The following is a 122,928-nucleotide window of genomic DNA, read 5'->3' as shown; positions in this document are numbered from 1 at the left end:
TATCATCCAATTCGTTGCTATTGCATGACAAACCTTGTGAAGAAGACGATTAGGCTCTTCACAAGATGGAGGAGCCAAATGCAGACAATGTCAGAAGAAGATGGAATCCCTACCTCTATAGACATGTCATCCTTGAGGAGCTTTGATTTTTCTCAATCTTCTACGTGAATCTCTTTGCTTCTCTTCTTTTGACCTTTTCTCCATCTGTTCACTTCTTCAAGGAACTTCAAAAATTCTACGATGATTCTTGCCCCTCTCTACAATGTTGTTTGAGTTCTTGTGGGGCTCTTCGGCAAGTATACTACTAGTGGTGAAAACTTCAGTAGAGCAGCAAAAGAGATTGGAGCTAGCAAATGTCCTTTCCTACAAACAAAACAGTGACCTAGTAGTCCAATGATGAAGACGACTATGAATGAAATCTCCATCATGAATAATAGATCGAGGAGAAGTTTTGATAAGAGAAGGGCGAGGACTAGGCCTGGAAATTGAAGGGTGCCCTTGTCCTTCCTAGGGAAGGAGAGTTCCCTTAATTGGCCTTCGGAGAGGAAGGGCCATCATACACTTCACCTGTCATCATGCAAGAGAAATATGTACCAACCTATCACTTGATACCCCTTAATTTTCTTGCTCCAATGATATTCGCTTGCCTCTGGTGTACCTTTCGTTGTTCCATACTTTAGAGAAGCTAGCATGCTAGGATAAATACTAGGTATTCTTTTATCGTTTGAAAATTCTTAGAATATTGGTATTTATACCTTAGCTATGTCTATTCCTCATCCCCTCCCCCCCTCCCTCCCCCCCCCCTCCCCCTCCCCAAAGCATCACCATATGTTCACCTCTCTCTCTCTCACTCACTCTCTCTCTCTCTCTCTCTCTCTCACACACACACACACACACACATCTTGAGAGCACTCTCTCTAGCCAACATGTACCACAAGAAGTGTTAGGGTCAACCCAAGCTTGGACAACCAAGAGCGTGTGAACATATTGTAAAGCTTATAAAAGGCCTAAAAACTACTCTCTTATTTTTGTGCTCCACTTTTGCATTATCTCATCCTCTTCTGCTAGCTCTCCTTGGCATGCCTTTGAGAGAGCAATTCTTTTCTGCTTCGTGCTCATCATCTGGTATCAGACTTTTGGTGCTTGGAATCGGCTTCCTCTCTCCCACCTAGCGTGTGTAGGTTCTCCAACTTAGAAGCGTGCAAGGATTCTGTGCAGCAGAGAATCAGGTGCACCGGTGAAATCAAGGATTCTACTGGCGTTGCAAGCTAGAGTAGCATTCTGCACATTTTTGTGTGAGACTGGGCAAACTATCAAAAGGGTGAACCAAGGGCGGATTGGAGAGTGGACATGGGCCAGTGGCCGGCTTGTCAGACGGAGACAATTGAGCAAAATAAATTAGTCCCGCAAAGCAATCAGCTTCGCCAAACACCTGAGAAACCTTGTGTGCAAATAGATTGAAAATTGCAAATAGATGAGGCTCGAGGATGGCAAGAGAGAGAAAGCAGGCACAAGCCTGTGGTGGAGAAGAACGGTTGGTAGGCAGATTGAGCGAGCAAAGTTAGTCGCAAGGAGGTTGCGAGCAGCAAAAAGCTTTGCTCAAGTAGCATATTGAGAGAAGGCCAAATCTTCAACGAATTTGCACGCACATGTAGTAAGTGTTGACGATGCAGACACACGTCATTCATGACGTTGCTACAAGCTGTAGATTTTTTTTTATTTTTTACAGTCAACGTTTTTTTAATAGATAGAGGAGTTTAGCCTCCCGTTAAGAGCTTGTTCACGCAACAGTCAACTACATAAGAAGTCTAATGTCTCAGAGTTTGTTATGACTACCACCAAGCCCAACCTTGTTCTGTGCATAACTCTCATGAGGTTAACAGGTAAACCTAAACTCGAAGTTTGGGCTGAAACCAAAAACCCCGCATGATGGTAGCTTGATAGTGGCACACAATTGTGAGAAAACCTAAAACTCATGGTTGGTGAGTATACCAAAAACTCATTGTGTCATGCGAGTGAAGAACTTTGTTCAAGGGGGCGTATGATGATGATGATGATGATGATGCCAAGCTTGGCTGAAGGGGGTGATTGTTAGGGTCAACCCAAGCTTGGAGAATCAAGAGTGTGTGAACATATTGTAAAGCCTATAAAAGGCCTTAAAACTTAATGATAAACTCTCTTATTTTTGTGCTCCACTTTTGCATTATCTCATCCTCTTCTCTCTCTTCTGCTCTCTCCTTGCTCTTCAAGAAGCATGCACAAGCATGTGCAAGTTGGAGGGACTTTTGTGAGGTGAGGCTCTTTGAAAAAAGGAAGAGAAGAGAGGCAATTTAGCGAGGTGAGGCCCTTTGAGAGGAAGAAAGAGGACAGTGTCTTTGTTAATGCCTATTGCAACAAAGGGAGGGACTACATGACCTAGGAGTTTGTGCAAGGGAGGAACCAAGATGCGGTTTGAGATTTTCTTGGCATATATTGGCCCTTCAACACGCATGCTATATCTATAAGTAGGAGAGATGGGTAGTGGGTGGCACAAAGAGAGAAACAAGTGTACATAGAAAGTGTTTGTCTCTCACGCAAGGCCATGCAGAGTCCACAAATGCATTGAGATGAGTGAGAGAGAGAGAGAGAGAGAGAGAGAGAAGTCAAATTTACAAGCCAATTTTGTGGCTTCTTACTATTTTTAGAAAATTAAAACATTTTAATTTTCCACTTTTTTTGGGATAAATGGTATACTAAAGTTTTCCTCTATGTCATAGGATCTCAATGGTATCCTATGATCAAGGTTTATTAAAAAAATAGATCGTCGTAGAGACAATTTTATAGAATGAGGTGCCAAGCCACTATTGTGGCTCGAGCCACTTAAGTGGTTCAAACACAAACCTAGTTTTAAGTACCGGTAGGTATTGTCTCCTGAATCCTCAAGCAATACGCGATCCTTGCTCCAACACCATTCATTGTTGTGACTTGTTTCCTTGAGCCTCAACACTATCTCCTCATTGCCTTCAAGAGATTCATGCCCAAACTCAACCACTTGTTGATTGCTCACATTTGATAGCTTGTAGTCACACCTGTGCTAGAAGCTAAGACATAAGAAGAGGAGCTTAGAGAAGACTAGGTTCTAGAACCAACATGCACATGGTAAGCATCACAAGAGTGATTGCATAGAACTTTGCATTGATAAGTATCTACATTTGTAGAGAAAGCACAACAAGTAAGCTGCGACTCTTGAGGTCTATCGCATTTTGATTATCTGAAGGTCTGTACATGTGGTCTCCCATGTCTCGCCAATATATATATGATCCGTTGTTGCAACCTCCTTCGTCGATGGGATCAATATTGGGTCTTATGGATCTCCATCACTGTTGCTGAGAGAAACATGACAAAATATTTATAAATTGAAAAACAAAACAAAATGAGAGAGAGAGAGAGAGAGAGAGAGAGAGAGAGAGAGAGACTATGAAAAAAGAAAAAACTAGAGAGACAAAAAAGAAGAGAGAGAGGGAGGCAGATAGAGTGAAATAGAGAGAGAGAGAGAGAGCATGGATTTTTAGCAAGTTGGCAGGGCCGCAAACTAGCGTTGTTATACTTGCAATGCCCACCTCTCTCAGTTTTGCCACCACAATATATGTTGCACAATTTTTAAGGCCCCCATATGAGGAGAAGCCAATGGTGCACATATATTTGGTGAATTCCAGCTTTGAACGCTAATGAGATCCTATTTGTAATCGTGGATGGTACGAAGCAAATTCAGGGCCAACTTTGGGGGCCTCGAGCAGGTGGCCGGTTGTCCGTTGTCTTTGGCCGGTGGTCGGATTTCCTTGGCTGGTGGCCGAATTCTAGGAGGACTTGTCTACCCAAAAGCAGTTACACATGGGCGCATGTGAGAGTCCTACTTGGACTTCGCTATCTAAGGGCGGCTGCACATGGTCATTTAGAGGCTCTCTTACATCTATATAAGGAGGCCTTCTCATGAGTAATTTGGTAGAATGGTGTGCACACTTGACGCACAACACATCCTTGTTGAAGGATTGTTAGTCCCTTGTTTTCCTACTTGCTCTAGTTGTCTCAATTGACATCTAAGCTCTACCTTGAGAGCGCATGGGTGGATGACACCATCACTTTGTAATAATGTGCTAATTTAAAGCTTTTGATGTGCCACTAATCTACTTTGCATCATATCTCTCTCTACTCTCCTTGCTACTAAATCCTTATTGTATTTCGTATTTCTTACAACTAGCAAAGAATTTTCACAAGTTGGCTTTAACTCCTCATTGCCTAACTTGGCTTTAAGCCACGACGAGAGAGAGAGAGAGAGAGAGAGAGAGAGAGAGAGAGAGAGAGAGAGAGAGAGACGAGCAGGGCACTATCTTAATCGCAAACGCAGGTGAGTGTGTTAAGTGTTGCTTTCTACTCAGTATTGTGTGTGTGCGTGAAGCAACATAGCAGGGACTCTGGCATAGCTTGAGAACCTCGACCTATAGAGATTTCTCCTAGGCAACCCCGACCTGCAGAGCTCACTCCATGCACGGCCTTCTCTGTCGTCAACATCCTTCTTCCTCAACAACCATGACCTGCATGCTCGGTGCCTCCGCTTCTCATCGCAAGATCTCTCTTTCTCTCTCTCTCTCTCTCTCTCTCTCTCTCTCTCTCTCTCTCTCTCTCTCTCTCTCTCTCTCTCTCTCTCTCTCTCTCTCTCTCTCTCTCTCTCTCTCTCTCTCTCTAACTGCACTGCATGTGCACGAGGATGCACGCACGTGCGCGCGCACACACACATGGCTAGTTATAGCATGGGTATAATTTGCTGGGACTGTTGACCTAGGGTACCTTTGGTAAATAAGTGGCTTGAATCACTAGGTTAAAAAGATTTTTTTAGGTGATACCTTAATGGTACCTAACCCTTAGTTGATAAATGGGTTATAGGCGGGTTACCCGGCTCTGTAAATGTTGTCTTCTTCTGCTTAATAAGTGGTGGCTCCCTCCTGGCGGGTCTGCGATTCAGCGCTATAAGCTCTCTCTCTCTCTCTCTCTCTCTCTCTCTCTCTCTCTCTCTCTCTCTCTCTCTCTCTCTCTCTCTCTCTGTACCAGGTGGCGTTATTGCACCGTCCCCCTCTTGAAGTCGGGCCCGCCATACGGCTATGAAGGAAGGTGGCCACCTGGTCCAAACCCTATAAAAAGGTGAGCTTTACATGCTCACTTAGCATTGGTGGTGTGTGTGTGTGTGAGTACTTATCTATACATTAGGACTGTGAGGGTTTTACCTGCAAAGGGGTAGTGTTAAGTGTCGGATCTACGGCAAAAAACAAGGATAAGCAGGCTATAGTGGAGCTGGCGGCTCCGACACAATCTAGGTGACTTATGGCTTTGAAATGGACTGTTTTCCGAACTGTTTGTTGGGTTGTAATTCACTATTTGGTATGGTAATATTCCTCATGGGGGCCTAGGTAAGTGGGCGGGCCGCCAGGTATGTACACATATTCTTTTGTTAAAACCTAATAAGAACTCACTATGCTCTACACATTACAGTAGAGCGAGTTCACCATATCATCGTACTCTTCTTCTCGCACTCTCTCTCGTGTCGCACTTCTGCTCGTACTCCTTCAACTGGTATCAGAGCTCAAATCGAGGCTCGGGGCAGCATTGTAGGAAGCTAGAGTCTCCTGCTTAGATTGGAGTGAGATTTGACAGGCGAAGACACAGCCCCAAATCTAGTGGGTGAGGGCCGAAGGGCTCGGTGTTCTCGAAATTTCATTCTGAGGTCATCTCGGCCACCGGTCGGCTTCGACAAAGTTCTGCGCAGGCCATTTCCACTACGTGGTCTTGGCGGGTGCAAATCCGACTCTGCAAATTTGGGGTTTCGGCCTACGACTGCAGGTGCTGAGGATATCGGCACTCCCAGAGTGCTGATTTGTGGCTGTCTACACATCGAAGGACGGCTCACAGTTCTTGGAGACATGTCACATACGACACGGGCGCACCTACACACAAACTGTAGGCGACATCCACTAGTTCATCAAGTAGCTTGTGTTTGCTACTTGATATTCCAGATTTCATCCTGACATTGCAGGTACTTCCACATGGGATGTATTGTCAGAGATGATGTATATATGTTGAGGGTTTTCTGGCTGTGAGTCACGCAGCAAACAACCGCCGCAGCGGTTACAACATACAGTGGGAAATTTGTGGATGTATGACTTTGTGGGAAGTCTATGTACTGTCAGATTTACTGCAGCCTTTGTTGAGGGTCGAGTGAGGTTTTATTGAGATGGGGGATTCTCAAATGTTGAGATCCTTTCGGTGATACAGGTCTTGGAGCGATCCCTCGAGCACCCTTAGATAGGCAGCTAGGATGTATTGACTGTGAGTTAGACAGTTGGGATTGCATCTTTGCTTTACTGCCATTGAGGCATTGTCGCAGTCTATGCTTACAGGATAGTGACAAGACAGTGAGAGACAGTACAGGTGCAGGATAGGTTTACCCACAGCTTACAGTGTTAGAGAGACAGTGGTTTTTTGAGCTGTTTTTGGTCTGTTTTTTGAGTACACCATAGCCATTTTACAAAGGAGACTCTGCCGAAATTTGTGCAGAATCTGAAGCTTTCTTGGTTCATTTGATAGGTTGATATTGGTTCAGAAGTCAGTTTACAAGGGAAACTCTGCCGAATTTTTCCCAGGAAAGTAAACTACTATGAAGCGTATGGCTCGATCACAGGACACTGCTCTTTACAATATCAAGAAGCTGGATGGAACCAATTTCCCATTGTGGAAGAAGGAGATTTGGCATGTGTTGGTACAAAAGACGCAGATAAAACCTATAAAGCTCAAGGGGATAAAACCAGAAGATATGGACGAAGATGAATGGAGCGAAATGGATGAATTGACACTTTCTACCATTATGCTGACTTTGGCAGAAAGTGTTTACTTCAATGTAGCAGACGAGATGTCGGCTTATGAAGCATGGACAAAGCTGAGTGATCTTTATGAGAAGCAGAGTGCAGCTTCACAGGTATACTGGCTTAAGAAGCTTGGCTACTTGAAGATGAAAGCAGGGACACCTATGTCCAATCATCTGAATGAATTCAACACCATCTACAGTCAGTTGTCAGCTCAAGGTGTCAAGTTTGATGAGCCTGTTAGAGCTATGTTCGTGCTGATCACATTGCCAGAAAGTTGGGACATTTTTCGCACAGCTTTGAGTAATTCTGCACCTCCAGATGGTTTGACCATAGCAGGTGTAGAAGGCAGTCTGCTTACTGAAGAAACCAATAGAAAGACAATGGACAAAGGCAAAGGAACAACCTTAGTTGTCAGGGGAAGGACCAAAGAAAAGTACAAAGGTGGAAAGAGGAATCAGTCTCGTAGCAAGTCTCGTAGTGCTAAAGGCAAGAGTGACATAGAATGCTACCATTGTGGCAAGAAGGGTCACATGAAAAGAGACTGCAGAGAATGGAAAGCAAAAAAAGGCAAAGAGAAAGCTGAAGACCATGGTGAGAAGAACAAGTCCTCAGTGAAGATTCAAGAAATAAATGTGACAAACACTGTTGCAGAGGATGACAGTCTAGTGTCAGGAGACATCTACTTCTTGAAGAATACAATGGACTCAACTCTTCTTACAACATCTGATGGAAATGCACTGAGTGACTAGATTATAGACTCAGGGGCATCACTTCATGTGTCTCCAAACAAGGAGTGGTTTACCTCTTATGTGACCACTAAAGATCATGTTCGGCTAGACAATGGGCAGACATGTGAGATCTTAGGTGTTGGAGATGTTCAATTGAAGTTTCAGAATGGTTCTTCTTTCACGCTGAAAAATGTGAGACATGTTCCCGCAATTACAAAGAGCTTGATCAGCACAAGTTTACTTGATAATGCTGGCTACGTCACCGCTTTTGGACAGAACATGTGGAAGATATCCAAGGGTTCTATGACAGTAGCACATGGAGTAAAGTCCGGAGGACTTTACATGATTTATGTATCAAATGTCTCTAAAAATGTAATCAATGTAACCGAGCAGTCGAACGTTTCTTTGTGGCATAGCTGGTTAGGACATATGTCCAAGAAGGGAATGGAAATATTGTCTCGTTCTGGTTATTTGTCTGGCTTGTCATTTAATGATTTTGAATTCTGTGAACATTGTCTGTATGGTAAGCAAACACAGCAACCACATAAGCATAGAAGCAGTAGAAGAGATACACAGTTGGCACTTGTTCATAGTGATTTGTGTGGACCTATGCCTAACCTATCTCTAGGGGGAGCTTCTTACTTTATGACATTTATAGATGATTACTCGAGGAAAGTATGGGTTTACTTTCTCAAGCACAAGGATGAAGCGTTTAGTGTTTTCAAAACGTTTGTGACACTTGTGGAGAATCAGAGTGGTAAGAAGCTGAAATGCTTACGCACTGACAATGGTGGAGAGTACGTTTCAAAGGCCTTTCAGGACTTTTGTGAGTCAAAAGGTATAAAACGTGAACTTACTGCTCCTTACAATCCTCCTCAAAATGGTGTTGCTGAGAGGATGAATAGGACCATACAAGTATGTTGTCTAATGCACAACTGCCAAATGGGTTTTGGGATGAAGCTGTATCAACAGCTGTTCATCTTATAAATAGATCTCCTAGCAAGGTTTTGCAGAAGGATTCAGTGGCAGAGATGGTATGGTCAGGCAAAATGCCCTCATACAAGCATCTCAGAGTCTTTGGCTGTGAGGCATATACTCATGTTCCAAAGGAATTTAGGAACAAACTTGAGCCAAAGAGTAGAAAGTGCATCTTTCTAGGCTATGGTAATTCTGATGAGATGGGGTATAGACTTTGGGATCCCGAATCTAGAAAGGTTATCCGCAGCAATGATGTTCACTTTAATGACGCCAAATATCATTCTAAACCAGAGAGGGTTGAGGAGATTAGAAGAGTTGTCTTCCAAGAAGATGGACCTGCACGTGCAAGACAAAATGTCAGTGCTCAAGAGGAGCAAGGACAGGATAGAGTGGAACCACAGGTTGTGGCTGAGCCTTAGCCACCTATTTTGCGTAAATTGGGACGGATCTCACGACCTCCTGATCGGTGTGTTCCATCTAAGAACTATGTCATGTTAACTGATTGCAATGAGCCTTCATGTTACAAGGAAGCAGTGCAAATGAAGGACTCCGGGAATTGGCAATTGGCCATGCAGTCAGAGATGACAGCTCTGCATAAAAACCAGACATGGAAGCTAGTTAAATTACCACAGGGAAAAAAGGCTCTACCTTGTAAATGGGTTTACAGGTATAAGATCACAACTCATGATAGTCAGCCAAAGTACAAAGCAAGGCTTGTTGCCAAGGGCTTTAAGCAAGAACAAGGTATTGACTTTGATGAAGTCTTCTCTCCGGTGGTCAAGATGACTACATTGAGATGCTTTCTTGCATTGGTTGCCATATTAGGTTTGGTGTTGCACCAAATGGATGTCAAGATAGCGTTCTTGCATGGTGATTTAGATGTGGAAATTTACATGCAGCAGCCAGAAGGGTTTGTTGAGAAAGGCAAGGAAGATTTGGTATGCCAGTTGTTAAAGAGTCTTTATGGCTTAAAACAATCACTGAGGGCATGGTACCATAAGTTCCACAAGTTTATGCTTTCTCAAGGCTACAAACGTAGTGAGTTCGATCGCTGTCTATATACAAAGAAGGCTAAGGATGGCAGTTGGTTAATCCTTATTTTGTATGTGGATGACATGTTGATTGTTGGCAAGCACTTGGAAGAAATTTCAGCTTTGAAGTCAAAGATGGCAAAATCGTTTGACATGAAAGACATGGGTGAGGCAAGTCATATACTTGGTATGCGCATTGAGAGAGACAGATCAAAGAAGTTGATTTGGTTATCTCAAACAGAGTATATTGACAAGGTTTTGCAATGTTTCAATATGGAGAAGGGAAAGGCATTGAGTGTTCCATTGCCACCATATGTGAAACTTAGCAAACAAGATTATCCTGTGTCTGAGGAAGAACAGACTGAAATGGATAAGATTCCATATGCATCTGCAGTGGGTAGTTTGATGCATGCAATGATTGCTACTCACCTAGACATTGCATTTGCAGTGGGAGTAGTAAGTCGATACATGTCAAACCCAGGCAAGAAACATTGGGAGGCAGTGAAAGGAATATTGAGATACCTGAAAGCTACAAAGAGTATGTGTATATGCTATGGGAGTCAGGATCTAAGTGTAAAGGGTTTTACAGACTCAGATTATGCAGGTGACTTAGACAACCGAAGGTCTACGTCAGGGTATGTTTTTACATTGGCTGGTGGAGCAGTATCATGGCGTTCTAGATTACAAGATTGTGTTACTCAGTCTACTACAGAGGCTGAATATGTTGCAGCATCAGAGGCATGCAAAGAATCAATTTGGCTTAATCGACTAATAACAGATTTGGGAATCAAAGAAGAGATGCATGTGTTATATTGTGATAGTCAAAGTGCTATACAATTGGCTCGCAATCCAGTTTATCACTCAAAGACAAAGCATGTGGATGTGAAGTATCATTTCATCAGGGAAATGCTCGAGGATAAGCAACTTCAGCTTGTCAAAGTTCACACCACAGAAAATCCTGCCGATCTACTTACAAAAGGACTTCCCTCAGAGAGCTTTGCGCATTTTTGCAAGCAGTTAGGTGTAGGGTAGTACATCACTATTCTACATCTCTTGTACATTAGCTTGTATAGTAGCTTCTCTCACACTTAAAGTACCACATTGGACTTTAAGTGGGAGGTTGTTGGGGTATAAAGCCCAATGTGGTCGCCTAGGTAAGTGGGCGGGCCACCAGGTATGTACACATATTCTTTTGTTAAAACCTAATAAGAACTCACTATGCTCTACACATTACAGTAGAGCGAGTTCACCATATCATCGTGCTCTTCTTCTCACACTCTCTCTCGCGTCGCACTTCCGCTCGTACTCCTTCAACCTCTTCAGTATGAAGGTTATGGAGTACACAACTTTATGCAATCTTTTGAAGGTTATCTCAGTATGCAATCATTGTCGTTCGCTATCGCTTTAATATTTATTTATGGCGGAAAAGAACAAAAAGAAGAAGAAGAAGTACTCTCTTTGTCAAAAACATGGACACTATGCGAAGAAATGTCCGTACATGTGAATGCCTTGTCCAAAAGAGGAGGTTTGTGTCTGTATTGCATGCCAAAGTTGTACAGGGAGTTGTATCGGATTATGCAATGTTTTTAGGATGCATCATGTCATCAGGGCATGTGCGATGCTCAAGAGGATTTAGATTGGTTTTCTAATGTTCTTGATAATGCACACAAGTGGCATAATAGTCGTGTCGATAAGAAGAGAAAGTCATGCTCAACTGTTAAGCGAATATCAAGGTTACAAGAAGCGTGTGAATGTATTTCAGATCAGTATGAAGATGAGTTTGATGATTATCTCAGTGATGATGATTCTCAATGGTGTTTTCAACAACCTTTTATTGTTTCCAACATAAAACATCCTCAAGTTGTCAGTTTTCATTTACCAACAGTTTTTCAGGTACCTGCAGTTTCAAAACCTGAAATTTCAAAGCCTGAATATGATTTTTCAGCACCTAAAGTCTTTCAACCTGATTTTGATGTTCTTGATTAATATGGGATCAAAGTTGTAGATATACAAATTACTGAAGAAAAGGAGTTGTTTGAAGAAGGAGATATTGTTTAAAGAAAGGGAGATGAAGTTTAAAAGATGATGGAGGAAGAAGGAGGAAGTCAGGAGCAACTCAAGAGCCAAGAGAGTCAAGAGGATTGCCAATTATCCCCAAACCTCACATCAAAGAGACTCACCTCTTTGCAAGAAGAGATTGAAAGTTACCCGAAAGAAGAATTGGTGATTGAGAAGAAGGGAATGCAAGTGGGGGTGAGCTAGAGAAGCTACCAATATCCCATACAAACCCATATACCAACCTTGGACATCAATCGTGAAGAGGTTGATAATCAGGGAAAGATCAGATTATAGTGTAATGAAGTGAAAGATATGAAGATATATGAAGGCATAAGGTGTGTTGATGATGAGGATGATGTGATGAATTAGTTTTTGATGTATCTTGATGAGGAGTATCTTGCAAGTGACACTCAGGAAGATGTTTGTGTTGATGGAGAAGTGTTTTTTGGAGTCTTGAAGATTAAAAACCAATTTCCAAGAGTGGATATGAGTTATGCAAGTTATGAAGACAAGGATCTTGAATTTTAGGCCCCTGGATTGCAAGTTTTGATATTGAAGGTCCCTAATTTATTGAGTTCCACAATGCAAGTCCCTGATCCAGAGATTAATGATTTTCAAAGAAGTTATGTACCTGAATTTACTGAAATGGTTGCGGCAAATGAAGCGGTTTCTAAAATCAATCAACTTCAAGAAGAGAATGCATCACTGATGATGAAGTTTTCTCAGGGTTTATCTGAAGCTGATTTGCATATTTTTTATTGCTGTGAAGTTAATGATGTTCGTGTTTTGAACAAAAATAATCAAATTGAGGATTTGCATCTTCAACTTACTCAAATCAACAATATGGAGTCTTCTTCAAATCTTGCTATTATAGATGATATTTTGCATGATGATGTTATCTTAAATGATTGTTATGATGTTGGTTCTTGCCCAAATTCAATCATTACAGAGGTTGGATGTGCAAACTTTTGCAAAGAAGTCCAGTTTCCTGATAATATTCTTAAAGATTTGTATTCTTTATGTGGTCAAGGTTTGGATGTCAATGTTGAGAATGGTGTTCAATATGTTGAGGAGATGGTTTTGGCTGATGATTATGCAAGCCACATGCAAGTTCTTGGTAAGAATGATGCAGTTTTCCATGAGGATGCTTCAAGTTTTCTATGTGATTTTGATAATGAAGGAGATGAGGATGATCTTATTAACGCTCATTGGTTCTATGTGTTCATGTTGAATGCGATTAGCTGTGGTTCTTGGAAGGATTATTTTCTTGTCATGGTTCTTCAAGCAAAGTTATCGTGCTCTGCAGTATATTTTTAGGATTTGATCCATTTGCAAATTATTTCTTTGGATATCTAAAAAGAAATTCAGGGAAGAAAATCTAAAAGTTTTCAGGGTTTGAAGCAAGGTGACTCTCCTAATCAGTTGGTAGATAAGTTTAATGGATTGGAGGTTAAAATCTCTCAAATTGGAGATCACAAAATGTTGCCTGAAAGTCAAATCATTCAACTTGAAGAAGAGAAATCTAATATCGAGATTTTTAGAGTGCTAATGGACTGTGAGAAGTTTGACAATGGACCTAAAAGGAGGGAGGTATCAGTGTTTGGAGTATTTCTCAGCCAAACATTGGAGTTTTTCATGTTTTTGGATGCAAATGTGAGCAAGCCAGTTGGCCATTGTTTTTTATATATGAGGAAGAGTCCAAATTGTTATTTTTATCCCTTGAATCTTTTCAGTTTGATGAAGAAGTAAATCAGATTCAATACCACCTGAATGGAGACTTTGAGGCAAATCAGTTTTTCCGGCATACTGATCTTGAATCGGGCTCAAGGTGTTTCATCTATATGCAAAGATATTGGAGATGCTTAAGAGGAAGTGTCTAATGGTTCCAAAGTTTGCATCCTATCTTGAATATTTCTTCAGTCTTTTTGAGGAATCCAAAATTGAACCTGAACCTGAACCTGAATCTGCACTTGAACCTAAAACTACACCCAAACCTAAACTTGAATTTGAACAGAAAAGAAAACTGAATTTGTTCTTGAATGTGTACCTGAATTTGAAAATGGGACTGAAGACCTAAAACTACTTGAAGAAGAGGAGAGTTTGATGCTTTGTAAAAGGGATTTGAAGTCGGATGCAAGAAGCAAAGATCAATTTGGCTATTTTTTTCTTGACATGATTCAAGAAGATCATGGAAAGCTTGTTTTGGATAATGTGGAGTCCACAGTTGATTCTAATTTTTTTCCAGAAGTGTTGGAGATTGTGAAGAAGCAATGTTTGATGGTTTGCAAGGTGTTTTTCATATCAAACCATTCATATCTCATTTTGAACTAAAACCTGATTTATCTACATGACTATTTGCGGCAAATTGGTGGTTAACATTGAGTGTGGAGATGTTTCTGAATTATGCAATGATGGTTACCAAGCTCAAAGTTGTAGATGCTCCAAATCGTGAAATATCTGAAGTAGATGAAGCTCAACCTTACATGAATTTTTTAGATTTTTTTTATTTTGAGCATGCAAATCAGATTTTGCAAAGACGTTGATTTTGATGATTCACTTTTGGCAGTCTCATATTGTTTGGATCAAATTTTCCAAAACGATGATCAAGAGATGAAGGTTTTGAGCTTGATTCTACAAAATGCTTGTGGAGTTCAAAGGGATTTGACGTTTTGGATGTTTTTCTTGCAAAAGTTGCAGACTTTGATGAATAGAATGGTTGAGTTGCAAAGAGGGAACTGTTTTGAGTTTGATTTGCCGAGCATGATGGATAGTGAAGAGGAGATGTTTGTGAAGCATGTAGGTCAGCTTTCTATGGTTCTTAGAATCAATTTGTTTTCTTGAGAAGATTTTTTGAGGATATGTTTAATGAATTTTAGATTTGCAAAGAGATGCAGTTTGTAGGAATGCAATTTTGAGTCAGACAGATTTCAGGGATGCAGAGGATCCTAAACCTGAATTCGGCTAATTTTACTGAATATTCATGGCGTAAAAGCTTGATCATAGAACTTTGGTTCTACAAGTTTGTTTTGTATGAGCTCTCATGGATGATGATTTACTTGATGGGTTCCCTGTCTTGGCACGTTGCCAATAAATGGTGCATTTGTAAATCACTCTTGATGGTGAGGTGGTCCACAAATTGGGATATCAATGTAATCCTTCGCGGGGACAATGGGCGGTGTTTAGTGATTATGTAGTGTGTAGTTTGTGAGTTCCAGGAACTTCACTTTGCACTCTATATAGTTATTAGCACCGAGTTTTTTTTTGAACAAGGGATTTGTGGGAAACAAGTCAAAAGTTTTTGTTGGGAAAAACTTTCTACCACCGGACTGTGCCAGGTGTTAAACCCAAAATGGGTGTAGTTTTATAATTCCAGTTTAGTGTTTGTAGTTTCTCAAGAAGTAGTCAGTATTTGTAGTGTGAAAGGGACAAAACCTCTTCAAATCAAAAAACGGGTTATTCCCTGATGGTTGTAACGTTTCGGACGTGTGGAATGAAGAAGAAGAAGAAGAAGAGGATTGAAGATTTGTGCAATGTCGAATTCCTGTTATCCTGCGTATTCAGTTTTCAGTTCGAATTCAATCACCTGACAGATTCTTGATTCTCGTGTATGTATTGAACGTTGTTTGATAAGGGATTTTGTGAATGAATCTTGTGTAAGAGGTTTCTTATTGTCTCTGTCGGGAGTTGGGATGAGAGGCAATAACATCTATGTCTCTCTCCCCCTCTCTCCCTTCTCTCTTGAATAACAGGTCTTGAGTTCAACTCCTCGTTGGCTAGATCTTTAAGGTCTCTTGGGATAGTTTCCTATGATGTTAAAACTCTCCTCTTCTCTTCTTCTTCCTCTCTCTCTCTCTCTCTCTCTCTCTCTCTCTCTCTCTCTCTCTCTCTCTCTCTCTCTCTCTCTCTAAGTTCAAGAGTTTGAGTACCACACACTACTAGAGTGCTCAATTTTTGGTCACATCTAAACTTGCTTCCCTCACTATTTCGACCATAACTTAGACCTATCCACTTTTCTCTACCAGCCACAATGTGGGCACTGCATTGCAACTCTCATTACCACAATTTTGAAGCATCCAGAATCACTCATCAGCCACATACATACTACATCACATGTAACTTTGGTCACATAGGTCATATTTGACCTCCGAGGATGATAATAAAATCTCTCTCTCTCTCTCTCTCTCTCTCTCTCTCTCTCTCTCTCTCTCTCTCTCTCAAAAGTGTGTCTTTTTGTTTTCCTTTTGGATGGAACTTGGAAACCAATTTTTTGGCCCTGTGCCATGGAACCTATTAAATTCCTTCCATTCCCTTATGACGTTGACTTATGTTGGAGCGGCTTTTGGAACTTGAGGACAAGGATGAAAGGGATGGGTTGGGACTTGAAATATAACCTCTCTCCCTCTCTCTCTCTCACAGAGATGTATAGATCCATAGATTTAGGTATACAAGGATGTGTCTCTAAGGTAGGGATTGGATCTATACATCTGAGAGAGAGAGAGAGAGAGAGAGAGAGAGAGAGAGAGAGAGAGAGAGAGAGAGAGAGAGAGAGAGATGTATGAATTTGGGAGAGGTCTACTTATTTGTGCATAAGGTATCATTAAAAAAATTAAAAGAAAGAGACCCAGGATTTACCAAGAGTGGGACTAAGAGACCGCTAAAAGTATCTACCAAAGTCTTCATTGTGAAGGTAGAGAGAGAGAGAGAGAGAGAGAGAGAGAGAGAGAGAGAGAGAGAGAGAGAGAGATTGAAGGAGTGGAAGATAGAGAGAGATAGTGATAGGAAGAAGTAGCGAGAGACAGAAGGGGAGTGAGTGTGAGAGAGAGAGGGAGAGGAGGGGGGGGGGGGGGGGGGGGGGAGAAAAAAAAAGCTCGCTTTGAAAACTCTTTTTGGAGTGATATTTTTTTTATTTTGAAAAAATTTCCCTCATGAATCAGTTTGGAGGAAAAGATGGCTATCAAGCACAAGCAAGACAAAACCATAATTTTTGGTGTTTTGTAGGGTAAAATGAGTCAAGGAGAAAAGAGTGGATTTATCCCACATGCGGTGGTGGAAGGTTGTAGAGCTACTTAAAGCTCATTTCATGAATGAATAAACACAAGTCTATTTTGCATTACATCTCCCTTGTTTATGGTGAGCTTGTGATGGCTTAGCAAATACTCAAGATCGTCTTTATGAGTCGAAGTTAATTGATCTTGGAACCTAATTCTCTTGAGTGATAATCTAGCCAACACACACTCAGTTTTGTGCACAATGTTTCTCTTTCATCCACCGTAGCTAGCACGATCGCATTCCCATCAAACTTTAGCAACATAGGTGCAAAGTTATCGACTTTACCTCTCTTAAGCAAAGAACGAGTAGCTAAACATGTGTGAGGTAGTTCACGTGCTACTTTTGGACTTATGTATTCTAAAACTCTACACATGTAATAACAATGTCTAGCCACGATGCACCTCAGTGCTTTCTATCAATGTATTCATCTTTAAACACTATGGCTACAAGTTTAAATACTTGTAGATGCACTATGTTCAAAGTTTAGACATTCATGGTAGAACCTTCCTTATGCATTGTAATTTGGATAAAAGAATGTGTGGAGAGACAAGATTTTGATTGAAGAACAGTTGTACAATGCCCTTACTTATGGCTTGTACATAAGCGTAGTCGTGTGGTTCCTTGTAATTCAGAACAGTTGGACTTGGATGTGAGTTGTACAGACTAAGGATGTGTTCACGCAAAGCATAGCTATCTGTAAGATGTTACTGATGTCAAGGCCACTAGCCTAACAATAAAGATGAGGAGCTTTAAGCACGCCCACTATGGTTCAACCCCTATGGCATAAGGGTGTGGGTGTGTGGCCACAATTCCTTAAAAATAGTTGATGGGAAGCATGAGATTGCAAATAAAAAAGAGAAGGATGTTACCGATGCAACTATGCCAAAATCCTCATAGTTACAAAAAGCCTTGCATATAAGACAAATAACTATGCATGAGGCACACAATTATTTCAAAAAGTAACTAATAACTATGCAGTGAGTGAGCCTTGTCTAAAAGGTCAACAAGTTTTGATGAGGATCATAGAGGGTACCTCTAAAATAAACAGAGTCATCTTTGACTTTACATGAAGATCACTTAGTTTGACTTAAGAATTGACTTGACTCAAGCTACTCTACTATGAATCAAAAGAAGGTAACCAAAAAGAGACACAAGGAGGCAGGATATGAAGAGAAAAAAGTAAGAACAAAAGGTTCGTACCAGGGCTAGAAAAATACATTTTTCCTAACTGAAGAAAATAAGGGCAACTTGAAATTCTCCCGATTTTTAGGTCAAAATTTGAAGCTTTTGCCGGTAATTACACTAAAACTTGTGAAAATTTACCGGTTTTCTTCAAGGCAAGCTCAAAATCTAATCGGGATTTTAGGATTTCAGCCGGTTAAAATACATTGGACCCCAGGTTTTTTCTAGCATTGGTTCGTACGATTGTGTCCTTTCAAAGAACACAGAAAAGTGGTTGGCCAATAGTAGATATGTACATACATGCATACACATATACTATTAGGCCTACTCATTAAAGGACGCTTATAAAGTCTTGGGAGGAGAGTGCGAGCTCAAGAAACTATTAGCATTTACACAAATGCTTTGTAGCATGTATGATGGAGACACAATAAGCAAAGTGAAAAGGACTTACCAATTGCTCACATTGTTATGTCTTTCAGAGAGCAGATCCAGATGCCGTAGCATCCATCCTACTACACCAACCGACATCCAACCTCAAGGACTAATTGAACACTCATCGCTTGGGTATAGTGCATCCTTACACAAGAAGTTTTGGTGGAAAAATTCTCACAATATTTCCCACATTGTGACTTACCTCGACATCATGAGCTTCTGTGAGGGAGGCGCCGCATACCTAGCTAGGTACAATTGGGGGTAGGGGACCACCGGCCCCCCACCGCGGGCCGGCGGTCCCTGCCCCCAATCGTATCTAGCTAGGTATGTGATGCCTCTCAAGCAGAAGCTCATGATGTTATGCATTGTATGAAAAACATTGAGAAAGACTCCGTTTTCCTACATGAGAAAATTTCTAAATCTTGTCTAGGGACATAACACTTCCCCCCTTATGATTAATTCATGTCCTCGACAATTTATGTTGCTAATGAAACTTGAAAACCAACTCTAAATCCATCTTACCAACTACCAAGTCATGGATGACTCGAGATGATGCTTCCACTTGATCAAATACTCAGAGTAAGAAGTACAAAGGGACCGCCCCACCCACATTGATCAAGCACAAGTGATACATACCAATTGTAATCCTTCCAAGTTGTGAATGTCCATTGGCAAGAAATGTGATGTTCAAGGGCATATCAAACTTGTAGGACACACCGTGAATCTTTATGATGAGCAGGAATGGTCCCTCGTACGAGGATGAGTACCTTGAGGTACACAAAATGCTTTTGCCATGAAGATGCAAAGTGCCACAATCTTTTGCAGAGTGCAGTAGCACACCTTCAATGGAACACTAAATGACAAGGTGATAATCCACTTGGAAAAAAACCATAGCACAACCTTTTGTTATGTGACTGTTTGTAGATCTATCTAGTCAACAATAACAAGTTCTGAGAAGAACTAATTCTTACAATAACAATGCAATGAGTTAGCCTTCCTACATGAGTAATTGACTCGCAACCATGCATTTAAAGGATGAGTAGAAAATCACACAATGAGATTGACCACTTTTGTAATATAATAAGAAGAGCATCAATGCCTATTCGAAACAAAACAATTACCAATCTTGATCAAGGTCCATGCTAAATGGGTAAGACCATAATCATTTGTAGTACCATTTGTCGATCTTCGCAAAAGTTGAACTTGTAAGCACAATCCAATATCATAGAGAGGCATGGGATTACACTAGCTAAGTGAGAAATCACTATCAGATAAACAAGAGAGCCAAGTATAGGATGGCAGATTCCCAAGTCTAGAGAAAAAAGATCACACAAAAAATATTAGCTCCCTTAGGACGTAAACCTATGTAGCAGGGCTACAGTGTCACTTCACACGACAGACAGTTGGACAGTTGGTTGCACTTGGTCTGGTTCACACTGGACGGACCCTCTGGGCTGGGGAGTGACACGTGGCAGGGTATCGACAGTGGTCTAGTGGACATCGTGGCCAGGTCACCACCACCACTCAGTTTGGAGATAGACTTAGTTGACTGGACATTTATGAGCCGTTGGTGGCTCTTTATGATTGTACATGTGAGTAGTAGCTGTTGGGTCAGGATCATCATCTTCTTCACATATGGTCCAGCATCGTCGTTGAGAGCAGAGAGTCTATACACAGAGCACTTATTCACCATCCCGGCACATCTGAGCCTCGACACCCCCATTGTACCTGTGAGTCCTGGGTTGGAGCTGAGTGTGCTGCCACGCCAGAGTCTGTATCAATTCTTTGAGATAGTCGAGTCATATGTTTGGTCTGCTGTTGTGTCTCTGTGAGCTCAGTTGTTGTCTATTTGTTCCTTTGTTTTCAGTCTGTTTGAGTGAGATTGTCACGCACATTGCACTGAGGAGCACCCACTGTAGAGAGCATGACACATTATCCGCGCTACAGGTGCTCTCATTTTGGCGATCACGCTAGGACCTCAACTGAAATCTCACTCTGTGAGGTACAAATCTTGAAGCTAGTTGAGTCTATCTAGCTTCGCCTACCTTGTCTGGTCCAACCAGTCCTCGTCCTCGTCCCTGGTCTAGTTCTCCTCGACCGAGTCTAGACCTCGTCCCTGTTCCAGCTTGGTCTCGTCCTTGGTCCAGCCTGGTCTAGTCACTTGCCTGGTCTAGTAGAGTCTAGACCAGTCTTCAGTCAATTCAAGGTTTTCTTGCCCAAAGCTTGCTTGGATTGGTGGTGACTGCATGACACATACAAGGCGGTCAGTCGAGCGTCAAAGCGCACTACTGAGCCCTCTGAAGTACTATAACAGAAGACGACCTTTGGTACCTGGTAGAAGTCCATCGACCTCATCACCTATACCTCCACATACATCACCCATTCCTTCATCAGGTTCCACATCTTCCAGATCACCTTCTCCAGTAAATCTCTCTCCTATTCTGCTACAACAGGCTATTGAGCAACAAGCTCAGCAAGGGGCCATGGAGGCTTTGGCAAGTGTTTTGGCCAAGGTGAATATCAAGTTCCCTACCTTCAAAGGACTCTCTTCAGAAGATGTTGACGACCATGCAAGGAGATTTGTATCTCTCAGTAGGGGTTGTGGTCTTAATAGAGAGGATGCTTATTTGGTACTCTTTCCATCTACCTTGGATGGCTTAGCAGACAAATAGTACAGCCAGTTTGCAGAGAACCATTTTGCAACTTGGGCAGCCTTAAGACAACAGTTTTGTGCGGCATTCAGGCCAGGTGACTACCAAGAGAAGGTGTTGGATGAGTTGGCCAACATTGTGCTCCAGCCAGAGGAGACTTTTGCAGAGCTTATGACTAAAACCAAGTCTCTAGTTTCCAAGCTTCCCCAGCAAACCGGTGAATTCATGGTTAAGAAGTGGGTGGAGAAGGCGCTTCCCAAAACTTCTCAGCAAAAACTCCGAGAGCGTCTCCGACCCGACACCACTCTGGAGGAGTTCATCGCAGCTGCTACTAGGATAGAGGGGGCTAGGAAGCTGTTTAACAACTCCCCTCACATAGAGAACCCCTCTGTGTTTTCAGAAAGTCCTATTGATCCATTAACTTCTTTAAGCAGGGAACTGGAAGCCCTAAAGTTACAGCGAGCTCTTCAAGAGGAGAGATCCTTCTCTCTTAGACAAGAGAAGCCTCCACATCATGAGGCATTGGAATAGATCAAGCGCGAGCTAGAAGAGCTCAAGTGTTAGCAAGAGACTAAGGCTACGGTTTGGTGTAGCTCATGCCGCTCTCCAGGGCACCCTCCACAGGAATGCCCCCTTCGGGTTTACTGCCACTTCTGTGAAAAATCTGGACATGAGGACAAGGACTGTTATTACCTCAAGGGATTGCGACAAAGACAGAAAAGTCTTGGTCCTACTCTTCAGCAAGGGCTAGCACCTACATCCAACATGGTTTCTCCCTGTGGCCATCCACACCATATGCCACCTTTGCTGACAGCCCCTCGTATGCAAGGTATGTAGAGCACTTTTCCCTCTCAGAGCTTTTATCATACCCATGCTCCCTCATCACCTCAAAGCTTCTATGCCTCCACCTCCAACTCAATGCACCAAGAGCAAGGACCACCTCGCCCTTCGACTCGCCCTTTGAATCGGCCCATTTTGTGCTACAGATGCGGGGAATATGGGCATTACCAAAGCAAATGCCCCCTGCCAGAAGGGTCCCCTCCTTGCCGCCATTGCCCTGAAACGAAGGATCACTACAGTAAGGATTGCCCTAAACTTTGTGCATCCACGGCTTCGAACTCAAGTCAAAGCCAGAATGAGTTTGCCTTTCCCAAGCTCAATTTGATAGCAGTGAGCACCGTTTCTCAGCCGCCCCCTTCTACCCACATGGTTACCCCTCAAAATAAGCCGCCGCAGTTGGCAGAGGAGCCATTGGGCGTCCTCACCCGGGCCCAGAGAGCCGCTCTCGGTCTTAGCATTCCAGCAAGTTCAACTCCCCCACACAGTCTCACACCAGTGGTTACCCTGCCTGCAGAGCTGTTAACAAGCCATCCCCCAGTGCCATGAAAGAATCCAAATCTTTGCTCTCCGATATTGATGATGCTTTCTTGGAGCAGTTTCCGATCTACAAAAGATCAAGGTACCCAAGAAACCACTGGTAGAACAGGAAAAGCTTACAGCAGAGACAGTCTTGAAGGAGACAGTCTTGAAGAACACCTTCCAACAAGTGTCCCTCTATGACATGCTGCGACTAGATGCAAATTTTAGAAGTGACACCCTTGCTGTTATTCAATCACTTTATCTTGGATCAGGTCCTAGTGGCGGGCACCTCCCAGTGCGACCATCAGAGTCCTATATGATATCCAATCCCACTGCTCCACTCACTGATTATAGAAGCCCTCGCCTGACAATGTCCGTTTTGGGTCAACAATTCTCAGGAGTGATAGTAAATGGTGGATCTGGCATCAACCTGATGCCCGAGTTCACTATGTTAGCTCTAGGTCTACAGCCTACTTGCCCTGCTCCCTTCACAGTTACATTGGCCAACCAACGGACAGTCTACCTAGTGGGCATAGTGGACAATGTGACTCTGCAAGTACTAGACTTTACTTTTAACTTGGATTTTGTTGTGGTTCGTCTTCCCCAGGTTGAGGGCGGATTTCCCTTGCTCATTGGAAGACCATGGCTGGAACACACTAAAGCACTTCATGATTGGGGAAAAGACGCAATGTGGATACATACTTCTGGCTCTCCGATGCAACCCATTCTCTTAGAAGGAGGTATGGATCCAGTGGTGCAACAATTTTCTTTGTCAATGTAAACCAATCCTGAAAAAGAACAACCTACTACACCTGAAGGGTCAGACGAAGATCTACTGGAGTGGTTGGAGGCTACCAAATCTATGCCTTGTTATGGAGTCTCTATTCACTCTTTGCCTGAAGGTACACCCTCTTCAAATGTTTCCACAATAACTAAACCTAATGAGCCACCTGAGCCTATGAAGAAGCATAGAAGCAGTAAGAAATCTCCTCCACAGGAGTTCACCCCCCCTCAAACATCAACCCCAGTGGTGTCTGCTTCTCCGACCAAAATAAAGCTCTCCTCTGGGTCTAGCGAACTCCCTTCACACAGCACGTCCTGCTGGATGAATTCCCTGCTCATGATAGTTGTCTTGCTCATGGTACCTCCTCATGCTCTCCATCAACTGCCGCGCTCTGTAGCATCTCAACTTTCAGCCAGTGGACCAAATTCGTCTGCAATGGAACACGAACTCTTCTGGTCATATCTGGCATTGGAGATTGATAATTGCTATCGGCCACCCCCTCACACTCTCTCGCCCCATCTACCCCCTATCCCCTATCCCCTACACCCTACCCTTCCCCTCACACCCCCTCCTCCCCCTACCATTTTCCCCTCGCCCCTACCCTCCCCCTCACATGCCCTCGCCCCTACCCACCCCTCCCTTCCCCTCGCCCCTAACCAGCCCCCTCACATTCCTTCACCCCTACCCAACCCCCCTCGCCCCTACCCACCCCGCCCTTCCCCTCGCCCCTAACGAGCTCCCCTCGCCCCTACCCACCCCTCCCTTCCCCTCGCCCCTAACGAGCTCCCCTCGCCCCTACCCTCCCCCTCACATTCCCTCGCCCCTACCCAGCCCCCCTCGCCCCTACCCACCCTCTCTCTTACCCTCGCCCCTACCCACCCCCTCACACACACACACTCGCCCCTACCCACCCTCTCTCGCCCCTACCCTCTCTTACCCTCGCCCCTACCCACCCCCTCCCTTGCCCTCGCCCCTACCCACCGCCTCCCTTCCCCTCGCCCCTAACCAGCCCCCCCTCGCCCCTACCCACCCCCTTCCACCACTCTATCTAGCCCTCCCCACCCCTCTCAGCCTCAGCAAGTTCCCCCCCAGCCCCCACTGTCTATCCTCTTCTCTCTCTCCTGCGAGGAAATGGAGACCTCCTGCAATTAGATTATCAAGCAGCCCTCTAGCTTTGTTTCCTTCGTCACGAGAGATGGACAGAGACACAAAGGGGGAGAGCAATTTTGTGTAATCCTATCACAACAACAAGCTTAAGAGCCTTTTTGGTTGTTTCCTTAGGGATTTCAAGCATTCACCTGGTTGCCATCACAATGCTATTAATGCTTTTCGTTCTGCCATTACGATGGAGCTTAACCTTAACTGCGGTGTTACTCAGGCTTATGGTCATCCCTCTTTTCGAGAAGAGGTTGTTGCAAAAAGTGTGGCAAGGTTCATCTGCAACTGCAAGCATGGACCAGGTCATTTTCCTATTACTATGGTTAAGGAAGATAAAGATGCGCTGGAATCAAACTGAGCTTATCTCTTTGCTGTAGAGCCTCATTTTTTTGCCAATTGAGATTCTTAGGCTATGCAATCATACATATTGGGTTCCTGCTTAGTTAGAGGCTTAAGATAATTGCAAGCAGTGCAGTGTTTTTAACTCCACTTTTGAGGTATGTAAGGTCATGGGCCTAACACCTGCTTAAAGATAGATGTACGGATGCAATACCTAGTGGTTTTCCTTCACCGTTTTTTCAATATTCCTCTCACCGAGACGGTGAGCGGTCTTGTGGCGGGCACACTGTAGCAGGGCTACAGTGTCACTTCACAGGACAGACAATTGGCCAGTTGGTTACAGTTGGTCTGGTTCACATTGGACGGACCCTCTGGGCTGGGGAGTGACACGTGGCAGGGTACCGACGGTGGTCTAGTGGACATCGTGGCCAGGTCACCACCACCACTCAGTTTGGAGATAGACTTAGCTGACTGGACATTTATGAGCCGTTGGTGGCTCTTTATGATTGTACATGTGAGTAGTAGCTGTTGGGTCAGGATCATCATCTTCTTCAAATATGGTCCAGCATCGTCGTTGAGAGCAGAGAGTCCATACACAGAGCACTTATTCACCATCCCGGCACATCTGAGCCTCGACACCCCCCATTGTACCTGTGAGTCCTAGGCTGGAGCTGAGTGTGCTGCCACGCCAGAGTCTATATCAGTTCTTTGAGATAGTTGAGTCATATGTTCTGGTCTACTGTTGTGTCTCTGTGAGCTCAATTGTTGTCTATTTGTTCCTTTGTTTTCAGTCTGTTTGAGTGAGATTGTCACGCACATTGCACTGAGGAGCACCCACTGTAGAGAGCACGACACATTATCCGTGCTACAACCTAGAACTTCCATGAAAAGGGATTGCTTGAGAGATATGATTAGCATGCTCACATGCTAATTTTTGCGTATTTTAAAACATGCCTCAAAGGAGAAGGGAAAAGTCGTACAAATTTTTAAATGCCTTTTTTTTTGGGGGTGTAGTGGGACCTTTTATTTAAGGGCCTCATATGACCTCCTTTTTAGCTTTTTGTTTTAAAATACCGACGTGAGCTTTCGCCTTCTTCTTTGTTGAGGAGGAGGCAAGAAGAGCATATGAAATGACTAACCCCCCATTTGACTAATGTCAAATGGGGGGTTAGTACTTTTCCAATGCATTACATTATTCTCTGAGATGTCAAAAGGAGCTTTCTTGCAGCCATACACTGCATAGCAGAGCTCAAAAATAGGCAAAAGAGAATTTTCTTGAGCATACATGGCTAAGAAAAACATGTCACATTGTTTTGCACAGAGATTGTTCCTAAGGCCATGTGCAATACGAACAAGACTCCTAGTGCACTAAAGTACCATCGTATTCATTGGAAAAAATTTAAGCTTCAACTAAATTCATCCCACACAAAAAAGTTTTACATGAATTGCATACATTCATCCAAGGCTTGGGCAAAAGGGATTAGTCATGAACCAATTGTACAATAGAATTATGGGCTGGAAGTTCTTCAATTAAAAGCACAGGGAAGTGAACAAGAAGCTTCATCAAAGAACCACGCTATTAAACACCATCTTATGTAGGCACGCTAAGAATGTCAGTGGGGAGGAGGTCCATCACCAATACCCTGGTCTTTGAAAGTCCAAGGAAATTCGACCCTTGGTGGTGCAACTGCTATGGCCATCCTCAGCCTTTGGAGTCTCTCGATGTGAAATTTTCAACACGATGTACGCCTTTAAGTACCTCCCCGGCACTGAGAACAAGCCTTTGCAGCTTGTTCTCTCTTGTGAATTTCTTATGCATTGCTTACTAAAAGACTTTGCTCGTGCTCCATTTGGCATTTCCAGCTTTCAGTTCCTGTTAACATTGTACCTTTACCTCCCTCAAAAACTGTTGCAAATGTACAATATATACCTCTGACATGGAAATTCATGAATGCTAAACCAAATTTCTTCAGGATTTGAGCCAAGCATGAGAAAGCTGAATATGCTCTCTTCAATGAAACTGAAGGATATAGAATGATCTATATGAAGTGGCTCCATTGTACAAGTACTTCTGATACACCAAACCTGACCAAGGAGGCGGCATACTTGCATGTAGGTGAACTTGAGCCCCAATGACACCATCAATGTAGATAACGCTTGGCTCCATATACCTCATATAACTCCCTCCTGTTATCCATGATCTTTTCCAAGTCCTCCCTGATAGAGGAATTCGGAACTGTCCCATTAGCGCGCATTCTATCAAGAAAGCCCTTCGGCATTACCTTTGCCTTCACATAGGCCTTGAGCAGAGCACTGTACATCTTGAAAGTACAGGGATATCCTGTATCTTTTAACTCTTTCACTATTAGCTCCGCGTGCTCGACATCACCTTTCTTCCCAAACATCTCTAGCATGGTCAGATAGGAGGCATACCATGGCTTTTGCCATGAAAACACTTTACTGGCATCCTGTGCTTTTCTAAGGGTCTCCATGGCTCTCTTCTCATCCCCGCTTTTGGCATACAGCTCAATAAGCTGGTGATAAGTGGCAGATCCAGGGTTGAAAGCATGCTTTGTCAATTCAGTCACCAAAGACTCTGCCTTCTGGATCTTACCGTGGTTCAAATACACAGAAATAAGTGTGTGATACTGATGGAGACGCTTGATACCCAACTTACTTACACCCTCTTTGAACAGCTCTTCTGCCCGGTTAACCGCACCTGCCTTCCCAAGTGACTCAACCATGATTGAATAGTCATCAACTAAGGACTTGGAGATATTCTTTAGCATGTCCCAAACCCTCTCTAAATGATCTTCTCTTTTTAACTGACCGTACAGTTTGAGAAGCCATCTGTATACCGCACGTTTATTTGGGCAAGGACTTCTTTCGATCTGCTTGACTGCACGCTCAGCTTTGTCAAACAAGCCCAGAATCATATAGCCCTTCGCAAGTATAGCATATGATGCAGCATCAGGCTTAATGTCTGTCGCCTTTTCTAGATGATTCCACAAATTCTGCATACCAGAAAGATCACCTTTTCTTGCCCTCAGATCTAATACAATATTGTAAGTACTCAAATTTGCATCCACACCAAGGTCCTCCATTTCTTTTAGCAAACGAGAAACATCAGTTATTCTGCCCTTCCCTTTGTAGAAGAGAAGCAGCTGATTGAATAAGAATGTCTGCTCTGTCACATCTAACGACCTTGCTTGCAAAAGAAGCTGTTTAGCACTATCTTCCATGTCGTGCTCAATATATGCTGCAAGAAGAGCACTGTAAATCATACTGCTTTGCAATGTCTTGGGAATTTGTTGAAGATATTTTGATCCTTTCTTGCAGCCTTCAGTCTTGCAAATGAGATCCATGTAAATGGCATGATCAATGTCTACCATCTCGAAAGGCTTCTCCGTCTGGATCCAGTCCAATAGCTGCAATCAAGTTAAAATAACCATTAGAACCGAATTAAAACCCTGAGAAGAATTATAAATTACCATAGGGACCCAGAGGGGCTCTAAATCTTTGCTACAGAACATTTTGAATCTAAATAGCCCCCTATCCAACTTCCTGCTCTCTTAATTCTTTGAGATCAGTCACATTAAGTTCATGTTGGTGGCATATACAAAGGGAGGATAAACTTGAACCTTGACCTTAAGAAACCAAACTCTCTCTCCCACCAAGCTTGCAAAACTTGAAAAGGAATTGGATGAGCTTACCATTTCAGAGAGCAACAACAATATTCAGAAGATCAGAGAGTTCTCACAGAAAAAGTGGCAGCTGGAAGGGTGTGGTTCCCAGTGGACCAATCCAGTCCACAAGCTCCTCCCTAAGCTTCCTTCATCTCTAGACCTTCTGTGACACCATTACTCTTCAAGTTGCCCTTTCTTTCTTATGTAAATCATCTCTCTTAAATGACAAAGCACTTTAATAAGAGAACAAACAAGTGAAACAATGCTCTCATTGCTCAGAATAATATAGGTTCCACACCCAACAAAGGTTCCGAAGGACCCCGTTAATGCCCATTTTGTGGAAAGAATGGTCGTCTTGACGAGATCTCCCAAGAAGTTCACTGCTGAAAATAAAGCCAAATCCAAGGAAACCATTAAGGCCGTGGCAAAGAGTGAGTGGATAGGTGATAAAGGGGAATCCTCTCACATCACCGTCACAATCACATGTCTCACACTTCTCATGGCATGGAGAGCTATCAGACTATCTCTTCATTAGTTATTGTGCCTATGATTGTTGTCTCTATTGATAATGCAGTCTCAAATGATGTGTTTCATGTACCTAAGCTATCAACCAACTTGTTCTCCCATCTCCAAAGCAACTCCTAATGGTCTTGGAGTTTATTTTAATGATGAATTCATTGAAGTGATCAATAGGAGGGACCTCTCTGTTGTGGCTAATGGTTATCGAGGAGGCCTGTATTGTAAATAGTCTTTCTCTTCTAGCTTGCCACTTCAGGAGTCACATTTGCATTGGTCGTTCGCTAACTCCAAAGCACTTTCCACAATGATGACACTATTCTTTGGCACGCTCATTTTGGCAATGTTCCTATTGCTACTTTGTTGCATCTTATGGGCAAGATTCTTGGTGTACAACACCACATTTGTTGAGATTCTTTGGGTGACACATTTGCACGCAATGTTGACAGTTGGCAAGAACAGGTTTTGTACGTGTTCAACATTTAAACCAGGTCTCAGCAACCATTATACTGGGTTCTGGACTCTCCAAGCGTTACGCCAAGTCTAAGGTACAGGTTCTGGACTCTTGTCCACATACAAATAACCCTAGACACAGTCCAACCCTTATACTCGGTCTAAACCGCTCAGGGTGCATCTTATAGATTCTCGATTTCCATCTAGTCCAAACAAGTCAAGTAGGTTCAGACAAATACCATACGGATACAAGCAAGTTTACTCAATATCAAACTAGTTTAGACAATATTCAGACAAGGTTCAAAAAGGTCCAAGGTAGGACAAGTTCAAATAATTGCAAACAATATTCTCAAACATGGTGTCTCTCAGTTAGCTTATAGCCACCTGTTGTATGCTCCGTAATATTCGTAAAGCAATGAAGGCAATCCAACAATGCATCTCTCACACTAGCCTTCTAGAGTCAAATTTTTAAAGAATGACATTGGCAAATACACATCCCAAAATCTCTAATTGTAATACTCTAAAGTGTCGTTGGGGACCATCAATAACTTCAAAGAGAGATGTAAGATAACTACGGACAAAATTTCTCTTAAACAATGAGCTTTGGTAGACAAAGAACTCCTCCGCTGCAAAGCATCGTCTTTGAGAAATGTTGCACGAGAAATTTTAGATTCCTCGTGTAATGTATGAGAGAGTGGACGTTGTCAAACTATTGTAGAAAATGCAAGGCTTTCTTTGTGCCTTTAGCTCCAATAAATAAAAAGAACTTGACTGAGAGACCACCCTCCTTACAAGTCTTTGATTGTGGTAGGCTGCCTTGTGGATGCTTGGAGCAAGTCATGTCACCCGTTTACAAGGGGCCTTGTATTATTTCAAAATCCCTAATTCCAATTGCAAGTCTGAAAGTAGGACCAGTTTGCTTGCTAAAAAGCAAACTGTTGATCTCTGATACCATTGTAACCAGCCAGCACCACGTGCCAACGAGAAAAACAATTGATACAGACTTCTAAACAACTGGAACCAAAACTTCACACTTGACGCTTGAAGATGAGTCGACTCTGAAGAGGCGGAGTTCCCCTTCGAAGAGGGGTCTTGCATGTGCCAAAAGCACAAAAATCAACTTAAAATCATCTCCTTTCACAATGGTGTCCAAAAAAGCTCCAAAAAGTACCACATCAGTAAATCCATACAAATCCGGGAATTGAGCCACATTTTTAGCCTCGAATCACGAGCAAGTACAATACGACTTGGGCCCAGCAAGTCGGGTATTGAACAACTTTTCTTTTCAAGGTCGAGTGTGGGCATGCCACATCATCACTTTTGTGACATGAGAAAATGATTTAGAGGCCAATAGTTTATGCCATTACCCTCAGTTTGATGCTATCTCTTAAAGAAATCAGCAACGAAATCTTTTACAAGTGCACACAGTGTGGAATTATCGTAACAATGACGAGTAAGTCAGTTTGGTAGAGCAGATTCTTGGCAGAGCATGGGTTCACCCATGTATAAAACTTTTTACTTTGCACACAGCTTTCGCAAACAACGGTGGGACGGTATACTTCTAAAACTATTTGACCTCGAAGATTGTTGCAAAAATTGTCGTCTACAAAACCCTCACATTACAATTGCAGATTGCTCACTCCAACTCCTTGCCAAAAACTATCCGACAGGAGATTGTTGCAAAATTCATTGTCCACAAAACCCTCATAATACATTTCCACATTGCTCACTTTAACTTCTTGCATGTCTTCCTTTCCAGGAGCTCGGAGGGGAGCAGGGGGTAAAGAGTTTGGCATCTCTCTAGACCCATTGAGTCCGTCCTAGTATCTGCCACGGTCGGGAGATAGGAACTGAGGGTTGTTTTGTGATTGTGCCCGACCGAGTGAGGTCGACATTTGCCTATTCTGGTCATGTGCAACCTTGTATTGGTCCTTGAGAGTGGTTCTCCATGTGTGTCTTGTCTTCAATAGGCCTAGGTAGTTTTTTCTCCAGGAAGCTACAAGCTTACTCAGTACCCTAGGGCTTGTTGTACCCCATTTTCCCACATTTATCAGATTTCCACCTATTTATTTAGGCCATAGGGCTAGAGGTGTGGGTCAAATAGCTCTGCTAATGGCCTATATAGGCATGGGAAGGTGGAGAGATATGAGAGCCCCGTCTGGGGCAGTGCCTTTTGGCACCTATGATGTTAGTCCCTCGCCGGATCCATCTTGCACACATGACATGACACAAGCCATACTCACACAAAGACAAGCATACAGAGCGGACATCAAACTCACCTCCCAACCGTAGAGCCGATACGGGCTCACCCCCAAGCCCAGATGCTTGCAGCCAACGGGCTAGCCTCTACCACAAGGGCTGGTGTCCCATATCACCAAGCCCACACCAAGCAGGTGGGTGGGTAGACCTGCCAAGGGCCTAGAGTCCAAGTGTGGTGATCACACAAGATGTGTCACAAATAAGACCTCAATCCTATTTATAGGACTTCTTAACCTCCCTTCAACTAAGGGTGTGTTCACACGCATGGTTGGTTCACACATGCCGGACATAATGCGAGCACTCAACCTAATGTCTGTACACTCGAAACCAGGAGACGTGTCTTTTCATTTGTGTCTCTTCGTCTCCTATATAAGGAGCCCTTGTATCACACATTCAACAATCAACACACAGTCTTCTGAGTCTTGTTTCTGAGTTCAGTTCAAGTTTCTTAAGTCTTAAGTACTTAAGCAACTAGAATCCTTACAGTGGTATCAGAGAAAAAAAAAATTCCCGAGACCCGAACTTCAAAGGTTGTGAGCCTCTCACCCCTGCAGCTACACTCTACCCCCTTCCCGGAGTTGCATGGAAGCAGAAGAAAGATGGAATCCAATTTCTCTCCCGCCGGAACGAGGTAACACTGGTATCTGTTTATTGACTAATAATAACTACAAAATACCAGTGATGCGTGTGAAGCGGTCTTAGAGCGTGTGAGGGCTCCAGAGTGAACGGGGTGCACCTCTTGGGGAATTTTGCTGTGAATATACCTTTACCTGGAACACCATCACATGTGCCTTTTCGAGGTACCTCTTCCTAAATTTGGCCTGAATATAGGCTTATCTCAGTTCGTACAGCAAACACAGCAAGCAATTTCTGGGTGACTTACCTTTTCATTGCACCCCTTCAGCCACACATCCCCTCGCCATGCCCTTCGGCATACGCAAGTGACTCTTCGACACATGTCTCTTCGTTGGCTACCCCTTCCATGCACCCCTTTCCTAGAGTATGCAGCGAACATTGGGCTGATTATGCTGCAAGTGCTGGGCTGAAATTCTGAAACACTGGTTGCGTGTACCCTTTTGCTGAAGACTTATAGCATCGCATGCTTTCCCAAAGCACATCCTTTCCCAAAGCGCACCCTTTCACCAAGCGGCAGCAATTCCTAAGCGGCAAAATCTTCCTGCGTTGCCTTCTTTTGCTGGCCTTTATTTTTTTTTCCGTTGGGCAGTGTTTACGATGGCAGCCAATAAGTGATATGGTATTAAAATTAACCTCAATTTGAATGATTGAATGGCTGGCCAATCCCCAAAATTTACACAATTTTAAAAAAAAGCCCATGTGAACTCACTCACTTGATCATATAAACCCCCAAATAAACTAACTCAAAAAAAAACAAAAACAAAGAGAAAACCCACCAGATCAACATGCAGCCGACGTCACCCTCTCTTCCACTCTCCCGCGTTGGCCTTGTGTGCACTTTGTGTGTGCGAGCCTTTTTGCCATCATAGCCGGCGACGAATTCTGAACACTGTTCTCTGAGTCTTTAAAAAAAAAACACTTTGCACCCGAAGTGGTAGTTAATTCGAGATTATTACCCAACCCCAGAGCCGAACCCGTTCAGAACAGAATTTTCACTCGGAGCACCCGTCCCAAAAGTTCCCGAACCAGAACCTGCATCTGTTTGAGAGTTCCCTTTAAGACGTAACCATGCCGAATTCTCAGGATGGAGGTGGTCAATCTAACGATGCACTTATTCTTATTAAGGAGCAGGTGGCCACACTTTCCACAAGCCTCGCATCACTTCACACTCGCTTGGATGAGACGCAGACGCAAAATACTTCTCAGACTCGTCCTATGACTGCTCGAACAACTAATGCAGCATCTTCCACACCTCTTCCGAAGCTTCAGTGGACGAACCAAACGAACCAGATCCAACTGAAGAGATAGATAATCGCGAACTTCAATTACTTTACAAAAAATTTAATGCTGCACAAGAAGAAGCTTGATATTAAACTGCCGGAACCATACACTGGTCGCCGCGACAAGCGCGTGCTGGACCAATGGCTATTCAAAATGGAGGTCTACTTGTCCAACACGGACTTGGTCGAGAGTAAAAAAGTTGCACTTGCTAGTTCTCTGCTCAAGGACACAACATTTCTTTGGTGGCAACGACGGGTTGCTGATGGTAAACACACACCTTCTTGGAATAAATTCTGGCGTGCTATTCGCAAGGCGTTCGAGCCTACCAATGCGGATTTTCATGTCCGGTCCTCTCTTCGCCGCTTGAGCCAGACAAGTTCCTTGGCCACGTACGTCACAGAGTTCCAAAGGCTAACTCTGAAGATAGAGACCCTTAGTCCCTCTGATAAACTTTAGAGCTTTATCGACGACTCGAACCCAACCTGAAGGACGATGTGCACAAATACAACCCTACCACCTTGGATGCTGCATTTGCCTATGTGGAGCGTCTTAGCGATAATCGACACCCTACACGAAATTTTCTCCCAGCGACAAATCTTCAAATAGCGCTCGCTTTTCAAAGCGCGATCGCAGAGACAACTATACCCAAAGTCAGCAATATTAGTCTCAATTCAGACAGCAAACAACGCAACCTTAATCAACTTCAAGGTTCTATTCTCAAGATCGACAATCTCAAAGCAGATCTTCTTCAAATGTTCCTCCACTTGATCGTGGTAAAGGACGTGATTTTTCTCAAGATCAGCATTCCAATACTCAGCAAGGCTCTTCGTCAAATGCTTTTTCGATTTCAAAGAAGGATGGTTTATGTACAATTTGCGGTGGTGACCATAGATCAATGACCAAAGAAACCAAATCCATCTAGTTTGATAAGAAATTCCAACATGGAAACATCATCAATGCTGAACAACCAGATTCTGCTAAGGATAAAGGAAAATCAGTGGTCAATACGATTCGTGTCTCAGAGGATACGACTATTCTTATGAAGCATGCTCAGTGCAATTCTTCAATTTTAGAGCCTCTTTCAAAGCAAGTTCTGAGCCTTCTTGGAACTAACAACGATCGTTCCATCAATGTTTTGGTGGACAGCGGATGTTCGAATCATTTCGTCAACACTCAAATAGTTCAACAGCTTGGCTTGCCAACTCAGAAGACATCTTACTTTTATGATGTGGAATTAGCAGATGGATCAATTTTAACTTGTGATCAGACAGTTCGACAATTGCAGTTTTCGTTTTCAAGATTATGCAGATCAACTAGATTTCGAGGTAATGCCTTTATCTTACTACGACATGATTCTTGGTCAGCATTGGTTATTCCAATATGATCCAGCAATTGGCTTTCGAGAACATACTATCAATTTGTTCAAAGATAAACTGGTTTTACACGGGCTTTATCATGCGGAACGAGTGATTCAAGCCTCACGTGTACTAGTCAAACGACATGATACAGAGGATTATGAAGCAAATATAACCTCCGATGCAGATGCAGAAATTCTAATTGATGAACTTTTGAATTCATTAACTTCTCCTGAATCACTTGCTGAAGACAAAGATGATTTCAAGCAAGAAGTTTTTCCAAGCGATACTTCGTTACCAAACAAAGATGAGGACATAGTTGCAGATTCTGAGTTTGAAGACGACTATGCTTTCTTTGATTCTTTGCTGGATGATGATATGCCAATTGCAAGTCATGGAGTGATAGTTTTTGAAGATGATTCTGAAGAATTTTGGGATTCATTATTGGAAGATGATTACAGTCTCAAGCCAAAATCCTATCCATTGATTCATAAAGTTGAAGTTACCCAATCTGAAGAGTACCTTGAGAAGATTTCCTCTTCCCCAAATATTTTGCAGTTACTAGAAAATTTTAAACCAAAAATCTTACATTGCATGAAGAATTTTGAAGATCAATCTCTTGTTGCAGTCAACCTGATAATGCTAGATTCCTCTAAAAAGTCTTTGAATAATGCAACGACATGGGATTTAGCAGTAAAAGCAAAAAGGTTTCGCAAGAAGCAAAGGTTCAAAACAAAGGTTTCCAAAAACTCAAAGATTGAAGATTTTCGAAGATTCAATGCTTCTCCGGAGTTCTATCAACATCAAAAGTCATTTCTTCGACACGGGCTCTCATTTTAAATGGGAGGGAATGTCACGATTGTGACTATGTTGCAGTATTACATACACTCCTAGGTGCAGATACGCAAAGTGCCATGCCATGGAGGACCCCTACGCTTGGATGGTGACACCCCTTCGCCCAAGAGATGTGTCTCTTCACCAGAAGCCACACTCCTTCAAAGACTGGTCACACCCCTTCGCTCTACGGGTGCGACTCCTCACCCAATGGTTGCAGCTCTTCGCCGAAAAGATGTGTCTTTACATCTAAAGTCATGTCTCTCCAACGGGAGACGTGTCTTTTCATTTGTGTCTCTTCGTCTCCTATATAAGGAGCCCTTGTATCACACATTCAATTAATCAACACAGAGTCTTCTGAGTCTTGTTTCTGAGTTCAGTTCAAGTTTCTTAAGTCTTAATCATGAGTTTAAGTACTTAATTAAGGATTAGCAACTAGAATCCTTACACGTAAAATCTATGGAAAAGTTTAACAACCTTCCCTTTTCCGACCCGCTTTCTTAAGTAGGACGTATTGTCCTTTTTCAAGATTGAGATTTCTTCTATGCTTGTCCGCTTTTCTCGTCTGCTGCTCTTGAGTACGAAGATTCGCTTGCTTTACTTGCTTGTAGGCGGTATCAATATCGCGTACAATTCGTTTGCGGCAAAGATGTTTTCTTTGATAACCATAATAGGAAGCAAAAGTGGCTTCCCATAAACAGTTTCGAAGGGAGCTTTACCAATTGAGGAATGTATGGTATTATTATACACAAACTCAACTAAGGGTAAGACTGTTCCCATTCGGATTGTCTTTCCGAAACATAGCACTTGATAAGGTCTAAAACAGTGACATTAGCAATTTCACTTCGACCATCTGTTTGAGGATGATAAGCTGATGAAAAATCAAGCTTAGTTTCCAAATTCTCGAACAATGCTTGCCAAAATAGACTAGTCATTTGAGGATCTATATCGCTGACCATAGTCTTTGGCAATCCATGATGTTTAAAAATTTGAGCGAGAAATATTCTAGCCATGTAATCAGCTTTGATTATCTTCTTAACCGAAAGGAAATGTGCTTGCTTACTGAATCTGTCTGCTATAGTCCAGATTGCATCATTTCCATTCTTGGATCTAGGAAGATCCATAATAAGATCCATGGCAATACTTTCCCATGGCGTGTTAGGCACAGGGAGTGGCTGAAGATTTCCATAAACTTTATGTCTGTCATATTTCACTTTTTGGCATACTAAACACTCGCATACATATTTTTCAATGTCCGCCCAAAGTGTTGGCCAGAAGAAATATCTATCAAGGGCACTAGTGATAGCAGCAATTCCCCGATGCCCGGCATAGGGGGAATTGTGTGCTTCATCCATCACCTTCTGTCTTGAGGGCTGAGCTATGCATATCGCTTGTTGATGATAGAGTGTATTATCCCGAATGGAATAAGGTGGCCTTAAGTGACCAACTTGAAGATCTGCACAAATTGTAGCGAAGTCTGGATCTTGAGGATACATCTCACTGAGAGATTCTAGTTCCTCATGATAAATAGTTGTCATTGCATTGATCTTTGGATGCCTGCCCAAATTGTAGCGAAGTCTGGATCTTGAGGATACATCTCACTAAGAGATTCTAATTCCTCATGATAAATAGTTGGCATTGCATTGATCTTTGGACGGTTGGAGAGAGCATTTGCAACTATATTCTTTGTCCCAGAAGTGTGTAAAATCTAAAAATGGAACATTAAAAGAAAGTTGGCCCATCTCATTTGTTTTTCTGATAACTTTCTCTGTGTGAGAATGTAGCGAAGACTCTGATGATCTGTCTTGATTATGCTCCTAAAAAATAATGTTTCCAAATGGAAAGAGCATGAACTACTGCCATTAGCTCTTTCTCATAAATGGAAGCATGCAACTCTGCATCTCTAAGGCGCCGACTTTCGTAGGCTATGGCGTGACCCTCTTGGTTCAAAACTGCTCCTACACAATCTTTAGCTGCATCGCAGTACACCTTGAAAAGTTTGCGAAGATCAGGGCCGGTGAGAACAGGTTCGTGACTGCGTAGATACTTAAGCTTTTCAAAAGCCTCTTTTTGTCCACGTCCCCAATAGAAGGGAATCCGCGTCTTTGTCAGATCATGGAGAGGACCCGCTATGGCGGTAAAGGCTCAAATGAAACACCGATAATAGGAACAGAAACCGAGAAAACTTCGTACGTCATGTACTGTAGTTGGTGTAGGCCATTCTACAACTGCTTGAATTTTATCAGGGTCCATTCGCCTTGGTTGTGAGATACTATATGGCCCAAGTATTAAATTTCTTTTAGAGAGAACTCACTCTTCTTAGCATTCACAAAATAATTTGTGTTTCCGTAATTCTTCAAACACTAATGCAAGATGTTTATAGCGTTCTTCTTCTGTCTCTACGAAGATTAAGATGTCATCGAAGAAAACTCCTGTAAATATTCTATTTTATATAGAAGATTCTATCCATCATTCTGTTGAATGTGGCTGGTGCATTAATGAGTCCAAAAGGCATCACTAAGAATTCATACAACCCGAAGGTTGTTCTAAATGAAGTCTTATGCACATCCTGAGGAGCTAGATGATACCTGCTCTTCAAGTCTATACGACTAAAGACACTTGCTCCTTGTAGCTTATCAAGAATGTCATCAATACGAGGGATTGGGAATCGATTCTCGATTGTGATCTTGTTTAAAGATTTATAGTCTATGCACAGACGGAATGTGTCATCCTTTTTCTGTACTAACAAGACAGGTGAACAATATGGAGAAGTACTAGGCCTTATTAAGTCCTTCTCCAAGAGTTTGTTAATCTGCTTGAGGATCTCCTCTTGCTGCATTAAACTGACTCTATAAGGGGGCTGATTTGGAGGAGAACTTCATGGGATGAAATCAATTGTATGATCCTCAGGACGAGAAGGTGGGAGTTCATTGGGAAGTTCATCTGCAAAACAATCTTCAAACCTTTCTAGTAACTTAATTCTTTTTTTCTCTAAAGAGGAAAAAAGTTGTGAAGAAGACACATCTCTCTCTCTTGCAAAAATTAAGTATGCTGAAACACAATTTTTAATTACTTTCTTGATTGCAATGTGATTGGCGATGAGAATTATTAAGCCTTTTCATGGAGAAACAATGGTCAAAGTTCAAGAGCACGACTGCTCTTGGTGTTTGGAAAATGGTATGGTCACTTGGCCTTTCCAACTTGCATTTTGACATGCAACTTGGAAGGGTTCCCTTAGTACTATTCTTGATTCGATCATGGTCTTCATTCATGAGGCCTTTTCAACCCGCGTTTAGAAATGCAAGTTAGAAAGCCCAAGTGAGTGTCCGCAAGTACAATATATTGCTTTTCTTTATGATCAAAGGATAAAGTTTTCTGAGCATAGTCAAGAATGGGATGCATCTTGTAGTGCCAAGGCATTCCAAAGATGACATCACACCCTTCCAATGAAGCTAGTAAGAAAGACTCTTGATCTTTGTAGTTGTCGACCTATAAATTCAGCTTCCCTATGATTGGAGTAGAACTGGAGTTTTGTCCTTTGAAAGCAGATACTGCTTGAATAGAAACTCCAAAACGGTTGGGCTGTAGATTTAGGTCATCAGCTAGCTTTGTGGAGATGAAATTGTTTGTACTGCCAAGATTAAACAAAATAAGAGCCCGTTGGTTGTTGATGCTACCCCATGCTTTGAGAAGAGCTCTTTCTTTCCCATCCTTGTGAAGGGGATCGGGGAGCACCACAGACGGAGAGTCAGAGAGAGAGAAGGAGACGCACATACGATATGGGTGGGGAGACTGTGAACTGGCAGCTCCCCCTATACAGTATACTCACTATAAGTATAGGGTAACAGTGGGCGGGCGCCCATGACCTGCGCGACCGATCAAGGCACATAGGCCTTAACCCCAACAACCTCCCACTTATAGGCCAATGTGCCTTTAAGCAAGATCTACTAGTGTACAACTAATAGAAGGTGAGATATTCTCTCAACCTATGCCCACTGACTCTTGATGAGCTAGTGCATCCGGCTCTACTGATAGACAAACATCCCGCTGCGGAAGCCACACAGAGCTAGCTCCAAGCTCTGCAAATAGTCTACAAGAGCTCATGCACTCCTGCAAGTATCGGTCCAATACCTGCAAACCTCCCCTATGCTCTATGCCGAGATCAGTCATCGAACAACTAATCAACCCTGCTGCAAATGCTCCCACTGCAGTTGCTATGTCGGGCCTCGAGATCAGCATCTCGTACATGAGGACACGAACATTGATGCAACCCTGGCAATCTCTGCCACCTCCAACTCAGAAGTCAACTCATGGCAATCCTGTCCCCTGTCATAGAGACCATGGCACTCTGACTCCGAGCTCTGGAGTGACTCCTCGTGCCCACCACATATCACATGTGTACCAAGAGTATCCATCTGTCCTGAATCTGCATCAAGCTCTGGTATAAGCATATCAAGAAATGACTCGACAATAGCCGACATCTCAACATCCATGTGAGTCATCTCTGTCATCACCTCTAATGACTCATCTTGCTGTGACTCACTAGAGCTGTCCTGCTCTACCTGTGCATCCGTAGACGCAACTTGCACAACAAGGTCACTGCTCTGCACTCCATGCAAAGCATCCTGCAGCCCACAAGCAAAAGAGACTCGCCTGCTCTCTCGCTCTCTACCTGGCTGCATAATCACACAGACAACACCGTCTCTCCCGTGATCCACATGCAATGGGTAACCTGTACCACTCCTGGCACCTCTTGCAATCACTAGCGAACCCAAATGCATCACAAAATCTCGCTCTCGTAGCGAAATCTGACATCCACAATCTCTAAGCTGACCAATCGAGATCAAACTCACTGTCAAATCTGGTACATAGCGCACATGTCGTAACAAGTAAGATGCACCACTCGGTAATGACAGTCTCACATCTCCTGCACCTGCTATCGCATGCACCGATCCATCGGTCAAACGTACACTGCCAAGCATCCCGCTAGAATAGCTACAAAACCGTTTACGATGCGGCGTGACATGAAACATAGCATCTGCGTCTAGCAACCACTGCGAAGGGAGTGCACTATCCACATGTATAGCATCTCGTGCATAGCTCGAGGTAAAAGTGACATCCCCGTCACTGGTATACTCCGACACTACATCTGCCTCAACTGTCAAAGCAACTGAGTCCATGGCATCACTACATACATCTCTGAGACTGCCATGTCTCCTACGATGTCGCATACGACGAAAACAGCGCCGTCTAACGTGTCCAGAATGACCACAATACCAACATATCACCTGTCGGCGTACTCGTGAATGTACATGTCTCACACGAGTCCTTGATGACTCAGATCTATCATACATATCATGTAATCTGCGCCAAAGTGCTCTCGAAGTAGTCTCATACATAACAAGAGCATATACAGATTCCGCAAGGTGCAAAGAGAGTGTAGATAGTGCTATCTCCTCTAGCTCCCGCCACCACTGATCGTCAAACATGTTTGAAGGTCTACCTGCATCACCACTCAATGGTCGATGCAACCCTCACTGTGTCAATGCATCAAGCATACACTTTCTCCATGCTGCAAAGTTTGACCCATCAACCATACACATTTTGGAGAGATCATAATCTGAGCGATCACCTGTCTCTGCCATGAGCACAATGTAGCAAACTAGAAAGCAAAACCACCTCACCAACAACACCTGGAAATTGTCTACAAATATGGCCAGAAACACGATGTAAAACCTGTGAGACACACTCCAAAATAGAGCTCCCGCAATGTCAATACAAGCGTCGCCTGCTCTAGTATCACACTGCAATCTGTGAGCTAATCACCAAGCCCACACTATGCGGTATCGATGCATACACACGCACAAGTCTCCCACCTGCAGAGAACACCGCACGCAAATGCTGAGTACAATCCGCAATCTCTACCTAGATCGCATAAATGATACGCATAAAACTCCTGGGAAAATTTCACCAAAGTTTCGACGCACAATGGCTATCAACACAAAATAACCATTGTCCTGCAAGCTCAATACAATGAGCAATCAATGCGCATCAAACTACACTCAATATACATGCATAAGCTCTGCAAAACTATGGCAAACAATGCTTGAGATCACAAGACTCTCCCACCCGAGAGCAAACCACTGTCTCAAGCAAAGAAAGATACACAACTCCTCACTCTTGCGAGAGTGGATACAAAAACACAAAACTATGTCCAAACTGACAAAACCTGTCAAAGTGAGAGTAAACACTCAATCACAAACTATGGCGAGAATCTAGGAAAAATCCGACAGAATTTCCCCTGAAAACTGAGCAAAAAACTCAAGTACAATCTCTACCATAAACCATAACATTACTCAATGCCAATGAGTAGAAATGCCAAAATGGCTCCACATTTTCACATACAATGGCAATCCGCACTCAACGTACATCAACGAAGTGGCCGCGCATAAGCAAGCGCCAAAAGATTTGCAATCCGGAAACTTGATCAATGCGAAAACAATGCTCTCAAGAGAGCTCACCAGCACTTGAAAGTGTTCGCCAAAATGCATGTATAATGGGCATCAACCATACGCCATAACCATACGCAAACCATCCACAAAGACCATGAATCCAAGCACAAAATCACTGCCAAAGTATCCTGTGAAAACCAGTGAAAGAAGCTCCACCTGTGTGCTCCAAAAAACTGTGTCTCTCAAGAGACCGCCTCGGTGGTGTGTAAACGCCTCCGTACTTCGTTGCCCAAGTCTACCAAAAAAAAAACCCTCAAACCACAAGCTTAACACAAGTTGCAATTGCATCTTCAGCTCAGAATTTATGCACTCAACTTCAAGCATCTCCCGTGCTTCCAAAAGTGCATCAAACTCGCACACAATGCGACAACAGAATCTGGAATTTCTGTATACAGTCAGTCTGAGCTGAATATCAGCAAAACGGTGAGGAATTTGCAAAAAGTTTCTTCTGCAAAGTTGTAGACCACGTCGAAACGGATGGGATATTCGGCAGAATTCTCAGATCTGCATTTTACAAGGAGAAAAACGAATCTAAAAACAGTGCTGCTGCGCACACAGTTTTTAGGGCAGCACCTTCACTTACACACAGTCTTCCACACTCCTTTCTGAGCTTCCACAAGAGCATACATCACTCTCAACTGAGCTCACAAGCTCCCATTGCATTCTCACAAAGCTTCCAAGCTTTCTTAATCTCTCCACCGTCGAGAGCGAGCGAGCTATCGCCTCGAAGCTCTCAAAGCCGTCGTGCTCTCCGCGGTCACCATAGCTCTGAAACCAATTGAAGGGGATCGGGAAGCACCACAGACGGAGAGTCAGAGAGAGAGAAGAAGACACACACACGATATGGGTGGGGAGACTGTGAAGTGACAGCTCCCCCTATACAGTATACTCACTATAAGTATAGGGTAACAGTGGGCGGGCGCCCATGACCTAGACGACCGATCAAGGCACATAGGCCTTAACCCCAACACCTTGGTTGTATTCCCCTATACATCTCGGACTGCATTGGAAGAAGGTGGATGCGGGGTTTTGGTAGGGCAATCACCCTTCATATGTCCAATTTGTCCACACTTGAAGCATCTTCCTTCGCTGATGTAGGTTCTCAATTCAGCAAGAGAGAGGTATTTCCCTTTCTTGGGCTGATTTGGCTTTGCTTTCGCATTGGAGGCGGTTCTTTTCTTCTTTTGAGAAGAAGAAGTAGAAGTAGGTTATTCATGGAGAGCCTTTTGCTTGGCACGATAGGTGCTTTGCTCCATCTTCCTGGGAGTACCCTTGTCATGTATACCATCAGCTATGCGAGCTGATTCCATAAGTATCTGCAAGTTACCTCGAGGGTAAAGCTTCATAGCCTTTTGCAAAGCTTCATGCAATCCTGCTTCAAACTTGCACATCTTCTCCGAATCTTTGATCTTCTTGAATGGGGTGACTTTCAAGAGAACGTCCCAAAACCTATCCACATAGCGTAGAACAGTTTCGTTCTCTGATTATGAGAGTCGATCCCATTCTTTCTTTACTTCTTCCTTGTAGTCTTGAGGAAGGAATTGTGCATAGAACTCCTTCTTGAAAGCAGTCCAATCTTGGGGTTTGCGTTTTTTTAGAACAGGGTCAGCCACCAACTGTTGGCGGTGCCTTTCAGGTACATACGGACATGGCGAAGCTTGGACCTTTCTTTAAAGTTCCCTTCTGCAAATGCAACTTCAAATTGGCGGATGAAAGCCAAAGCTTTGTCATTATCACGCTGTCCGTTGTAGGTGTCAAATTTTACATCTTTGTCACCTGACTTTAATGTTTTCTGCTTGAGGTGCTTCTTCTTATGATGCTCCTTCATTCTATGCTTGACTCCTTGTGGACAGGAGTCCTTTCCCTTGACTGCACTTCCTGCTACGGCGGATCGTCAAGAAACATGTCCTCTAGAGCGACTATGTCATCCAGATCCTTCATGAAAGAAAACTAAGGAGAATCAGGAGGATCCAATTAAAGGATATTTCTTTGGTTCTTGGGTCTTTGGGTTCTGCGGGATTTTTCCCGACCCCATCGGCACTTTCTCCTTCCCTTTCTCAAGGGTATGGAGAATCTTCTGGACTTCTGGATGGGAGAGAGATTTTTGCAACTCTACCATCTGCTGTTGAAGGATAGTGAACTCTATCTCACGTCCTTCCATTTCTCCAGTCTGCCAAGAATCGTCAATCTCTTAAGAAAGAGAGAGATGACCTTTCTCTGACCACTGTCACAAAAATACGAAAGCGTAAACTGACTTTAATTGCACTTCAAATACTCAAGAGAATTGGAGAGAGAGAGAGAGAGAGAGAGAGAGAGAGAGAGAGAGAGAGAGGGAGAGCTTGGCACTTCATTGGGGACCAAAAGATGGGTTGGTCCCCCCCCATAAAGAGATTATCTTTATTACTAAGGGAGAATCTTTACAAGCACAAGAACGGGCAAACACCCGTCCTCTATTTCTTTCTTTGTTCTGTTTTGACTATTGATTGAGAGAGCCTTTCCACTCTCTTTCTGCTAAGAGGACCTTCCCTCTTCTGCAAACTTTGTTGGAAGCTCTCATCAGGAGAGTCTATCTTCCAAAAAGCTTGTCATAAGCTCTCATCTCCGCTATGTGTGGCCCTTCATGCGCAATCATTCATGCATCAAACTCAAGAGAAAAACAAGCAAAATGCGCAAAAACATGCTTGCTGTAATTTTCTGCATATAACCTGAAATTCTTACCTGTGTGCACTCCTACACCGAAATTGAGGCAGCCTTCGCGATGGAATCGCCTCAAAACTTGCGTAGACTTAGGGTATGTAAAGAGGATAAAGAGGAGGGAAATTCTATTAGTGCTCCGCTGAAAACAGTCCTAATCGAGGTGATTAGGGGCTGAAAACAGAGAACTTACAGCCACCGCACTCTATGGAGAGAGTGCCTGTTGCAACTTCTCACCACAAATCTTCACCAAAAGCTGGTTGTGGCTATGAGAACCCTTCTTCTAGACAATGGGAGCACAAGGCCACCACATATGTCGAAGGGGCTGCTCTCAAGCTTCCATGGAGGGCTTCAATGCATAGAGCACGCTCACAATAGGAGGGGTAGGAGCACTGCCAAACTGAGAAGAGGGGGAGAGGATGATCTTATAAAGCCAGCCAGAGAGAGGGGCGCTAGGAGAAGGAGGGTGAGAGTGAGAGTGAGAGAGTCACTTTGTCACGTGACACATCCCAACCCTATGTGTCCGTGGACAAGCTACACCATACCAGGATTCCCATCAATCAAGTCAATTTAGATTAGCAATGAACTGGCACTTTTGTGAGTCTATTCGTAGACCGTGCATGCCCAGTCACTTAGAATAGATGCATATCCTCCGGTTGCACACAGCATGATCATCGGAATTCCCATCAGAATCCATTAGCATCAGTTAGGGGAATTTTTCAATGCATTTAGCCTATTTTCCTAGTTTTGGTTATTTTCACTTATTATTTTTAAGTGACTTTCCAACAAAAGTAGGTAGGGCAATTTTGCTAAGTTAATATATAAGCAAACCCAAGTTAGCACTTTCTGGCAGAAGAGGCAACAGGAGCTTCCCGCTCAACAGGCAACTTCTCAGCAGTACCCCCCCCCCCTCAGCATTAGACCATCGCCATCCTCTCCCATCCCCTGGCGTTTTCCTTCACAGCAAATCATCGCCATCAACCCCCATTGCTTGGCGTTTTCCCTTAGCACTTCAGCCCCTGCAGTGTTTTTGCTCACCAAAAACCTGCCCTGCTCAGCGTTTTTACTAACGCTAGGTATCTACAGCAGATCAGCGTTTTTCTTGCTGCCCATTCCAGCGTTTTTCAGCCTTGAATAGACCTGCTGATCCAGCGATTTCAGCCTACAACAGTAACCTAAAACGCAGCCTTATGGTGCCAGCAACATCAGCGTTTTCATCTTCAACATGGACCCCGACCAAGCCGATCATTTTCAGCCGTTAAGACAGCAGTAGAACAGTCCATTTCAGCCCCGAAACAGTCCAAGAAATTCAGCATATAGAAGATCACAGGTTTCAGCTTAAGTCGTCGTCGTCATCACCGTCGTCGGCGGCGGCATAGTCCCATTGCATCACTCCATTGCATACGCATTGTACACCTTTGTGCAATCAAAGTAGACCACTCTCGCCGACGAGAGTGGGGCCTTCAGAGGAGGGTTTTACAACCTCTCGGATGTCGTATCTCTTCTCTCTCCTTCTCTCAGTCTCATTCACTTGCACACACAATATCCACTCACTTGTTCGTGATCACAGCACTCTACAAGACGGAAGGCTCTCTCCTTCCCTAAGAAATAAAAGAAACCTTGAGCAATAAAGATCACTAATCTTGAGAAAATACAACATTCATTCCGCTGCACCTTACATTGGTATCAGAGCTTTGGAAGTGTTCTGCATACTCAAGGAAAGAACCACAAGAATTTTTTTTTGGTTGTTGCGATCGCACGAACTTGGGCGTGGCGATTCCTAATCGTATTTTGTTGAAGAGTGACAGGAATCCCAAGAAAGAAGGGCTTGTCTAGCCTCCCCTTGTGTCTCTTTTCACTCATTGAGAGCGGACCGTGCACTTAGCGGCCGGCCAATCGACATGAGGTGGGAAAAAGCAACCTTGGTGTGAGCGCAAGGCCACCATGGGGTGCGCCCGCAAAAAGGAGTAGAACTCGGGTGAAGAGAAGATCCTTCTCCAACGCGATTTGCAAGCGAAACAAAACCTCAAGAACCCCAAGAACCCAAGACCCTCAAGACTCAAGAACCTCAAGAACCCAAGATTCTCACGAATCAAGGACCTCAAGAACCTCAAGACCCTCAAGAACCCAAGTTCCTCGCGAGCTTAAGAACCCAAGATCATAGTGCATGGTCGTCACCCGAAGCGGAATGGATACTTCGCATACAGGTGATGAGCATGAGAGAGGCGACGAAGACTCTTCCCCACCCGGAGATGATTTCTTTAACCCTCCCCCTTCGCCATCTACGCCACCAAGTGCTATGGAGGCAATGGTCAAGCAGATGATGGCCATGATGGATAGACAAGAAGCAAGTCGCCTTGCTCAAGAACGTGAGCACGATGAAAGAAACGCAAGACTTGCCGCAAAACAAGAAGAAAACCGACTTGCTCAGGAACGTGAGCGCGATGAAAGAAACGCAAGACTTGCCGCACAACAAGAAGAAAATCGACTTGCTCTCGAACGCGAGCGCGATGAACGAAAAGCAGAAAAGGACGTCGAGCGTGAAGCTCAAAGGGAGATTCGCAATCAAGAATTTATTTCCCAATTGCTAGCCTCGAAGACCGAACCACCCAAAGATCGTGGGAGTTCGTCAAGTGGCGCAAGCCACGACACGGATTTCAACCATCCAGTTACAGAAAAGTTGACTTTCAGTAAGTATGATGGTAAGATGGATGCTACAATGATTCATTCTTGGTTGCATCAATTTAATGCTTATTTTGCGACAACTAAGAAGACAAGAAATAGCAAAGTATTGACGGCAACTATGTATCTTGCCGGTGATGCCATCAATTGGTACCACGCATGGCAAGAGGCACAGCTAGCCGCGCACCTAGAGGCAGCCGACGATTTCACGCCCTTCTCTTTTAGTTGGGCTAATTTCCAAGACAAGCTCAAGGCGCGGTTTATGCCACCTCAATACCTTGCACGATTGAAGGACGATTGGCGAGCTCTCAAGCAAAATGGTATGCTGGTTATGTCTTTTTCTAATTGTGTTTTGCAGCTAGGTACCCAATTACGCATGTCGGATGATGAGCGCAAGGAGGCTTTTCTCTTTGGATTGGACGAGTATATCAAGTACGATGTCGAGGTATTCGATTCAATCGATCTCAACAAGGCGGTAGCGATTGCTCTCGCACAGGAGATGAAGCACAACAATGGAAAGCCTAAGGAGAACAAGACTTCCACAAGTACCTCGCAGACTTCTTAGAACCCTCAGAACGGTAAGAATGGTAACTCTTCTAACCAATCTTCCAACAGTCTCTCATCAAATAATTATTCCAATGAATCTAAGGGTAAGGCTAACACAACTGCTAAACCTAAGCTTACTCCATATGAAAAGGTAGCACAAGGAATTGTAGGAGGATACATCACTTCGGAAGAACAAAGCACTTATTCTAAAGAAGGTCGTTGTTTTCATTGTCACATTAAAGGTCACATAAAAAGAACATGTCCTAAGCTTAAATCGAATGAATCTAAAGAACCCACAGCACCCACTACATCTGTCAATGCAATGAATGATAACACGATAGTGCCCAAAGTTTCTCAGGACCCTCCCATTGATGATTCTCTCATTAAATGTTATGGTCGTACGTCAGGGCACCGTTTTGTCATATTGTTTGACCCAGGTACTATGCATGATGTGATCAGTTCCTCTCTTGTTGAGAGAGCCCGCCTCGAGGTTAGTCCGAAATCTCCTATCGAGGTCTCTGGCTTTCGTTCCGGTATGGACGCTCTCATCATAGAGGAATTCCTTGATGTGTTGTTTGCAATTCAGCAGACTGCCTTCACTAGAAGATTTGTTGTTTCTCCTCTCTCAAGATGTGATATGATTTTAGGCATGAAATGGTTTCGTGAACTGAACCCTCTCGTTGATTGGGAGGCTAACACTTTTAACTCTCAATGCCAAAAGTGATTCTCCTACTGTTATTCATGGAATGGACATTGTTCCTTCTCCATCTCTCATTGCTAATATGCAGGACAAGATTGAAAGGATTCGAGATAAGGAGACTCTCTCAGTCTCTTTTTCTCCACAGCATGACACACAAGATTTGCATGATTATGAGAAGCATGATGATTTGATGGATAATGATTTGCATGATGATTTGGATGAAAAAGACAAGCATGATGAATTGCATGAAGATTATGTGATTGTTCACAAGGATGATGTGTTAGTAGATGCTTTTTCTAGCAAAGCTAACCTCATTGTAGATTCGATCAATCACCAAGAATCGATTTTGGCTTTTGAGTCGAGGTCCACAGATCCCCCACAAGACGATTCGATAGATCTCGAAGAAGCGATCTTTGCTCTCGCACCTTGGTCCAAAGAACCCTCACACGAAGTATTATTGTGTTCGTATGATTGATACGCACGCATTGTTCGAGTGTTTCATTCGTGACGGTTTCCTGTATTTTAGTCAACATCGTTATGTGATCCCTTTTCCTAGGCATGACATATTGTATGTTGAGCACGTTTCTCTCATGGATGAGCACGAATGTATGCGGATTGTTCATGAAAAGCTAAAAAGTTTGTATGTAAGGAAGTCGCATTCCATGTCTCTTCCTTGGCATGACACAGTTTCCGAAAGAGCACATGATTGTATGAGCACCAAGCATCGGCATTTCCATTGTGATTTGCCACAGTTGATTGATTTCGATCAAACAGAAAAGATTCGATCTCATTGTTTGCATGTGTTTGATGAACGGGTTGTCACTCCGTCTCTATGTTTATCTACATTGCATACAGTCTTTAGAGAAGACAAGATTTTTTCCCTTCACTTTACATGGAATGGGTATGTTCATGGTTTTGTGTTGGAGATTGTTTCAGGAATTTTCAGCCATGGAGATTCTTGAAGACGAAAGAAGCAAATCTCTAGACGAAGTTGAAGCAAGAAAGGAGATTCAAACGACTTTGTGTCGCTTTCGGCGCGGCCCAAAGAAGCAAGCGTTGCAGACCTTTATGAAGTTCAAGTACCGCACGACCCACACATCAGAGTGGGCCGGCGAAGAGTCCCTTCCAGGATTCCGAATGCTGTTGGCGATCTCCCTCGACGCCATACAGTTCGGTACCAGTACCTCACTTTGAAAAGGAAGGGATGTCACGTGACACATCCCAACCCTATGTGTCCGTGGACAAGCTACACCATAGCAGGGTTCCCGTCAGTCAAGTCAATTTAGATTAGCAGTGAACTGGCACTTTTGTGAGTCTATTAGACCGTGCATGGCCAGTCACTTAGCATAGATGCATATCCTCCGGTTGCACACAGCATGATCATCGGAATTCCCATTAGAATCCATTAGCATCAGTTAGGGGAATTTTTCAGTGCATTTAGCCTATTTTCCTATTTTTGGTTATTTTCACTTATTATTTTTAAGTGACTTTCCAACAAAAGTAGGTAGGGCAATTTTGCTAAGTTAATATATAAGCAAACCCAAGTTAGCACTTTCTGGGAGAAGAGGCAGCAGGAGCTTCCCGCTCAACAGGCAACTTCTCAGCAGTACCCCCCCCCCCCCCCCCCCCCCCCCCCCCCCCCCCTCGACATTAGACCATCGCCATCCTCTCCCATCCCCTGGCGTTTTCCTTCACAGCAGATCATCGCCATCAACCCCCATTGCAGCAGGAGCTTCCTGCTCAACAGGCAACTTCTCAGCAGTACCCCCCCCCCCTCAGCATTAGACCATTGCCATCCTCTCCCATCCCCTGGCGTTTTCCTTCACAACAGATCATCGCCATCAACCCCCATTGCCTGGCATTTTTCCTTTAGCACTTCAGCCCCTGCAGCGTTTTTGCTCACCAACAACCTGCCCTGCTCAGCGTTTTTACTAACGCTAGGTATCTACAGCAGATCAGCGTTTTTCTTCTGCCCATTCCAGCGTTTTTCAGCCTTGAATAGACCTGCTGATCCAGCGATTTCAGCCTACAACAGTAACCTAAAACGCAGCCTTATGGTGCCAGCAACATCAGTGTTTTCATCTTCAACATGACCCGACCAAGCCGATCATTTTCAGCCGTTAAGACAGCAGTAGAACGGTCCATTTCAGCCCCGAAACAGTCCAAGAAATTCAGCATATAGAAGATCACAGGGTTCAGCCTAAGTCGTCGTCGTCATCGGCATAGTCCCATTGCATCACTCCATTGCATACGCATTGTACACCTTTGTGCAATCAAAGTAGACCACTCTCGCCGACGAGAGTGGGGCCTTCGGAGGAGGGTTTTACAACCTCTCGGGTGTCGTATCTCTTCTCTCTCCTTCTCTCAGTCTCATTCACTTGCACGCACAATATCCACTCACTTGTTCGTGATCACAGCACTCTACAAGACGGAAGGCTCTCTCCTTCCCTACGAAATAAAAGGAACCTTGAGCAATAAAGATCACTAATCTTGAGAAAATACAACATTCATTCCGCTGCACCTTACACACTTTGCATTGGTAAGTGGCACACACACTTAATAACTTAAAAAGCATTCAACTTTCACATTTAAAAGTTCCTAAGCTATTAATGAAATGTGCAAATTAACTCAACTGCACACATGGATGCTATAATGAAAACATTAGTTGCTCCCCAGCACAATGCCGTATCGGCACTGCTCTAGCATTACCTATTCGCACTTGTCCGGCCATTTGGTCCAGCACAAACAATTTAAAATATTTTAACTGACTTATCCCAAGGCCTTAATTTTAACTGACTTATCCTAAGGCCTTAAAAATAACCCAAGCCTTAGGATTACTGCTCTATGAACCCCATCTCATTCATGTGCTCGCATTGACGCGCGTAATTTTCTGGCTTGAAATCTGAGGCTACTATCTACCCCTTTGTGAAGGCCCGATTTTCCAATCACTAGGGCTTCACGGTATTTTCTGCTAGGGTCTCCCTAAGGTGCTCAGGCCCAAGTTTGGGCGCACTTGAGGCCCTAGAACTACTAGTTCTATTCTCATGTGCACACAACTAATTAGATAACTATTTTCTCGTAAATAAATTAATTATTTACAGAGTCTGACATTGTTATAGAGAAAGTAATCCGTGCCAAAATGCATATTGAACCACCCAAGTCACAAAAGTGATCACTAGCATAGAAGCGATCTATCCTGAATAGATTCACTCCACTTATTCTGCTGTCAGATCAGGAAAAAGAGAGGTTGTCTACTCGGTCCCATGTACAGTAACATGGCTATCCCCAATCCTGTCCAAGAGGTCCTCAAGCATGTTGAAATCCCCCCCAATGCACCACTGCATTGCATGAGGTAAAAACTCCACGAAATATGACCAAAACTGAGCCCGTGCACTCGCATGGTTGGGCGCGTAAATGTTCACAAAACCCACAAGGCAGCAATGTATTTCACACATTGATGCCTCTGCCCACGATGGCATGCTGCCATGAATCCACAATAGTCATACATACACCTCCCTGAATTCCATAAGTCCCAAAAGCAGCTGACCAAAAGGTCTCATAGCGACCATGCAAAATTTGTCAACGGGGCCTGATACGGCCCTCACACAAGTGATGCTCCTAGAGCAAAGCATATCAATCGCTCCACCCATGCCCCATCAAGCATCTCTAAAGCTCCTTTCTGAGCAGACCTCTCTAATGTAAAAACCGGGGTCCACCTAACCCCTGCAAGTTCCATGAGACTATCCTCATGGGTTTAGTGAGAGAAAGTCCATGTTGCCATCGCAGTGAATCTCACAATCTTCAACAGGCTTTGATAGGGAGTAATCTGCATCTGTGCGACCTCGAGAAAGCCGTGTCTGAAGTGTCTATCGGAACCATACCCAAGCAAGGCATGCAGTCCGTAGAGCTTCCTCCTTTGTCCAAGCGTCTTCATGAACATACACATAGCAAGGTGCACTCAAAGTGTCTGCAAAAAAGTATACCACAATGTGTCTACATCTTGTTGTATCAGGTGTTGTTACCACAGAGAGCTTGGCCAACGGCCATAGAGCCTGTATCGAGTCTCTCACCCCCAAGTCTCCCGTGTGGCGAGAAAATTCAAGAGCTGAACTTGGAGCCCGTCTGTCACCAGCGTGTGACTACTATCTATCCTTTTTGTTGATTTCTTTCTTATTATCTATTTACTTTCACTTTTTGGAAACACCCCTCGGGAAATCTAACTACCCTGCATTGCATAGCTAGTGTGGAACTGTCCAGAGGGAGTCCAGGCCTGAGGGTAAGAGAGCACTAAGGTTGGACAAGGACTATGGTTAGCCAAAGTTGGGTCATTGACTAGCCAAAGTGGAATCCTTTGCTACAGAGGCTACATTTCTGTTCTGGGTGTGGCTGCAGTGTACAAAGGGGGTCAAATGACCTAGAAAGATACAATGGCAGCATCTCCTAAAATTTAGGGAACTGCTATTTTGGGACCTGAAAATGTGTTTGCGTCATTACCTCCGGAATGACAAGGGGAACATTTTCTTACTCTGCCGTGAAGTCAACTGGGCAACCGGTTGGGAGATTTTTAGGCGGCAACCCCGAAACGGGAAAATGCTTGTAAATATGCCAAGTGGCACAGTTTGGTGCACTCTCCTCATGCAACAAGAAGTGGCGCTGAATTTAGAGAAGGAGGGCTCAGTTTTCAGCTTTTGTCACAGGTTAAGAGCTATGGAGTGCTTGCTTTCCCTCCTATGCACAGTGCGGTGCCAGGAGTGATGCCCTGCACGCTACGCATTGCCCTCTCTCTCCCCTTTGGCAGTATGTTATGCCCCTCTAGTGGGCTCTTCATTTGACCAATGTACAGTTGTGTGGGTTCATGCGCGATTGCCGAGGCAAGAGCCTCTTGCACAGGTACTAGATTAGCTAGCGGCTAATCCCCCGCAGGTACAGGTGAATTCGGAGAGGTTTCACGCCAGAAATCTCGTCCGATTCAAAGGGCAAGGAGCCCTACAGGAATACCGATCCACCTCCAAAATAGCCAGGGTGTACTGAAGGTGGTGGGAAGACCTGTTGCATAGCCTGTAGGTTGCTTCCCTGCCCATTAGAACCAGCTATAGGCTGCTGAAAGGTGGTGGGCTGAACTGGTACAGCTTGAAAGACTGGCATCTCAGCCACCTGTTCTTGCACCTTAGGCATAGGTTGTGGAGACTGCATGTTCTCCGTCAAGTGTACAGGTGTTTCCATTGATTGTGCGGTATGAATCACCTGTGCTCGAGCCTTAACATGCTTTTGAATATGATTCAGTGACCCAACTTGCTGAGACGGAACAGGAGGTTGCAGAAAGGCTAAAAACCTTGGGTTCTGCATTACTTGTGTGAACATAGCCACAGCAGTAGCCAACTGGGTCCTGAATATATCATCATCCGTCTATGGTGGTCTTGAGGACTCACCCACTTCATGTGTCTGTTGACCCTGTGAAGAGGAAACCTCTTCAGTCACATCATCTGGTCTGTCAACCATAATTGCAATTCCCTGTGTCTGGTCTATGATCCCCTGTGTCTTCAAGCCCAAAACTGACCAAGGCTCACTTCTATGGGAAAAAGTGATTTAATCCCGTCGACGGAACCGTGAAACCGGCCTGTTCAATCCAAAAAGGGAGGTAGACTTTACTTCAAACCTTGATTTAGCTTTCACCCATTATTAGTCGTCTATTATACCTGCGCTATAGTGACACAAGAGAGGGGAATGGGATACAGATGCTAGAATGCACCTGTATGAGAAGACCGACACCAGATTGGCCCCTAACTTAGGCGCCCCTTTCGGTATTTCTTTATTCTTCCAAAGAGGGAATAAACGCTGTGGATCCCTACAAGCTGCCCCACACAAACTTGGCTGAATTTCAAATGTTCCGGCCCGATTTCGGCAGCATAACTGTACTAGGACCCTTCACAGTCAGTATTCCCACGCATTGAGTGATTTTCCCGACGCATACGGGCACTTTGCAAGACCTGGCGAGAATCTGCAGCACGCAGAATTCTCTGTTTTCAGCCCTGAAAATGCGCCAGATCACCTGTACAGCGGTCCCCTTGCGTTCCCGAACTTCCTGGGGGTATTAGGGTCCGTTTAGGACCAAAACCCTAAACCTGCAAAACCTAACCCCATGTATGGTGTCACGGGCATGCTACCAGGGTTTCAGAGCACTCAGGGCCAATTTGGGATGCCACAAGCAAATTTTGGTATGGCTGGAATTACAAATCAGCAGCCAAATATGGCATTTCCAGGTCAAGTTAATAGCGGCCACGGAACACGAATGAACCCTAATAGTGTTCCCATGTTTCAGTCACTTCCATATGACAATTTAACGCCGCTGGAGAGGCCAACTACATACAAAGGTGGTGGCAAAGGTGTAACTTTCACGACCTTTACAGGGTTTGATGACAGAAAGAAGGCTCTCTCATTCCTCCAGCAGTTTGACAAGGCCTATGCAGGGGGAAACTTTACAGAGGCTTCAAAGGTCCGCAAGGCAGCCACTTTCTTAACAGGGAATGCGGGACAATGGTGGACAACTTTATTGCTGCAAGGGCAAGCCCCGTCCACATGGATTTACTTCAAGCAGATTTTTGCGGCAGCATGGTTATCTGATGACTTTGAAGCAGATGTCATGACAGAATGGCACCAGCTTAATGCTGCCACTTGCAGAAATCTGGATGACTACAATCGGAAGTTTTGAAAAGCTCTACTTCCAGTAACTTCCTATAGGTTTGTGCCATTGACAGAACAGATTGAAAAATAATGTTGTGGCCTACCTAAAGGATTGAGAAAGTAGTGTACGAAGACAAAAGTCACTACTTTGACGCATCTCATCGAGGTAGCAAACACTGGCAATGGTTTGGTCAAGGGAGAAGATTGTGAATTTAACACTGGCGTCAAGGCAGGATCAGGCAAGAAAAATTCAGCCAAGAAGCACGTTCCCAATGAGGCTCCGAAAGGGACTCAGGAGTCAGCCAACGCAGGGAAAGATAAAGCTACGGCTGAATCAGAAAAGGGACTAGCAAAGAAATGGAAACGACGTTTTCCTCGCAAGTCGGAAGAGCAAAAGAAGGTCGTGAGGACAGAGAACAAATGCTTTATATGTGAGCAGCCTGGCCACATTGCTTACAATTGTCCTACAAAGAAAAGGCCAGCTGATTCTGATGACAAGGAAGACAAGAAAGGAAAGAAGCCCATGGTTGGTCTAGTGCCAGATATGGTGGGCGACAAGCCAAATTCAAATGCAAGTGAGCTTTGCAAAGCATGGGGAAAGGTGAGGGATCAAACAGTGCTTATTTTCTTTGATCCAGGTGCTAAAGCAAACTTCATTTCCCCAGAATTGGCTTCAAAGTTGGGAATCAGACCTGAAGAGATGGGGTATACAGCAGAGGCAGGTTTGGCATGTCCTAGCCATACAGAGGCTGTGACACCCATCATCGGAAAATTGCGCCTACATGCCCAGTCCTATGTAGATGCTGAAGAATTTTACATCATGCCACTGGACGGATGTGATGTGTTGCTAGGTATTCCTTGGTTGTTTTGTGTACAGGGAATCATGGATGCCTACAACAAAAAGATCATTGTGCAGAGCAGGGGAAAGACTCACATTCTGGATGTAAAGCTTAAAGAGGAGTCTATTCCCACTGTATCAGCTTCTACTATTACTTCTGTAATGAAAAAGCATCTTTCTGCGTACTTGGTTTTTGCACGTGAAGTGTCAGATTGTGATGAATCAAATTTATCTGTGCTAGATAAAGAAAGGTCAATGTTTTTACAACAGTATAGTGACTGTTTTTCCGATTCATTACCGTCTCAATTACCGCCAGAGAGACCCGAGGACCATGCGATAGATTTGGTGCCAAGTAGTAGCCCACCAAATAAGCCTTCGTACAGGGTTAGTGCGGCTCAACAAAAAGAGATAATGGGCCAGGTATAGGAGCTGTTAGAAAAGGGGCTGATTCAGCCCAGTTCATCTCCATTCTGTTCTCCAGTGTTGTTGGTGCAAAAAAGGATTGCTCATGGCGTATGTGCATCGACTACCGTGCACTGAACAAGAATACCATCAAGAATAGGTTCTCTATACCTAGAATTGATGATATTATGGACAAATTAGAAGGAGCAGCTATGTTTAGCAGGAAAGATCTAAAGAGTGGGTACCATCAGATCCGCATTAGATCAGAGGATGTGCACAAGACTGCTTTTAGAACGACGTTTGGCCTTTACGAATTTTTAGTGATGCCCTTTGGTCTCACAAATGCTCCTGCTACGTTCAATAGGATGATGGACAGAATTTTCCGTCCACGCCAGCATTTTGTTGGTACATTCTTTGATGACATGATAGTCTACTCAAAGAATGAAGAGGAGCATAGGCATCACTTGGCCATTGTGTTCAAAGAGTTACGCAGTCATAGGTTGCTCATCAATGCAAAGAAAAGTGATTTTTTTCTGGAACAGATCCACTTTCTGGGACACATTGTCTCAGAGGATGGTGTAGGAATGGATCCTGCAAAAGTTGAAGCGATCAAGTCATGGACAAATTTGAAGACGGTGCACGATGTCCGAAGTTTCTCGGGACAATGCTCCTATTACAGACGGTTTATCCGAAATTTCGCTGAGATTGCTTCACCTTTACATGCTCTTCAAAAGAAGACAGTCACCTTTAGATGGACACAGAAAGAGATTTCAGCTTTTAATCTCTTAAAGGAAAAGATGACTTCAGATCCAGTCATTGTGTTGCCAGATCTTAGGAAGTCATTTGTGGTCCAGTGCGACGCCTGTGGCAGTAGCATTGGTGCAGTGCTAATGCAAGATGGCAGGGTAGTAGCCTATGAGAGCAGAATTTTGCAAGGGCCAGAGATGACCATGCAGGTCTATGAGAAAGAGTTACTGGCTGTGATTCATGCCCTCTTAAGTTGGAAACATTACCTGCTAGGTGCAGATTTCGTTGTCCAAACGGACCATCAGACCTTGCGGTACTTCTTGACACAGACAAAGTTATCTGAGAAGCATATGCAATGGGCAAATATCTTGTCCATGTTCCATTTTCAGATTGTGCATGTGGAAGGCAAGAAGAACGTTGTGGCTGATGCCTTGTCAAGGAAGCCACAAATTTCAGCTGTGTCAATTCCTTATCATCATGCACTTGATGATATGAGAGAACAGTATGAAAATGATGAAGATTTTGCAAGGGTCTTTGAGCAGCTAATGCGAGGACAACGTCATGAACACTATCTTCTCAAAGATGGGTTCATGATGATGCATGGCAGATTGTGTGTCACAAAGCCATTGCGACGCAAAGTTATGGAAAAGAGTCATGTCCCACCGTATGCAGGGCATCGTGGCATCGATGCTACAGTTAAAGCGGTTGAGACGTTCTTCTATTGGCCTACATTGAGAAGAGATGTGGATGCCTTTGTGCGAGAATGCCTAATATGCCAAAAGGTCAAGTTTGACAGGCAAAAGGCACCAGGGTTATTGCAACCACTACCTATTCCAGATAAACCATGGGAAAGTGTTGCTATGGATTTTATCTTTGATCTTCCGAGAACGCAGACAGGAAACGATGGTATTTGGACCATCATTTGCAGATTCAGCAAACAAGCTCATTTTATTCCTGTCAGGAAGAAGATAAAACCAGTTCAGATGGCACGCTTCTTTATGAGCAATATTTTCAAGTATCATGGCATGCCAGAGTCGATTGTTAGCGACCGTGATCCACGCATGACAAGTTTGTTGTGGAGAGGCTTGTTTGAGAATATGGGCACCACGCTCAAATTCTCTTCGTCATTTCATCCTCAAACAGATGGGCAGTCAGAAGAGGCAAATTCTATTGTCCTAGATCTGCTGAAGTGCTATGTGTCAGAGCATAAAGGAAAGTGGGAGCAATATTTACCATTGGTGGATTATGCATACAATAATACAGTGCATTCATCAACTGGCAAGGCACCCTTTGAGATAGTTGAAGGTGGCAAGAAAGTTCCTCCCATACTGCATACAAAGGACAAGATATTTGAAGCAGATAAGTATGTTCAGGACATGGATGAAATGTACAAGAAGGTCAAAGTGGCCTTGGAAAAGACTCAGGCAAAGCAAAAGAAAGCAGCTGATCGTCACCGACGTGAAGTGGTATATTCACTTGGTGATTGGGTGCTTTTACGCTTTGAAAAGGCAAGGTTAAAGAAGATGAAGGGCAAGGAAAGACTGTTTCCAAAGCTCAGCATGCGTTACTATGGGCCTTTTCAAGTATGCGACATAATCAGTGATGTTGCATATAGGCTGAAATTGCCTAGTTGGAAGATTCACAATGCGTTTCATGTGAGTCTTCTCAGACCCTATGTGGGTGATGTGCCAGAGGATATGCCAGTTGAAGATCAGCCGAAAGTCGAGGAACTTGACGAGATCTTGGTCCCCGAACAGATTTTGGCACAGAAAGAAAGGAAAGTGAAAGGCAAGGTTGCTAGGCGTTACTTGGTAAAGTTCAGAAACTATCCACCCATGGATGCTAAGTGGATGGAAGAAGGTGAACTTGCAGAGTCACCAACTGTGTTATCAATTTACCTGGAAGCCTTCGATTTGCAACCTACCTTGATCCCTTGAGTTTCAAAGCTACATGGATTGTCAGTGTGACAATGGCTTCTGAAACAAATGATGTACATGGTATTTAAAGTGAGCTCAAATGAAATACCTCTTACATGAATGTTAGAGCTGTACACATTGTCAGTTTGGCAATTGCTCTTATGGAATGTCCAAAAGTTTGGTTAGTGCTATAGAAGTGAGTATTTCTTGTCAGTTTGTCAAGGATACAGTAGTTGCTTCTATTAAAGAGTACATGTGTAACTGCATTCTTAAACTGTCGGTTTGGGTATGCTCGAAAGTGTTACGGGATCTAACGTGTACTATAAGACAGTGGCAAAATGTGCAGCTACCATTTTGTCATTGGAAAGTTAGTGACTCAAAGCAATGGTAGAGTGCGAAGCTACCACTATGTCATTGGGACAGGGTTCACACGCATGCAATACATGTGTCGACAAGGTGTTGAATACACCAGGGTTGACAATGAGCATGTATGTGTCGTACATGTGTCGACAGGTGTTGAATACATCAGTGTTGACTAGGAGCATGTACGACATAGATGCAAACGAGGACGTTTGAGATTTCAAGAGGGGGGTATGTCACCAGCGTGTGACTACTATCTATCCTTTTTGTTGATTTCTTTCTTATTATCTATTTACTTTCACTTTTTCGAAACACCCCTCGGGAAATCTAACTACCCTGCATTGCATAGCTAGTGTGGAACTGTCCAGAGGGAGTCCAGGCCTGAGGGCAAGAGAGTACTAAGGTTGGACAAGAACTATGGTTAGCCAAGTGGGGTCATTGACTAGCCAAAGTGAAATCCTTTGCTACAGAGGCTACATTTCAGTTCTGGATATGGCCGCAGTGTACAAAGAGGGTCAGATGACCTAGAAAGATAAATTGGCAGCATCTCCTAAAATTTAGGGAATTGCTATTTTGGGACCTGAAAATGTGTTTGCGTCATTACCTACGGAATGACAAGGGGAACATTTTCTTACTCTGCCGTGAAGTCAATTGGGCAACCGGTTGGGAGATTTTTAGGCAGCAACCCCGAAACGGGAAAATGGTTGTAAATATGCCAAGTGGCACAGTTTGGTGCACTTTCCTCATGCAACAAGAAGTGGCGCTGAATTGAGAGGAGGGCTCCGTTTTCAGCTTTTGTCACAGGTTAAGAGCTATGGAGTGCTTGCTTTCCCTCCTATGCACAGTGCGGTGCCAGGAGTGATGCCTGCACGCTACGCATTGCCCTCTCTCTCCCCTTAGGCAGTATGTTTCGCCCCTCTAGTGGGCTCTTCATTTGACCAATGTACAGTTGTGTGGGTTCATGCGCGATTGCCGAGGCAAGAGCCTCTTGCAACAAGAAGTGGCGCTGATTTTTAAGCTGGGAGAGGCTCATTTTCAGCTTCTGTCACAGGTTAAGAGCTATGGAGTGCTTGCTTTCCCTCCTATGTACAGTGCGGTGCCAGGAGTGATGCCCTGCACGCTACGCATTGCCCTCTCTCCCCCCTTTGGCAGTATGTTATGCCCCTCTAGTGGGCTTTTCATTTGACCAATTTACAGTTGTGTGGGTTCATGCGCGATTGCCGAGGCAAGAGCCTCTTGCACAGGTATTGGATTAGCTAGCGGCTAGTCCCCCGCAGGTACAGGTGAATTCGGAGAGGTTTCACGCCAGAAATCTCGTCCGATTCAAAGGGCAGGGAGCCCTACAGGTGCGGGAGCTCGAGGTCTTGCTACGGATGCGACCGGCACGCGAAACGGAGCCCGAAACAGTAAATTACAGCCTGCTGTGTATTTTTGCAGGTTTAGGGTTTTGGCCCTAAATGGACCCTAATACCCCCAGGAGGTTCGGGAACGCAAGGGGACCGCTGTACAGGTGATCTGGCGCATTTTCAGGGCTGAAAACAGAGAATTCAGCGTGCTGCAGATTCTCGCCAGGTCTTGCAAAGTGCCCGTATGCGTCGGGAAAGTCACTCAATGAGTGGGAATACTGACTGTGAAGGGTCCTAGTACAGTTATGCTGCCAAAATCGGGCCAGAACAGTTGAAATTCAGCCAAGTTTGTGTGGGGCAGCTTGTAGGGATCCACAGCGTTTATTCCCACAGCTACATTTCAGTTTTGGGTGTGGTTGCAGTGTACAAAGGGGGTCAGATGACCTAGAAAGATACAATGGCAGCATCTCCTAAAATTTAGGGAACTGCTATTTTGGGACCTGAAAATGTGTTTGCGTCATTACCTCCAGAATGACAAGGGGAACATTTTCTTACTCTGCCGTGAAGTCAACTGGGCAACCGGTTGGGAGATTTCTAGGCGGCAACCCCGAAACGGGAAAATGCTTGTAAATGTGCCAAGTGGCACCTTCTGGTGCACTTTCCTCATGCAACAAGAAGTGGCGCTGATTTTTAAGCTGGGAGAGGCTCATTTTCAGCTTCTGTCACAGGTTAAGAGCTATGGAGTGCTTGCTTTCCCTCCTATGTACAGTGCGGTGCCAGGAGTGATGCCCTGCACGCTACGCATTGCCCTCTCTCCCCCCTTTGGCAGTATGTTATGCCCCTCTAGTGGGCTTTTCATTTGACCAATTTACAGTTGTGTGGGTTCATGCGCGATTGCCGAGGCAAGAGCCTCTTGCACAGGTATTGGATTAGCTAGCGGCTAATCCCCTGCAGGTACAGGTGAATTCGGAGAGGTTTCATGCCAGAAATCTCGTCCGATTCAAAGGGCAAGGAGCCCTACAGGTGCGGGAGCTCGAGGTCTTGCTACGGATGCGACCGGCACGCGAAACGGAGCCCGAAACAGTAAATTACAGCCTGCTGTGTATTTTTGCAGGTTTAGGGTTTTGGCCCTAAACGGACCCTAATACCCCCAGGAAGTTCGGGGACGCAAGGGGACCGTTGTACAGGTGATCTGGCGCATTTTCAGGGCTGAAAACAGAGAATTCAGCGTGCTGCAGATTCTCGCCAGGTCTTGCAAAGTGTCCGTATGCGTCGGGAAAGTCACTCAATGCGTGGGAATACTGACTGTGAAGGGTCCTAGTACAGTTATGCTGCCAAAATCGGGCCGGAACAGTTGAAATTCAGCCAAGTTTGTGCGGGGCAGCTTGTAGGGATCCACAGCGTTTCTTCCAAAGATTCCCTCTTTGGAAGAATAAAGAAATACCGAAAGGGGCGCCTAAGTTAGGGGCCAATCTGGTGTCGGTCTTCTCATACAGGTGCATTCTAGCATCTGTATCCCATTCCCCTCTCTTGTGTCACTATAGCGCAAGTATAATAGACGACTAATAATGGGTGAAAGCTAAATCAAGGTTTGAAGTAAAGTCTACCGCCCTTTTTGGATTGAACAAGCCGGTTTCACCCTGGCTATTTTGGAGGTGGATCGGTATTCCAGAGCATGGCTGGTCATGCACCTGGAAATCAGTTTTACACGTCAAGAACAGTGTTTGGGGGCGCTCAAACGATGATGCCTAACCCCATGTATGGTGTTATGGGCATGCTACCAGGGTTTCAAAGCACTCAGGGCCAATTTGGGAAACCACAGGCAAATTTTGGTATGGCTGGAATTACAAATCAGCAGCCAAATATGGTATTTCCAGGTCAACTTAATTGCGGTCAGGGAACACAAATGAACCCCAACAGTGTTCCCATGTTTCAGTCACTTCCCTATGACAATTTAACGCCGCTAGAAAGGCCAACTCCGTACAAAGAAGGTGACAAAGGGCTGACATTCACGACCTTTACAAGGTTTGATGACAGAAAGAAGGCTCTCTCATTCCTCCAGCAGTTTGACAAGGCCTATGCAGGGGGAAACTTTACAGAGGCTTCAAAGGTCCGCAAGGCAGCCACTTTCTTGACAGGGAATGCGGGACAATGGTGGACAACTTTATTGCTTCCAGGGCAAGCTCCGTCCACATCGATTTACTTCAAGCAAATTTTTGCAGCAGCATGGTTATCTGATGACTTTGAAGTAGATGTCATGATAGAATGGCACCAGCTTAAAGCTGCTACTTGCAAGAATCTGGATGATTACAATCGGAAGTTTTGGAAAGCTCTACTTCCAGTAAATTCCTATAGGTTTGTGCCATTGACAGAACAGATTGAAAAATACTGTTGTGGCCTACCCAAAGGATTGAGAAAGTATTACGAAGACCAAAGTCACTACTTTGACGCAGCTCATCGAGGAAGCAAACACTGGCAATGGTTTACTCAAAGGAGAAGATTGTGAATTCAATACTGGCGTCAAGGAAGGATCAGCCAAGAAAAATTCAGCGAAGAAGCACATTCCCAATAACGCTCCAAAAGGGACTCAGGAGCCAGCCAACGCAGAGAAAGGCAAAGCTTCGGCTGAATCAGAACAAGGACCAGCGAAGAAATGGAAAAGACGTTTTCCTCGCAAGTCGGAAGAGCAAAAGAAGGTCCTGAGGTCAGAGAACAAATGCTTCATTTGTGAGCAGCTTGGCCACATTGCTTACAATTGTCCTACAAAGAAAAGGCCAGCTGATTCTGAAGACAAGGAGGACAAGAAAGGAAAGAAGCCCATGGCTGGTCTAGTGCCAGATATGGTGGGCGATAAGCCAAATTCAAATGCAAGTGAACTTTGCAGAGCACTGGGAAAGGTCAAGGATCAAACAATGCTTATCTTCTTTGATCCAGGTGCCAAAGCCAACTTCATTTCCCCAGAATTGGCTCCAAAGTTAGGAATCAGACCTGAAGAGATGGGGTATACAGCTGAGGCAGGTTTGGCATGTCCTAGCCATACAGAGACTGTGACACCATCATTGAAAAGTTGCGCCTACATATCCAGTCCTATGTAGATGCTGAAGAATTTTACATCATGCCACTGGACGGATGTGATGTGTTGCTAGGTATTCCTTGGTTATTTCGTGTACAGGGAATCATGGATGCCTACAACAAAAAGATCACTGTACAGGGCAGGGGAAAGACTCACATTTTGAATGTAAAGCTTAAAGAGGAGTCTATTCCCACTGTATCAGCTTCTACTATTACTTCTGTAATGAAAAAGCATCTTTCTGCGTACTTGGTTTTTGCACGTGAAGTATCAGATTGTGATGAATCAAATTTATCTGTGCTAGATAAAGAAAGGTCAATGTTTTTACAACAGTATAGTGACTGTTTTTCCGATTCATTACCGTCTCAATTACCGCCAGAGAGACCCGAGGACCATGCGATAGATTTGGTGCCAAGCAGTAGCCCACCAAATAAGCCTTCGTACAGGGTTAGTGCGGCTCAACAAAAAGAGATAATGGGCCAAGTATAGGAGCTGTTAGAAAAGGGGCTGATTCAGCCCAGTTCATCTCCATTCTGTTCTCCAGTGTTGTTGGTGCAAAAAAAGGATGGCTCATGGCGTATGTGCATCGACTACCGTGCACTGAACAAGAATACCATCAAGAATAGGGACAAGATATTTGAAGCAGATAAGTATGTTCAGGACATGGATGAAATGTACAAGAAGGTCAAAGTGGCCTTGGAAAAGACTCAGGCAAAGCAAAAGAAAGCAGCTGATCGTCACCGACGTGAAGTGGTATATTCACTTGGTGATTGGGTGCTTTTACGCTTTGAAAAGGCAAGGTTAAAGAAGATGAAGGGCAAGGAAAGACAGTTTCCAAAGCTCAGCATGAGTTACTATGGGCCTTTTCAAGTATGCGACATAATCAGTGATGTTGCATATAGGCTGAAATTGCCTAGTTGGAAGATTCACAATGCGTTTCATGTGAGTCTTCTCAGACCCTATGTGGGTGATGTGCCAGAGGATATGCCAGTTGAAGATCAGCCGAAAGTCAAGGAACTTGACGAGATCTTGGTCCCCGAACAGATTTTGGCACACAAAGAAAGGAAAGTGAAAGGCAAGGTTGCTAGGCGTTACTTGGTAAAGTTCAAAAACTATCCACCGATGGATGCTAAGTGGATGGAAGAAGGTGAACTTGCAGAGTCACCAACTGTGTTGTCACTTTACCTTGAAGCCCTCCGTTTGCAACCTACCTTGACCCCTTGAGTTTCAAAGCTACATGGATTGTCAGTGTGACAATGGCTTCTGAAACAAATGATGTACATGGTATTTAAAGTGAGCTCAAATGAAATACCTGTTACATGAATGTTAGAGCTGTACAGATTGTCAGTTTGGCAATTGCTCTTATGGAATGTCCAAAAGTGTGCTTAGTACTATAGAAGTGAGTATTTCTTGTCAGTTTGTCAAGGATACAGTAATTGCTTCTATTAAAGAGTACATGTGTAACTGCATTCTTAAACTGTCGGTTTGGATATGCTTGAAAGTGTTACGGGATCCAACGTTGAGTTACATCAGTGTTGACTGGAAGCATGTACGACATAGATGCAAACGAGGACGTTTGAGATTTCAAGAGGGGGGTATGTCACCAGTGTGTGACTACTATCTATCCTTTTTGTTGATTTCTTTCCTATTATCTATTGACTTTCACTTTTTGGAAACACCCCTCGGGAAATCTAACTGCCCTGCATTGCATAGCTAGTGTGGAACTGTCCAGAGGGAGTCCAAGCTTGAGGGCAAGAGAGCACTAAGGTTGGACAAGGACTATGGTTAGCCAAAGTGAGGTCATTGACTAGCCAAAGTGGAATCCTTTGCTACAGAGGCTACATTTCAGTTTTGGGTGTGGTTGCAGTGTACAAAGGGGGTCAGATGACCTAGAAAGATACAATGGCAGCATCTCCTAAAATTTAGGGAACTGCTATTTTGGGACCTGAAAATGTGTTTGCGTCATTACCTCCAGAATGACAAGGGGAACATTTTCTTACTCTGCCGTGAAGTCAACTGGGCAACCGGTTGGGAGATTTCTAGGCGGCAACCCCGAAACGGGAAAATGCTTGTAAATGTGCCACGTGGCACCTTCTGGTGCACTTTCCTCATGCAACAAGAAGTGGCGCTGATTTTTAAGCTGGGAGAGGCTCATTTTCAGCTTCTGTCACAGGTTAAGAGCTATGGAGTGCTTGCTTTCCCTCCTATGTACAGTGCGGTGCCAGGAGTGATGCCCTGCACGCTACGCATTGCCCTCTCTCCCCCCTTTGGCAGTATGTTATGCCCCTCTAGTGGGCTTTTCATTTGACCAATTTACAGTTGTGTGGGTTCATGCGCGATTGCCGAGGCAAGAGCCTCTTGCACAGGTATTGGATTAGCTAGCGGCTAATCCCCTGCAGGTACAGGTGAATTCGGAGAGGTTTCACGCCAGAAATCTCGTCCGATTCAAAGGGCAAGGAGCCCTACAAGTGCGGGAGCTCGAGGTCTTGCTACGGATGCGACCGGCACGCGAAACGGAGCCCGAAACAGTAAATTACAGCCTGCTGTGTATTTTTGCAGGTTTAGGGTTTTGGCCCTAAACGGACCCTAATACACCTAGGAGGTTCGGGGACGCAAGGGGACCGCTGTACAGGTGATCTGGCGCATTTTCAGGGCTGAAAACAGAGAATTCAGCGTGCTGCAGATTCTCGCCAGGTCTTGCAAAGTGTCCGTATGCGTCGGGAAAGTCACTCAATGCGTGGGAATACTGACTGTGAAGGGTCCTAGTACAGTTATGCTGCCAAAATCGGGCCGGAACAGTTGAAATTCAGCCAAGTTTGTGCAGGGCAGCTTGTAGGGATCCACAGCGTTTCTTCCAAAGATTCCCTCTTTGGAAGAATAAAGAAATACCGAAAGGGGCGCCTAAGTTAGGGGCCAATCTGGTGTCGGTCTTCTCATACAGGTGCATTCTAGCATCTGTATCCCATTCCCCTCTCTTGTGTCACTATAGCGCAAGTATAATAGACGACTAATAATGGGTGAAAGCTAAATCAAGGTTTGAAGTAAAGTCTACCGCCCTTTTTGGATTGAACAAGCCGGTTTCACCCTAGCTATTTTGGAGGTGGATCGGTATTCCAGAGCATGGCTGGTCATGCACCTGGAAATCAGTTTTACACGTCAAGAACAGTGTTTGGGGGCGCTCAAACGATGATGCCTAACCCCATGTATGGTGTTATGGGCATGCTACCAGGGTTTCAAAGCACTCAGGGCCAATTTGGGAAACCACAGGCAAATTTTGGTATGGCTGGAATTACAAATCAGCAGCCAAATATGGCATTTCCAGGTCAACTTAATTGCGGTCAGGGAACACAAATGAACCCCAACAGTGTTCCCATGTTTCAGTCACTTCCCTATGACAATTTAATGCCGCTAGAAAGGCCAACTCCGTACAAAGAAGGTGGCAAAGGGCTGACATTCACGACCTTTACAGGGTTTGATGCTAGAAAGAAGGCTCTCTTATTCCTCCAGCAGTTTGACAAGGCCTATGCAGGGGGAAACTTTACAGAGGCTTCAAAGGTCCGCAAGGCAGCCACTTTCTTGACAGGGAATGCGGGACAATGGTGGACAACTTTATTGCTTCCAGGGCAAGCTCCGTCCACATGGATTTACTTCAAGCAAATTTTTGCAGCAGCATGGTTATCTGATCACTTTGAAGTAGATGTCATGACAGAATGGCACCAGCTTAATGCTGCTACTTGCAAGAATCTGGATGATTACAATCGGAAGTTTTGGAAAGCTCTACTTCCAGTAAATTCCTATAGGTTTGTGCTATTGACAGAACAGATTGAAAAATACTGTTGTGGCCTACCCAAAGGATTGAGAAAGTATTGTACGAAGACCAAAGTCACTACTTTGACGCAGCTCATTGAGGAAGCAAACACTGGCAATGGTTTACTCAAGGGAGAAGATTGTGAATTCAATACTGGCGTCAAGGAAGGATCAGGCAAGAAAAATTCAGCGAAGAAGCACATTTCCAATGAGGCTCCAAAAGGGACTCACGAGCCAGCCAACGCAGGGAAAGGCAAAGCTTCGGCTGAATCAGAACAAGGACCAGCGAAGAAATGGAAAAGATGTTTTCCTCGCAAGTCGGAAGAGCAAAAGAAGGTCCTGAGGTCAGAGAACAAATGCTTCATTTGTGAGCAGCTTGGCCACATTGCTTACAATTGTCCTACAAAGAAAAGGCCAGCTGATTCTGAAGACAAGGAGGACAAGAAAGGAAAGAAGCCCATGGCTGGTCTAGTGCCAGATATGGTGGGCGATAAGCCAAATTCAAATGCAAGTGAACTTTGCAGAGCATTGGGAAAGGTCAGGGATCAAACAATGCTTATCTTCTTTGATCCAGGTGCCAAAGCCAACTTCATTCCCCAGAATTGGCTCCAAAGTTGGGAATCAGACCTGAAGAGATGGGGTATACAGCTGAGGCAGGTTTGGCATGTCCTAGCCATACAGAGGCCGTGACACCATCATTGGAAAGTTGCGCCTACATATCCAGTCCTATGTAGATGCTGAAGAATTTTACATCATGCCACTGGACGGATGTGATGTGTTGCTAGGTATTCCTTGGTTATTTCGTGTACAAGGAATCATGGATGCCTACAACAAAAAGATCACTGTACAGGGCAGGGGAAAGACTCACATTTTGAATGTAAAGCTTAAAGAGGAGTCTATTCCCACTGTATCAGCTTCTACTATTACTTCTGTAATGAAAAAGCATCTTTCTGCGTACTTGGTTTTTGCACGTGAAGTGTCAGATTGTGATGAATCAAATTTATCTGTGCTAGATAAAGAAAGGTCAATGTTTTTACAACAGTATAGTGACTGTTTTTCCGATTCATTACCGTCTCAATTACCGCCAGAGAGACCCGAGGACCATGCGATAGATTTGGTGCCAAGTAGTAGCCCACCAAATAAGCCTTCGTACAGGGTTAGTGCGGCTCAACAAAAAGAGATAATGGGCCAGGTATAGGAGCTGTTAGAAAAGGGGCTGATTCAGCCCAGTTCATCTCCATTCTGTTCTCCAGTGTTGTTGGTGCAAAAAAGGATTGCTCATGGCGTATGTGCATCGACTACCGTGCACTGAACAAGAATACCATCAAGAATAGGTTCTCTATACCTAGAATTGATGATATTATGGACAAATTAGAAGGAGCAGCTATGTTTAGCAGGAAAGATCTAAAGAGTGGGTACCATCAGATCCGCATTAGATCAGAGGATGTGCACAAGACTGCTTTTAGAACGACGTTTGGCCTTTACGAATTTTTAGTGATGCCCTTTGGTCTCACAAATGCTCCTACTACATTCAATAGGATGATGGACAGAATTTTCCGTCCACACCAGCAGTTTGTTGGTACATTCTTTGATGACATGATAGTCTACTCAAAGAATGAAGAGGAGCATAGGCATCACTTGGCCATTGTGTTCAAAGAGCTACGCAGTCATAGGTTGCTTATCAATGCAAAGAAAAGTGATTTTTTTCTGGAAGAGATCCACTTTCTGGGACACATTGTCTCAAAGGATGGTGTCAGAATGGATCCTGCAAAAGTTGAAGCGATCAAGTCATGGCCACATTTGAAGACGGTGCACGATGTCCGAAGTTTCTTGGGACTATGCTCCTATTATAGAAGGTTTATCCGAAATTTCGCTGAGATTGCTTCACCTTTACATGCTCTTCAAAAGAAGGCAGTCACCTTTAGATGGACACAGAAAGAGATTTCAGCTTTTAATCTCTTATAGGAAAAGAAGACTTCAGATCCAGTCATTGTGTTGCCAGATCTTAGGAAGTCATTTGTGGTCCAGTGTGACGCTTGTGGTAGTAGCATTGGTGCAGTACTAATGCAAGATGGCAGGGTAGTAGCCTATGAGAGCAGAATTTTGCAAGGACCAAAAATGACCATGCAGGTCTATGAGAAAGAATTATTGGCTGTGATTCATGCGCTCTTAAGTTGGAAACACTACCTGCTAGGTGCAGATTTCGTTGTCCAAACGGACCATCAGACCTTGCGATACTTCTTGACAAAGAAAAAGTTATCTGAGAAGCATATGCGATGGGCAAATATCTTGTCCATGTTCCATTTTCAGATTGTGCATGTGGAAGGCAAGAAGAACGTTGTGGCTGATGCCTTGTCAAGGAAGCCACAAATTTCATCTGTGTCAATTCCTTATCATCATGAACTTGATGATATGAGGGAACAGTATGCAAATGATGAAGATTTTGCAAGGGTCTTCGAGCAGCTAATGGATGGACAACGTCATGAACACTATCTTCTCAGAGATGGGTTCATGATGATGCATGGCAGATTGTGTGTCACAAAGCCATTGCGACCCAAAGTTATAGAAGAGAGTCATGTCCCACCGTATGCAGGGCATCGTGGTATCGATGCTACAGTTAAAGCGGTTGAGACATTCTTATACTGGCCTACATTGAGAAGAGATGTGGATGCCTTTGTGCGAGAATGCCTAATTTGCCAGAAGGTCAAGTTTGACAGGCAAAAGGCACCAGGGTTATTGCAACCACTACCTATTCATGATAAACCATGGGAAAGTATTGCTATGGATTTTATCTTTGATCTTCCGAGAATGCAGACAGGAAACGATGGTATTTGGACCATTATTTGCAGATTCAGCACACAGGCTCATTTCATTCCTGTCAGGAAGAAGATAAAGCCAGATCAGATGGCACGCTTGTTTATGAGCAATATTTTCAAGTAACATGGCATGCCACAGTCGATTGTTAGCGACCGTGATCCACGCATGACAAGTTTGTTGTGGAGAGGCTTGTTTGAGAATACGGACACCACGCTCAAATTCTCTTCGTCATTTCATCCTCAAACAGATGGGCAGTCAGAAGAGGCAAATTCTATTGTCCTAGATCTGCTGAAGTGCTATGTGTCAGAGCATAAAGGAAAGTGGGAGCAATATTTGCCATTGGTGGAGTATGCATACAATAATACAGTGCATTCATCAACTGGCAAGGCACCCTTTGAGATAGTTGAAGGTGGCAAGAAAGTTCCTCCCATACTGCATACAAAGGACAAGATATTTGAAGCAGATAAGTATGTTCAGGACATGGATGAAATGTACAAGAAGGTCAAAGTGGCCTTGGAAAAGACTCAGGCAAAGCAAAAGAAAGCAGCTGATCGTCACCGACGTGAAGTGGTATATTCACTTGGTGATTGGGTGCTTTTACGCTTTGAAAAGGCAAGGTTAAAGAAGATGAAGGGCAAGGAAAGACAGTTTCCAAAGCTCAGCATGCGTTACTATGGGCCTTTTCAAGTATGCGACATAATCAGTGGTGTTGCATATAGGCTGAAATTGCCTAGTTGGAAGATTCACAATGCGTTTCATGTGAGTCTTCTCAGACCCTATGTGGGTGATGTGCCAGAGGATATGCCAGTTGAAGATCAGCCGAAAGTCGAGGAACTTGACGAGATCTTGGTCCCCGAACAGATTTTGGCACACAAAGAAAGGAAAGTGAAAGGCAAGGTTGCTAGGCGTTACTTGGTAAAGTTCAGAAACTATCCACCCATGGATGCTAAGTGGATGGAAGAAGGTGAACTTGCAGAGTCACCAACTGTGTTATCACTTTACCTCGAAGCCTTCCGTTTGCAACCTACCTTGACCCCTTGAGTTTCAAAGCTACATGGATTGTCAGTGTGACAATGGCTTCTGAAACAAATGATGTACATGGTATTTAAAGTGAGCTCAAATGAAATACCTGTTACATGAATGTTAGAGCTGTACAGATTGTCAGTTTGACAATTGCTCTTATGGAATGTCCAAAAGTGTGCTTAGTGCTATAGAAGTGAGTATTTCTTGTCAGTTTGTCAAGGATACAGTAATTGCTTCTATTAAAGAGTACATGTGTAACTGCATTCTTAAACTGTCGGTTTGGGTATGCTTGAAAGTGTTACGGGATCCAACGTTGAGTTACATCAGTGTTGACTGGAAGCATGTACGACATAGATGCAAACGAGGACGTTTGAGATTTCAAGAGGGGGGTATGTCACCAGTGTGTGACTACTATCTATCCTTTTTGTTGATTTCTTTCTTATTATCTATTGACTTTCACTTTTTGGAAACACCCCTCGGGAAATCTAACTGCCCTGCATTGCATAGCTAGTGTGGAACTGTCCAGAGGGAGTCCAGGCCTGAGGGCAAGAGAGCACTAAGGTTGGACAAGGACTATGGTTAGCCAAAGTGGGGTCATTGACTAGCCAAAGTGGAATCCTTTGCTACAGAGGCTACATTTCAGTTTTGGGTGTGGCTGCAGTGTACAAAGGGGGTCAGATGACCTAGAAAGATACAATGGCAGCATCTCCTAAAATTTAGGGAACTGCTATTTTGGGACCTGAAAATGTGTTTGTGTCATTACCTCCGGAATGACAAGGGGAACATTTTCTTACTCTGTCGTGAAGTCAACTGGGCAACCGGTTGGGAGATTTTTAGGCGGCAACCCCGAAACGGGAAAATGCTTGTAAATGTGCCAAGTGGCACCTTCTGGTGCACTTTCCTCATGCAACAAGAAGTGGCGCTGATTTTTAAGCTGGGAGAGGCTCATTTTCAGCTTCTGTCACAGTTTAAGAGCTATGGAGTGCTTGCTTTCCCTCCTATGTACAGTGCGGTGCCAGGAGTGATGCCCTGCATGCTACGCACTGCCCTCTCTCTCCTCTATGGCAGTATGTTATGCCCCTCTAGTGGGCTTTTCATTTGACCAATTTACAATTGTGTGGGTTCATGCGCGATTGCCGAGGCAAGAGCCTCTTGCACAGGTACTGGATTAGCTAGCGGCTAATCCCCCGTAGGTACAGGTGAATTCAGAGAGGTTTCACGCCAGAAATCTCGTCTGATTCAAAGGGCAAGTAGCCCTACAAGTGCGGGAGCTCGAGGACTTGCTACGGATGCGACCGGCACGCGAAACGGAGCCCGAAACAGTAAATTACAGCCTGCTGTGTATTTTTGCAGGTTTAGGGTTTTGGCCCTAAACGGTCCCTAATACCCCCAGGAGGTTCGGGGACACGAGGGGACCGCTGTACAGGTGATCTGGCGCATTTTCGGGGCTGAAAACAGAGAATTCAGCATGCTGCAGATTCTCGGCAGGTTTTTGCAAAGTGCCCGTATGCGTCGGGAAAGTCAATCAATGCGTGGGAATACTGACTGTGAAGGGTCCTAGTACAGTTATGCTGCCGAAATCAGGCCAAAACAGTTGAAATTCAGCCAAGCTTGTGCGGGGCAGCTTGTAGGGAACCACAGCGTTTTTTCCCTCTTTTAAAGAATAAAAAAATACCGAAAGTGGCGCCTAAGTTAGGGGCCAATCTGGTGTCGGTCTATTCATACAGGTGCAATCTAGCAGCCTGTATCCCTCTCCCCTTTGTTGTGTCTTGAAAGTACAGGTAAAGTGGACGACAAATTAAATGGGTGAAAGCAAATAAGGTTTAAGTTTAAAGTCTACCGCCCTTTTTGGATAGAACAGGCCGGTTTCACAGTCCAGCATTGTATTCATAGTCCACTCAATCTGATACCTGTCACACAATGGTAAGGAAAAACCAACCGTTGTGTCCACTGTCCATGGCCTATGCCCCTCTAGCTTCTAGAAACAATACATAGACTCTGAAGCAAGCCGATTCAAGTTCGGGAGAAGAGTCGCTGAGAAAGCATGTAAAGTCGTGGTCGAAGAAGTCCAAGCGGCGACGGATATCAAAATTGGTCAATCCACGAGAGACTATCGCAAAGGGCGACGCCTACACCCAAGGTTGTACCAGTCCGTACGTACGGATCCTTATCGTACAGTACGGCCGTACTGATCGTACAGTACGCGGACTGATCGTACTGAACGGCAATTTAATTTTTAAAAAAAATGGGTCAATTGGGCGTCCGGATGCGAGCAGGAGCATAGCGATTTCATTTTTGTACTTAGGGCAGCGTAGTTTTTCCGTACGTACGTTAAATTGGGGGCGTCTATTTTGCGAGTGGCCGTTTTGAAGGATTTTCTGCAACGCAACAAAGTGTGGCAGTGTGCGACTTACTGTGCAATGTGTGTGCAGGTTCACATAAGGGTAATTGATCTCTCTCTCTCTCTCTCTCTCTCTCTCTCTCTCTCTCTCTCTCTCTCTCTCTCTCATCATCCTCTCTCTCTCTCTCTTTTCCTTCAAGCAAGAACCATCATGTCAAAACCAACTAATCTCTTTTCACTTGTTTTTTACAAAGGTATGTATTTTTACGTACACAAAAAATTTATCCATATGGAACGACGTACAGTACGTACAGATACGTACCGTACATTACATATGGCACCACCTTGCCTACACCAACAGGGGCATTCACAGGTATGGCTGCTCCTCGCACCAAGCAGCTCGTGGCAAATGCACTGCCAAGAGACCACCGAGCTGTCGAAGAGTAACCAATTCCATCTAGACATCTGTTCGAGATCGTTGAGATCTGAATGTGATGGCTAAGTGACTCAAGTATGTGATTCTAAATGTGATGGCTAAGTGACTCAAGTATGTGATTCTAGTGTATCAAGCTTTCTATCTAGATGAGATGATTGAATATTGTTGTCGGTGCATCAAGAGTTCCAAAAGGATGAGATGGCTACAATCATGCATCTACCTTCTTCAAGAATCCCCATGGCTGAAAATTCCTGAAACCACTTCCAACACAAAAACATTAACATACCCATTCCATGTAAAGTGACTTGAAAAAATCTCGTCTTCCTCAAGAATTGTGCATGCAATGTAGATGAACAAATAGACAGTGCCAAACCGTTCACCACACACACGCAAACAATGAGATCGAATCTTGTCTTTCTGATCTAAATCAATCAACTGTGGCAAATCACAACGGAAATGCCCATGCTTTGTGCTCATGCGTTCTTGTGCAAACATTTCATCTTTCCATGAGAAATCCGCATACATCCGTGCTCATTCATGAGTGAAACGTGCTCAACGTACAATATGTCATGCCTAGGAAAAGGGATCACATAAAAACGCCGACTAAAATACAGGAAACGATCACGAATGAAACACTCGAACAATGCGTGCTGACTAATCATTCAAACACATAATACTTCCTACGGGGGTTCTTTGGACCTAGGCTTGAGAGCCAAGATCGGTTCTTTGTGATTGATCGTCTCTGCAATGAGGTTAGCTTCACTAGAGAAAGTATGAACTAACACATCATCCTTGTGAACAATCACCTCTTGATCATACAATTCATCATGCTTGTGAGAAATCACATCTTGATCATGCAAATCATCATGCTCGTGAAAAATCATCATGCTTATCATTATCATTTAAATAATCATGCAAATCTTCATGCGTGTCATGCTTTGAAGAAGAAGAGACTGAGAGAGTCTCCTTTTTCCGAATCTCTTGCATCTGTGCCTGCACTTGAGAAAAGAGTCGCAACATCTCTTGCATGTGTCGGTCGTTCATCCCTTTTCTTGCTTTGTTCTCGCAATAAAATTTTGCTTTTCGTTCTGCTATTCTTGCCTGCGTTCTAACTTCCTATCCATCATCATCTTGTCGAAAGCCTCCATAGAAGTTAGTGCAATCCTTGGCGTAGATGGGAAAGGGGGAGGGTCGGAAAAACCTTCTGGTGGGGCAAATTCTTCTTCGCCACCCTCATGCTCACCACCTCCAAGCGAAGTATCCTTCCGCTTCGAGTGATGACCATCCACTGAAGTCTTGGGTTCTTAAGTTCACGCGGAACTTAGGTTCTTGTGGTTCTTGGGTTCTTGGGGGTCTTGAGTTCTTGCGGTTCTTGAGGGTCTTGAGGTTCTTGAGTTCTTCTTTAGCTTGCAATCTTGTTAGAGAAGGATCTTCTCTTCACCCGAGTTCTTGCTCTTTTCCATAGGCGCACCCCTTGGCGGCCTTGCGCTCACACCAAGGTTTCTTTTTCCCACCTCACGTCGATTGGCCGGCCGCTAAGTGCACGGCCCGCTCTCAATGAGTGAAAAGAGGCACAAGGGGAGGCTGGACAAACCCTTCTTTCTTGGGTTTCCTGTCACTCTTCAAAAACACGATTAGGAATCGACACGCCCAAGAAGACTTGGGTTACGTGCGGCCGCAACAAGCAAAAAAAACTTATGTGGTTCTTGTGGTTCTTTCCTTGAGTGATACAGAACACTGTCAAAGCTCTGATACCAATGTAAGGTGCAGCGGAAGTGAATGTTGAACTTTGCTCAAGATGAGTGCTCCAAACTGTGCTCGAGGGTTCCTTTTACTTACGGAAGGGAGAGCCTTCCGTTCCTTTAGTGAGAGAGTGCAATGGACACGAACAAAGTGGTGAACACTGTAAAGGAAGGCACATGAGACTGAGAGATAGAGAGAGAAGAGAATACGACACCGTATGTTGTCAAACCCTCCTCCGAAGGCCCCACTCTCTATGGCGAGAACGGTCTACTTATGACTACACAAATCTCTACAATGCTTGGACTTGCCAACGATGAGGACGACGACAAGATGGGCTGCAAACTGAAAATGCTAATGGCTGAAATCCGCAAATCTTTATCTGCTGAATTCTGACTCTATGTCGATGGCAACGATGCGACGACGACGCGCTGAAAACGCAGATGCTGAAATCTGCGTTTTCCGGGCTGAAACTGCGAACTTTGATGAATCTGACTGTGCAGCAAGGAACTGCTGCGGGAAGGTGAGATCTGCGAGGTTCGGAGGTTCTACTGCGGGTACTGACTGCTGAAAACTGAAAACGCTGATGCTAACTAAGGCCTTCTCGCGAAGATCTGCAAAAACGCTGAGGTTGATCTGCAAACCAAAAAACGCTAGGGTTGAAAATGGGTCTTGCGGTGGAAACTGCTAACGCTAGGGCTGATCTGATGTCACCGGGGAATCTGCTATCGCTAGGGCTGATCTGCTGTGTCTTGTGATCGCTGAGGCTGCTCTGCAATGCAAAAATGCCAAGGCGGATCTTGAAGAGTCCTGCTGAGAAGGTGCATGTTGAATCGGAGCTCCTGCCGCCTCTTCTGCCAGAAAGTGCTAGTGCTAGGTTTCTATATATACAAACTTAGTAAATTTGCCCTACCTAGCTTCCAACAAAAGTCACTTAAAAATAAGTGAAAAATATCAAAAATAGGAAAAATGCTCCTGATGGGTTCAGACTGTAAACTGATGATGTGCAACCAGAGGATATGCATCTAATCTAAGTGTCTCGACACGGTTGCGAACAGACTCACAAAAGTGCCAGATCACTTCCTATTTCAGACTGACTTGACTGACTGAACCTTGGTCATGCTGTAGCTTGTCCACGGACACATAGGGTTGCATGTGTCACGTGACAGCCATCCACTTTGCCATTGTCACCACGTTTCAGCCCCGAAACATTTCATGGTTGACCAGGGTGTTTCACCCCGAAACAAATCAGCCTCATGAAGGCCTTAGTGAAACGCCTAGCTGAAACGCTACTATCCATTATACATGTATGTGTATATATTGAATGCTAATTGTATGATATGTCAAACATCACATGTGTGTATTGTAAATGAATTGTTGGATTCAAATCTTAATGTTACAGCTTGATACAATCTCCATGTCACACGTGAAGAGAGAGAGAGAGAGAGAGAGAAAAGAAGAAGCATCTATTTCAATCATAACCTACAAGTGATGAGAGAAAGTACTTATTCACCCTCTATGTATATTGAATGTGTATGAGATGTGCAAAAAAGAGAGAGCACCAACAAGGTCTTGTCTGAATACTCACTCAATGTTAAACATATTGTTGCTTGTAGTAGACAAAAGGCACATGCTATGTTCCATTTTTCAACCTTAAAAACCATAAACATTAAAAGAGAGAACATATTTTTTATGGCCAAGTTTGGAGAGAAATTCTTTTCCAGGTGTTTTCACCCTCAGGTATTTCACCTGCAAGGTGAAACGTTTCACCCATTTCGCAATTCAAGCTTACTGAAACGCGTTTCACGGTGACGCTAGTTGCATTATCCGCTACCTCTATCAATGCTACAACCGTGCCCACTGTCGCTAGTGCGACCAATTTTGGTTGATGCCTTTGATTGTGCCACTTTGTCATCGTTGTGGTTTTGTCAGCTTTCGATGGTGATCGCCCTCTAAACTTTTTTTCATCTGCTTTAATTTTTCTACTTTTGGTTTTTTGTTTTCTTGGCTTTTGTTATTTTTACTCTCGTTTGCATCTACGTTGTTTCCCTGCTTACGGGGGTGTGTGTGTCACGTGGGTGAGTGGAGCTTGGATTTTGTGTGGATTGTTTTGTCCTTTCAAGGCTTGCTTTTGAGGTTGGGGCAGGGTGTGTGCTTTATTTTCATGTTTTCTCTTCGTTTTCATTTTTTCTTGCTTTTAATTTCTTTGTTTTGCCCCTGGGTATTGACTTCCTCAAGAGATTTCCTCGTGATATCAATTGTTGCTTATCTCTCACCTTCATCATTGATTTTTTCCCCGCTTTTCTGCCTTCTCAGTTCCATGATTGCAAATGGTGCTAGTTGGTCAGCTTTCGCCCAACATTGAGCAGCTGCCTATCATCCATGGCACCAAGTTCCTTTCTCGCCGATACTACTGATGGCTTTTTGGCTCTCTTGAGCCTCTTTTGGTCGCCAGAGTAAATCATGGAGTCACCCCCCTCCATACATAGGAATGATGCATGGTTGCCCGCCTCCCCGATATATGCCCCACGACCCAAAAAATGGAGAAAATGAAGTGTCATTGCCCATCAATAGGGTGCCTACTGATACACAGGCCAGAACATGTCTGGCCAAGACCACCCAAGAGAGACTAACCTCATAAGGCCAGGTAAACCAAGGAGGCGACCCACCAAAACTCTAACACAAGGTACAGAACTTCAAAAAGTAATTTTTCCACAAGATTCACAATAGCTAGGCCAAAGAGAATATCGAAGATATCATTCTTTCCCAATACAAAGCAAAGAGTCATGGCAATAGTAACAAAAACAACCACCACACACCTTTAAAGCTCGCTTGTTTTTCTTCCAGCTCCTAAAAACTAACACACAGTAAATTAAAGCAGGCCGTGAAGCTATAGTTCGTTCTCCGCACCAGGTAGCCAGCACAGATTCAAAAGTAGACACGGGTCTCATAGCTGCAGCTTTCTTGAAACTTTGCCAGAGTAAATGGCCTTGCTTGTTCTCTTTATGCATAAAATCCTCAACCGCCAGATCTAGCAAACTCCGAGGCATAAGGGGCTCACCCGCATCATCAGTTATTTTTACTTCTTCATAAAAATCACTACCAGTGCTTTGATGTTGAAAATTTTCAAATGAAAGGCGATTTTGCTGCTGTGTCAATACTGTACTCCTGTTGTCATTGATCTCTAAATACTGTGAAGTCTCATTGTGATGATTGGATTCTTCCTTTGAGCTTTGAACCAGTATCTTGGCCTTGGAGTTATTACCAATACTGCAATCAATCATAGGAAATTGACGACTAGCCATGTAGACATTTTGGCCAGTCTCAGAATCTGCAATAGATTTGTCTTTTGCTGCTGGAATGAAACCAACATGATCGTATCTAGGTTCTAGCATTGACTCAAAATGACATAACGGCCGACTGTTGATAACTTTGGAAGTTGTGAAAGCCACACTAAATGCATGCCCATGTGGAAATAGTTCATACAAGCCATCAGCTAACAATGAACCTGTTCCTCGAACACTGCAAAGGCCAACGGACAATCCAGGTACATGAGTTAGGCATCCCAATCTCCCATTTGTGCGCATCAATCGAGACCTATAATTGTTTCCATTGGCCTCAAACCTGGTTTTTGTCCCTCTCGCAGCAATGGATGTGCTTGTAAGCTCAAACAATCTGTAACAGGGAAAAAATTCTCTCTCTCTCTCTCTCTCTCTCTCTCTCTCTCTCTCTCTCTCTCTCTCTCTCTCTCTCTCTCTCTCTCCAGCCGGAAAAATTCGATATATACCATCTCTCTCTCTCTCCCTCTCCTTCTCTCTCTCTCTCTGTCGCCGAAAAAAATCAACATTACCGTCTAAGAATGTTGAGCTTCCAAGCCCCGTGCATGGTCCTCTGCGCGGCATTTGACGTTCTTGAAGGCAAAGAGGGACGCTCGGCAGTAAATTTTCTTTAGGGAAAATTACCAAAATACCCCTCTAAATTTGTGGAAATTCCCAAAATACCCCTCAAATCTATTTTGGTTGGATTGTTCAAGATTTTCTAGTCTTTCTCCCTTTTTGACAATTGAGATCTGCAAATTACCAAGGGCAATTACATTGAAAAATATTGATAGACAACTATTCTTCTTGTGAAAAGCTACAAATTTTTTTATCTTTAGAGAAATTTAATCTCACAATCAGGGGTATTTTGGGAATTTTGGAGAATTTGAAGGGCGTTTTGGGAATTTATGACAAAATACAGGGGGTATCTTGGGAATTTTTGAAATTCGAGGGGTATTTCGGGAATTTCCACAAATTAGAGGGGTATTTTGGTAATTTTACCTTCTTTTTAAGAAAGAAAATGTTATAGAAAAACTCTCTCTCTCTCTCTCTCTCTCTCTCTCTCTCTCTCATACACACACCCACGCTCACAGTGCCCTCACAACACTATTTGACACCTTATATTTTGAAGGGGATCTATGGTCTTAGATCGTTGTTGATTGTGGACCGTTTGATCCATTTGGGCAAAAAGATATGGGTTTAGCAAGGTTTTACCTCGTGAACTCTCTGTTTACAAGGCAAATGTCTTACCACTATGCTTGGGCACACATTCCCCCCCCCCCCCTCCCAAAACACCCATAACAACAAAGAAGAGAGAACTCATGATCAATGAATGAGAATTAGTTTTCTCGACACTCTAATTTTCAAAGAAATCTAATAAGATCTTAAAAGAAATGTTTTTGGCACTTTCTTTTCAAAGGTAATCCACTCATAAATAGCTACTAAACTTAATTATTATTTTGAGCCATAATGAAATTTTTCAAATCTTAAAAGATATCCTATCATGATTTATGTAAGAGAACCAAAAGAAAGCACTCAAACTCATACCAAATAAATCATTATCTTGAATGGCGAGAAGACCTCATCATTATTTGAAATTTAGCAGACAATTTTTCACTCCCCCCACGAAGTCCTTCCTTTGACAGGTCAAAAATAGTGGTTGTGTAATTTATCCAAATGGCATGTGATAAACTCAAGTTGAACTCAAGTGAACTAGGATGAACTATGCCAACTTCCACGTGGCCTCCCCTAGGCGACCAACTGATCTGGCAATTTAGGTCGCCTCACCCATAAAGCCTAACCTTAACCATAGATCCAACCACCCATGCCATTTAGAGCCCGCGGCACGAGAGAATCACAAGCATCCATGACATAGGCTACCACCACATTTTTCCATGTGTTAATTCGAAAGGTGACAAGAAAAACATTGTTATTGAGAACGGACGTGTGAAAGTAGCGTTTTTAAAAGTAGCCTCTCTTGTAAGAAGAAACATTGTTAGAGCGAGAACCTCCTATTTACTACTACGAACCAGAGTGGTATGGAATGTTCATGCAGTGCAACCAAAAGCAGAGCTAGAGAAGAATGTGTTGTTGTGGATTGGGGTGTGACCTAGAGCAACCATGGACATAGTTGTATAGATAAGCCATGTACAAGTGCACGTTGTTGCATAAGGGTATCGTGCTAGGGATGCGCTCATGGAGATGTATGTATAGCGAAGCAATACATGGAGACATGTAGGTACTTGAAAACCTCCATATTCACCCGCATTCACTCACCTTTATCTCTATGATATTAAAGACATGTGGAAGCACAAAGAAAACGTTGAGATACATGTTGATCTCCGAAAGGGGTTATTTAGAGGAGAAATCTTGCTTGACGCTTTGTTGGTTGACATGTACGTGCAGTTTGATTCATTTTCAAAAGATCTCGCTAAAGTTTTTAATGAGCTTCCATCACTTGATGTAGTTATTCATATGAGGTTATTACTCAATGACTATTGAGGAAGAGCATCATGTTTAGTGATGCTTTGGTCTTGAATGGACCAATGGAACAATAACATGTTATTCTTCACCCAACCACCTCCTCTTATAGGCAATCTAGCCCATCTTTAGGAGCCCCAGAACTTCTCATGCCTAGCCGGCCTTGCTTAGGGTCCATGCCTGTTAGCAGCGGCTAACACAGGCTACACCATTTATGCACCAAGTTGTGGATGTGCCATAGTGCACAGTATTTACTTTTCATTGTATAGGGCTTGGGTTCATTTAGGAGTTCCAAAGTTGTATGAGTCTAGGCTAGAGAGCTCACTTTATCCCATAGTTGAAGGGTTTGAGGCCCAAAACTATAAAAGAGCCCTATTCTTAATGAGAGGTCATTCTTGAGTGGTCCTTTTGAGAACTCTCTCCCTAGAGGAGGTCTTGATGGCCTAGCCTTTGAGCTTAATGCCCATGCTTAGAAGGCTAGTGCTAATCACATGTAATTAGTGTAATCCTCTCTTAATTAATTTAGTCTTCTTTATGTTGTCAATCATGTTTCTCTACTTTCCTTCATTGTTTTGAAGTGTTGATCTTCTCTAATCTAACTCTTACTTATGCTAAGCTTCTCCGATTAGTGGAGACCTTATCTAACTCTCTCGATTAAGCGGAGTGGGTGTACTCGTGATTGAGGGATTAGAGTTGTCCTCTAATGGTATGCTTGTGTGTGTGTAGGTTTAAGAAGCCTTGAGCTTAATTTGATTATGTGTGACTTGATTTGGACACCATGATGGGCATGGTTGGGGTGGCCGACTTGAATGTGATCTTGTGTGCTTAATCTTCAATGCATGTAATTAGAGTTGTGCTTGAGAGATTCCAAGATTAGTGTGTTTCACTTCGTTGCTTGATGTGTGTAGATGATTACTTGAAATTGATGCTTGATGTACGATTAGCATTAGTTGATTTGGGATGATTTCTATTTGCATTGGAGGATGCACGCTCTTGAATCCTCTCAATCTTTGCATCCGATGACGCTCTCGCACATTCTTTGTGTGATGCCTCCAAGCCCTAGCCGGGTCATGCTCTCTCTCTCCGGATTGATAGATTTTATGGGAGATTGCCTATGCTATGGCGAGCCTCCAACATTGGCGCCGTTGCCGGGGACGGGTTGCCTACGCTAGTGGAGTTGAGGTTGCAAAAGATAAGAGTAATTTGATTCTCGATTTCTTGTAATTAGGTAGGATTTGATTTGTGTGTAGTGTAATTAGGTTTAATTAGATGTGTATAGAGTCATTTCACCCCAAAAACCCCTAAATTCTCTTTTGATTTTGCTAATTTTTCACTAACCTTCACTAATTTTGCATCCCATTCATGCTAATTTCGTGCTAATTGTACTAATTCCATGCTAATTTTATGCTAATTGTGCTAACCTAACCACTAATTTTGATTTGGAATGTATGCTAAATCCCCTTAATTGAGGAAGATCATCACTCTTAATTGCTCTAATCTATGGCTAATCATGTGATTGAGTGTTGATTTTGGTCAATTTTTTGATCAATTTTGGATCGAATCGGAGTTGCACACATGTGTGTGCATGATGGAATCGTCGCGTGGAGCAAGGATTAGCTTGGATGCAATCAATTGTAAGTGGATTGACCTACTCCGTTTAATTTTTGATTAATTAAGTTGATCCCATTGAGTTGCTAAATCATTGCTAAAATTAGGTGTGTGTGCCTAATTGATGGAATTTATGCCTAATTTGATGAAATTGGAATAAAATTGGATGCCTAGATGCTTGAGGAATGGTAGTTTTGTATAAATTGTGCGTGCAAATCACTAAATTGATGCGTATGTGAGGCTATTTCGGTCATGGAGTAGGCCTAATTGCCAAAATTTGGGCAAGATTTGAATGTGTGTGCCCATTTTAAATAACTTTGATGAGAAGATTTATGGTCAAATTGAACACCTAAATGCTTGTAGATTGATGATTTTGCAAGAAATGTGTGTGCAAGCATTAGGAATTGGCTTAATTTCGTTGCTAATTGAGCAAAAATTGGATTTGTGCACCTAATTTTTGTGTGTGTGCAATGCTAAATTGAGTTAAAATTGGATCAAATTTTTATTAAAATTGAGTTAATTTAGCATGTATATACTCATGTATGTGTGATCAAGTGTGCAATTAATGAAATGCAATGAGTGTTTAATGAAATTTTTGCACAAATCGATGGCCTAAATTTAGGTGTGTGTGTTTAATTAATGGCCAATTATGCCTAAAATGGGGATGAATAATTGGTAGCAAGTACCAATTATGATGATTATTAGACCTAAAGATTGGTGTGTACATAATTGATCAATTTGAGATTTTGATGTGAATGACTCAATTTGTGCGTAATTGGGGATGATTGAGGTACAATGCCATTACCACATATGCTAAATTGATTAGATATGGTGTACTTGTAGTTTTCCACAATCACGTATGAATGACGAAGATAAATCGGGTTGAGCGATTAAGGCTATTGGATATGAGCAATTAAAATTGCAATGATTAAAAACCGGCTTAAATTGACCAATGTTTTGTGCCAATTGGATTAAAGTGACCGAGGATAGTGGAAATGAGCAATTCATATTGCAGTGATTACGGTCAGTTTTAAAATGGTCAATGAGAGAACAAATGTGATGGTATTGCTTAAGTGTGTGCTCAAATGACTAGCATTTTGCATTGATTTGAACTTGAAACTTGATTGTTTGTATGGACATAAATCCGAATTAGAATCATGTGTCCAAGCAAGCAAGTGAGTGAAGCAAACCAAATGTGAGATTGGGTATCATGTGCATGTTGTTAAATTTGGGAAAATTTTGAGATGTGATCGTAGAAGTGAAAACCGACATAAACGTAAATGCTAAGTATCGATACACATTGGAATGGCCTTGTATATTCATTGCAAATGATAATTGATCATTTTTTAAGATTGTATGTACTCAATGCTTAAGCGGCCGATCTTGTGACAGACAGAGAATGTCTCTCTCTCTCTCTCACACCCGTGTGAACATGCCCTTCATGTTTTTATTTTTGGCATATCAACTTTGGCTTTATCTACTTGGAGCCTCAAGCCCGCCAACTGCCAGGCCGCTACTCTCTCACACACACACACTCACACACACAATCCTCAAAAGGCGAGGACCCGGCCCCGAGTTCTCTCTGCCGCATTGGCTCGCTACAAGACGCACGACCCTCATGATGCCCATTGGCGCGCACGATCAGCCAAACACACACTCAAAGCCGCTGACCCCGCTGATTCCGTGGAGCAGCCTTGACTCGCTACTGCCAAACAAGCACACACACTGCTTACCTCAGCAGCGCAGGCCATCACACACACACACACACACACTAGCAATCTCTCTGTCTTGCAGCGGCTCCACAGCCCGCCACCTGCTCGTGCCCATGTGCTTTGCCGACTTTGGCGCACACCGTCCACATCACACACGCTGCCGACGCGGAGCCGACCCCACCCGACGGCCAGTTATGGTTCTCAGAAGACACACACACACACACACACACACACACGCAGCAGCCTCGTCTGCTTTCAATTCAAATAAAACTGGCGTGGTGCACATGCAGGTAGTGGCCAAACTCTGCCGCCTTGGACGAGTTGAACGGGCTCGCAATTGCAGCCAGCTGGTCCACTTGCAAGAATCCCAGATTCTCTCTGCTCTCATCCACGGCTCAGCCCGACCTGCCCGACCTGTCTTGCCGTGCGGCTTGTCCGGCAGAACTGCTCTCGGCTGCACTTTTTGCGCGCCTCTGCAGCCGACTCAGGCCGTCATGCACCAGCTGTCGTCATCACAAGCACTCAACATCTATGCATACCAACACATTGGCACAATACTCACAACCGAACTCCTCCTCTGCTCCTCAGTCCGCCATAGACGGGACTCGGGCAGATTTTCGACTCCAGCAAGCTAAAGATGAAAAAAAAAAATGAAAAAAAATAAAAAAAAAATAAAAGGATTACCATCATCAAGAAGTGATTCCCACCTTGGTAAGTTCGAAATATCAAGATAAATGGTCGCGAGCCTATCCAGACGTCAAAATTTTGGTTCGCCCAATCTTACATTGAAGGGATCATTAGTCTGCACATTGTGGAGTTTTTACCGCTATCATTTGTGAGAGACTGAGCTATCCGCCTTGTACTCCTTCATTGGACAATCACATGTTCTTCTTTTTATGATTTGTATGAAAAAAATTTGCTAGTTTAAGAGCTAGAATGCGGGCATTGAGTATGTACCAAGATGGTGTGATCATTTCCATGCATCGACAAACTTTGTTGGACATATCTATTTGGCTTGTGGAGGGTTGAGTGCTCGATTTTTCACGATTTTCATTGCAAAAAATGGATAAATCTTTTGGGCATGCATATGTCTATATTATAGAGAGCTACAGTAGACATTGAAGGGATGATTGGTGAAAATTATGTGTCAAAATTTGAGCTTGGCATTGCTTGATACATTCTAGTGCTCGACTTGAATGCAAAAATCATTGCAAGTACTAAAAACGAGTTGAGGAGGCGACCATGAGAGGGCAATAAAATTTTGGGCTTATGGTTGTTCTTGAATTCTTTTAGTGCTTGTATTGTGTGACCATATGAATGTATAGCACTAATCAATAATCTTTTTTGAAGGGATGATGGCCAAAGATACAACACAAGGTTTTGATGCCTCGAGGGAGCTTCAATTGTTTTCATTTTATGCTCTCTTTTTCCCTTGCTATGCATGCCATATGAGTGCTAGTTGGATGTGATCATCGAAGGTGTGCATGAAAGTTTGGGCTTGGCATTGATTGTACATTTTTAGTGTTTGATTCAAATGCAAAATCCTTGCATAACACTAACATTGAGCTTGTTTTGATGGACAAGAGTGTGAGTAAAAATTTGAACTTGGCTTTGTGCAAGTTTTAGTGCTTGTATTGGATGATCAAAAGCTAAAGAGCACTAATGCTTTGAGTCTTTTTTGAAGGAATGTGGACGAAGTGTGTGTTCAAATGATCCAAGAAGGGGTCATCATTGAAAAATATTGCAAAATGTGGCTAATTAGAGCCATTCCAAATGTTGGGATTAAAGTTGTAATGCTAGCTCATAGCCTTGTCACAAAAGTTAATTTTTTCATTTGAGCTAGTGTTTAGTCAACTTTTTGAGCTTTTAAAGTACAAATTTGGCTAGTAAGAGCCTTTCATTTTCATTTCATCGAGTTGCAGTCATCTCTAGCTCATAAATTGCACTCAAAAGTGTAAAATTTCATGTGAGCTAGTTGTTAGCCAACTTTTTGGAAAGCTTTAAATTGTAAAATTCGACTTTTCAAGAGTCACTTCATTTCATCAAAGTTGCATTATGTTTTAGCTCTTGGCTTGTTTTAAATTCCATACTTCAAAAGAGTTAGAAACTAGTCAACTTTGAATCGTGAATGAGAGATGATAAAAATTGCACTATTTGCTTATGTAGAAGCATTTTATCTCTCTCATAGTTGTTGTGTATGCATAAATTTGCTACATTAGAGCATCATGTGCATAACCAAAGGCATTTTTTTCCCTTGGGTTTTTTCCCTTTGGCAAATTTGGGTATGCAAGACCCTAGCTTTAGGTTTTCATTAATGTTTTTTGTGTGCTTTTGGCTTTCAATAATTGGCTTTTGTAGCTTGTGTTTTCACTTAGCTTCAAAAGTCTTCTTTTGCAAATAAAAACGATCAAGAGACTTCTCTACACAAAGGGGATGCTTGCTCAAGGATGCTCAAAGAGCATGAATAGGTGTAATCCTTCCATGATTTGGCTCTTTGTTCATCTCTCCATTCTATTGCTTGGTTTAAGTGAAATTTTGCTTCTAAGCTATGGTTTTTTCATGTTAGAAAGCTAAGCATCGTAAAGTTTCAACACCCTACTTTGTGAAAATTAACTCACAAAAAATTAGGTTTTATGTATGTTAATCATAGGTAATTGGCCTTGCCCTTAGGTTAATGTAGGTTCATTTCTTGCTAGTCCTAGATTCTTAGTGATAGTCGTAATATTCCACTCATTTTTGTCATGACCTAGAGCTATGATTAGGCTTTAATCTTTTTAGTCCAATTGCCATAAACATCTCATAAAGGAAGCAATAAAAATGTGCTAAAAAATGAACCATGAAGCAAAGAAGTGTCCAAAAAAGTAGCAAAAATGCTACTAAGGCACATGAAAATAAAAATTCTATGTTATTTTGTGTCTATGTGAGGCCTATCGCCTTATTGGCACTTGGTAGGCGAGGGGAATCACCTTGGCTCGCTTGGTCAAGGCCCTAAACCGATGCCCTGGGTTGATAGGGGTTAGCCGTCGCCTTGGTAAGCTAGTAGGCTTTTGGAACACCTTCTTGAGGGTTCAAGGAGCTGAGAGTCGCACCTAAACTTGCCTTGGGGTGGTAGCCTTGTGATTGTGCTTTAATTTTACAATGAATGACTAAATCAAAACTTCCATGAGCTTCAAAATTTTTTGACAATGTACTAATAGATTAGGAGCTTTTTTATAGCCCATAGACATGATAGACTTGAATGATTTATTAAGATTGTTCACATAGTTTTTAGGCTAGTAGGTTTATGAACTTGCATTAGCTTAGGGTCATAATTGATCACTTGTGTTTCATGCATAAAACTGAAATTTCAAGTGGTTTAATCTTCACAATAGTTTGAGTTTTTTTTTTTGCTTTATGTTGTCTAGTTTTTGACTATGATTGACCCATCTTTTAGAAGCAAAAAATCACTTTGCATGATTGTTCATTTGTGCTTTATGTTTTATTTCATTGTTGGTAGTCTTTGTTCTCATTACTTGTTCTTATGTTTTGCAGCTTAACATTTCTTCCAAGGACTTGCTTTCTACCATGTCACCGTGTCTTGCTTCACCGGCACACGAGGGCGTGCGCCAAATTAGGAAGGGGGGAATGTTAGCAGCGGCTAACACAGGCTACACCATTTATGCACCAAGTTGTGGATGTGCCATAGTGCACAGTATTTACTTTTCGTTGTATAGGGATTGGGCTCATTTAGGAGTTCCAAAGTTGTATGAGTCTAGGCTAGAGAGTTCACTTTATCCCATAGTTGAAGGGTTTGAGGCCCAAAACTATAAAAGAGCCCTATGCTTAATGAGAGGTCATTCTTGAGTGGTCCTTTTGAGAACTCTCTCCCTAGAGGAGGTCTTGATGGCCTAGCCTTTGAGCTTAATGTCCATGCTTAGAAGGCTAGTGCTAATCACATGTAATTAGTGTAATCCTCTCTTAATTAATCTAGTCTTCATTATGTTGTCAATCATGTTTCTCTACTTTCCTTCATTGTTTTGAAGTGTTGATCTTCTCTAATCTAACTCTTACTTATGCTAAGCTTCTCCAATTAGTGGAGTCCTTATCTAACTCTCTCGATTAAGCGGAGTGGGTGTACTCGTGATTGGGGGATTAGATTGTCCTCTAATGGTGTGCTTGTGTGTGTGTGTAGGTTTAAGAAGCCTTGAGCTTAATTTGATTATGTGTGACTTGATTTGGACACCATGATGGGCATGGTTGGGGTGGCCGACTTGAATGCGATCTTGTGTGCTTAATCGTCAATGCATGTAATTAGAGTTGTGCTTGAGAGATTCCAAGATTAGTGTGTTTCACTTCGTTGCTTGATGTGTGTAGATGATTGCTTGAAATTGATGCTTGATGTGCGATTAACATTAGTTGATTTGGGATGATTTCTATTTGCATTGGAGGATGTACGCTCTTGAATTCTCTCAATCTTTGCATCCGATGACGCTCTCGCACATTCTTTGTGTGATGCCTCCAAGCCCTAGCCGGGTCATGCTCTCTCTCTCTCTCTGGATTGATAGATTTTGTGGGAGATTGCCTATGCTATGGCGAGCCTCCAACAATGCCCCCCCTAGACGAATTTTTTTGTCCTCGAAAACATCAATGAAACAACTCTTCGTAAGAATATCACTGTTTTCCTTGTCGTAATATTATTTTCCCCCTTTTTGTCCAACCCTTTTCGTGACATTACTCCCCCCTTGAATGAATTTTTTTGTCCTTGAAAACATCAAGAAACAACTCTTCATAAAAATATCAATGTTCTCCTATCTAGGTCAGCTGAATTGCGTGAGAATTGCCAAATTTGGCACTCATGGGTGGAGCTATCTACTCGAAGCAAAATGGCTGAATCAAACATCCTCTTAAGAGATTGTTCCTTTGGCCAAAAGGAACATTTACTTGGATCTCAAACTAAGAGTAGGGCCTACCTCCAACATGGACTTCTTAATTAAGCACATCATATTTCTCTTTCTTCTCAAGATATTCCTTCAGAAACTAGAATGCTTACTTATTCCAAATCAATAGATGAGCATTTGGACTTGCATGTGACACATAACAAAAAGTTGACACCATGTGCCTAATTCTACGAGTATACTTACTCTCCAGATGCGTAGTAAATTTTGAAACTAGTGTTGCTCTTTTTAAAAGAATGAGAACCTTTTGTGGAATATCTCTACTTAGCTTGATAAGATCCATAAAACCTCCTAATCTAACAATTTGATGGATGTTACATTGTACCTAATCATGGTTGCACAATAACTAAACCTACATCCCTTGCTTAAAAGATGTGTGTCGTTACAGCTGCATGTTGTGTCATAGAATCTAATATCTAACCAATCCAAATGATTTTATTATATTAAATTGATCATTTAATGTGGGAAAATAAACAGGAACAAGGGTTAGAATATAGACATGTGCTTATGGATCTATCTCAACACGAGGCCAAGGTTAAAGGGGTCCAAATGAGAGAGGGTCTGTCAAAGAGCAAGGCTACACAATGGAGCTTAAAGACCTTAGGGTTAGCTTCATTAAAGACCTCCAAAGGTTAGTGTTAAAAGTCCTTTGACCTTAGGCAAGCCCTTAGGCAAGCTAGGGTTGTGCATGAGGTGGAAACCCGGTCCAAGCTTGAGAGGTGCTTGTCACGCTTGCTAACTAAGGTGCTTGATGTGCTTGTCGTGCTAGGGCTGAGCTTGAGGTGAGAACCTTCCCCAAGTTTGAGGGGCTCAAGGCGTTCCAAAAAATTCAACAAGATCCCTACTCAAGGGGGGGGGGGGGGGGCTCATTGTAGGAGCTAGAGAGAGAACACACACACCCTCACACAAGTCAAGCCTTGCCTAATGAAGCAACATGGACACATGTCAAGTTCCTCTCCATGTTGCCCTCATAAGGTGCCTAAAGCCTATTGGTAGTCCTCTCAAGGGGTCCAATGATAATTTAGTTAATTTAATTAATTGTATATGCATTTATCAAGTCCTCCCTCTCAAAGGGGAAAGGGGGACGCTTGTCCCAAGGCTAGCATGCTTGCTTGATATGCACTCTGCATATGATTGGCTAGGCTTGAAGGGGTCCAATGACCTCTCACCATGAGCTAAAAGAGGGGGTTGACTAAAGCAAGGAGGGGTGTTACAGGACAAAGCGAACGGGCGCCCACCTGGCCGAACACGTAGCCGAACACCACATTTGTACTCTATTAATGTTAGAGTAGCAGGTCAATTACCTGAGTTGTAATTCTGTCATGACAATTGTAAAGGTCCATGTGAGCTAGCCACTGGCCATTTAGAATGCCCTAGGTATAAATGTCAATAATCTTAATGCGAAAGGAGGGCTTATCTTTAGGAGAAGAAAGAGCTCTATTGTACGTGCGCTCAAGCTACGAAGCAGATCTAACTTGTAATCGTCAACAACTAATGATTGGGTAATCCATTTTCAATTCCAAAATGCGCATTCTGTTCCTCTTTTTTTGCTCTTTCATTCAAGTGTAAGCATTGTCAATTTTGATGAGGTTCGCGACTATGCGTTTGTGAGTCTTAATTGCAAATTTGAGTGCTTAAATCACTGTTTATAGTCATTTTGACCATAGGAGTGTGTTCCTAGACCATAGGGCGACCTTTCTTGGACTGATCTGTTGCAGTTTTCAGGAACTTTTTCATGATGGATCGTGATTTTGGTACCTTGTCAGATTGTGACCAGACTTGGAGGATAGTGCCCCTAGGCGTCCTAGACCTCCTCCTAAAGTTTTGTTGCATTTTGAGTCAGTTCGAGTGCCAAAATGGCGTGATGACCTAGAGTTGTGAGAAAGGACATAGGCGTATTTCCTTGATCATTGAGTGATTGATCTGCTTGTAGAGTTGTTGCGTTATCTTGCTAGGTTCACTTCTTGAGATTGATGATCTCAAAGAGTCTCCATGCCCCATCTGAGTCACTTCCGTGAGTATTTACATTATATTAGTGCCAGATCGTTATGCTACAAATGTCCATGACTTCTCACAGCTCTAGGTCATCACGCCATTTTGGCACTTGAATGGACTCGAAATGCAACGAAAATTTAGGAGGAGGTCTAGGACACCTAGGGGCACTATCCTACCAAGTCTGATCACAATCTAACAACGTACCAAAATCATGACCATCATGAAAAAGATCCTAAAGATTACAACAGATTAGTCTAGAAAGGTCGTCCTATGGTCTAGGAACACTCTCCTATGGTCAAAACGACTATAAACAATGATTTAAGCACTCAAATTTGCAATTAAGACTCGCAGACGCATAATCGCGAACCTCATCAAAATTAACAATGATTACACTTGAATGAAAGAGCAAAGAGATAGGAACACAATGCATATTTTGGAATTGAAAATGGAATACCCAATCATTAGTTGCGATAATTACAAGTTGGATTTGCTTCATAGCTTCAAAGTGCATGTACAATAGAGCTCTTTCTTCTCCTAAAGATAAGCCCTCTTTTCACATTAAGGTTATTGATATTTATACCTAGGGCATTATAAATTATAAATGGCCAGTGGCTGGCTCACATGGACCTTTACAATTGTCATGACAGAATTACAACTCAGGTAATTGACCTGCTACTCTAGAATTAGGATTTACATAGAGTATCACTATACTAGCTCGGCAAGATAATAGAGTACAAATGTGGTATTCGTCTACGTGTCCGGCCAGGTGGGCGCTCGTTCGGTTTGTCTCGTAACATTCCCCCTTCCTAAATCGTGTCGTCCCTTGACATGACCTTGTGCAGTCTTGTCATAGGGTTGTCTTCAGCTTTGTCTTCAAGGTTGGTCTTCATCTTGGGAAGTGCGTTGGCGTTGATGACGCTCCCCCCTTCCTTGAGTGATGCATAGCTGCCATGTTGTTGATACGTGATTTGAGCTTTGATTTTTGAGACAACTTTTCTTCTTGTTGTCTATTCGCCTCTTTGTTGCTAATCTTAGTTATCGCTGTAAAGATGGATGTTGATGTGTTTGAGCTTTTAGAAATAATCCTCTTTGTGGCGTGGACTTTATGATGGATTTGCTTTCAAGGTCCACTGCAATTTGAGTTTTCCACAATAGGTAGCCAATGTTGAAGCACTATGTGAGCTACGTGTGGTTGTTGTGGATATCTCGCTTGCTGAGTTTTTCATTGCTTGTTGTTGTAGGCTAGTTTTTAACTTGCTTATTTTTTAATGGAGCTTGGTTGCTCGCGATAAGCATTTTGTGATTCCCTTTTGTGGTAGTTCTTTCTCGTGGTTGAATTATTTGTTTTTCGTTGATAGCTTGGCTTGCTCTTTGTAGAACTTCTTTTTTGATGTGAGTATGTCCAAGCTGTTACTTTAGGCTTTTTGTCCCAAACATTAGCATTTCCTTGGAAGTAGCCCTGAGTAGTGATTGACTCATTTGATGCTACCCACCATGTCATTTTATGTTGTTGTTGTTGAACTTGTGTTTCATGTATCCAAATTGGGTCTTTTGACTTTGATGTGCTCTTTGGATACTAACACCTAGTTGATTCCCTTCGGCTTCTTCTTCATTCTTTTCTGTGATGGAAACTTTGGTTGATAGACTTTTTGTTTTGGTTTCCATTGCATTGTAGATGGTTTGTCTCTTGATGCAAAGGCTTCGTGAGAATTTTTATGTAGGCTTGTTGAAATTAAAATCGTCTTGCAAGGTTGATTAACTTTAGTGGTTGCTTTAGCTTTGCCTTTTTCTGCTATGCTTGGTTGCTCCTTTTTTGCATCAACTTGAGGTGCTTTAGGGGTTTTTGATGGTGTTGCTGAAGATTTTTCTTGTGGTTGAAAGAAGATGTTCCTCCGGCTTTCTGTCAAGATCGGAGTCGATTATGTGGAAAGTATCTTTATATTCCCCGGTTCAATTTGAGTACGGATTCTGCCATGCAAAAGCTAGGAATTGTCATTTTTGAACTTGTGTACATGATCTCCTCTTGCTCGGTGATTGACGGCTTTTCCATCATTATCCACGTATCATAAGATATTAGATTCTTTGTTGCTTCTGTCAGAGTTGAACGTGTGGTTTTGAGTCCTGTTTCTTTGTAAATGTTGAATCTGATCATTGTGGGAGACAATCGATCTTCTTCTTCCTTGTCCCTGTTCTTCTTTTGATCTTGTTTCTGTTGAACATTTGACATTGAACTTGGAAACTTTTTTCCTTCATCTGCTTTCATTTGCACTTTTTTTGGAGTCCGCTTCTTTGAAACAGCTTTTGTCGATTCGCTTCCTTCATTTTCACTTCTGCCTCCTGCTCAATGACATAGTCGTCTGTTTGACATTTTTTGCTTTCACACAACCTCGTTAGCTTCCTTCAACACCGTTATCATAAAAAAGGGAGTTATATCATAGCCATCTGCATCACAAAATTTAGTGTTGGTCACCTCATTTACTTAAAACATCAAGAGTGGCAAGAATTTGCCACCATCCAAATGGTTTGAACATTTCTTCAAGAAAAGGTTTTAGAATATAGTAAGTTGATTGAGAATACAATCCTCCTTCTTCAAAGTTACACTCTCTAGAGCTCTGTACATCCAAATATGTGCTTTGTCTTGCAGCTTGGCCGGTATCTCATCTTCTTGATCCATAGTAAAGTTCATTTCTTCTCCCGAGATCCATTCAACATCTCTATAGCTATGATCTTTGACATTGATTTTTGTTGTGACCTCTTTGTGTCTCAAGTAGATATAGTCATAACTCCAATCTTGTACCATTTTGAGCTGACATATGAATGGTCTGCCCAATATGATATCAAAGTTGTTGCTCATGTCAAAATTCATTATGGCAAAGGTGTGCTCATACTCAATGCCACAAGAGGATACAATGATTTGTTCTAATATTCCAATCGGTTTCTCCATCTATCCATCTGCTGATTGCAGTTTCAATCGAGTTTTCCTAAGAGCAGGCTTTTCTCAAATTTTCCACATTTCTTTGGTTGCAATGGCAATTCCTACCCCACTATCTAATATAGCAACCATCTTTACTCCTTTCTACTCAAGTGGTAAGGTGGTGTTTCCTTCTTCTCCTTCACAGTAGTCCCCACCTTATTTACTGGTATGGCTTTGTCTGTGATTTCTTAGGCGAGGTGTCATCCATGTTTTTGTCTGCAAGTTGGTCATGTGAAGGAATTTTCAACCCCATCTTTTTGAGGTGTTTGCCCATTTGGCCCCATAGATGCGGTATGCAAGCTCTTGGTATCCATCATTTTTTGTGTGACTTTCCACTGAGAAGGTACCACTCTAACCTCCGATTTTGTTTTGAGTTCTTCTATGAAAGATGGCAAAGTCTGTAGAGAGCGTGGTTTACTTTCTTCAGATGGGACAGACCCGACATCCCCATATAAAGATCTTATATACCCTGGGAAAAATTTGTGATCCATGGTTATTTCAGGGATAGGTGTTGATTGTAAGGTGGCACTACCGTCTTTTTGGTTCCTAATCAATTCCCATAAGGATTGTGGCCACGGTTCTTCTACCTCCGAAATTGGCATCACTGCTTGTGAGCGCACCCCATCTGTGGTATTGGCTACGTCCCTTGTATCTAAAGGCGCCTCAACTCCCGGCTCTTTCTGGTCTCTGTTTACAATATCATGGCTCTCCATTTCCTAGATTTTTTACTACCCCACTCCCCACCTCCTTTTCCTCTATCCCTTTTGCAAGTTTCGCTCGCTATGAAATTTTCTTTATAATCATTTTTTTTGCGGATTAGCACCTCTGCTTTTGGAGCATCTGGAACATGTGGTTCCATGAGAGCTTGGGCCTTCCGGATGAGCTCCTTGCACATTTGCAACCTCTCTTTTTCATACCCTGGATGATGATACGTCAGCCATCTATGCTCTTGGGTTTGATTGGGTTTTAGCCTAGCTTCATATAACTTCAAAATAGCATCTAAGGGTTCAAAGATTTTGTCGACCAAGACTGAACCTCCCAAGTTAGTCTTTGACTCTTTAGGTCCCTTTACGTTTTTCTTGCTTTCTTGCTCTCGTCTAAGTTGTTCTTTTGTTTGATTTAGTTCAACTTCCAAAGCAGCTTTCTCATGTAGCCTCTTTGCTTTCATTTTGTCTCGTTTGGCTTTCCATGATTTTCTTCTCATTCTCACCGATAAGTTTTCAATTTCTATTTGGGGCGGCGTTGTGGGTTCCTCCTCAATGACTGCATTTTTGGTAGCTTCTTGAGCTTGACCTTGAGTCATCATATTTAAAGGAATGGTGGGTTCTACCTCGGATCCGCTTGAAGAAGGCAGCACGCCTACAACATTCATTGTTGCTTTCTCCGTGTAGTTTGGATTTTTAGCACAGTGTTGGCGTAGATGGTCTCTCCCACAATCGTCACAGAATACAAATAATTCTATTTGTGGACCCTTGTTTGGAAAACTTCATGCTCAATGATCACCTCCACATTCATAGCATGGACCTTCTTATTTCATAGCTGGTGATCCAGTCAATGGTTCTTCTAGCCTGGTGAGAATGTTCTTCGAACCATACTCTTGATTGGCTATGGAGAAAACCATACACCGAGCGAATAAAACCAAGCGTGGCATTTTTTCGAGCGAAAGTAGGGAGAATTATAACACAAAAAAGCTCTACCATAATGTCAAGTGCAACCAGTCCAACAAAACGGTCAATCCATAGAAGGTGATCGTTGCAACAATATAAATGCCAAATTGATTAAGTAACACAAGCTATCAAAACAATGTAAGTATAATAGGCGCTCATCCTACAATGGCAATTGCAGGGAATCCAAAAAAATGGCCAATCCATAGGAACTGCAAACCTTAGCTAAAGAAGTCGATGCTATGCTGGCACTCTGGCCCCACACAATCCCTGGAACAACTCTACTTTTGTCAGTTCTTCCTGATGCACAAACTCATGAGCTGCAGAATCCAAACCAAGGACTCGAAAATACACAAAGTACATGTGTTTGCACGGTACGTACGTGAGATGCATGCTGTCTCTTTTTTGGAAATCCTCACAAGTACATCGAGGAAAGTCTGCAATGGTCATCGCATAAGAAACCCCCTTTTGAACTGAGCCTGGAGTGCTAACATGAAAAACATGCGATGCATTTGTTACCAATATAACCTCTCTCACTAGATGTGCTTCCATGCTTTGGCCCAATGCTATCCTGTCATTGAAGTCTTTGGTTAATTTTGTCCTCCACCTTACATGCTTTCCATCTCTAAATCTAGCACGCAAAGAGCTCGGTTGTGTTCCACATTGCCCACCAATAATGCAGTTCTGTTGTGCTGTCGTCTTATATCCCTGAAGCACAAATCCATTTTTGTGCAGCATCTCAACCTCCCATGGAAGCAGACACGTTCCCTCTTCCACAACCCACATCCCCGGAGCTGGGCCAGGAGGTCCAATTATCATCCCATCAATATTCCATGCATGAGTGGTACTGTCATTGCAAAACCATACAAACCCCTCAATAATTCCTTCTGGTTTGGCACCCACAGCTAGATATTTTCTCCTTCCCCAAAAGCAAGGGGCAGGCACACCATTTTTCACATTATCTAAATTGTTGTTTATGAACCTACCACAACGTAATTTCTCTCCAGGGAGAACACCAAAACACGTTATTTTTCTGCGAGACTCAGTGCGCCTAATCGCCCAAACAGTCCGAGGCACCTTTTTCTCTGGCCAAAGACTAGGAGTAGCGAAAGTATTTTGTTGGCTATGTGGTACATTGTAAATTGGAGTAGTGACAGTAACAAATTTTGGCCTATGAGAGTCTTCTTCAAGAGTTTCAGTGGCATCAAGAAAGATTGAGCGTGATTTTTGCACACTCTTTTCCCTTACTGGAGCTCTATTCATCTCTAGACTTGGTATTTGCATTTCTAAAATTGATGATTGAGCTACATCAAGAAGTTTTCTATTCGATGTTGATGCTGAATGATTGCTCATAAATCTGGCTGCCAAGTCTGCCATCATTGGTCCTACGGATGAATGCATGCCCTTCAAGTAGGCATTGTAGCGCACACTTTGAAGAACTGCTAGTGACATATCTGCACAAGTGACTTCATACAGACCAATGTTATTCTTATAACCAATTGAAGCACGCATACTTGCATGTTTTGCCTCAGAAAGATTTGTTCTAGGGACAAAAGCACCTGTCTCATCTTGAGCAACAAATCTGTCTCCCCAATGTGGCACTCTAACATCCCACCATGACAACCATGTTTCCAATGCTGGAATCTCATCCAAAATAGCATGGCCCATTTTCCAAAACTGTTTGAGTTCATCCTTGCATACTTGTGCTGCATGTTCTGAAGGTGCATGTAACCATTTTCGACACAATATTTTATGCTCCTCTTGATAAGAGGAACGTATACACTTGACAGTGTGCTTAACCATGCTTTGCTCCCAATGAAAAACACATGATCTTTCTTTCTCAGGCATCTTTTTTTTGGCTCCACCAAAATAGACAGTACGAACTGCAATCCAATTTGCATTTGCCTCATGTGCCATAAAACCTCGAAATTTAGGCTTATCAAAACCATGATCAACTACAACCTTATTAAGCATTTTCCAAAACTCTATCTCTGCATGCTTGTTTTTCACAGTAAATTCACATATTGCCAATGTTAATAGCTCTCTTACATATGGGTCGTAAACATGCGCCGACATAGTAGGCCAGCCCTCCACACGATGAACATGATCAAAATGCACCCACATATCTTGCAAATTTCCACCAAGGCGCATACGGTTCACCAAATCAACACCACTCCTTGGTCCCATAGTAGACATTTTAAATATATGAGGTTGTTGTCCAAGTCCAAGTTGACCTGGAAAAAGAACACTATGGAGGAAGGGATATCTTGATTTTGACTTTAAAGTCAAAATAGACTCCAAGCCAAGAGGTGTAATTCCTTTTGTCCGTTTAGCTGACTCTAAGGTTCTTTGAACACGCCGCTTGTCTGACAATGGGGTTACGGAATCTAGAAAACAAGAGAACTCTCCATCTGTCATTGGTGAGTCACCACCAACTACTTGAGAAACAAGCTTGTCCATAATTAGGACTTGTGTAGTTTTTCTTTCAAGCTGTTTGGCAGTTGTTAGAGTATCAAAGGCAGCTCGATGCATTAAGGCATCAGATATTGACTGGTCTGCAATTCTGCTCTTCCCCTCTGCACAACAGGGTGTTTATGAAAACCTAAATGCAATACACATCTAGTAACTCCAGTCTTTTCAGATGGAATACAATAATATATAACTGCAGGGCAAGTGTCAATGCACTCTGGCATTTGACGGCAATGAAAGCATATAAGCTTTCCATTACCCACATCCAAGTGGCCTTTACTAGGAGCACGCGCTAATTTTCCTCGCCATTGAGACTCATTAAATTGTCTCCTTCCCTGATAGTATGGACATTCTATATTGGAGCATCTCAAATGCCCTCCACACTGACTAAAACGAACAGTCCCATTGAATATATCATTACTGCAGGTAACATATTCTGTCCAAACATGCCCATCAAATCTATGTTCCATCCCATACATAGTAGAGTTGTCATTTTGAGGAGGAAGTTCATAAGCAACATACCCATCATAATAAGTAGGCATTTCCAAAACCTTTAGTGACACTTGTGGCAGAGGAGAGTGCAATATATAGATTGGTTTGCAGAGGAAGAGAGCGGATAACATCAAGTACACTTCTGATGCATGCAGTGCCATCTTCAACATTGATTGGAGAATCTTTTGAGCCAGCATTTGACATTGATGGCTGTTAGTTACAAAGTACCTTGTAAAACTGTGAATATTCGTGATCCAAATGGTAAAACAACTCATTTGAATCATTACGTGCAGGTTCAATTCTAACCTGCTCACCCTGTAGTGTAAGTGGACGCAAAGAGAAATTTTTGTTCTCCAACCCAAAATGTTCTGTTAAAGCTTCAACAGTGATAGTGCAATGCCTACTTTCAAACATTAGCACAAGCTTCTGCTTATGTTTGGGACCGAAGATAGTGATATGACGAGCCATTGCATGGATTGAACAACAGTCAACCTGGAGAGTAACAGAGTGCGTTTGTTGTAGACAACAATCTCTTGGAAAAGGCAAAATGTCTATATTAAATCACCTATGCCACGCACGTCTTGATATTAAGTGTGAAAAGGCCAAAACTTAGGGTAAAAAGTGTTGTTTTTTTGTTATTCTATTCCACTCTGCACGAGGAGATATGTCGGCATCAACATTAGATAAAAACACCCTATGCTAAACGATTACTGATTTGCCTACACATGTATGCTCAACTTGTACTGATTTGTCTTGAAGTTTAAACGTATTGAAAGCATTAACGTATTTTTATTGTAAATGTCCCTCGATGTATTCATACAGAATTTGTTTTATTGCATTATTTTACTTTATTTTGGAGCGCAAATTTTTTTTTGGGGAAATTCCCAAAATACCCCTCAAATTTCAAAAATTCCCAAAACACCCCCAATATTTTGTCATAAATTTCCAAAATGCACTTCAAATTTTTCAAAAAAATCCCAAAATACCACTGGTTGTGAAATTAAATTTCTCCAAAGATTAAAAAATTTGTAGCGTTTTATAAGAAGACTCACTGTTTATCAATATAAGATGCTAAACCTAGAATTTGAGTCAATTATGTAGGCTTTGGAGATGAATTGCTTCATTATCTTTAGAAATATTGCATTTTTTTGCGAGGTAATTTGTGGCAAAATACATGTTAAACATGCAAAATCGGATCTCAATTATAAAAAAGGTAAAAAATCTTGAACAATCTAACCAAAATAGATACAAAGGTATTTTGGGAATTTTTGAAATTTGAGGGGTATTTTGAGAATTTCCACGAATTAGAGGGATTTTCTAAAAGCATGTGCTCTGCTCTGCTCGTGGTCATCGTCTGCAAGCAGCCTTGCGCCCTGCGAGCCGTGCACGGAAGTCGATGGCGCCTAAACGCCGTCCCCCCACAAGGTAGAATCTCTGGGACACTACCCTAACTGGTACCGCGTCGGCGCGGGAATGTTCAGGGTAGAGTCCCATTTTATTTTTCAAGCTTATTCTCTTAAGAGTCCCGTTTATGACGAAATCTGGGCTTAAGAGTATCTATGTATGACGAAATCTGCAAGCAGCCTTGCGCCCTGCGAAAATGACCATCAACAGTAAAACTGTTTATTTCAACAGTAAAATTAAGTCGTGTTTGGTTGTCTTGGCAGCGATGAAATTGTTGCTGGATGTTTTGTACGGGAAATGTTGGATTAGTCAATAAAAAGGGTTTTGTGTTGAAATGCAAGGATTTTCACTCTGTCCAATGGTTGAATGTGGTTGCATAACCCCAAGATTAATATCATTTGTATTCTTGAATTCTTTCTATGGTTAGCTACTGCTATGGTTAATTATTTCTATGGTTAGCTACTGCTCCCTGCGCTCTTAAGTAAAATCTTGATTCCTGCAGAGTTTCATGCTGGACTCTGTTGTTTCTCTCGACTGCGAACTCTCAATATAGTTCGCTTGTTTAGCTCTTTGATCTTGTCTGGCTCTGAATATCCTCCTTGACGTCAATGTCTGCCAACGTCTTCTCCTACTTAATATGTAGTATGCCTCTAGGTATTTTAACTAGAGCTCTAGGTACAGTGGCTAATAGTAATCCGGAGGATGAGTACAAGGAATGCATTACAAAAGCTGCTGGTTTGGGTAGGGCAATCGATCTTGCAGAGAGTGCCTTTTTACCTCCAAAATTCAACAGGCGTCCACAATAATATATGATGTGCATGTTCAGTTCCTCATGGGTCAATGAAAGCTTGTCAAATCGGTACTTATTGAGCAAGCTTGGGATACATGATCTGCATGCTTCCAAGAGAAAATGCAGATTTGTAAAATAGAAACTATGAGATCATTCCTCTTATTGCCACTAATTATGCTCTGTCGCACATGCCAATTATTAAAAAATTTGCACTAGTCCTCTAAAACTGGAGGACATTCATTCTTTCAAAACGCCTTTCGTATTGTGCTTCGCAATATGCCTACTTGTATTCTTGTGGGTACCATATGGCAAGCACTTTCCCCCTTCATTTGCTACTGAATTTCTGATGCCAGTACATTCTTGGGGTTATGAATGATTCATTGATGTAGGTTTTTCCAAGATACTGTCTATTTTGAGCTTTTGGTTGGCATAATTATTGTTGAGCTTGCGGTGCTGGGTGTTTTCCCTTCATGTTATGATATGTTGTTTCCCTAAGACACTCTTACCTTTTGTTCATTTTTCTGGTAGTGCAAAGGGTAATGCAGTACAACAAAATCCAAGATTAACCCATGAAATGCGTATACTTATAAATCAAAGGTTCAATCCCTTAAGTCATTTGCAGAAAAGGGCAATTCTTTTTCTTTAAACTTACATTGAAAAAAAAGGCCAGCTTAACACACTTTAGATATAGCTGACACTGGTAAAAAAGTTCCATGCTTTGGATGACAGCTTTAATTCTGAGGTCCCCCAATCAGTCCCAGCGGTCGTTTCTTACTCGTCCATGTTCTGTGTCCTGTCCATACTGGCACCTTTACCCTCATGTGCCACTGGTCTGCCTGCCCTCCTTCATCATGACCATACTTCTGTCCAAACCCTTCATTTTGACAACAACCAGGTAGGGCAACTTTCCGCCAGCATCATGATCTTTGAAAGACTTGTTGCAGTTTGTTGTAGAGGATTTTATTATGAAGCGGAGTCTTGGTGTTGAAAATGCCTTCAACAGTGGGGTCGAAGAAGTCTGGTTTTCTATTAGAAAACTAAACCATTGGCCGTGGGTTTCTTTTTTTCTTGTATGTCAATACTGCGTATATTATTACTTACTTGAAATGTTTTGGGACACTGCCCTAACTGATACCGCGTCGACGCGGGACTGTTTAGGGTAGAGTCCCGGTTTAAGGTTCTGGGAAAGGTTGATGTCCAGCTTGATGGTCACGCATTTCACCTCCACTGGCTGTGGTGTTATCTTGGGCACTGTCATATGAATTTCTGTGTATTATTTTATCTCATTGCATTATTTTGTGTATCCACAAGGGTCCTTAGCACACTGCCTTGCTGATCCTTTTAGCGCATATTAGTGAGGGGAGCCCTAACAGTATGGTTTCACATTGCTTGATGATCCGCATAGGCTCTACTTTATGGGTTTTTGTCTACCGGGATCATGGCATAACCCGTCCCGCGTCGACGCGGGATGTTCTAGGACTGTGTCCGGCTAGGTTGGTATTAGAACAATGGAATTTTTTATGTCAAGCATGCAATACTTTTCTTCAACGGGATAGTGGCATAACTAGTCCCGCGTCGACGCGGGATAGTTTAGAGCGGTGTCTCAATGTATAGAGTTTGCATAAGTTTGTATGACCTTTAGTTATCAAACATGAATTTTTAAATGAAATGTACAAATGTCTTTATTATTAGGTCTGTTCAATAGTAAGTTTATTAGTGTTATTTTTGAAGGTATTGTTTTTGTTTTGATGTAGCCCCTCCACTGCTAGGGGAGGTTCAAGAAGACGTGGCAGGAGTGCATCAATTTCAAAGCCTGTTTGTAGTGATCAAGTTAGCTCAGTGGCTGAGACGGAGTTGCCAGATGAGAGCGATAGTCATGATATTGGTTTGGGTTCTTTACATGAAGTGGACCAAGAGATAGCTAATGTTGAAGCTGCTATGCAAATAGTGCCATTTAGAATGAGACCTGAAATACGTCCAAGTGTTGCAGATGAGGATGATAGCACATTGCACTTGGATCAAGGAGAGGACATTCTAAGTAAAACAAGAGTTTTTAGTTGCTTTGAATGTCCTCCCATACCTCTTTGCAGGCTTATACCTCATGCTAAAGTTCATGGTTTAAGGCCAGATGTAAGTGGCTTGAGGTCTGCATTTGCTAGAGAAGGCTACATCAAAGAGAAGGGTGCATTTATAGTTTCATTGTCTACATGTCAAATGGAAGAAACTCTAGTCACAGGTATGCTTTCTTATTTTTAGCTTTCTTCATTTCTTTTGATGATCATAAGTAAACGTATGTCTTTCTTTTGTAAGATTCTATTATTGATGGATGGGATCCAATATGGAAACAAGTCAATATAGAGTTTGAAGAAGAGGTAGTTGCACATCCACAATTTGAATCCCTTGCTCAAAAAATGTTCTATGTGTGGGAAGGGAATCATCGGACAGTTGCTTGGCGAGAAGCCATTAATGAAATGTACTCTACTAACAAAGAGAGGCATTGTAGAGTTTTATGTACAATAATTGATACTACAAAGGTGTCAGAGATTGCATTGTTGACTAGTCTTCAAAGAATGAACTTGTAAGTAAAATGCTAAATCAAGTGCATTGTTTGATGTATTTATATTATTTTGGCACTTCTTTAAAAACGAATTATTCATTTCTATAGCATGAACACACATGCTTTGGTTACCTCTCATTTGAGATATGAACTTGTCAATTGCTCAAATATTAGTGCGGCCGATCATGAAGATTATCTCCGTGCACTACCAGAAGCAGATCAGAAACTCATTGACACTCTACGGAAAAGAGGAACAAAAGGGGATGAACCTTGGCATCCTCTTACACGGAGATATCTTGCTCGTTTGTTATTTGATGTAAGTGTACTACATTCTCGAATTTAAGTATAATTGCTTTGTGATTTTAATGTTTTTATTGAATACTTATTGAAAGGTTCAAATAACAAAGGAGCTCCAAAGTAAGATAGAGAGTAAGAAAGATGCTCTATCGCCACAAGATCTGAAACAAGAAGAGAAACAAATAATCGGAGACTTGTACATCAAATATGGGGATCGTGTTGGAAAGGTATGGTTCTTTTGACTAATTTGTAGTTTGTCTTTAAGTGCTTTTTTCAATGGAAGTTATGTAACAGATTTTGAATATTGTTGATCCTCGACATGGTAAAGAGTGGTTTGATAAAGTAATGAGTTTGAAATGGGGCCAAGAGAGTTGGGCGACATTAGAGAAGCTTAATTTAATTGCTCTTCACGATGCAAAAATGAAAAATAAGATCTTATGGTTATCATTGCTGGAGTCTAGCAAGATTACACGAGCGGCTTACGGATTGACTCGAGGTGACCATAGATTCCGTAGGTAGGTAACATGAGTTTGGGTTTCTATCTTTAGTTGTTTCTTTTATAATTTATCTTTTTTTAAATTATATCACTTGATTGTTATAGTTGGTTGAAAAGAGAGGGTGCTATACAAAGAGTGCTTGATGGTGCTGAGATACTTTTGCTTGACTATGTGGATGTGCCGGATGGAATCACAATTCCTCCAGCAGCTACATTGGAGCTCTACTATGGAGAGATGGTAGTAGAGGCTCGTAAATTCATGTTTCCATTAGAGGTGTCTTTGGAGGGCAGAAATAGTGATGCTGAGCTACAAGCTCTTAAGAAGATCGACTACTATCGAATGGCTTCACAAAGACTGCTATATAGGTAGTCGTCACTAAAATGTAACTTTGTTTTGTATTTTGTGAGTTTCATCGTGATAATCTAAAAGTTTGCTATATATTTTTTGTTAGATACTTCTATCATTTGTTGGAGAAACAACACATTCTAGTCATTCCTTTGCTTGCTCGATCTTGGGTCCGTGTTGATAGTGAGGATAGCATGTATCCTCCCACTATGCATAATCGATCACAATGGGAGCTAGATGACTGTACTTGGTGGATAGACATGGATCAAAATTATGTGTTGGGTCGTGAGAGAGAGATCTACAATGCACAGAGGACTTCAAATCCCTCTACAGCTGTTGACACATCTGATGCAAATGCAAGGAGCGAGACCATACATGATAATAGATCCGTTCATGCATGTGAGTCTCTTTAATGACTTTGTCTATGTTTGTGAGATATAACACAGTCTTTGTTGATTTTTGTGCATGGCTATTGAGCATGATTAATGTATTCTTGACAGCTTCGCTCCCTAAAGATACAGGGAAGCAACACGAGACAATCGTTGCAACAGAAATGACAGGTGTGAGCATAAAAGAAAAGGTTAACTAATCTTATGACATGTGTGAGCATGTACTTTTATTGATCTCTTTGTTATGGCTTACCAATATCTTCGCTTGGTTGTGTTCCTTGATAGCGTCTCTACCAAAACATAAGGGGAAGCAACACGAGGTAGAGGAGGAGCTTGACATGAGAGGTGCGTCCATAAATAATATAGTTTGCTTAACTCACAAAGGATTGCTAATCTTGTAATTGTTTTTTTATTGCACTATGTTATGAAAATGCACCCATGGTTTGGTGATCTCATTTTTTATAACTGGCAGATGCTATTGGCACACAGAGCTTGCATCATTCGATGCGATTTGTTTTCCCTAGAGAGTAGTCTGTTCTACAAGCACCGAAAGATCATAGATGTTTAGCTATACCAGGGGATTATATTACCATTGCACGTGAGTTTCGTTCTGGTGTGCAGTCATTGATATGGATGCCCCTACACGAGCATATGGTCAGAGTCCGGTCTACAGATGCTGGTGGATACATGAGAGATGGTAGGCTCGTTCCATGGGCTGCTAATTTTGTGTTTCTTGACTTGCCTTTTGGAGGTGTCCTACATTCTACACCCTCACAACCTCCATGGGATACTTGCACTGAGGAGCATGTGAGAGCCGCCATTCATTTGACGCAATACATTGGCAGATTCTGGATGGCTTGTTGTTTTGGGATCTATTGCAGGTATCAATATCTTCTATACTAAGCAAACCTTATTGTTGCTTTATTTGCATTTGTTGAAAATCAGATTTCTATATGGTAGGTGATACTCTTCATTGGATTGAGAAGATGAGTAGAGCATCTAACATGGTTATTCATCGTCGAGTGATTGCTATTCATCATTCATCTTATGGATTTGTGGATGTGGGTGGAGATCATCAAGAGGTTGATTTTTTTTTCTTTTGTGCCTAGTGTATGTAATGATTAAACTATAACATTCTAAGTGTTTGTCATGTTTCTTTGCAGTGTGATAGTTCAATGCTATTCTTCATTCATAGGCAAGGTGCACCACCTCCGGTTTACCTTGATGAGAGTATGTCATTGTTTCGTGCAATGTGCATGACTCCTACAGATACCATCATGCGACACTACTTGCCAGAGTTCGCTTACGCAGTCATGGATTCTGGACTTGCATGGCGAGGATGCATGCAACATAGCTCTTACTTCATTGCTAGTCTTGTTGAGCTCTTATGTAGGCCGAAGGGCCTTTGTTTGGAGTTTGGTTGTGGGACTGCTCCTGTTCTCAAAGCATGTCTCTCTTCAGAACGTGCTTGTGCAGCATTGGATAGTGATGATGCTTTGATCTCGACATATGTGTCATCTCTACTTCATCCCCAATCCAGAGGGCAAGACAGACATGAGGCCTCAACTTCTGCAGATGTGGTGGATAAGGAGAATAGACCTCCCGCTGAGAACCCATTTGATCATTTGTGAGCATTCCATTTCTTTTGGTCATGGAAATGTTATTTTTTGGCCTCTCCTTACTTAAATTTTTCTTTTTAAACTATGTATGCTCATGGCAATATTTGACAATAGTTAGGTGGCTATTGATACGGTTTTAAACGATTTTGCAAAATCATTTTTTGCACTATTCAAAGTCCATTTATTTGGTTTGATGTGTTCAATTTTTGCTTCATTGAAGTGCCTTGCCAGTGTACATTGAGGCTGAGGCTAAAAGGATGGTGCGAGATCCACGATACAATGTTCAAACCTCCGATAAGCCAAATAAAAGACATGCCTTCATCGACGATGAGTGCGATTCATGCTAAAGTATCATGTTTTGTACTTAATGAAACCAAATGTTATAATTAATTTGTTGTTCAACAATGATATCAATGTTCACTAAATTATTGTTGATGACTTGAGAATGGCAACAAATAATTCCTTCTCTCTCTCTCTCTCTCTCTCTCTCTCTCTCTCTCTCTCTCTCTCTCTCCTCTAGATATCGCTCGGTTTTTTCTTCGCTCGATAAAGTTTGCTCAGTGCTTGGTAAAAATCATTGGCTATGAACATGAGCGTAATTGCATCCATGGAGTATTGGTTTTTCATGGGTTGTGGCACATACGTTGGTTGAGTGTAGTTGACTACTACTCTATCATCATTCAGAAGAGGTGGTTGTTGCCTTAGCACACATTGTGGCTTTGGTTGAGTGTTACACCATGGAGTGGGATGATCCCCTCCACAAGTATTACATATCCTCAATTGAGATTGTCATACAGTCAAATTTTTGTTTGTAGCCTCGGTTTATTCTTCTCATCAACTCCTCGACCACTTGGTCAAAGCTTGGCACCGTAGGATTTTGAACATCTTGATTTCTGGTGGGTTCACTCTTCGAAGAAGAGGCACTACTAGTTGTGTTATCTATATCTTCATTCACCTCTTTGTAGGCCTTGCATTTGTCAACTAGATATAGAGCTTCTCTATTGACTTGATCAAGTGCCATGCATCCTTTCAAATGTAGGTCCTTTTTTAGAGTTTCATTACTCAAGCCCTCTATGAAGAGAACTGATAATCTCTCATCTTGTGGTAGCTCTCTGATAGGATATCTATCTATGTATTGTTTAAAGCGAAGCAAAGCTTCCTTCACTCTCTTGTTCTTTCTCTGTTTGAAAGCATAGATCTGTGAAATCGTGTTGTGTTTGATCCCCCTTTTCAAGAACTCCTCTACAAATTCTTGTAAGAGTTGTGCTATGTTGGAAAAATCATCTCTATTTATTCCTTGGAACCAAGTCAAGGCTGATCCTTCCACACTGTCAAGCCAAATCCCTCATACTGAGTATGGAAATGTGCAATTTGTTCGGCTTTCAAAACTTGTTTGAAGAGTGAGACATGAGCATATGGATCCCCTGACCCATTGTACTTTGTTTTGACACATTGAGCCATTTTATATGGTCTTAATCTTTGTGGTTCAGTCACCAAATTAACCAATTTTTTGGTCTCTTGGAAAGACGTCTCTCGTCCTCTAGTCTAGTCTTGGAGAAAATCCCCGTGGAATCCTCTGAGGTATGTGCTCTGGCATCATTATTGGCTGAAAGTAAGTAGAGATCGGAGTACCCTTGTATGTATATGTCTCTAGGTCAATTGGATCGACAAGTTTGTACTCACGTCCATACTTATTTACCATCAAAACTTACACTCCGTTGGCATCTGTATACGTAAATGCATAGAGGTTCTTATGGGTGGTCAACTCTCTAGCATAAGGCTCTACACACTTGTAGAAGATATATGGATCCCCGTTTGTGAATCTATATATGACCTCATAAGCATAGTCTGTAATAAGCACCTTCAAGGATTCATTGGCTTTGATGAATCTCACATTCAGTTTGTCGATTAGAGGATACCTCTCCTCTAGGTATTCTCCGAATCCCATTGTTGTCGGCATTGCAACATTTTTCATGTCTCTGAGTGGAGTAGAGAACCTTGGTGGTGGATGATTTTTCATGTTTGAGGTTCAGTCAAAACTCTCAAGATAACCCTTGACAAGCCCACTTTGTCTTAGTGCAACTTATCCGCTTTTTGGCCTTGGTGAGGCCTCTCAAAAGTTAGGAATTTGTGACTTTTTGGTCTCTGGAAACTAGTTTTGGGTACCCTAAAAGTTTGGAATTAGGAAACTTGGTAAAATTCAGCCTTCAAACCAAAACTATTGTCTGCAAGCTTTCTTCATGGCTATACCTGACTCAATTTGGAGTTGTCTATCACAAGTTAGAGAAATTTTAGTGAACTGCACTTGAAACAACACTCAAGACAATCTCAGGACCAGAAATTAGGAATTTTGGCTTGTATCTTGGTCTCCAGAAGGTATTTTGAGCTCAAACTTGAGCTTTGGGAACTTCTCGAGTACGTCTACAAGATCACTAAGTCATATACCCCCACTATGCTGAGGTACATGGATCGCGATCCATGATCCTCTGTCAAATTTTTCTCTCCAAATTTTCCAAAATTTTAGCAGTATGTAGACAAGGTCATGTGCAAGCTCTATACCAATTTTCATCAAATTTTGAGGTTGAGGTACATGGATCACGATCCATGTTCAACCACATCTCGAATTGATCTCTTAGGAGTTTGTTCCTGACTATGTCCACAAGCTAAATCTCAAATCTTTTTGGATTTGGACTTGGTTTGATAGGTCAAATAGCCAACACTAGGTTTTCACTGCGATTTTTAGTATTTCACATGTTTTGCTCCCTTTTGACACAAATTTGCTCAATTTTTTTCACAACCAGGATTGGGGATATGTTTCCTTATGTATGCACTATTGATCTGGAAAGTTTCATGTTAAGTTGTTACTACAGGTACATGGATCGCGATCCATTTTTGGAGCCCAAAATGACTTTTCTTGGTACCATCAGAATCAGCATGACTAGTAGGCCCTATGTCATCAATTTTTTTTGAAAATTGACCTCTAGATTAAAAATTAGGTCAATTTTGGCACCTGGTGAGAATACTTGGTAGTTCTAGGCATTTGGTCTAGTTTTTCATATCCAAATTCAGTTTTGAAAAGACCGCTAGACTCCTTGTGATGTACTCTAGCTATGGTCCAAGTTTGGTGTCAGTCTGCGATGACAGAGGAACATGGGTCGCGATCCATGTACCTATGTGTCAGATTGCATTGAAATTTGGCACACAACTTGTCCTTGGTCTCCTGATCCCTGCTATATGGTTTTTTAATGATTTGGACTTGTCTTTTTTATCAATTCACAAGTCTATTTTAGGGTTTTCACCTTGAACTGTTTTTGCCCTTTGACCCACTTTTTGAACTTTTAAAAAAAAATTCTTTGGGGATTTTTGTTCACAATTGTCTCTGCAAAATTGTCTCAACCATCTCCAAAATTTGACACTTTAGGAGGGGATACCACATCACCCAACATTAGTTTTGCAGAACCAGTGCAGTAAACAAATTATCCTCAACTAAATTTCCTAGACAAACACGAAGCATATCAAGGCTAAGTGAGGGCAAGAACCCTCACCTTTGTTTAAATAGGAAGAATTCATCTAGTGGAGAGCATCTCAGTAGAATCGAGACTAGCATGGCACTAGTCCTTTCCAGAAAGAGGATCCTCTAGGTTAGTGCAAAATCCCGTAAGAGAATCCAAGTGTATCCGTTGAGTATGTGTCAATCACGCGCAGCCCAATGTTGGTACATGGGAGCATAGAGAGAGAAGGAGGGAAGAAAGAGGGGTGATAATCATTGTGAGTATTGAATTAGCATTGGCATAGCGAGAAAACCCACACACCATGATAGTTCTAGACGATAAAGTGGGTCTAGCTCGATATGTGCAAAAGGAGAGGGATAGAGAAACATAGACAAGTTGGAGCCAATGTAGCTCAAATGGGAGTAAATATGATAATTACCTTTAGTACTTCCTATTTAAAGCACTTGGTGGTAGTACATGTTACCACTCCAAGAGCCCCACCCCAATTAACTAGTTAATATTAAGGTAAGCTCCCAGGGCTTTGATTAGAACAAGTAACAGGGTAAAGTCCAACACCCCAGGCTAGTTTCTCATCTAAGGGTCCATGGTTAGTGTGAGACCCTACTAAACATACAAATAACCCAAAACCATAGTGATATAACAGCCCTAGATTTGAGAGCACTCAATTGAGAATATACAAGGTATAAACTCAAGGTAAGCATTAAGTTGAGACCGAGGCGTATAGAGTCATAAGATCCTATCAAGGGGTTTTTTCAAGAGATATGAGAGGGGTAGCACTTTAGGGTACCCAAAGAAACTAGGGGGAGAAAGTACTTGTTCAAACAAAGAGCATTATTTAAGCATGTTTAGTGCAAGAAGGGGTTTGGTCCACTAGGAGAGCTATAGATTAAACATGTCAACAATGGAGTGCTCTTTATTGGAACACGTCCATTCATACTTAGTACTGTGGTTTTTCAAGAAAAGGGTATGCCATTATTAAGCTACAGATGCCAGTGGCATCTGTGTGTGTGTGTGTGCGTGTGTTGTATTAAATATGATACTTGTACACAAAAGAACACCATATTCAAAAGACATCTGGCTCTACACAATAGGGAGTTATTTGCATAAAAATATTTTGTGGTTGAATCATTTTCATGCAATTTAGTGAGAATGAGGATGCATTCCAATTATCATATACATCATTTAGACAAGAAGTGAGTATATAGATGAACTATGTCCATCTTCTAGGTCGGGACTACAAATTAAACTAAAGCTTTTTAAACAAGGATATGATTCTTACTTGCATCCATATAAACAAGACAATAGATTTATTAGCTTTGGATACGTGTTATAGGTGTCAAAGAACCTATCATTTGCTATCCATGCCAAACTTAAAAATCATTAGAACAGCTAGTGTCTTATTTAGGTTACAAGAATTTTGGTAATAAAGAAAGATGTGTTCTTTTCAAAAAGTTAGATAATGTGGAGTCCTAGAGAGGCAATGACTTCCTCAAAAAGGTTATATATAATGTTTTAAGTGCAAATTTTTTATTTTGAAGTAATAGTTCAAAAAGTTTTAAGCAGATTTTGATTTCCATCAAAAGGCCATCACCCTTTTGATGGGCATGGCAATGAGTGTTTTTTCAAAAATGTTTGCCAAATAGTCTTATATTTCCTTTATTTATGTAATTCTTGTATTTATTATCAAATGTAAATCAAAAGCAAGAAATATATCACTTTCTAAGCTAGTAGTAACTCATTTCCATTAAAAATCTATAGACTTGCTATGAGATGATCATCCTATGGATTCATCAAATGACCTCCTAAAAAGCAACCAGTTATTTTTAAAAATCCAAAATCACCCATTTTGGCTTAACTTGATGATAAAATGAAAGCCATTTTCTTACTATGTTCTTTGCCTACATCTTGGGACACATTTAACATTTCCACTAGTAACTCTTCCCTTAAGAGCAAGCTTGTTTTTAAAGATGTTATCGGTGCTTTGCTCACGAAAGAGATTTGACATCAGTCTCTTGACACTAGTGGGCATGAATGGTGATGCATTTAAGGAAAGTGGAAGTAACCAGAGGAATAATCAAAGGCAAAGACTTCATAGTCATATTTGTGGCCATTCTCAAGATTGCAAGAATGCACCTAGCAAAAGTTGTCAATGTGATAACAAAAAACATTGAATGCTACCATTTTCACAAGAAAGGACACATGAAAAAGGACAACCGTTTGTGCAAAGAGATAAAGGCAAAGCCATTGTCATAAGTCATGCACCTGCAAAGAGTAGTGTGAAGATAGAGGAGCTCAATTTCATCGAGTCTCCACCTGTTGATGTTGTTCTTGACATGCCACAGCCGTCAAATGTACTAGTTTTCACTTCTAATTTGAGTCCAAATGTGTTGTTAGCTCTTGATAAATGCTATGCATATAATTGGATTATTGACTCAGGTACCAATTTTCATGTTACTTTTCACAAGTGGTTCGCCAATTATGATTCTACACATGGTTCACTTAAGCTAGGTGATTCTCATCATCTTGAAATATGTGGCATTGCATATGTGAAGTTGTGTATGTGCAATGGTACCGAGTTCAAGTTGCGAGGTGAACATTAAACATGTGCAAAAGCTAACTAAAAGCTTCGTTCAGTAGGATAACTTGATGATCTTGGATACACTACAATGTTTAGCAATGGTTCTTGGATTATCAGAAAAGGTAACTTGGTCATACTTAAAGGCCAAATGTATGGCTCATTATATTCATGTGAAAGGGAATTCTATCTATGTAGCTAAGTTTCCTTCTACTAAGGGGTGGCATAGCTAGCTTGGTCATATGAGTCAAAAGGGAATGAAGCAATTGCAGTGTTTTGGCTATATCCCTATGTTAAACTATTTTGAGTGAGCATTGCATATACGTGAAATAGACTAGGCTTACGACTTTGCCATTAGATTGAAAGTTAGGGAATCCTCTAGATTTGATTCACAGTGATCTATGTGGGCCTATACCGCATAAGATCTTAGGGGAGCAATTATATTTCCCGACTTTCATAGATGACTCTAATCAAATTTTGTGGGTCTACCTCTTGAAGAGGAAAGACAAAGTCTTTAGTGTCTTCCATATTTCCTAGCTATGGTTGAGAACCAATCAGGCAAAAAGTATAAGGCTTTGTGCACAGACAACGGGGGAGAGCATGTCTCCACTAAGTTTAAAAACTTTTGTAGAAAATGAGCCCATTAGGCAGCAGTTTATTATACCATACACACTAGATCAAAATGGAGTTTCTAAGCACATGAATAGGACTATTCAAGAGAGTTTCACTTCGATGGAAATTTTACCTCAAAATTTTTGTGGAGAGGCTATTATGACATCGGTGCATATATAATCAATAGGTCGCCTAGTACATCATTGAACTACAATACTTTTTAGGAGATGTGGACACGCAAGAAGCTTAACTGTGATTAATTATGTGTTTTTTTTGGCTATGAGGCATTCTCACTTGTACCCAAATTGCCTAGAAAGATGTTACACCCCAAGTCACACAAATGCATCTTTATTGGCTATGGTGCAGATGGAGAGATGGGTTCTCATCTCTGACACTTAGAATCTCAGAGAGTTATTTGCAACTCATAAGTAATCCTTCATGAATCAAAGATGCACAAACAACATGTGAGAGAGGTTGAGTATCGCAAAGTGAGATTCAAGGATGCATGATCAATTCCAGCTACACAAACAACTTAGTCTACTAGTGATGTACCTATCACTAGTAGTGCTCCAAAGAGAGCTAGTGATGCTCCGTGAGAGAGAAAAGTCCAGTAGTCAAGTAGTGACAAGATCTACACATGTATCTCATGCCCTTAAGTAGTTCCACCCAAGACTAGACTATTTATAAGTCACTAACTGCGGGGAGCCTACCTGCTATCAAGAGGCTATTGAGATGCAAGATAGTGTGAAGTGGAAGCAGACAATGCAATCTAAGTACAACTCGATTGTGGCTAATGAAACTTGGGAATTGATATAGTTGCCAACTGGAAAACAATCCTTGCCTTACAAATGGATGTAAAAGAAAAAGTACACAACAGAGGATCCCAAGCCTAAGTTCAAATTAGGTTGGTTGCTAAGGGTTTCAAGCAAAAGAAAGGTGAGGATTTTGATGAGATTTTTTCTCCAGTGGTCAAGATGACTACATTGTATCTTGTGCTTGAATTTGTAGCCACTAAGGACATGGAGCTTGTCCAAATGGATGTGAAGACGGCTTTCCTTCATGGGAATCTTGAAGACAACATCTACATGAAATAGCCAAAGGGTTTTGAAGTCAAATCGAAAAAGCATAAGAGGATAGAGTTGGTGTGTAGATTGCATATGGCATTGTATGGCCTAAACAAAGCTCAAGGCAATGGTACATAAAGTTTGACAAGTACATGTAGTCCCAGGGTTATGAAAGGAGCCAAAATGATGATGGTTGTGAATGATGGTTCACTTATCCGCTTGATACTTTATGTCAATGATATGCTCATTGTCGAGAAGTCCGAAGACGACGAGATTTCCATCTTGAAAAAGTCACTCAGCACAGTTTGCTTTGAAGGATTTGGGAGATGCAAGTCACATTCTTGGTATGCGTATCAAGAGGGGTAGGAAACATGGAATATTATACTTGTCTCATGAAACTGATATCCACAAAATTTTGAAACATTTTAATATACAAGGGGGAAGGCTCATTGAATACCCCAATGCAAGCATATGAAAAACTTAGCAAGAATGATGCTTTCAAATCTGATGTTGAGAAGTAAAGAATGGATAGGGTGCCATATTCTTTAAGAGTTTGTAGTCTTATGTATGCCATGGTAGCCACAAGATCAAAAATTATTGTTTCAATGGAAATGGGTAGAAAATTTATGGCAAATCCTGGAAAAAATCATTGAGGAGCAGTGAAGCACATCTTGAGATATCTAAACGGTGTAGGAGACAAGTACTTACACTTTGGGAATAGTGATGCATCCATTGTGGGTTACACAAATGCGGATGATGCGAGTTGTGTGGATAGTAGAAGATCCACCTCTCGTGATGTTTTCTTTTTTGCTAGATCAGTAGTGTCATGGATATCGTGTCTCCAAAACCATACATCATCTTCCACCCTATGATAGAGGCAGAGTAAGTGGGATTTTCTAATGCTAGCAACAAGGAAGTTGTTTGGTTGGCTCACTTACTAGAATATCTTGGCATTACTCACACTTAAATCTTGCATTGTGATAGTCAGAGTGTGATTGCAATAGCAAACAGCCTTGTCTTTCACTCCAAGTCAAAACACATAGGAGTTCGTTATCATGTGACACGCGACATATTGGCTAGCAAGTGCATTGAGCTAGTCAAGGTTCATATGGATGACAACAATATAGATGCTCTCACAAAGAGCTCTACACTTAGAGCGGTTTGCACATTGCATGGAGATAATGGATGTAGGGTAAATCCACTTGAATTCTTCACGGTTGTATAGGTTGTATGTAACTCTCTCCATCGGAAATCCATAACTTTACAAAAGTTTTATCAATTGTGTCCTCATCCCATTACAGAGCATGATGTCTCTCTACATTTTGCCTTGGCCTCTTAATCTCCTAGTCCATGCCACTACAAGGCAAGAAGAGTATCATTTGGAAATACTCTTGTGGGGATTTCTTGAAGATAAAAACCAAACTATTTCCAGAAGCTCACCTTTCTTTGCAAGGTCTTGATCCTTCAGGACAAGGCTATGCAAAACATCTTTGTCAAATGTAAAATTCAAGATCCATTGGCATAAAGGATGGCCAAATCATACCAAGCATGATGTTTTTTCCCAGAAACCCTTGAATAACAATCACGTTACAAACTAAATTACTCATGACAATGTCCAACATAGGCCACATGCGTTCAAAATTGGAGGATACTTGGCCACATTTGGAGTGAAGCTATCAAGTTGCATTTGGTGGAAAAAACCATAGATTTCCAAGCATATTCTTGTTGGACATGAAATTCTCATTGTCTAGAGCTTAAGAAAGACTTGCTAGTTATTTCAAAACAATGAAGCTCAAAACATTACATCTCAAAAAAAATCCTTGCTTTTCCTTGACTAGAAAAAACAGCTTAGAGCTTTATGGCACTCAAGAGACATTACCTCGAGGGAATTCCTCACTTTGCCTTCAATCCAAATAGCCTGGAGGCCTTGCACTACCTCTATTAGATATATGTATAAGGCATGGATTGTAAGAGCATGCATCATGGACAAGAACCATATCAAAAGCTTTGTGTGCTTTCGAAAGCACTAACAGTTAGTATACATGTTGGCCTATCAGAACACAGGTATGACCAAGGGGGGCAGCAATTAGAGTCTTGGGGAGGAAGGTTGTGGAGGAATTAGCATGACATGCATGATGAGGTATTGCACGGATTTACTTCTTCTCCAATGTCTGTGACTTGTAGCATGGGCAAGGCATCTTGCACACAGAAAGGTCAAGGGCAAGCTTGCACAGAAGTTTGCATGAGTAAGACTGAATATGTGTGCAAGGGAGAGAGCGGAAATTTTCTTTTCATGCTACTCCTAGGCCCTCGGGGTCCATACAACATGGCACAAGCAAATATTTCCCCTCTTGAAGCTCTCTATAGCCTCCACCATGGCCATGGTGAGCTTGTTCATATTTCTTCAAGCATTGAGTTAAGTGGGTGCCTTATTTTGGGCACCCTACCATGGTAAGAGCCTTAGTCCATGCAAATAAAACTTTTGGATGGAATTTTGTTGAGACCCATCATGAGAAAAGTTGCTACAAGAGACTGCATGGGCTTCAAAGGGTTCCCTTGCGTGTCTTCTTCTTTCATCTCACAGATGGAAATTGTTTGGATCTCTTGAATCCTATGTAGACAAATGATTAATCAATGCCATTAAGGAAATAATAGGGAGTTGAAGCGTGTTTGCAAAGGGCTTACACAGGATCGTAGACATGTGCTGCCATTGTTGTCCACCCCACCACTCTTTGCACTTGATCAAAGAAAACCTAGCTCCTTTGCAAGTCCCCATTCCCATCTTGTCGCATTCTATTTACCAGCTCTACTCAAGACCTACGATCATTGATCGACATTTTGAATACATGGCATTTGGAAATAGCATGCCATGGAAAAACTTATGGTGCTCTGGAGCAAGTGTGCATGCAGACTCACAAGATAGCTCAACTCAAAAAAATGAAAGAACAACCAAATGAAAAGATAGTCAACAGAGACAAAAACTTAATAATAGACAAGACAACCACAAGACCTCAAAGGCAACACCTTGTACATAGACAAAAAAACCGTACAAAGATTGTCTGGTTGTATCCAACTCTACCCAATCCATGACTATCAACAAGGTAGAATGGGGATATAGAGGCTGAGGTGCAATGGAGTGTGCAGTGGTGCCAGAGGATTAAAAACCACAAAGAAACTGGCTACATTCTATAGGACTCACATGCCCAACTGCTAACAACCAAGGTGAAGTGCTCCAGGCTCCAAAGTGACACACAATGGACTCTAACTGGAACTCTGGCTAGACTCTCAAAAACTATCTCTCGGGGCTTTCCACATGGTGTTGTATATATTTACAAAACAAGGCCATTGCACGGCCACCACATATCTGTTGCTACTGGAAATATCTAGCCAAGGCAACCCCTGACAACTACAAATATCTACTAGTCGTGTCCTAGTAAAGCCATTGGTGATTCGCAGCACTAGTCGCCTGGTTGGCCACTGGACGGCCTAGCGTGCCTCTTGGTCCACTATCGTCCCAGCTACTAAAGAAGTGATGTTTGGTAGCTCCTAAATGCTCTAAAATGGATGGCCATGGACTGGCCACTCTCTACATGGTGAAGGCTACCTCTCTGGACAAGGTGTTCTGAGCCCCACCCAAGCCGACGATGTGTCCACATTGGGCGCCCGTCGATAGGTGCTCCAAGAGTGCCCTGATGCCCGGACCAAGTATGGTCCAACTCCAAGATGGTATCCTCTAGAGCACGTCCACCAAGGTCGACATGCAAGTTGAGCCATGTGTATCCCTGTAGCTTTGATACAGATGCCCTCTCAGGGGTGTGCTAGGCCCATGTATGGATATGGGTATGGGTATGGTGTATAGTGAGCCTATAATGGGTGGAACTGTAAAGGAGAAGTTGTTGAGGTCATAGCTGGCTAGGTGGTATAGGTGGTAGAGAGGTAGGGATGGAATCTGTAAGAGTGGGTGGTAGTGTAGAAATGGAGGAAGATGTTGCCTAAAGAGGAGGGGGTACGGGAGCTGATGAGAGAGGGGAAGTGAGGCCGCCTGCCGAAACCCCACAAGACTAACTAGTGCATGCATGTTGCAACCGTGCTAACCTGTGTTGTCGATGGTGAGGAGACCGTAGCTCTTGGTAGAGACACAGGCGAGAGAGACCTGTCCAAGCTCTTGCACATTATCCATAGTTGCTGGTGGTGATATGGAGTGAAAGAAACTGGTGCAGGAGATGGAGATGGTGCAGATGGTAAAGAGAGTGAGTGTGCATGCGCGCGGGAGAGTAGGGGAAGAAGTGAGTGTGATGGCTGTGAAAGTGTTCTAAGAAGGGGAAGTGCGGTGTGTAGCGGGGGCGGAAAGTGTGGTGTGTGAAGAGGTAAAGTGCAGTACCAAGCTACAGGTGGGGAAGTTAGGGGTGAGTAAGATGGGGAAGGTGGATGTGTGGGGAGAGATGGCGTACCTGAGGTGAAAGTCATGACTAAAGAAACCGCTAGCTCCAAGGATGTCATTGAGGCAAGCTTCATAAAGGTAGCCAAAGCACACTCTATCGTAGTCACTCGACGAAGCAAGGTGATATAGCGCTCAGCTAAGCGATGAAGATCTTCCTGTAAAGAAGCCACGTGAGCGTCCTGTGAAACAATGGTAGAAGCCTGGTGAGGTCGGAGAATAGTGGATCTACTGCAATAGTGAGTGTAGAGACAACAAGGTGCCTATATGCTCCCGTAAAACTGCATGAGAGATGCTAATGGCATGAGAGTCGGAGAGAACCTTGCTATGCTCAAGGCAGGCTTGCAAGCCAGTGGACTGAGAGGCCAAGGTGGAGACTGCAATTGATAGCGTAGCAATAGGAGGTGTTTAAAATGGCCCGTCATGAGCTATCTCTTTAGGGAGTGTAGGGTGACGGTTTGCAATGGTGAAGATGGGTGAGAGTGTGCATGGAGTGCATGAAAAATAGCGAGAGATGCCCTGTGAAAAGGTAGCCGGTGTAGTGCTAGAAAGTGGTGTTGATGAGTGAGTTGGAAAGGTGTCGTGATAAATATCAATGTGGGTGGGTGATGGAGAGGCGTGAGTGGAGAAAGATGGATGTGTGATGTGAGAGGTGGATGTTGCAAGTTAAAGTGACGGTGTGTGTTGTGACTTGGAGAAGGGGAGGACTCTAAGAGAGAAGTTGGCGAGTCTCAAAGAACCTTTGCCCAAAGTCATGTACTCGGCATGTGATGGGGGGCAAAGCAGCTTTTTGTTTGCCCTTTTTGGGGGAAGATGAAGCCAATATCAGAGGTTCTCTAATCGATGCCGAGGTTGTATGTGAAAGGGGAGATGCATGTGCAATGTGCCTAAACCTAGATGTAGACTCAACTTTTTCTATGTACCAAAGAAGTAAGGGAGTGGAGTCGCAGCAAAAATGCTGATGACTGTTGATTTACTGCCTATAACGCTTTGCTCGGTCATGCAGGTGATCTAAAATGAGCTTGTGAAATGGGAAAGGAGTGAGTGTGACTAGGCAACAAAATGCATCACAATGTTGTGTGCTCATTGAGGTTTGGGGTTGCTATCGGGCTCTAAGTATGCTCTAAACAAAAAGCACTAAGAGAGAATGTTGACTTATTTTTGTTTTCAGCGAAGTTGGTATGTGAAGGTGACAACAGATCATTGGTGGTGGACACTACATCCTCGACTAGGGAGTACTAGTGAGGACCATGATAGGTGCGGACAGTATTAGGGAATGATGTAGATGCAGTGGCTAGCCCGATGGTATCCCCGGGCATCTCTAAAGTGATAGTGCGTCTAGAAAAACCGGCTAAAAATCTGGTGCATTTCTTAAGTTGGAAATGTGTGCCTCCAAGAGTAGCTGCCGTTAACGTAGAGATGCCAAGTGTGGAAAGGCCAGCCACATAGAAAATGTTGTTGAGGGAGTGGTAAGGGAGAGTGGTGTTGAAGACGACCAGTGGGTCCGGTTGGGCAGTAGGGTCAGTCGAAATTGGTTGGATTTGCATTCCATATCCAAGAGTGTTGGTGTAGGCTCTCAACTTCTCAACAAGCTTGGAGAAGGAGATGGAGCTCTTGCACTTTGCACCTCACACAATGAGAGTGTGTATGTGTGGGAGAGTATAACCCCCAAGCTAGCCCCCTCCTTGCTTTGGTTGACCCCCTCTTCTAGCTCATGGTGGAAGCTCATTGGACCCCTTCAAGCCTAGCCAATCACATGCAGAGTGCATATCAAGCAAGCATGCTAGCCTTGGGACAAGTGTCCCCCTTTCCCCTTTGAGAGATAGGACTTGATAAATGCATACACAATTAATTAAATTAACTAAATTATTACCCTTTTAAAGTCCTTTCTCCTTGGACCGATTGTTGTTGTTGTTGTTGGAATTGCCTTGGGAAGAATTTTGGGCATTGCTTTTCCCCTTTGCATCACTTTTTTCTTTGCTTTCCATGGGCTTAATATTCCTTTTAGCCCCTTGTTGAAAATTGATGCGCGAAGCAACCATAGTGTGGTGGATTACTTTGGTGATAGAACCAGGCCGTTGGGAGTAAATGTACTCGGCCATCTCTTCAAGTAATCTTGTACAGAATTGCTACTTTTTCTCGGGCAAAGTCTATCTTTTGAAAGACAATAGCCTTGAGATGTAAATCCCAAAACTTATCCACATATTTGTGGAGAGACTCATGGAAGTGAAGCCTCAAACTCCGCCATTCAATAAGCACTTTGTCCTTTGCATCGCTTGCAAGGAATTGCTTCATGATGGAAACTCGTAGAGTTTTCCGTATGTTATGGGGCTTCACCGTTGCCACAAAGTCTAGCCCACCATTGATGATAAGATTTTTGAAAGTGCATAGCTACATGGTGTAGCTTGGAGGACTATGTGAATCCCTCATCTTTAAAGGCTGCATCAAATTGCTAGATGAAGGCTAATACTTTGTCAATAGCACCAAAGGTTCCATCATAGGTAAGAAAATAGATACTCTTTCCTCCATGTTTGAATTTCTTGAGACCTTTGCCATGTAGGGTAAGATTTTCGATGTCCTCTCCTCTTGTATTCTCTAGGAGAATAGTTTTTGCTTTCGTTGGAAGAGGAGGAAGGTGAAGAAGAAGGAGAATAGGGTGACCTCTTTCTTGCCCTTTTCTTCCTTTGTTTCCTCTCTTCCCTTTTGAAGTGATGAGGAGAAGGACTGTGGGTTGATCGTTTCCTCTTGGGAGGAGTTGGCGATCGTCTAGACCGCTGTCTTCGTGGAGCCACATCTTCAAAGGAACTTAAGGATTCGTTTATTTCTCGTTCTTTGGATTCCTCCTCTCTTATGGGAGAAAGTC

At 42.7% G+C, this 122,928-nt stretch overlaps 1 protein-coding gene across 2 annotated transcripts; it reads right to left on the bottom strand.

Annotated features, from left to right (window-relative positions):
* Positions 1-26,003: 26,003 nt before the first annotated feature.
* On the bottom strand, positions 26,004-80,282 carry LOC147458356 (pentatricopeptide repeat-containing protein At1g07590, mitochondrial-like). 2 transcript variants are annotated; one of them, XM_086513010.1, is made up of 4 exons: positions 80,171-80,282; positions 79,945-79,995; positions 79,140-79,842; positions 26,004-28,070 (listed from the first exon to the last, which is right to left on the bottom strand). In XM_086513010.1, exons 1-4 carry the CDS (start codon positions 80,203-80,205, stop codon positions 26,784-26,786), a joined length of 2,076 nt encoding a protein of 691 aa, XP_086369136.1. In that variant the 5' UTR covers positions 80,206-80,282; the 3' UTR covers positions 26,004-26,783. The 2 variants fall into 2 exon arrangements, with proteins under 2 accessions (XP_086369136.1, XP_086369135.1); XM_086513009.1 differs by having other exon boundaries at positions 79,140-79,995.
* Positions 80,283-122,928: the final 42,646 nt, after the last annotated feature.

Source organism: Adiantum capillus-veneris, chromosome 5, assembly GCF_014529385.1.
Source record: "Adiantum capillus-veneris isolate H3 chromosome 5, ASM1452938v2, whole genome shotgun sequence".
In the NCBI taxonomy this organism is placed as follows: Eukaryota; Viridiplantae; Streptophyta; class Polypodiopsida; order Polypodiales; family Pteridaceae; genus Adiantum; species Adiantum capillus-veneris.
The sequence above is the reverse complement of the archived record's forward strand: the minus strand, read 5'-3'. Positions and strand labels throughout refer to the sequence as shown.

What these genes read in the sequence shown, in the direction of transcription:
- LOC147458356 (XM_086513009.1), bottom strand. Translation starts at nt 80,205, where the DNA reads ATGCACGGGGCTTGGAAGCTCAACATTCTTAGACG. An exon ending in AAGCTCAACATTCTTAGACG is followed by an intron (nt 79,996 to 80,170) that starts GTAATGTTGATT and finishes TCCCTGTTACAG; the next exon opens with ATTGTTTGAGCTTACAAGCA. An exon ending in AAAACAAGCGAGCTTTAAAG is followed by an intron (nt 28,071 to 79,139) that starts GTGTGTGGTGGT and finishes ACTTGATTGCAG; the next exon opens with CTATTGGACTGGATCCAGAC.